The sequence below is a fragment of the Trachypithecus francoisi genome, unplaced genomic scaffold (assembly GCF_009764315.1).
Source record: "Trachypithecus francoisi isolate TF-2019V2 unplaced genomic scaffold, Tfra_2.0 Lachesis_group6, whole genome shotgun sequence".
NCBI lineage: Eukaryota > Metazoa > Chordata > Mammalia > Primates > Cercopithecidae > Trachypithecus > Trachypithecus francoisi.
Genome location: NW_022681471.1, coordinates 33,923,158 through 34,030,759, shown reverse-complemented (window position 1 = coordinate 34,030,759; position 107,602 = coordinate 33,923,158). Strand labels below are relative to the sequence as shown.

Genomic DNA, 107,602 nt, shown 5'->3' with positions numbered 1-107,602 from the left:
AGCCCTGGCTAATCTGGCACTTTGCTGCCTCTGGAGAACAGCTGCTATCCCTGTCCCACTCCACTCCAGTCACTCAGGCCTCCTTATTGTCCCTTGTACACGCCATGTCCACTTTGACCTCAGACCATTTGTACTTGCTCTTACCTCCATTTAGAATGCTCTTGCCCAAAATGATACCATACCTTTCTTCCTCATTTTAGGTCTCGACTCACATGTCGCCTCATCATAGAGGCCTTCCCTGAAAAAAAAATAACCACTCACCCCATTCTCAGGACCGCCCATCCACTTAACCTGCTTTATTTTTCTCCATACCAGTTCACACCCTCTGACATCCTAGTATTACATTTTCTGGATTATGGTCTGTTTCAAAACCCCCAACTAGAATGTATGCTCAATGAGGGCAGGACTTTCATCTTGTTCACTGCTGTATCTTCAGCTCCTAAAACAGTTTACAGCACATAGTAGATGCTCAATAAATATTTATTGAATGAATGGATAAATGAAAGGCACAACTAAGTGCAAGAAAAGTGGAGTCCAGAAAAGATGAAGGAACTGAAAACTAGAGGGATATGCAGGTGAACTGTGGTCTGGTGATTTGAGATTCAAACCCTGTGGCCAAGACTATTAGTTCTGCTCTCTCTTTCTATCTCTCTCTCTCTCTTTCTTTCTTAGACGGAGTCTCGCTCTGTCACCCAGGCTGGAGTACAGTGGTCCAATCTCAGCTCACTGCAAGCTCCGCCTCCCGGGTTGACGCCATTCTCCTGCCTCAGCCTCCCAAGTAGCTAAGACTACAGGCGTCTGCCACCACACCCAGATAATTCTGTATATTTTCAGTAGAGATGGGGTTTCACCATGTTAGCCAGGATGGTCTCGATCTCCTGACCTCGTGATCCGCCCGCCTCAGCCTCCCAAGGTGCTGGGATTACAGGCGTGAGCCACCACGCCTGGCCCCTTTCTTTCTTTCTTTCCTTCCTTCCTTCCTTCCTTCCTTCCTTCCTTCCTTCCTTCCCTCCTTCCTTCCTTCCTTCCTTCCTTCCATCCTTCTCTCCCTCTCTCTTTCTTTTTGAGACAGAGTCTCGCTCTGTCACCCAGTGGTGCAATCTCAGCTCACTGCAACCTCCACCTTCTGGGTTCAAGCGATTCTCCTGCCTCAGTCTCCCGAGTAGCTAAGATTGCAGGCATATGCCACCATGCCTGTCTCATTTTAGTATTTTTAGTAGAGACAGGGTTTTGCCATGTTGGCCAGGCTGGTCTCCAACTCCTGACCTCAGGTGATCTGCCTGACTTGTCCTCTCAAAGTGCTGGGATTACAGGTGTAAGCCACTGCACCCAGCCCAAGACTATTAGTTATTTTCTAACACCCATTCTCCTCCACGTCCACAGAAATAGAACTACTGATTTTTAACTGTATACATGGCTACCCAGAGTAATGACCACTGTGACTAACCTCTGACCAAGGGGATGTAAAAGCAAATTTCATGTGGAAGCTACTGGGAATCTCCCTTAAAAGATAGCTGCCATGTCCCTTTCTTCTTGACTCCTTAGTTTTTCCTGTTGGCTGGAATGTGAAAGTGAAGCCTAGAGCTGGAGGAGCCATCTTGGACCATGAGATGACCTGAGAAATAGAGATCATATAGAGTAGAACAACAAGATCAAAGGAGGCTGGAGTGCCTGAGAGCATTATGAGGACAAACAGTCCACACTGGCTTTGGACTGCCATTCTCTGGACTGCTCCATGAGAGATCAATTTTCCTCTTGTTCATGCCACTATTATTTTAGAGCTCTGTTTCTCTCAGCTGAACCTAGTACTAACCAATACGATGAATCTACAGAGAGAAAAGCCAAGGCCCTGGAACCAAGAACCCATAAAAAGCCTGGATCTTCAATTACCCTTTCCCTCAGTGAAATGGTGAATTAGAAAAAAATCATGTCAGACTTGGGGCAGAGGGGTGGCTCACATCTGTAATTCCAGCACTTTGGGAGGCCGAGGTGGGTGGATCACCTAAGATCAGGAGTTTGAGACTAGCCTGACCAATATGGTGAAACCCTGTCTCTACTAAAAATACAAAAAGTAGCCAGGCGTGGTGGCAGGTGCCTGTAATCCCAGCTACTTGGGAGGCCAAGGCAGGAGAATTGCTTGAACCCAGGAGGCGGAAGTTGCAGTGAGCCGAGATTGTGCCACTGCACTCCAGCCTGGGCAACAGAGCGAGACTCTGTTTCAAAAAAAAAAAGAAAGAAAAAAAATCATGTCCATTGGTTTCCTGCCTAGGCCTGAGTTCTGGGCAGAAAAATAGAGAATCCATAATCCCTAATGGAGAATATTTTTTTAAAAGCAGGATATAAAAAGCACCACCCAAAGAGGGAGAAGATAAATCTGAGTGTACTAAAATGAAAAATACACTTCTGAATGACAAAAGACACCATAAATGAAGTTACAGACAGTGCCACAGACTACATAAATAACAAGGGATTAGTGCAAGAAAACATAAAGAACCCTATAATTCAATAAGTTAAAAGACAGGCAATCTGGTTTAAAAAAAAAAAAAAAGAACTAATGGGGAAAGAACATAAACAGGAGTTTCGCAGAGGAGGAAACCTGAATGACCAACAACCAAATTAAAAGGTGCACAACCTCCATACTGAGTATGGAAATGTTAATTAAAATGATAACTTTGCCGTTATTGAGTCCCTACTATGCATCAGGCAACACTGTAAGTGCCGTACATATCAATTCACATCCATCAAATTGGCAAAACTGTTTTTTGTTTTCTTTTTTGCTTGTTCCTTCTCTTTTTGTTGTTGTTTTATCTCTCTTTCTTTCTTTCTTTCTTTCTTTCTTTCTTTCTTTCTTCTTTCTTTCTCTTTCTTTCCTTTTTCTTTCTTTCTTCTTTCTTTTTTTTTTGGCAAAACGTTTTAAAGCACAACAAATAATCAATTTTGTCAAGGCTGCGAAGCGATGGAAACTTCCAGGCACTGCTGGGGAGAGTACAACCAAATATAGGGCAATGTGGCAATATCTAGTGAAGCTGAAGATGCAACTCACTTTGTTTTTTTTTTTTTTTTCAGACGGAGTCTTGCTCTGTCGCCCAGGCTAGAGTGCAGTGACATGATCTCAGCTCACTGCAACCTCCGCCTCCTGGGTTCAAGAGGTTCTCCTGCCTCAGTCTCCCGAGTAGCTGCAACTGCAGATGTTTGCCACCACACCCAGCTAATTTTTGTATTTTTAGTAGAAACGGGGTTTCACTATGTTGGCCAGCCTGGGCAACTCACTTCTAGAAGGATACTTGGAGAAAGTTTTGCATATGTGCTCAAGAATATGCAGCCCTTGGCTGGGTACGGCGGCTCACACCTGTAATCCCTGTAATCCCAGCACTTTGGGAGGCCAAGGCAGGTGGATCACCTGAGCTCAGGAGTTCGATACCAGTCTCATCAACATGGTAAAAATCTCTCTACTAAAAATAAAAAAAATCAGCTGGGCGTGGTAGTGGGCACCAGCTACTCAGGAGGCTGAGGCAGGAGAATCACTTGAACCTGGGAGGCGGAGGTTGCAGTCAGCTGACTGCGCCATTACACTCCAGCCTGGGTGACAGAGTGAGACTCCATCTCAAAAAAAAAAAAAAAAAAAAAAAAAAATGCAGCCCTATTTGTAATAACAAAAAAAAAAAAAAAAAGGAAACAATATAAATGGCCACCACCAGAATGTATATAAGTCAACATACATACTCTGGATTATTCTACAAGGAAGATGAATGAACTAGAACTATGTATCAATATAGATGAGTGTCACAAACAAAATGCTGAAAGAAAAAGGCAAATTTGGAGATGATATGTACATATTACCATTGGTATATAATTTTAAAATATGTGTAACAATCCTGTATTCTTTATGGACACCCTCATTGTAGTAATAGTATAAAAATATTTGAGATAATGAATATCTAGGGAGATATGGGGTAGGACAGACTCTGGCAAGGGTGTCAACTCTATATTTTCATTCTTAAAAAGAAAGGAAACTCAGGGAAATATAGCATAGGGTTACAGTTTGATAAAGCTACAGTCGGGCACAGTGGGGCACCTGTAGTCCAAGCTACTGGGGAGGCTGAGGTGGGAAGATGGCTTGAGTCCAGGAGTTCAAGGCTCTGTAGTGAGCTATATTTCTTCCTGTGAATAGACACTGCACTGCAGCCTGGGCTACATAGCCAGACCTCGACTCTCAAAGGCAACAACAAGGTTAAAACTAAGTAGGGGGTATATCTGTGTTCATACGTTGGTCTCTACACATTTCTGTATACTTGAAATATTAACAATAAAAATATAAAAGAAGTAATCCAGTCATTTTGAAAAAAATAGAAAATAGCAAAGAACTACATAATCCCATCATCTAGAAATGTTAACATTTTGATCTAAAATGTGTCATTGATTTCTAGTACTTATTGAACCACTACATTGTGCCTAGTCAAGACACTGGACATTCAAGATACCCCAAGCCAGTAATACTATGCCATTTCTGGATGACACCTTGCCATAGGTACTGTTGAAATCTGTCAAAAAGGTCACAGCTCCGTAAAGAAGTATCTTTACAGTGTATGTTTCAGATTTTTCACTGAATTAATAGTCAATATTTGTCAAAGGGACCGCCCACTGTTTTCTGGAAATAACAATAACCAACACTTTTATTAAGTGTTTGGTATGTGCCAGGCCCTATTCTGAGAGCTTTACATGCATTAACACAGTTTGTTTTTCTTGTTTAGAGACAAGGTCTTGCTGTTGCCCAGGTTGGAGTGCAGTGATGCGATCATAGCTCACTGTAACCTCAAACTCCTGGGCTCAAGCGATCCTCCTGCTTCAGCCTCCCACTTGGGAGCTGGGACTATAGGCATGCACCACCAGGCTTGGCTAATTTTTTAACTTTTTTGCAGAGACGAGGTCTTGATACGTTGCCCAGGCTGGTCTTGAACTCCTGGACTCAAACTAATTCTCCCACTTTGGCCTCTCAAAGTGCTAGGATTATGTATTGACACATTTAATTCTCACAACTACCCTCTGAAGTAGGTGCCATTATTTTCATTATCATCCCCACTTTCAAAAGAAGGAAGCTAAGGCACAGAGAAGTAACTTGCAAAAGTCACATGGCTACTAAGGGGTTGGGGGGCAGGGGCGGCCAGGATTTCTACCAGGCAGTCTGGCTCCAAAGCTCTTGCTCTTAACTACTATGAAATCTTATTTTCAGAATCACTAATTTTACGGCAATAATACTTTTGGTTATTGTTGTGTGGCAAGTGGAATCATTAGCATGAGTTGAGATTTGAATTCCAATGTGGCATTGCCTAAATTTATCTCATTTCATGTAGTGTGTATGGCCTATCTCCTTAATCAGAGCGCAAGCTTCTAAAAGGCAGACAGGAGCTGGGCATGGTTGCTCATGTGTGTAATTCCAACACTTTGGGAGGCCAAGGTGGGTGGTCACCTGGGGTCAGGAGTTTGAGACCAGCCTGGCCAACATGGTGAAACTCCGTCTCTACCAAAAATACAAAAATTAGCCAGACATGGTGGCACATGCCTATAATCCCAGCTACTCAGGAGGCTGAGGCAGGAGAATCACTTGAAACTAAGAAGTGGAGGTTGCAGTGATCTGAGACTGCACCTCTGCACTCCAGCCTGAGTGACAGAGATTCCGTCTCTAAAATAAGGCCAGGCACGGGGGCTCACACCTGTAATCCCAGCACTTTGGGAGGCTGAGGCGGTTGGATCACGAGGTCAGGAGTTCAAGACCAGCCTGGCCAAGATGGTGAAACCCTGTCTCTACTAAAAGTAAAAATAAAAAGTAAAAAGCTGGGCATGGTGGTGGGCACCTGTAATCCCAGCTATTCAGAAGGCTGAGGCAGAGAAATACTTGAACCCAGGAGACGGAGGTTGCAGTAAGCCGAGATCGTGCCACCGCACTCCAGCCTGGGTGACAGAGCAAGACTCAGTCTCAAAAAATATAATAAAATAAAGGGCAGACACCATTTTTTTAAGACAATATCTTTTTGTAGGCCGGTATTTACCTTCAACAGTGTTATTTGCCTAGAGAAGGTTTTCAATAAATGCTTGTTAGCGGTGGAACGTATCCATACAGCTCGGCAGCAACCTCAATTCTTGCCTCCTCAGAAGAAAGAATTCGACTGATGGGCATAAGGCAGAAGGAGAGACTGAGGCAAGTTTTAGAGCAGGAGTGAAAGTTCATTAAAAAGCTTTACAGCAAGAATGAAAGGAAGGAAATATACTCAGAAGAGGGCCAAGCGGGCGACTTGAGAGACAAGTGCCCAGTTTGAGTTGACTTAGAGTTTTATAGGCTGGCATACTTCTAGGGTCTTGTGTTACCTCTCCTGACTCGCCCAACTCCTGAGACCTTATGGGGAAGTTACTGATCACCAGTTTCAGGTGTTTTCTATTAGGAGAAAAGAATTAGAGAGTTCTTTCCCTGGCACCGGCTGTGACCAAGTATTACTTTTTTTTTTTTTTTTTTTTGAGACAGAGTGTCCTTCTGTCTCCCAGGCTGGAGTGCAGTGGCGCAATCTCGACTCACTGCAACCTCCACCTCCTGGATTCAAGCTATTATCCTGCCTCAGCTTCCTGAATAGCTGGGATGATAGGTGTACACCACCACGCCTGGCTAATTTTTTTGTATTTTTAGTAGAGACAGGGTTTCACCATGTTGGCCAGGCTGGTCTCAAACTTCTGACCTCAAGTAATCCGTCCATCTTGGCCTCCCAAAGTGCTGGGATCACAGGTGTAAGCCACCATGGCTGGCCACAATTATTACTTTAGCAAGACAGTTAACCACTCACTGCCTGACCATCACGGGATGGTTGCCTGATACTGCTGGTGTGTGTGTTGGGGGAGCCCTCTCCTGCCCTGCTCATACCTGACTAGTTATCTACCGTAACATACTTACTGAACAATTGAAGAGAAACACAAGAAAGCCCACCTACCTTTCCACGCAGAGGCAAAAAGTTTAATTTCCTTGGTCAATCAAGAAAGATAGTCCCCAAGAGTTTTTTCTATTATTTCAGTTTTCATTAACTTTTTCGTTGAGATATAATTCAGTGATTTGAAATGAATTCACACTCTGGGAGGCCAAGGCAGGCGGATCACGAGGTCAGGAGATCAAGACCATCCTGGCTAACACAGTGAAACCCCGTCTCTACTAAAAAATATAAAAAATTAGCTGGGCGTAGTGGCGGGCGCCTGTAGTCCCAGCTACCTGGGAGGCGGAGGCAGGAGAATGGCGTGAACCGGGAGGCAGAGCTTGTAATGAGCTGAGATGGCACCACTGCACTCTAGCCTGGGTGACAGAGCGAGACTCCATCTCAAAAAAAAAAAAAAAAGTGAATTCAATGGCTTTTAGTATATTCATTGAGTTATAGAGCCATCACCACAATTCATTTTAGAACATTTCAATGAAATTTTTTTTTTTATTTAATTTATTTTTTATTATACTTTAAGTTCTAGGGTACATGTGCATGACGTTTATATCATGTATAACTCCCCAATGCAATCCCTCCCTCCTCCCCCCTCCCCATGATAGGCCCCAGTGTGTGATGTTCCCCTTCCCGAGTCCAAGTGATCTCATTGTTCAGTTCCCACCTATGAGTGAGAACATGCGGTGTTTGGTTTTCTCTTCTTGTGATAGTTTGCTAAGAATGATGGTTTCCAGCTGCATCCGTGTCCCTACAAAGGACGCAAACTCATCCTTTTTTATGGCTGCATAGTATTCCATGGTGTATATGTGCCACATTTTCTTAATCCAGTCTGTCACAGATGGACATTTGGGTTGATTCCAAGTCTTTGCTATTGTGAATAGTGCCGCAATAAACATACGTGTGCGTGTGTCTTTGTAGTAGAGTAATTTATAATCCTTTGGGTATATACCCAGTAGTGGGATGGCTGGGTCATATGGTACATCTAGTTCTAGATCCTTGAGGAATCGCCATACTGTTTTCCATAATGGTTGAACTAGTTTACAATCCCACCAACAGTGTAAAAGTGTTCCTATTTCTCCACATCCTCTCCAACACCTGTTGTTTCCTGACTTCTTAATGATTGCCATTCTAACTGGTGTGAGATGGTATCTCATTGTGGTTTTGATTTGCATTTCTCGAAATTTAAGACATTTTCATCAACCCCCCAAAAACACTTGTGCCCATTTGCTAATGTGCCCATTGGCAGTCACTCATCTTCCCTGACTGCCCCCCCCCCAGTCTTCCCGCCAGTCCCTGGCAACTATTAAATTACTTTCTGTCTCTATAGACTTGCCCCTTCTGAACATCTTATATAAATGAAATCACAATATATGGTCTTTTGTGACTGGCTTCTTTCACTTAGCATGATGTTTTCAGGGTGGTATATTCATACAATGAACTATTATCTGGCAAGAAAAAGGAACGCAGCCAATTTATAATGTATTGCAAGATTTCAGACATATTTATACATTTTATTTTGTACATTTTATTGTGGTAAAACACACATCACATAAAATTTACCATTTTAACAATTTTGAAGTGTACAATTCCATGATATTAAGTACATTCATATGTTCTGCAATCATCATCACCATCTGTCTCCAGCACTTTTTCATCATCCCAAATTGAAAACTCTGCATGTGGCTGAGTCCGGTGGCTCATGCCTCGCTAACCCCAGCACTTTTTGGGAGGCTGACGCAGGAGGATCACTTGAGCTCAGGAGTTTGAGACCGGCCTGGGCAACATGGTGAAACTCCGTCTCTACAAAAAATACAAAATTAGCCAGGTGTGGCAGCACCCATCTGTAGGAGAGTGAGGTGGGAGGATCTATTGAGCCCAGGAGGTCGAGGCTGTAGTGACCTACGGTTGTGCCACTGCACTCCAGCCTGGGCAACAGAGTGAGACGCTGTCTCCAAAAAAAGAAAAAGAAAACTCTGTATGCGTTAAAAAATAACTCCTCATTTCCCCTGTCCCAGCCCCTTGTAACCACTATTCTACTTTCTGTGTCTATGTCTCTGACTATTCTAGGTACCTTATTCAAGAGGAATAATGTGGTATTTGTCCTTTTGTGACTGGGTTATTTCACTTAGCATAATGTCTGCAAAGTTCACATTGTAGCATCTGTCAGAACTGCTCTCCTTAAGGCTGAATAATAATACTCCATTGTATGAGGATACCACATTTTGTTTATGCATTCATTCACTGATGGACATTTGGGTTGTTCTCATCGTGTGGCTGTGGTGAATAGTGCTGCTATGAACATGGGTGTACAAATATCTGTTCAAGTCCCGGCTTTCAATTCTTTTGGTTATATATTTAGAAATGTAGTCGTTGGATCATATGACAACTCTCTCTTATTTTTTGAGGAACCTCCATACTGTTATCCATAGTAGCTGCACCATTTTACATTCCATCAGCAGTGCACAAAGATTCTAATATTTCTATATCCTGAATGACTCTTGTTATCTTCTGTTTTTTGATAATAGCCAAACCAACCTAATGGTGTGATGTGGTATCTCACTGTGGTTTTGGTTTACATTTCCCTAATGATTATAGCTTTTTTTTGTCTGTTTTACTTTATTTTTAATAAATCATATTATCAGTTAAATACCTTGAGAGAATTCAAGAATTTATTTACGGCCAGGCGCAGTGGTTCACGGCTTTAATCCCAGCACTTTGGGAGGCTGAGGTGGGCGGATCACGAGGTCAGGAGAGCGAGACCATCCTGGCTAACACAGTGAAACCCCCTCTCTACTAAAAATACAAAAAATTAGCCGGGCATGGTGGCGGGCGCCTGTAGTCCCAGCTACTCAGGAGGCTGAGGCAGGAGAATGGCGTGAACCCGGAAGGCAGAGCTTGCAGTGAGCCGAGATCGCGCCACTGCACTCCAGCCTGGGCGACAGAGCGAGATGCCATCTCAAAAAATAAAATAAAATAAAATAAATTTAAAAAATGTGTTTACAAAATAATCCTTACGTGTCTAAAAATTGTTTAACTTAGTTTGTTTAAAGTCCAGTACATTTGCAAGTGAAGAAACTAATTGCTGCAATCATTTAAGCATTAACATGGCAGGCATTGTGCTGGACAGTTGTCACAGCTGAGGTTCCCCAGGAAGAAAACTCTGAGACAGGTGGTTAAGTAAGTAGTGCTCTGGGGATGAGTACCTGTGGGAGAGAGGGAAAGAAAGCAGGAATCAGGTCTTCCATAATTTTTGAAACTTTAAAGAGATCTCGAGATCAAAAATTTCAGAGCCACTGGTCTACAGCATACTAGGGGAGGTAAAACCCCCTCAGAGTCACTTCAAATCAAATATTTATCTGGCTACTGATAGTGGAAGACCCTCTCTCCTGTTCATCTCTCTCCCCCTCTCATTCCCTACTTTCTCTCTCTGTCTCTCTCATCTCCTTTCCTTTACCCACTCTTTCCTAAAACTCCACCTCCTCTATGTGTTTCACTCTGCATCCCTGTGTGTTGGTCTCCCGTGTATGTTCATTTCACCTTCTGCTCCTCAAATCTTTTCTGTGGATTGCAAGAAACCAAATTGCTCCTGTTTCTATGCTCACAGTATCACTGTCTTTGATAAAGATAGATACGATAGATTATATATACTTTGTTTTTAGAACTTCTGAATAATATAGAGGCATTTTGTTATTGTAGATGCTAGCAGTCAGAAATCTATTGCATTTCATCAGGAATATATTGCATTTCATCTACATTGTAAGTTGACATTGTAGTTTTGTAATAAAGAATTTCAAAAATTACCAACAGTGTGTATTTAAACTTTACTGTGAAGAATGATAGCATATGCTTAGTTGTTGTCATCAAAATATTGGATTCTCAAATTGTCGTGAGACTCGATTGAAATATGGAAGTTCGGCACCTCTGTTTATTTCAATCCAAGTGTGGAAACCACCAGAAAATAGAAAAGCACCCAAAACTCCACCAAGTGCCAATGTTCCTCCAGTGACACAATGAATCTTGAAAGTACGTCATGCTACAAAGGACATGAAAAAGCAAAATTTAAAGCAACTAGAGAAAGGAATCTCTACAGCAATCAAATACCAAATTAGAAGAAGGCTTTTTGTTGTTGTTGTTGTTTTGTTGTTTTGTTTGAAGAGTTTTTGCTTTTTTGGAAACAAAATGTTTTGCTTTCTCCATGCATCATGAAGGAAACAAAAACACAGCTTGTTAAATTTAGTTGCGGCTCTGTCACAACAATGATGACAAAATTTTCCTCTGACCACAATGTGTTTGAGTACAAATGGTTCCTCTTTCCAGGCTCTGGCCTGTGCATACACAAATTCCTAGTGAGGTGAGACCCACTCCCCTACAGTGGCACAGTGGAGTTCTTTCTTGAGAGTAGAGAGTGAGGATCTGGCTCTCCTTCATATGTGAAGGTGCTAAGGAATTCAACTGTATCCTAGTTGGTGAACGCTATGGCCTTTAAACTCATTCATAAAAACCAGTGATCCCAGCTGATCTAATTTCACCATGGCCAGCAGGAATGGCACCCAGCGTTGACTATGTGTACCTTTGTCAGCTTGTGGAGTGGGGATCAGTAGATGAGGCACTCCTCCCTGACCCTGTCCCTGCTGTGCCACCAAGCCCCTTTACATTGACTCTCTTCCCCAAAAGGGCTTCATCATTGCAGCTTGTGCATGTAGCTTACCTGGGGATGAAAGGGTAAGAGGAAACAGGAAATTGAGTGGCAATAAAGGAGAAATGAAAGAAAAAGGACTAAGAACAAATGGGACAATGTCAGCAGAAAGGAGAACAACAGAAGCGGAACCGCAAGAGACAAGGGAACTGTAAAGATGAAAGAGTACTAGAAATTCTAATAATAGTTCCCATTTATTAGTGATTACTATGTGCTAGGCACTGGCTAAACATTTTATGTCAATCTCTTCATCTCATTTAATCTTTACAATAAACCCTGTGGTAGGCACTATTATAGCATTATGCCTAGTTTACAAAAGATAAAACATGCTTTTGTTATGAAAACAGGCCAAAGAAACAAATGCCCACAACATTTAACAGAATTCTGGAAAGAAGAAGACAAAAAGAAACAGAAAAATGGGACAAATAGCACAGAATCAGATGGTAGATATAAGTATAAATATATTAGAAGTTTGGCTGGGCATGGTGGCTCACGCCTGAAATCCCAGCACTTTGGGAGACCAAGGTGGAAGGATCACTTGAGCTCAGGAGTTCAAGACCAGCCTGGGCCACATAGGGAGACCCCCATCTCTACCAAATTAAGAAAAAAGAAAGAAGTAAATCTAAGTGAACTAAAGTCTACAGTTAAAAGACAATAATTGCCTATTGTATAGAAAAAAACAAATTTGCACTTTATGCTGTTCCCAACATCAGACCTAAAACATAATTGCACTGAAAGGAAAATAAGGATGTAAGAAAATGTACCAGGTACATACTAACCAAAAGAAAGTTAATGAAGTTATAATAAATTAGTCAAAATACACTTTAAGACAAAGAATAGTACTTCATTGATGAAAGGTACTTCATAGTGATAAGTGGTTTGGTTCACGAGGAAACGATAACAATTCTAGATTTGCATATATTTGATGAAATAGCCTTGAAAAATATATATAAAGCAAAAATTAACAGAATTATAAGAAGAATTTGACAAATGCACCATCATAATATCATAGTGAGAACTGTAACACCCATCTCTCAGTAATTAGCAGGTCCAATGGAGCATAAAACCAGCAAGTATGTTGATTTGACCAACACAATCCACAAACTTGACTTAATGGAACGTATAGAACACTGGGCCCAGTAATCGGAGAATATGCATTTTCCTCAAACACTCATGGAACATTTGCAAAACCAAACTATATGTTGTGACATAAAGCAAACCTCATCACACTCGCAAAGACTGGTACCATCCTGGAAACTGGGAATGAGAAGAAGTTAAGGAGTGGTCCTTGCTTCTGTGGCTGAGAAGTAGCAAGGCTGGTGGTGCAGCATAGCACCAGGGATGCCAATGGGTCACACTGCAGTCAACTTGCTCTATGAATGAGGGTTGGAATATGCAGTCCAGGTCAACGACTATGGGAAAGATGGGTTTAGGCAGGGACTAAACTGGGGTGGGTTTTGCTGCTCCTCCAGAAGCCTGGTATTTTCCAATCCACAAATGAGGCCTCAATTCTGTGCTTGCATTTGCATCTGTCCAATGGCTAAATATGCAGAGTGACCTCTGGGGATGCAATTGGGATATGCAAATGAGAGCATAAATTTCTGGGGTGGAGTCACAGATATGCAAAGAGTCCTTCCTTGGAGAGGCTTTGTGGATTGGGGCAAGAGGGACTAGAGGCTTCTTTGTTTAAATGAAAATACTAATTACCCTACACTTTCAAAGCAAACAATGGAGACCTTTCAAGGCAAGAAGGTGCAGGTGACTAACACACAAATGGAGCATATGAATCAACTAACCTTCCTTCCTTCCCTCTTTCCTTCTTTTCTTTCTTTCTCTTTCTTTCTTTCTCTTTCTTTCTCTCTCTCTTTCTTTCTTTCTTTCTTTCTTTCTTTCTTTCTTTCTTTCTTTCTTTCTTTCTTTCTCTCTCTCTTTCTTTTTGCAAGTCTTACTCTGTCGCCCAGGTTGGAGTGTAGTGGCGTGATCTCGGCTCACTACAATCACCTCCTGGACTCAAGCCACTCTCCAGCCTCAGCCTCCAGAGTAGCTGGGACTACAGGCATGTCACAGTTCCTGGCTAATTTTTTTTTTTTTTTTTTTTTTTTGGTATTTTTTGTAGACATGGAGTCTGGCCATGTTGCCCAGGCTAGTCTGGAACTCCTGTGCTCAAGTGATCAGCTTGCTCAAGTGATCAGCTTGCCCCAGCCTCCCAAAGTGTGAACATTTAAACTGAGGAACCCGAAGGCCAAGGAGAGATCCTAATGCCAGGGAACCGAGTGGTGAAGCACTAACGGAGCTGGTAAAGGCTGGTAAAATGTGCAAGGATTGGACCTGTCCTGCCTGGACCAGAACAGGAGATAGGCCCTACATAGAGTTTTAGATCCAGGGCGGGGAAAGTACAGTGAAAAGGTTGTAGGGGATCCTGGCTGAGATGCCAGGGTACTGGTAGTGGCAGTGATGACAGCAACGCAGCCAGAAGCTAAAGGAGGGGCCCTTCCTCTTTCAGAGACTGAAGTGTTGGAAAACAGAGCAAGGCCAATTCCAGAGAGGAAGGGTTGGCAGCCTGGAGGAAGTGAGGCCAGGGAGCTTCTGAAAGAAATAATGAATGCTTTCAAGAGGAGCAAGAGAGGGTAGGGGCTCCAGGCCCCAGGAACATGCTCCTGTGTAGAGCAGCACCCCAAGTCGTTTTGCCCAGGGAAGAATCAGCCTCCTGGAATCTGGGCTCTGACTGAGGGAGCCAGTAGTTTGCCTGGAGGATGGCCCTGTCCGGGGCTGCCAACACCTCAAATAGTCTTTCCTGGGCCTTCTTAGCTCCAGACAAGAATTAATGAACTCTTTGTAATTCATCTTAGAAAGCTAAACACCACATATTGTATCAGCATCTTGTTTGTAAAAGTCTGCTGTGACTTCTTATTGCTTATGAGGTCAAGCCATAAACCGACTGCTCTCTCTCTCTCACTCTCTTTCCTCTTAACCTCCTTCTCTCATTCTGGTCATCCTTCAAGGTCTAGTTCAACTCCCACCTACTGTAAGAAACCTTCAAAAGCAATTTCAACCACACAGGCCTGTGTCACCTTTCTTTGAACCTGCACCACAGAAGAGCATTTGTACCATTTTTGTTTGTTTGCTTTTTGCATTTTCTCTAACTGCTCTCTATACCTTTCCACAACTTAGACCAGGAGTTTCCTAAGAGCAGGCCTTTGGCTTGTTGGTTGGTATTCTTCACAGTACCTAGAAAAATGTATAATTTATTTATTCAATTAAAATATATTTATTGAGCATGTATTATGTACCACATGTAGTTTTGAGTGCTGGGGATCCTGCTGGGAACCGATCAGAAAAAACTTCTTGTCCTGATGGAGCTTACATTCTAGTGTAGAGAGCAAATGACCCAGGAAGCGGGAGGAGAGAGAGGAAGTGGCCATGGGGCTTGCAGTTTTCAATGGGGTGGCCAGGACAGGCCTCAGTGAGAGATCTGACAGAAGCCAGGGAGCGAGGCATGAGGATATCTTGACAGGGAGAGAGCAAATAGCCAAAGAAAAAGTCAAGGCAAAGACCCTCGGACAGGAGTGCATTTAGCTTGTGTGAGGAACAGCCAGGTGGTCAGTGTTGCTGGAAGAGAGTAAGGGAGCCAAGGACAGCAGTAGGAGAGAAGGTTAGAGAGATAATGGGATCAGATAGGGTAGGGCCTTGGAAGCCATCTTGAGGACTTTAGCATAGGAGAGTTCTGGGTAAAGAGGGTGCCATGTTGAATTAAAGAGTTAATTTAATAACTGCTGTAGGCTGGGTGCAGTGGCTCACACCTATAATCCCAGCACTTTGGGAGGCCAAGGCAGGTGGATCACCTGAGGTCAGGAGTTCGAGACCAGCCTGACCAACATGGCAAATCCCCATCTCTACTAAAAATACAAAAATTAGCCAGGCATGGTGGCAGGCACCTGTAATCCCAGCCACTTGGGAGGCTGAGGCAGGAGAATCTCTTGAACCCAGGGAGGTGGAGGTTGCAGTGAGCTGAGATCGCACCACTGCAGTCCAGTGTGGGAAACAGAGCGAGACTTCGTCTCAAAACAACAACAGCAACAACAACAAAAACTGCGGTAAAGTTTGGAGGCCCAAAAGTCTATGGGTTTCAGGACACTGACCCAGTCACCCAGAAGCATGCCTACTCTCAGGCAAAACCCAAAGGGTCCTGTCAGTGGCCTCTTGTGCAAGCAACACTCCCTTGAGTGAACTCCACTAAAACTGTAGAAGAAAACCACTTGCTGAAGAGCAAGGACCTTTAATTGAATTAAACCCAAACACTGAGAACGAGTTATGAGTCACTAACCATGTTCCATTCATCTTTATATTCTCTGTGGTGCCGGAGGATGCCTTTCTCCAAGCTCCCCCAACTCGATCCACTCAGAATCTAAGTAAGAGTAGAGCTCTTGCTGTACACACATGGCTCCGAGACAAGGTCCCGGGGATTGTTCCTTTCAATCAGATTACCACCACTAAGCTCCTCCTAGGTAGAAACCCTGGAGTCACCCTGGACGGTCTGGCCTCCAGGAGCTTGAATCCAGTGGCAGAAATAGTCATGCACACAAACCTCTGTGTGATTTGATATGATAGAGGAAGGTGTCTGGTGCTATGAGCACATACACAGGAGGAAGCAAAGAATTTTGCATTTGGGAGTTAGAGAAGCCACTAAAAAATGTGACACTCGAGAAATGGAAAAGCATTTTAGATAGAGGGAACAGCAAGAGAAAAGGTATGTGGTGAGAAAATATCACAGGTGACAAACAAGAACCGGGCAAGTCATGAGGAAACGCTGACTAGGCCAGGGAGCAATAGGGAGCCCTAGGGCCTGTGCAGACAGGAAGTACATGCCCTGTTAACAAGGTGGCAGCCCATCTGACATCTGTTGACTGTTTCCACACTGAAACGGGTCCAACATTACCAGGACTTTTGATTTCTTAAGAGAAGCTGGAAATTTGGGGCCTTAGGCAAAATCTCCTGTATTTAAAAAAACTTTGGCATCTAGATTCCCATGAATTCCAACATGATATGGACCAAACACAATTGCTCACAAGGGAGATTCAGCCTGAAGGTGGCCAGTCAGCCGCCTGGGACCCGGAAGCCTGGCTGGAAGTGAAGCTGGGAAGAGTGTGGGGAATCTATCCTGAAGAGGCAAGCCTGCAGGCAGAGGAGCTGAGACTGCCTTTTGTGGCATTTGATGAAGGGAGGGGTGTCACTTAAGCTTAAGCTGAGGAGTGACATGGACAGATTTGCTCATTGGGAAGATCTGTCTTGTAAAGGGTAGATCCTCATGGCCAGTTTGAAGACTGTTGCTGAAATGGTGATAAAGGCCTGAAATAGAACCATAGAGGTGAAATTGGGTGGTGCGGGGAAGAGTAGATCTGAGATGTTTTACCATCTAATAAGTGACTGCAGGGCTAGACAGTGGATGGGGAACTGGGGGTACGAGATACAGGAAAGGGAGTTGTCAAGAGTAAGTACTTTTAGCGTTCATCTCTAATTTTGGCCAGGCATGGGGGACAGTGGGTGGGTGGGGACCAAATACAAAAGACAACAGAGTATTCTAGCTTAGGATCTCTCACCTTTGGCACTGTTGTCATCTTGAGTAGAATAAGGTTTTGTTTTGGGGGCGGTCCTGTGCATTGTATTAAGAGTAGCATCCTTCGCCCCTGCTCCAGTCTTGACAACCAAAAATATCTCTCCATAATGCCGAATGTCCCCTGGGATGTAAAATTGCCCTGGTTGGGAGCCACTGATCCAGAATCAGGAGGGAAATTTCCTCTTTTCAACTTCTCCTTTTCTTTGTTTCGCAGTGGTGTGAGATTTTGCTTAGAAGACCCTTTGTGAGACTTTTGTCTAAGGGACCAGCACTTTTAGCTAAGCCCTTGGAATATGCTGGTGTCTGTGTCCTTTTTGGACTCAGGAAGGTATCTCTAACTGGATGGAAGGACATCTGACTTTGGAAAGAGGGACATCATTCTTTCCTGCCAGACATTTTCTTCCATATGCCCTTTTTCAGCCTCCAGTTACAGAAAAGGACAAAGCCTTAGTGAGAAGGGCAAAGATCAGAACAGTTCAGTGGAGTGGCCTAGGTACACAGGGCAGCACAGAACTCCGGCCACCCCAGGCCAAAGTGAAAGAAAGGCCACTGGTAGTCTCACACCCACGTCATCAGGACTCTAAGGGTTAAACTTGATGTTGACTCATCATGATTTTGATTTACACAAAGCCAAACTGAAAGCTCCTTGTCTACTGCAGTTCCTGGAAAGCCTTCTATCTGTCTTCATTCTTCCTGCAGACCAGGGCAGTGGTCTGATTCAGTCCAAGACGCTCTTTGAATCACAGTACGTGGAGATTACAAATAAAAGTTTTATGTTGAAGAAACAGCATTCCTCTTTCCACACCCTTCCAAAAACTTGAAAAATCGTTGCACGATGTTTAGGGTTGGGAAGAAGGGAGCGTAACGATATAGTCTCAAGTCCAGCAGGCCAGAACTATCTTGGTGAAAGGAAATCAGGTCTCTCCCCTCTCCACATTGCCCTTTGTTTTTTTCCTCACAATGTTCAAATTCTCAGGGCTTTTCTGGAAGCTCGTGACAAGTTGCAATCCCTATTTTTCTAATCATTTGCTACCATTACTGTTTTATTAAGCGCTTGGTCAACCTATGCCAAGCAGTGCCCATGATGGGACTCAGCCAGTCCCCAGGGGCTCCTGTTCCAACTAAAGACTCCTTAAAAGGCAGATGACATAATCATTTTGGAAACGTTATTATAAACTTATCGTATAATGTTTATAGCAAATGTCGACAAGTGTATATGTTTGCGGTGGTGGGGGAGGAAAGGCCTTGGGTTACACAGTGGCTGACCTATTTGTGGGAGGGATTTAGAAATAATGACACTATCTCTCAGTTCTACAGGCCTTGATACTTTACAAACTGTTTTCATAAACATTATTTTGTTCAATAACATATGCAAGCCAGGATTTATTATTATTATTATTATTTTTTGAGAACGGGGTCTCACTGTTACAAACCTAGGCTGGTTTTGAACTCCTGGGCTCAGGTGATCCTTCTACCTCAGCCTCCACAGTAGCTCGGATTACAGGTGCATGCCACCATGCTTGGATTCTGGAATTTATTCTGAACCATTAGCCACAAGAATCAACATCCTGAGATTCAGCACAGGCAGGCCCTCCTCCTGGAAGCTTCCCTTGCTCCTTGCCTCCCAAAAGACACCCTTTTTGTATCCCACAATTCCTTGTTCTTTCCCTTATCACAGCCCCTCAAACTGACTGCAGCTTTCTGTTAGCAGAGCTTGCTTTTGATGAGTGTCTTCTACAGTTCCTGGAACGATTTCATAAATATTTATTGAATTTGAGGGCCTTTATTCCAAGAGTGGAACCTTTGTTTTGAATAGGTTAAACATCCCTGTGCCCTTTGGGTGGGATCCAGACTAGGTATATTATCAGCATTTTTATTGGTATACTTTTTGTAACTGTTTTCAGGTATATGCATTGGCTTAATTCAGCCAAAATACACCTCATTATAGTTCTCATCATCCATCTAGACATGACTCTTTTTTGGGAGAATGTGATAGAATAATGTCCCCCTCCCATGATTCCATATCCTGGATCCCCATCACCTGTGAATATGTTACCTTACATAGCAAAAATGACTTTTCAGTTATGAGTAAATCAAGGATTTTGAGATGGAGAGATTATGATGAATTATCTGGTATACCTAATCTAATCACAAGGGTCTTTATAAGGGAAAAGGGGAAGTAAGAGGGTCAGAGTCAGATACGACAAGGGAAGCAGAGGTCTGAGTGGTTCCACAACAAGCCAAGGAATGTGGGTAGCCTCTAGAAGCTGGAAAAGTCAAAGACACAGATTCTCCCCTAGAATCTCCCGAAGGAATACAGCTCTGCCCACACTTTGATTTCAGCTTAGTGTCACTTCTGACCTCCAGAATTGTAATAAAATAAAACTAAATTTGTGGTCATTTGTGACAGCAGCAGCAGGAAATTCCTAAGGACTCTTGTTTTCCTTCCTCCTAGCCTCACTGACCCTCATAGGCGCCCTAGTATCAATGTGTATTCTTCCGACTCACCTCCCATCCCCTTGAAAAATATGTAGAAAGCTGGTCGTGTGCTTTAAAAAACGCACGTATGGTACCCTCCCTCATGTTTGGAATGTTCCTTTTAAAATCAACAATATGTATTGCCAGCTTTCAAATATGTCCTTTGTCCTTTTCACAGAGCACAGTGTTGCCAGGGTCCCCAAGTCCACGCAGTGAAGTAGGGCTAGTATTACTAACCCTGGAGTCAGCGCTAGCAAACAAGGGCTCATAGGTCAAGGGCTAGAAGCCACGTTTCCACATTCCCAGGCCAAGGCTGTTTTCCGCAGATGACTCGGTCCTGGTGTCCGGCAGGGCACAGCCCCTAGCGCTTCCGAGGCCCCGCAAGTATGCAGGCAGCGGCGACGCCGGCTCCGCCGCGCGGAGGGAGGGGGCCCGGGTAGCGCCCGGACTGGGCGGCGACGTGGTGGAGGAAGTTTTGTTCGGTCAGAGACTGGACCAGGGAGCTGCGGGTGAGCCAGGTGTCGAGCCTTGGGAGCCCTAGGAGCCATAGGAGCTGCCAGAGCCGCCGGCGCACCGCCCCGCCTCATCCTGCTGCTCTCGCCAGCTCAGGTTACCTGAGGCCGGTGGGCGGGGCGGCCCTTCCCGTCTGCTCCGGCCCCCAGCCTCCAGGGCGGCGGAGCCGGGAAGAGGAAGAGGGAGCGAAGGAGGCGGGGACTGCCGAGGCTCCAGCCCGGCCGGGCTCCGAGGCGAGAGGCTGCATGGAGCGGCCGGCGCGGCTCTGCGGGCTGTGGGCACTGCTGCTCTGCGCCGGCGGCTGGGCCGGGGGCGCCGCGCCCACGGGTGAGTGCGACCCTCTGGACCCGAGGGGCGGCCGGAGGGATGAGGGCGGTGAGGGTCACGAATGAAAGGCCCGGAGGTCACCGCCGGGCGGAGGGCCGAAGCTGGGGTGGGTGCTGGGGGCTGCCCTCGCGAGGCCCGGTGCTTGGCGGTTGCGGCTTCCCGCGCGGGGTCTCTGGGGCCCGGTACTGGGGCCGGTTCGAGGTGCGACCTGGGAGCTGCGGGGTTTTCCCGAACTCCGGGTGCGGCGGAGGTGGCGGCAGCGAAGTAGGAGGACGGCGACTTGTCGTCGCACTTCGCTTGGGCCGTCGGGAAGAGCCAAGGAGGCTGGCGTCCAGGCTTGCAGGGGCGGGGGTCCTGAAACATGCCCGCGGGGTCAGAGGGCCGCGGGTCAGCGCCCGGAAAGTCGTCTGTGAGCCCCGGAGGAAATGAGCCAGAGCCGGCGGGGACCACGACCGAAGTCTAGGCGAGCTGAGAACGCGCTGGGGCTCTTTACCGGAGGCCGCGCCAGTCCTCACTGTCTAAGGGTGGCTCTTGCGGGTGGAAGTTGAAGGGAACCTCTAAACATCTCAGTCCTTGTTGAAAAAGGACGTGACGATCATGACCTCCTCTGGCGTGGAAGAAATCCTTTGGGAAACCCAGAACAGCATCCCGGCAGATGCTCCCCCCACCAGATGCTCCCCCTGCCCCACTCTCTTTAATAAACCTTATATTTTAGAGTAATTGTAGATTTATGGGAAAGTTGCAAAGATAGTTCAGAGAGTTCCTGTGTATCCCTCACCCTGTTTGGTAACTTCTAATCAACCTGACCGTTGTGAAAATTTGGGAGTTAATGACTGCGTTAGGAGCAGCTCCTGGAAGGAATGGCCTTCTATATGTTTCTGGTGACAGTGAAAGCCCCAAACTGTATAGGTTTTATTATCGCATTGACACAAACACCTACATATGCTTAGTGTGTTTTTACCAATGTGCTTTGAAATCCAACTTGAAATGTTGATTAGGAAACCTTGATGCCCTCTATGGATTCAGTCAATGAAATACATGCTGCCAGGCAGTGTTTTAGGGGCTGAGGATGCAGCAGTGAGCAAAACAGATCAGGTCCCTGCCCTCAGACATATCGGGGGGTGGGGGTAAATATGATATGTCGGAGGGTGCTAAGTAGAGAAAAACACAGCAGCTGGGAAGGGATTTGCCATTGTAAAAAGGGTGGATCGAGAAGAAAACGTGTTGCTGAAAGGTGGCATTTGAGTAGAGACCTGAGGGAGACTTGAAGCTTGTCAGTCAATAATTATTCAGGTGTCTGCCTTATTTAGTACTGAACCAGGCTCTCTAGGTTGACTTAGAACCTGAGAGTGTATAGCAAAATTCTTGCCCCAAAAGGGCCTCTAGTTCAGTTGGGGACACCTGATTTCCATAATCATACGGGGACATTGCAGTCCAGAGAAGGGAAGGGACTTGTCTAAAGTTACCCATCTCATTAGTCTCCTGATTTTCACAGTGCCACTCCAGCACTCTCCCTCCTGCAGACTCACTCCCACACGCACCTGAAACAACAGCTGGCCATCTAGACAATAGTGGCAACTCCCAACTTCATCAGTTTTGTCAATGGTTTGTCAACTTGCTTATTTAGAAAACAGAAACTTCTCTCCCTATTAAAAGTATTGATAGAACTGCATTGAGATATGGTGGGAAAAAATTAGATGTTTCCAGTGAGACTTGAGTTTTAGTGGTTCTGGGCTGATCATTTCCTCTCTGTTGTGCTGCAGTTAGTTTTCTCATCTGTGAAATGAGGAGGTTGAACTGCATAACTTCTAAGAGCTCCTCCAGCTCTAATCCTCAGAGTGTTTATAAAAGTGATTAGATTACTAGCTTAGTTTAACCTGTCCCACTCAATGGCCCACACTGTGGCATGTCTTAATTATAACTAGCATGTATATGGCATGTATGCCCAGCAGTTTTCTAACTGCTTTACTTGTATCATTTCATTTAATCTTTACCAATAATATAACCTGTAGGTGCTGTTATTAGTCCCATTTTGTACATGAAAAAGTCGAGGCACAGTGCGACCAAGACCCTTGCCCAGATTCGCATAGCTGGCAAAGTGGAAGAGCTAGGTTTCCAACCCTGGCAGCCTGATTCCAGAGGCCATGCCCTTAACCACTGTACTTAGTGCTTCTGCCCAGCAGAAAAGACACGAGTCTTTAGCTGAACACCTCCCAGGGTAGCAGGGCAGGACTGCTTGGGACCCACGAAAGTATGTGCAAGCCATTTGTTAAGAAGCTAATGATACTATGTTAGGCCAGGTGCAGTGGCTCATGCCTGTAATCCCAGCACTTTAGGGGACTGAGGTGGGTGGATTACTTGAGGCCAGGAGTTTGAGCATGGCCAACATGGCAAAACCCCGTCTCTACTAAAAATACAAAAATTAGCCGAGTGTGGGATTACATACCTGTAATCCCAGCTACTCAGGAGGCTGAAGCATGAGACTCATTTGATCCTGGGAGGCAGAGGTTGCAGTGAGCGAAGATCAGGCCACTGCCCTCCAGCCTGGGCGACAGAGCAAGACTGTCTCAAAACAAAAAAAGAAGCGAATGACACTACATTGGAGACTGGCTTTATAGTGGCTGGGCTGTGTGGTCCAAACAACTAGTACTATAGGCATTCAAAAGAGAAAAAGCTGAAGGTTGGTAGTTTTATGGAAGAGGTAAAACTTGAGCTAGATCTTCTGGATGAGTGGATGGAGAATTTATTCTGGGTCAGGGGAATAGCAGGAGCAGAGACCCAGAAATGAGGGTAAGAGTGCTCCTTTGTGGTCAGGAAGGAGCCTGGCTTGGCAGGAGAGTGCATTGGTAAAGTCAATCCAGGCAGAATAGCTTGATTTGCCCTTGAAAGCTCTGAGTCCGGAACAGCATGGGGAAAATAACACAGGAGGAGGAAGCAAGCAGGGAGACTTGACTGGGTAGGGGAGCCCCTGGAGTGTGAAGCTACACAGGAATCTATGGTTGCAGGTCTCCTCTAGAAAAATGTGCTGTGAACCCTTCCTGTCCAGGACCATGACTTACTGGTATCTTCCCACCTGGTGGGGCACAACAGAGCATATTTGCATGATTGGGGTAACTAAGAAAGATGTTGCAAGAAAAAAACGAACAGGAGTTGATGCCTGAGTGGATGTAAGGGAAGGAGATAGATGACTCATATATGACTCTTGTGATTTCCTTAACTTTTCCCAAAATGTGCATGCCTCTGCCAGCTGCTGTGATTGGACAGGTGAGAGCAAAAGCTATAAGCTAAGCAAAATGCCTTCTTATTAAACAGTAGATTGTATTAACTCTTAATTTAAATAGGATGTTGTGCTAGATGACTGTACAGACTTGGTATTTGAGGTTTAGATACAGACATACTTGGGTCCCTTCCTACTCCCTTTTCTGAAGTCAGTGGTGCAATCCCCAAGGAATCGTTGAAATTAGGTGCCTAAGGGAAGCTTATCAGGTAGAAGGGATACTTGTTCTGTCTCAAAGGCCAGGGACATATATCAATTCAACAGAAAACCAAAGCAACCCTGGCCAGGCGCAGTGGCTCACGCCTGTAATCCCAGCACTTTGGGAGGCCGAGGTGGGTGGATCACTTGAGGTCAGGAGTTCGAAACCAGCCTGGCCAACATGGCGAAACCCCATCTCTACTAAAAATACAAAAATTAGCCAGGCATGGTGGTGTGCACCTGTAATCTCAGCTACTCGGGAGGCTGAGGTGGGAGAATCGCTTGAACCCAGGAGGCAGAGTTTGCAGTGAGCTGAGATCACACCAGTACACTCCAGCCTGGGTGACAGAGCAAGACTCTGTCTCCAAAAAAAAAAAAAAAAAAGAAAAAAAAGAAAGCAACCCTTTAGAATTGTTTTGTCTTAAAGAAATAAAGCAGATAGCTAACACATAGCACTTACTGCCTGTGGGCACTGTTCTAAGCACATTGGTTGTATTAACTCATTTAATCCTCATAGTAACCCTTTGCAAGAGGTTACTATTATTATCCTCATATTAGAGATAAGAAAACTGAGAGGTTAAGTAATTTGCCTGCTGGCAAGTAGTAGAGGTGGAATATAAACTCAGGCAGTCAGGCTCCACAGTCTGTGCTCTTAAACACTACACTATGTTGAAGTATCCACGAAGAGCTGTTAGAGACCTTTACGAGTAGTATAATCATCACTTATTCATGTATATGTCTAGGCATGTTGTACACACACAGAGTTCACATGTATTTGTATATATTTAAACATTTGGAGATTATATTTAAAGTTTCAGTGCCTGTATTTTTTTCAATTTTTTGCTATAAATACACATAACATAAAATTTACCATCTTAACCATTTTTAAGTATACAGTTCAGTGTTACTAAATACATTCATAATGCTGTGCAACCATCACCACCATCCATCCCCATAACTCTTTTTATCTTGCAAAACTGAAACTCTGTACTCATTAAACAACAACTCCCCATTTTCCCCTGCGCCTAACCCCTGGCAACCACCATTCGACTTTCTGTCTCTATGATTTTGACTACTCTAAGTATCTTATATGAATGTATGATATACTTTTTGTCTTTTTTGTGACTGGCTTATTTCTGTTAGCATAATGCCCTCATGGTTCATGTTGTATCATATGTCAGAATTTTTCCTTTTTAAAAGCTGAGTAATACTCCATTGTATGTATATACCACATTTTGCTTATCCGTTTATCTGTCGATGGACACTTAGGTTGCTTCCATGTTTCAGCGATTTCACAATCTGTTATGAACTCAGGTGTAGAATATCTTTTGAGACCTTGTTTTCGCTTCTTTTGGGTATATACCAGACATGGAATTACTGTATCATATGGTAATTCTATCTTTAACTATTTTGAGGAACCACCATACTGTTGTCCATAGTGAAATTTTACATTTCCACCAACTATGCACTGGGGTTCGAATTTTTCCATATCCTTGCCAACATTTATTTTCTATTTTTTGATAGTAGCCATTCTAATGGGGGTGAGGTGAAATCTCATTGTGGTTTTGGTTTGCGTTTTCCTAAATATTAGTGATGATGAACACCTTCATGTGCTTATTGGCTATTTGCATATCTTTGTTGGTGAAAAATCTATTTAAGCCTTTGCCTATTTTTGAATTGAGTTTTTTTTATTGTTGAGGTTTAGGACTCCTCTGTATATTCTAGATATTAATTCCTTATTAGATATATGATTTTCACATATTTTTCCATTCTGTGAGTCATTTTTTTTCTGTGAATATTTTGATGCACACATTTAAATTTTTTCCATGAAATCCGATTCATCAATTTTTTATTTTGTTACCTACATTGTTGGTGTCATATCCAAGAAATTGTCACTGAATCCAATGGTGTGAAGCTTTTGTCTTATGTTTTCTTCTAAAAGTTTTATAGTTTTAGTCTTACAATTTAGGTCTCCGATGCATTTTGAGTTTATTTTTTTACTTGGTATTAAGTAAGGGTCCAATTTCATTCTTTTTCATACGGATATCCAGTTTTCCCAGCACCATTTGTTGAAAAGATTGTCCGCATTGAGTGGTCTTGGCACTCTTGTCAAAAATCATTTGACCATACATGTGATGGTTTATTTCTGGACTGTCTATTCTATTACATTGATCAGTATGTCTGTCTTTATGCCAGTACACACTATTTTGACTATTGTAGCTTTGTAGTACGTTCTGAAATCAGGAAGTCTAAGTCCTACAGCTTTGTTTTTCTGTTTCAAGACTGTTTGGCTATTCAGAGTTCCTTGAAGTTTCATAAGAATTTTAGGATGGATTTTTCTATTTCTGCAAAACTATGCCATTTAGATTTTGATATACATTGAATTGAATCCATATATCACTTTGGATAGTATTGACATCTTAACAATATTAAGTGTTCTAATAAATGAACATGGGATGTGTTTCCATATCATCTACAAACAGATAATTTTACACCTTCTTTTAACTGGATGTTTTTATCTCTTTTTCTTGCCTAATTGCTCTGGGTGGAATTTCAAGTACTGTGTTGAATAGGAGTGGTGAAAGTGGGCATCTTTGTTTCATTCCTGACCCTAAAGGAAAAGCTTTCAGTCTTTCACCATTAAGGGTGATGTTTGCTGTGGGTTTTTCATATATAACTTTTAAGTCAATTTCCTTATACTTCTAGTTTGTTGAGTGTTTTTATCATGAAAGGTAAATTTTGTCTAATGCTTTTTCTATATCAATTGAGAAGATCAGGTAGTTTTTTTTCCCCTTTATTCTGTTAATGTGGTATATTACATTGATCGAGTTTTGTATGTTAAAACATCTTTGTATTCCCGGAATAAATCCCACTTGGTCATAGTCTATAATCCTTTTGATATGCCCCTATATTCACTTTACTGCTATTTTGTTGAGAATTTGTACATCAGTGTTCATAAGGCATATAGGTCTATAGTTTTCTTTTCTTGTAGCATCTTTGTCTGGCTTTGGTATCAGGTAATGCTGGCCTCGTAGAATGAGTTAGGAAGTTTGAGAAGATTTGGTATTAGTTCTTTAGATGTTTGGTAGAATTTTATCTGTGAAGCCATCAGGTCTAGGGCTTTTCTTTGTTGGGAGATTTTTTATTACTGATTCAATCTCCTTACTACTTATAGGTCTATTGAGATTTCCTATTTCTTTGTGATTTAGTATTGGTGGTTTTGTCTTTCTGGAACTGTGTCTGTTTCATCTAGGCTGTACAATTTGTTAGTGTACCGTTGTTTATGGTACTCTCTTATAATCCTTTATATTTCTCTAGAGTCAATAGTAATGATTCTAGAGAAATATTCATTTTCATTTTTGGTTTTAGTAATTTCAGTCTTCTTTCTTATTAGTCCATTTAGCTAAAGGTTTGTCCATTTTGTTGATCTTTTCAAGAAACTTTTAGTTTCATTGATTTTCTCTATTTTCTATTCCCTTTTTCTTTTATCTCTGGTCTAATCTTCATTATTTCCTTCCTTATGATAGCTTAAGATTAGTTTGTTCTTTTTCTAGTTATGTAAGTGGTAAAGTTAAGGTTGCTGATTTGAGATCTTTCTTGTTTCTTAATATAAGTGTTTATAGCTATGAATTTTTCCAATAGTACTACTTTCACTCCATCACCTAAATTTTAGATGTTTATATTTACGCCTTTCATCAAATTTGGGAAGTTGTCATCCATTCTTCTTTCTTTCTTTTTCTTTTTCTTCTTTTTTTTTTTTAACTTTTGAGACAGAGTCTCACTCTGTCACCCCGGCTGGAGTGCAGTGGCGTGATCTCAGCTCACTGCAACCTCTGCCTCCCGGGTTCAAGCAATTCTCCTGCCTCAGCCACCCAAGTAGCTGGGATTACAGATGTGCACCACCACACTCAGCTAATTTTCGTATTCTTAGTAGAACTGGGGTATTGCCATGTAGGCTAGGCTGGTTTTGAACTCCTGGACCCAGGTGATCTGCCTGCCTTGGCCTCCCCAGGTGCTGGGATGAGCCACCACACCTGGCTCATTATTTTTTCAAGTATTCTTTCTTTCCTTTTCTCTTTCTTCTCCTGGAACCGCCATAATGCGTACACTGGTCTGCTGATAGTATACCACAGGTCTCTTAGCCTCTGTTCACTTTTCTTCAATCTTTTCTTCTTTCTGTTCCTCGGACTCAATAATTTTTATTGCCCTAATTTCAAGTTTATTGATTCTTTCTTCTGCCTGCTCAAACCTACCTTTGATTCTTTTTAGTGAATTTTCATTTCAGTTGTTGTGCTTTTCTGCTCCAGAGTTTCTTTTTGATCTCTTTTTAGGTTTTCTGTCTCTTTATTGGTATTTTCATTTTGCTTACATATCATTTTCTTGACTCTCTCCACATTTTCCTTTAGTTCTGTGAACATCTGAAGATATTTGTTTCAGAATCTTTCTTTAATGTATTTGCCATCAGGTCTTTTTCAGGGACAGGATTGGTGTTGTTTAACTTTTTTTCTTTGAATGGGCCATAGTTTCCTGGTTTGTTTGTTTGTGTGTTTGTTTTTTTGTCTGCCTTGTGATTTTTTGTTAAAAACTGGACATTTAAATCTGGTTTCTCTGGAAACCAGATTCCCCCCTCCTCCAGGATTTGCTGTTTTTTGTTATTGTTTTGTTTATTGTAGGCTGTGTGTTGAGCATCAACCTGAAGTGTAAACTTAGTCTTCTCAGGTTTTTTTCTGGGCTTTCCCTGAGCATGTGTGGTCACTTTCTATTTTTCTCTGTATATGTAGTTTTGTTTAATTTTGTTTTGTTTTGTTTTGTTTCTGAGACTTAGTCTCGCTCTGTTGCCCAGGCTAGAGTGCAGTGGTGTGATCACAGCTCACTGTAACCTCGAATCCCTGGGCTCAAGTGATCCTCCCACTTCAGTCTCCTGAGGAGCTGGAACTACAGATTCATGCCACCACACCTAGCTAATTTAAACAAACAAACAAAATTTGTTTTGGTAGAGATGGGATCTTGCAGTGTTGCCAGGGCTGGTCTTTGACTGCTGGCCTCAAGTAATCCTCCTGCCTTGGCCTACCAAAGTGCTGGGATTATAGGCGTGAGTCACCATGCCCAGCCTCTGTAGTTGTTTTAGAATTTCTAATCTTAATGCCTAGCTCCCAAAAGTGGAAAAGGAGAAAAATGAGGTGACAAGAGAAGAGCGCCATCTTTTACATCTTCTGGAAATCACTTTAGCTAGATAGGGAGGGCTTGCAGCAATGGGGATAGATGCAACCACAATGGCTGCCAGCCTCTTTGTCTGTACCTCTGTGATCAGAAGCAGCAATCAGTAATCAGAATACAAATCCCCGATATTTGGAGGACAGAGTACTTTTGCCCACATAGCCCACACGCTGTGGGCAGAGGGCTCCAGGAACATGTGCACAGCTGCCTGCCGTGGGGTTGGGGATGAAGGATGGGCAGCTACTACTGTGTAAAAGCTGGCATTGATTGAAATTTATTGCAATTTGTTGTTCAAGCCTTTCCTTGGAAATTGCAAGCCTTCGATGTAAGTGTTTCCTAATATAACTCTGCAGTCTTCCAAAATTGTTACATCAAACAGATTCTGCCACTACCATTGTTATCTAGGTGAGGAGATAGATGTCTGGTGCTTCCTACTCTTGCCATATTCCCAGAATCCATGTGTGTGTGTGTGTGTTTAAAATGTAGGAAGTAGAAAAATCAAAAGATATGGAGGGAACCAGAAGAGAAAAAGAAAAGGATAGCAGATAGCTCCAAGAAGCCCAAAATGCAAACTAGTTAGAAGATCTGACCAAAGGACACTTCAAAACAGATGGGAAAATATTAATCCCATTTAAAAGGTTGAATATAGGGCAGGCTATTGTTTTATTTCAAAACTGAGGTTAAAGTAGGTTTTAAAAGGTTTTAAATTACCTTGAAAATTGGAGTACAATTGAATGAACCACAAATAGGTATATTTTTATTATCAGGGCTTTAATATTTGTGTGGGAGTGGGAGGTAGGCGGGTAGGGAGAGCACTGGAAGTGCTAAACTAGGTATGTTGGTATGTTTCTGGGAACTGCAGAATAAGGCAGATAATCCTACAGTAAATAGTAGTCTCCAGTAGGAACAATGTTTTTATTAGAGGCTCTCTACCTGACAAATGATTTGTCTTAAAAAAATCATTGATATGGTGTTAGAAAGGCCAAAATGGAAAGTCATACATGCTTTTATCACTTAAAATCCTAACTATAGCTCTGTTGCCTGAGCCATTGGTGCTCCCTGGTACTAGCTCAGTTTTAATGCAGTACAATAGGAATTCTTTGCTTCCACAAGGCCTTGTCCTGCTGTGGGCTGCTCCTTCCACAGTTGGACCTTGGGAAAAGCTATTGATAGTAGAGTTAGAAGAGGGATGATTTTTTTTAATTTCAAATTTTATTATAGATTAAAGAGTACATGTGCAGATTTGCTACATGGGTAAATTGCATGATGCTGAGACTTGGGGTCCCAACTATGTGATCACCCGGCTGTAACCATAGTACCCAACAGGTGGTTCTTCGGCCCCCAAACCCACCTCCCTCCCTCCCCTGTCTAGTGATCCCCAGTGTCTGTTGTTTCCATCTTTATGATCATGTGTATTCAGTGTTTAACACCCACTTATAAGTGAGAACATGCGGTATTTGGTTTTCTATTCTTGCATTAAATCACTTAGGATAAAGGCCTCCAGCTCCACCCATGTTGCTGCAAAGGGCATGGTTTCATTCTTTTTGTGGCTGCATAGTATTCCATGGTGTATATGTGCCACATTATCTTTATCCAATCCACTGTTGGTGGGCACTTAGGTTAATTCCGTGTCCTTGCTTTTGTGAATAGTGCTGCAGTGAACATACAGGTGCATGTGTCTTTATGATAGAATGAGTTATTTTCCTTTGGGTATATATCAGCTAATGGAATTGTTGGGTTGAATGGTAGTTCTATTTTACGTCTTTTTTCTTTTTTTGAGACAGAGTCTTGCTCTGTTGCCCAGGCTGGCGTGCAGTGGTGCGATCTTGGCTCATTGCAACCTCCACCTCCTGGGTTCAAGTGATTCTTATGCCACAGTCTCCTGAGTTTCTGGTATTACAGGTGTACAGCACCATGCCTGGCTAATTTTTGTGTTTTTAGTAGAGATGGGGTTTTGTTACATTGTCCAGGCTGGTCCCGAGCTCATGATCTCAAGTGATCTGCCCGCCTCAGCCTCCCAAAGTGCTGGGATTATAGGCGTAAACCACCGTGCCCGGCCTATTTTAAGTTCTTTGAGAAATCTCTAAACTGCTTTCCACAGTGGTGGAACCTGTTTGCATTTCCACCAACAGGGTATAAGCATTACCTATTTTCCACAGCCTCGTCAACATCTGTTTTCTGACTTTTAAATAATCACCAGGGAATGAATGTTGAGGGTCAAGGGTCTTTGTAGACTGCTGACCAAGTCATTGCTATGAGAAAACTCAACTACAGAGTGCCTGTGAGTTTGATGTTTTGGGACAAGTGGAATTTTTTGCTCAGTTAGAGAGGAAGGTAACAGTATAAATATTGCTGATTATGTAACAGGCACAATGCACTCCAAAGTAATAGTGCGTAGAGTACAAGATTTAACTCTTATCATTTGGTAAATTACTATTACTATCATCCTTAAGTAATTAATAATGATTCCGTTCATCACTTTAGAAAATTTGGGGGAATTATTTTCAAATAACTTTAATAAACTTCTATGTTGAAATAATTTTTGGTTGACAGAAAAGTTGCAAAGGTAGGACAGAGGGTTCCTGCACACCCATCACCCAGTTTCTGGGGGATGATTTTGATAGTCTTGGTCTCAGGAGAAGTTCTCAGGAAAGTTTAAAATTATGTTTCACAGTTCCTCCTGTTTCTCTTCCCTCTTCAGATTAGTCAAAGCTCTAGCTCTAGCTGTTTAGTGTCAGACCTCAGGGGAACAAGGGCTGCTAAGTCTCTTTCTCAGTACTTCTTTGGAAAAAGCTATAAAAAAACAATTACCAGGTCATGTTAGCAAGCAGAATTAAAGATGAGCTTCTTAAACTTACTTATAGAACTGCTGAGATTTTGAACAATCTGGGTTTTTTTGTTGTTGTTGTCATTGTTTTTGAGACCCTGTCTTGCTCTGTCACCCAGGCTAGAGTGCAGTGGCATGATCTTGGCTCACTGCAGCCTCAAACTCCCGGGCTCAGGTCATTCTTTTGCTTCGGCCCCCCAGTACCTGGGACTATAGGCATGTACCAGCATGCTTGGCTAACTTTTGTAACTTTTTTGTATAGACGGGATTTTGCTATGTTGCCTGGGCTGGTCTCAGACTCCTGGGCTCAAGCCACTTGGTCTCCCAAAGTGCCAGGATTATAGGTGTGAGCCGCTGTGCCCAGCCTGAACAGTCTGTATTGAGTGAGGTGTGTATCCCAAGGTTAGGGAACCCCAAATTCCTGGAAGAGAACAACTTGGAAATATTAGTATTTAAGAATATCACTCTTTGCTATGAAAGTGGTTAAGAATGTGACCTTGGAGCCACACTTTTCAAGTGACAGTCCCAGCTCTGTCATTTACTGTAACCATGGTATATGGAACAAATAACTTCACGTGCCCGTTGCTTCAGTTGCCTCATCTTTAACATGAGGCCAGTAGGCCGGGCGCAGTGGCTCACACCTGTGATCCCAGCACTTTGGGAGGCCGAGGCGGGTGGATCACTTGAGCTCAGGAGTTCGAGACCAGCCTGGCCAGCATGGCGAAAACCCATCTCTACTAAAATTACAAAAATTAGCCAGGCGTGGTGGCGTGTGCCTGTAGTACCAGTAACAGGCTAGGTGAATCACTTCACCCCAGGAGGCAGAGGCTGCAGTGAGCTGAGATTGTGCCACTGCATTCCAGCCTGGGTTACAGAGTGAGATTCTATCTCAAACAACAACAACAACAACAAAAAACATGAGGCTAATACTAGTCCCTATCTCAAAGATTGTTATGAGGATTAAATGGATTAGTATGTGTAGAATATTTAGAATAGTCCCTGGCCCAGTATATGTTAGATATTGTTAACTCAGCTATTACTATCCTGCCCTCCAGGACTTGGGAGAATTAAGCAAATCATTAAAAATACTGTTGATAAATTCATTTTTTGTCCTTGATTTGAACAGAAACTCAACCACCTGTGACAAATTTGAGTGTCTCTGTTGAAAACCTCTGCACAGTAATATGGACATGGAATCCACCCGAGGGAGCCAGCCCAAATTGTAGTCTATGGTATTTTAGTCATTTTGGCGACAAACAAGATAAGGTAAGTTTTCTGCAACATGTTACATTGATGAGGTAAGGTGAACACTATGAATTGGAGCCAAGAATAAGCCAAATTCTAATCTTATATCAAAGTGGAAATTGTATTTTGGGGTGTGTTTAAATTTCAATTGGGGAAATTATAGAAGCAACCATTGACACAAGTGAACACTTAAAATATTTCCTAATTGTTTGACAATTAAATGCAATTGAGATTGCTCTGACAGGAAATATTAGATATCTTTTTCTCTAAGGTACTCAGTAAATAATTATGTTATTGTTAAAATTTGTTCCTGTGTTCCTGTCTGTAGCTGTATCGCCTTGTATCTATATAACACTTAATTTTTCAGGGAATTTTTACATTTACCATCTTGCTAATCACATGGACAAATAGATATACAAGCACTATGTGGCGTAAAAGTCAATGGCCATATGGAAAGTGAAAAAGTAAGGTGTCAGTGGCAGGTGTGTTTGAATAGAGGGTTCCATAATGCCTGAGGAAAAGGAGGAAGACTTTCAAGATTTCTAGTCAACTGATATAAGTGAATTTTTGTTAATAGGTTTGGATAATTTCAGGTTCTTTATGATAATCTTGTTCAACTTTTTTTTTTTTTTTTTTTAATGTTTTCATACCTTCTTTCAGTGTGTATGTGTTTGTTGCAGGGTGGCAACGGCGAGGGGGTTGGGTGTTTGGGGTTGAATTTGTCCAGGATTTTGAGTAGGCGGAATGAGAAGTTATTAGCAACAGTACTTTGCATTGGTGAATTGTAGAAGCACCAAGTTCAGGCAGCTTTGGTGGCAGGAAGAGTCAGGAGAACTAGCTTCTGGTTGGCACTGTCACTCTTAACTGACTCTATAGCCTGTGATAAATTGCTTAACCTCTCTGAGCCTTTGTTTCCTTATGTATAAAGTATGGCTTTACTCGCTTTCCTGGCTTGCTGGGACACAGAAAATAATGTATATAAAAGTTTAATAGTCAGGATGGAACATGCTCTTCCTCTGGAGGGAAATTTGCTATCTGCCTTCCTCTCCCTTGGCTTGCTGAGGTATTACTTATGGCTTAGGCGTTAATTGATAAAGAATTGAGGCTTGTCAGAAGTATTTGCATTTTAAAAGAGATCTTCTAAATGTGGAAGCCAATGATACTACCAGCAGTGAGACTGGAGTTCACCTTTACATACTGTTGGCTTCCTCTTGTTCCTCCTAAGGAAGGGCCTTAGGCATTTGGAGTCTTAGTGGTGATTTTTGATAATTGAGCCTTGAGAAATTCAGAGAGAGAGACCCTAAATGCCTCTGGATGTAAACCCTATAATCACCCAAGTGTCTAACTGAAACCCTGAGGAGAGGTTGCTTTTCAGGTCCCTTTTTCTTAAGTTGTCTAGGATCAATCAGGTGCCAGGCTGGTATTCTAGCCTAGAAATCGGGCTATTTCCTTAGTGTATGTACAGAAATTTAGAGTTAAATGTAATTTTAGGAGACAGTAGAATCAGATAGAATTGTGCTTGAAATTTTATCTCTTCCCCTTTCAAGCTGTTTGATTTTGGGCAAATCACTTAACCTCTCTGAGCTCCCATTTTCTTGTTTGTAAAATATGGGGTTGTTGGGGGCAGGGTGGGTAATAATAGTACCTACTGAATATGGATGGCATGTGCATTAAAGGAGATGAGGTTTGTAATGCACCTGATGCAGAGTTAGTGCTAGGTAATTGTTAGCTTTTATTATTGTTACTGTTGTTAGGTTGAGCCATGTGAAATTACCACTTTTATGGATCAAAATGGTTAAATGTTGTCAGTATTATTTGGTTCAGCCTAATATTATCATTTAATCTTGTTTCTTCCATTTTACCCCTGAAGAAACCAGATAGAGACCAGAAAGGGTGACCTCTGCCTAAGGCCAGCTCATTTATTTTAGCCATTTGACAGCATTGATGGCCATCAGTCCTACAGTTGTGATAAACACGGATTATTCCTTCCAATCAGTGATAGGAGATATCCTGTCTGGACCTTTTTCAAGTTTATCATCCTGAGGCTGAAAATGAATGGCAGAAGTAATTTTCCTCTCCTCTTTCTGTCCTTTGGATACAGCATTAGCATCATTGGGCCAAATTGAGGTATATTTATCCCTGAAGCATATTGAAGTGATGGCATTATGATAGTTCGTACATTAGGGGGCTTAGGAAAGTGTTCAAAGGTCCCAAGTTGCTAAATGAGATAAACTCTTGAGGTCATTTTCAATCTTAAGATTGGAGGCTCATCAAGTTGAGAGATAGGGATTTGCAGAGGATCTCTGAAAAAGAAAAGATAGTGTAAGTGGCTGCCCTCCACCATTTTTTAAGTAATGTCTAATAGTTCTTCAGCTGGCAAGTAGAAGGAGGATCTGGCATCAGATTTTAGATATCTTTCATCACCAAGAAATGGGCAAGTCCCATTAGGCAAATCAAAAGCCAGGCATCCAAATAGGAAGATGCTGAAGCTAATTCCCTTTCGTTTTGAGAAAGGAATTCTGGAGTTGAAAGAGGTGCAGTCCAGCCAAGTGAACATTGGTCTGGGGAGATCAGTTCAGGACTCTTGCCTTGGTTTTTGATAAATTTTAAAAGGGAGCCAGATTCCCTGCAGGGTGGAGCATAACGTCATACAGCAGCTACCAGTGGGAATGATTCACCAAAGCCAAAAGTCACGTGGGAGCCATCACACATACCTCATCAAGATTTGATGGAAGGGCTGAGCGTGGTAGCTCATGCCTGTAATCCCAGCACTTTGGGAGGCCGAGTTGGGCTGATCACCTGAGGTCAGGAGTTCAAGACCAGCCTGGCCAACATGGTGAAACTCCCTCTCTACTAAAAATACAAAAGTTAGCCGGGCGTGGTGGTGTGCACCTGTAATCCCAACTACTTGGGAGGCCGAGGCAGGAGAATCGCTTGAACCCAGGAGGCAGTGGTTACAGTGAGCCGAGATCATGCCACTGTACTCTAGCCTGGGCAACAGAGCAAGACTCTGTCTCAAAAAAAAAAAAAATCTAATGGAAGGAATTTAGGAATTTAGTTTCTTGTGTGATACAGAGAGGTATGCTTGACTTGGCAGTTGTTAATAATCTGGGTTCCTACTATATTAGTGCCAGTTTAATATTGTTTACCTTGAACTTTGAAAGAAAATAAAAAAAATTATTTGAAAATAATAATTCCCTCTACTGTCCCTTTTCTGTGTTATTATTCATATGCCTAAAGCATAAGGTTCAGATTTAGATACTAAGGCATTTTTAAATTTTTTATGTTATTTTATTTTGAAATGGAGTCTGCTCTGTTGCCCAGGCTGGAGTGTAGTGGTATGATCTCAGCTCACTGCAACCTGTCTCCTGAGTTCAAGCAATTCTTGTGCCTTAGCCTCCCAAATAGCTGGAACTACAGGTGCATGCCACCACGACCAGCTAATTTTTTTGTATTTTTAGTAGAGACAGGGTTTTGCCATGTTGGCCAGGCTGGTCTCAAACTCCTGACCTTAGGTGATCCTGACCTCAGGTGACATTGGCCCCCCAAAGTGCTGGGATTACAGGTGTGACCCACCACGCCTGGCCACTAAGGCATTTTTTAAATTAAAAATTCCGTTGTGATAATTTTTGTGTATGAAAACTCTGTAACCCTCTAACTGGAACAGTGTCCATTATAATATGAAAACTGGGATTATTTTCATGATGATTCTAATTTGACTATATTTGACTGTACAGTCTAATTGACCTTTGACTGTGCATTTTCCCCTGGTGTCTTCAAAGGGCAAATATAGCTTCCAAACAAGAATTGCCATGAATCCTTGGATAAAGATGGCTTTTTCAGAGATATATAGGACTTGTGCTTAGTAAAATTGTGAGGTCGGTAAAAATTTGTATTCGAAGCTTTCCTGCCACCATTACCATGATCCTGGAGGCAGGTCTTCAGCTTCACATACTCGGAAACCTCATTTCCTCAGCACACACGCATCTCTCAAGGGCTTATTTTTTACTTTGTTGTGAAAATGGTAATGATAATGGTGAAGCATTCTAGGAAGATTTCTGTTAGCGTAACTGGTGCATTTCATCCCTGTCAGCAGAGCCTATATAGGAGGCCAAATGTTAAGTAGGTTTCTTGGTGAGGAATCAGAAGTTAGTTGTAAAAATGTACTTGTCTAAGAATAGCTGAAGGCCCTACTGAGGGTAAACAGCTTTGCCAGTGGGACAGAAAAATTCAATGTCCACATTCCTGTATCACCCCCTTTTTCTTCCCTGTCAGGATTTTGCTCACAGACATTTCTTTTTCTGTTCTTCCAGGGCTGACCAACTCCCTTTTCAGAGTGCTGCCTTGACTGGACCTAAGAGCTATTCTTGTTCTATGAAGTGATTTTGTTTTTGTGTCCTTGCTATGATTTATTCATTGTTGACTTGCTAGTTACTTCTCAGAGGCCATCCATATGTCCTGGTTTTGGGGATATCTCACAGTTGCCCTCATGCTCAGCTGGTAGCAGGCATGTGACATGGCAGAATAGCTCCTCACGGTAGTAGATAGAACTAACTGTGGCAAATTTTCCCCTTCATGGCCATCAACATGTAGATGAAATAGTATCTCTGACTTGAGTCAGAAACTATTGCAAAACAGGAAACGCTCTCCTTGGAGCTCTGATTAAAAGCAGTTCCATTCTTAATTATTCCAACTCTGTCAATTTGGGAAATGTTTGTTTCCCAGACAGCCCATTAATCTCATTATTCTAAGTCATAGTAACCAGACTGGTGATTTATGTCTCTATGATGTCTATAAATTGGCTTCCTATGGTTCCACAAAGTGTATCTACTTTTCGGAATGAGAATGTTTATACTCAGCACATATAGCAGTGCTTGAAATTTATACATGTATATGAGGTAGTCAAAATAGTCAAACAGTAGACAAAGAGGTTTAATGAAAAGCCTCTCTTCAGCCCTCAGGTCCCCCTCCTTTACTTCCTTACCCAGAAGTAACCATGATTACTCGATTTTTATTTTTTGAAACAGGGTCTCGCTGCATTGTCCAGGCTAGAGTGCAATGCTGCAATCTTGGCTCACTGCAGCCTCCCCCTCCCAGGCTCAAGTGATCCTCCCACCTCAGCCCCATGAGTAACTGGAACTACAGGCATGAGCTACCATGCCTGGCCAATTTTTTTTTGTACAGATGGGGTTTTGCCATGTTGCCAAGGCTGGTCTCAAACTCCAGGGCTTAAGCGATCTGCCTGCCTAAGCCTCCCAAAGTACTGGGATTATAGGCATGAGCCACTGAGCCTGGCATGATTCCTGGATTCTTAAAGCATTCCTTTTTAACCTTAATTTTCATGGTACAGTGCATCTACTTCTAAGTGAATTTTGATAATCATACTGTGTTTCCTTTAGAATTGGCTTTAGAGAGTTGATATGTTAGCATTGTAGATTTATAGGTAAATTTCATGTTTATACCTTTAAAATGTGGGAAATTATTTTATCTACACCCGGGTTTCTCAGTGGTGACACTACTGACATTTGGTGAAGGTTTGTTGTAGGAGGAGGGGGGCTGTCGTGTGCATTGTAGGATGTTTAGCAGCATCCTTGACCTCTGCTTACTAGACGCTGGTAACCTCCCCCTCCCAAGTTAGGACAATAAAAAATGTTCAGTATTACCAAATGTCCCTGAGAGTGGCAGGGAGAACAAAATCACCCCCAATGGAGAATCACTGATCTATACCATTTGAGGACTTTTTTGATTAGAAAAACAGAAAACAAACAAACAAAAAACAACACATTTGGACATGTAATGTTTCATTATTTAAGTGTGTGTTTGCTGAAGCACTGCCTTTTACAATTTTCTAACCTTAGAAACTAGCTCCAGAAACTCGTCGTTCAAAAGAAGTGCCCCTGAATGAGAAGATTTGTCTGCAAGTGGGGTCCCAGTGTAGCACCAATGAAAGTGAGAAGCCTAGCATTTTGGTGGAAAAATGCATCTCGCCCCCTGAAGGTAACAACTGAAAGCACTATCTCTTGGTGTTTAGAGAATAAATCCGAATACTCCAATGCTTTTGTGCATTGTTCATTAATTCATTCAATTCTCAAACATTTTCTGAGTCTAATAAGTGCCAGGCATTATACTAGGTGCTAGCAGCTCAGTGAAAATACAAGTATGTCTCTGCCTTGAAGAAGCTTACAAACAACTTGAATAACAATGCCTAATATTTATATAAAATTTAATAATTTTAAAAATGATATACACATGCACGTGTGTGCGTGTGCACATGAGCGCGCGCGCACACACACACACACCTCCCTTAGATTGAGACTCACAAGCTTATCTTGGGAAGTGAGTGAGGCATGTATTATTACCCTGATCCATTTTATGAGGAAGAAAGGAATGGAGTGACTTGCTGTATGTCTTCACATTTCAGGCCCAGTGCTTTCAAAATGAAAAACAAAATACTGTCTTACCCATTATATGTGATAAGTAGTTTGATATGCAGGATATATTTGGGAAAAGGTGTTTAAAGAGAAAAATAGTATGCTGGCCTGGCTCCAATACAAGTCTAGACAAGATAATACAAGACAACCCTAGGAAAAGCTGTCAAGTAGTGAGGATGATCATTGTTCCCCAATCCCACCTCACCCAATGTCCTTCTGGCTCTTATGTTACATACAGGGAGTAGCATATACTGATTAAGAGCAGGGCTACCAGAAACCAACTGTCTAAGTCCTAGCTCTGCCAGCTATTAGCTGTGTAACCTTGAGTAAATTTCTTAGCCCCTCTGCACCTTAGTTTCCTCATCTGTAAACTGGGCATGATGATGGTATCTCTGGATGCAGTGGCTCACGCCTGTAATCCCAGCACTTTGGGAGGCCAGGGTAGGTGAATCACCTAAGATCGGGAGTTTGAGACCAGCCTGGTCAACATGGAGAAAAAAATAATAATTAGCCAAGTGTGGTGGCGCACACTTGTAGTCCCAGCTACTCAGGAGGCTGAGGCAGGAAAATTGCTTGAACCCGGGAAGTGGAGGTTGCAGTGAGCCAGGATCGCACGACTCCACTCCAGTCTGGGTGACAGAACAAGACTCTGTCTCAAAAATAATAATTATTATACTATACTATGACATAAAATGATTGATGATGGCTCAGTGTAGTACCCCTTCAAGGATCATGAGGGATAACAGATTTACATTTTAAACAGAAGTGTTTAATTTAAAGCCATTATACCTTAACTAAAATGGCTTTGTGAAGATAGAGATTTTAGGTCAGAAAGATATTAGGGCTCTTAAAGTAAGAGGCAACCACTAAGAGTTAAGTTAGGCTTACCTTTCCCCAGAATTGCTTTAGGAGGAATGTTTGTTTATTTATTTATTTAGAGACAGAGTCTCGTTCTGTCACCCAGGCTGGAGTGCAGTGGCAAGATCCCGGCTCACTGCAACCTCCACCGCCCTGGTTTAAGCAATTCTTGTGCCTCAGCCTCCTGAGTAGCAGGGACTACAGGTGTGTGCCACCACACCCAGCTATTTTTTGTATTTTTAGTAGAGACAGGGTTTCGCCAATTTGGCCAGGCTGTTGAACTCCTGACCTCAAATGATCCACCCTCGTTGGCCTTCCAAAATGCTGGGAATACAGGCGTGAGCAATCCTGCCGGGCTGAATGTTTATTAAAAAAAAAAAAAAAAAAAAAAAAGTCAGTATTGACCAAAAGACAGAAAGTTAAATTGTACCTCAATAATTTTTTTTAAGACAGATGTATATATAAGGGTTGTTTGTATATCCACATTCATTTAGGAATTGTGTAGATATTGTCTATGATTGAAATAGTTTTTGATCTTTTATCTCTCCCTCCAGTTATGGATATTAGTTAGGGTCCCTCAGGGATAGGGAAGATGTTTTCTTTGTATCAGGAGGTAAGAGAGAAGGTTGTGAACAAATTAGATTTGGGTTTCCTCCATCCTGGGTGACTTCTGGGTAAAATGGGGTGAGAGATGAAGAGTTTGCTTTCTGACAAAGCAGCATGAAGCACTCTCATCATCCCCCATGCTAAAGAGTGATTCACTACTTTGCATTACAAGGAAAGAAGGGTCTTAAACTCTTGGCCTGGATATTGTAGGTGATCCTGAGTCTGCTGTGACTGAGCTTCAATGCATTTGGCACAACCTGAGCTACATGAAGTGTTCTTGGCTCCCTGGAAGGAATACCAGTCCCGACACTAACTATACTCTCTACTATTGGTGAGTATGTGCAGTACAATTACTGGAAGACTGATTGTGTTGGGAGCCTTTGGATCCAACCTAGTTAAAAAAAAGAACAGTCTATTTTTTTCTGCAAACCCAACAAGATGGACAATTTGCTTCAAGGAAAAATGCATCTGCCTTTGGTGTCTACTTTTTAAATAAACTTTCTATTTTCAAGTATAGATCCTGTATATTACCAGAAAAAATATACAGAGAGATCCCATATACCCTTCACTGAGTTTCTCCCAGTGGTAACATCTTGTGTAACTATAGTACATTATCAAAACCGGAAAGTTGGCATTGGTACAATCCAAAAACCTCAATCCTATTTCAACAGTTTTGCATGCACTTGTGTGTGTGTATATGTATAGCTGTATGCAGTTTTATCACATGTGAAGATATACAATGGTTCCATCACCATGAGGAGTTGTCCTTTTATAGCCACACTCACCTCCATCTTTTTTTTTTTTTTTTTTTTAATTGAGACGGAGTCTCGCTCTGTCTCCCAGGCTGGAGTGCAGTGGTGCGATCTCAGCTCACTGCAAGCTCTGCCTCCCGGGTTCATGCCATTCTTCTGCCTCAGCCTCCCAAGTAGCTGGGACTACAAGCACCCGCCACCATGCCTGGCTAAATTTTTGTATTTTTAGTAGAGACAGGGTTTCACTGTGTTAGCCAGGATGGTCTTGATCTCTTGACCTTGTAATCCACCTGTCTCGGCCTCCCAAAGTGCTGGGATTACAGGAGTGAGCCACCGCGCCCAGCCTCACCTCCATCTTAAACCATCTCTCCTTGTACACCCCTCTCCCCCAGTCCTGTAACCTCTGGCAACCACTAATCTGTTCTCCATCTCTTTAATTTTATTATTTCAAGAATGTTACTGAATTGGAATCCTATAGTACATAACCACTTAAGACTGGTTGAAAAAAAAAAAAAAACAACTCAGCGTAATACCCTGGAGATCTGTACAAGTAGTTGTATCAAGAGACCACTCCTTTTTATAGCTCAGTAGTATTCCATGATATGGACGTACGAGTTTTTTAAACCATTCATTCATTAAAGGATATCTCAGTTGTTTCCAGTGTTTGCTATTATGAATAAAGCTACTGTAAATATTCACATACAGATTTTTATATGAACATAACTTTTCATTTCTCTGGAATAAATGCCCAAGAGTGCAATTGCTGGGTCATATAGTAATTGTGTATTTAGTTTTTTTTTTAAAATGCCAAACTATTTTCTAAAGAAGTTAGTTCACCTTACATTTCCACTAGCAATGTATGAGTTATTGATGTCTACTTTTAAAAAGGAAAGTGATATCATGTCTGGGGTCAACAAGTTGTTTGTTTGTTTGTTTATGTTTTTGAGATAGAGTCTTGCTCTGTCACCCAGGCTGGAGTGCAGTGGTGCAATCTCGGCTCACTACAACCTCTGCCTCCTGGGTTCAAGTGATTCTCCTGCCTCAGCCTCCCAAGCAGCTGAAATTACATGCATGTACCAGCATGCCTGGCTAATTTTTGTATTTTTAGTAGAAACAAGGTTTCAACATGTTGGCCAGGCTGGTCTCAGATCCCTGACCTCAAGTGATCTGCCCATTTCGGCCTCCCAAAGTGCTGGGATTACAGGTGTGAGCCACCACACCCAGCCTCAAAAAGTAGTTTAGCTTCCTGCAAAATAACTTTGATATTTTGATATTTGATACTTCAGTATTTGGTATTTGTGACTATATCTACTACAAAGTTTGTTAAATTTCTAAGTTAGTCTTCATCATTCCCTTTAGAGCCTAGAATTATTAGCAATAGAACAAGGAAGAAAGATCAGGTTAATCCAGTTTAATTCAGTAAACCTTTATTTTACTGAATAAAGCTTTTGTGGATAAACCACTGAATGCACAACAGAGACAAGAAACATATCTCTTCTCTCCTAAAGCTTAAACTATAGAGGAGAAGATAGTGCCTGATACAGTGACCTGCATTAAATTAAATAAGACAGTGTATGCTGAAGGCTGTTGCAGAGGGATAGATTCCTGTGGGAAGTTAGGTTGAAGCTTGGCTTGGTGGTCGAGGGGAGGTGGATGGGTGGATGGAGAGGGGACTGGGAGGCTTTGATGAAGGAGGCAGACTGCCCAGATGGGGAAGTTTCTCTGAGGCTGGCCTCTAAGGAAGAGCATTTTGAGAAATGGAGATATTTAATCATTGTGATATCAGGGTGGAGAAGGGGAGACCTAGCATAGGCAGTCTGCCTCCACATGGCCTTGTTCCCTGACTGTCATTTGTTAAGACTGCTTCTGAGAGAATGGAATGTGGAGGGCCATGTCCAAGACTTGTGAAGCTACTGGATAAACATGGCCTTTCATGCTAGAGTGTCTGCTTTGCCTGATGACATGATGGAAAGCATTTTTGGTACATTAAAACACTCATAGCTATACCATGGAATAGAATGCAAAACACACACACCACACACACACACACTCTCTCTCTCTCTCTCTCTCTTTTGGATGAAAACCTCCAAAGTTGCCCCAGGATTCACATCCGCACTCCTCCCTGGTGGAAGGATCCTCCTGGCAAAGTTGGGAAGTCCTGAAGGTGGAGCCAGAAGTTCTGTGTGGTTATATCTGAGGTCTGTTTCTTTTTTTCCCCCAATGTAAATCTCATTTGAGGTTTTGTAGTTTCACCTGCTCACTCTTGATACCTGTTGTTTCTCCTTTACTTAAAACCCTTCAGTGGCTCCCTGGTGGCTTTAGGTTAAAGTCCAACTCTCCAGCATGACAGACGAATCACTTTATGACCGACCTGGCCCCTGCCAGCCTCTCCAGACTCGGTTGCATCTGCCTCCACGCACCCCCGCCCCTCTTGCAGCCTACCGTTTACCCACAGCAAACTTCTTCAGTTCCTCAGACTGCTTTCTTCAAATACTCAAACAGAACACTAGATTTCAAACAGAATATTCAAACAGAATAGTGGAAACATTCTGCATCCTCTTGTAGCCTAGGCCTTTCCTTTTCACTTGGATGCTTCTTATTTGTCTTTATCCTTATTTCAGCCCAGACACCATTTCCTCTCCAGAAAGCCTTCCTTGACCTTTCAAGTCTAGACATGTGCCCCTTCCTCTTGTCCCACGGCACCTTGCAATTTCTTGTGTCATACTACCCAGCACATTGTGTTGTCATTTCCTGTTACTTGGTGGTAGCCTGCTACAGGCTTCAGTTTCTCTTGAGAGCAGGAGCTGTGTCTTGTTTCTCCTGGTGCCTGATATTTAGTAGGTATTCTATAAACAAGTTGTGAATGTTTGGTAGGATCCAAAGCTAGAGAAGATTGCAGTGATGACTTACGAGGTATAAGCGACTGAGGAGTATTATCGTTCATGAATAAAAAGAGGGAAGGATTGAGTAGATCCAGATCCCTAAAGAATTGCTAAGAAGGGGCCAAAAAACTAAGTCTTACTAAGAAGGAGTAGCCTGGCTATTGATGTTGCAGTGAAGTTTAGGGAGAGCTGTTACACAAGCTTTTAAGATGTTTTGTGAGTTGGTAGCATCCATGTGTTTATTATGCTATTAACCCCTCTTGTTTTCCCTGGAGTCATTATTGGTAAAGCCGCAGGGAAAACCTTTAAAGAATCTATGTCTATATAAGGGGCTGGAAAAGAAGGGAAGAAGTCTTAAAACTGTATCTCATTCCATGGCAGACAGGGTAGGAAATTATCCCAGCTATTAGAATCAGGGTGCCACTGGAGGCAGATGGTGGCCTAGTCCTTGGGGTTCTTCTAAGACAAAAATAGGGAAGTGCCTTGGGAATATAGTAGCGAAAACAGTCTCAATGCAAATTGTTAAAAGAATGTTTCCTCTGGTGAATGAATTACAAAAAAAACTGGACTGACCAATTTAAAAAGCATTCCTTTTCCTCTGGGCTGAAGCAGGCTGTCACCAAAGCTGAGAACAGATGGTACTTGGACTGGCTTTCAGCCCTCAGTTGATGTCTTTTTGCAGGGAACAATCTGTGTAGCCACTGGAGGTGGCTCAAGCCACAATCCCAAGATAGTGGTGGGTCACTAGCATCCAAGGGAGGCAGGTATCAAGGATCCTACTTTTTTTGGTGATAGGGTCTTGCTCTGTTGCCCAGGCTGAAGTACAGTTGGTGTGATCATTGCTCACTGCAGCTTCAACCTTCTAGGCCCAAGCCATTCCCCCATGTCAGCCTCCTGAGTAGCTGGGATCACAGGTGTATACCATCATACCCAGCTAATTTTTGTGTTTTTTGTAGAGATGGGGTTTTGCCATGTTGCCCAGATTGCTCTCAAACTCCTGGGCTCAAGCCTGCCTCGGCCTCCCAAAGTGCTGGGATTACAGGCATGAGCCACCGCACCTGGCCTACTTCTTGTCATACACAGTCCCAGAGCTGGTCATCAGCAGGGGCTCTTTCTGTAGTATAGTTCTATGCCATCCAGTATAGGAGCCACTGGCTACATGTGGCTAGTTACGTTTTAATTTAAATTAATTAAAATTGAATCAAATTAAAACTTCAGTTGCATAGTCTTGCCAGCCACTTTTCACAAGTGATGAGTGGCTCTTGTATTGGACAGCACAGATAGCAACCATTTCCATAATGCCAGAAAGTTCTGTTGGATGGTGCTGGTATAGGTTCTGAATCTTATCCCCTTACCACCTCACAGCTTATTCTTTCTGGAGCCACACTGCTTGGGTTGAAATCCTGGCTCTCTTCCTTACTTTAGTGTGATTTTGGGTAAGTCCCTTCTCTCTCAGCCTTAGTTTCATAATCTGGGAAATGGAGATAGTAATAATAGTGCCTGCTTCTTAAGGTTGTTGTGAGGGCCAGTGTTTAGAGCCATGACTAACTGCTAGCATATGTAAAGTAAACACTCAATCCATGATAGCTCTTATTACCATTGGCTGGGCGTGGTGGCTCACTCCTGTAATCCCAGCACTTTGGGAGGCCGAGGCGGGTAGATCACGAGTTCAGGAGATTGAGACCATCCTGGCTAACATGGTGAAACCCTGTCTCTACTAAAAATACAAAAAAGTTAGCGGAGTGTGTGGTGGTGGGCACCTGTAGTCCCAGCTACTTGGGAGGCTGAGGCAGGAGAATGGCGTGAACCTGGGAGGCGGAGCTTGCAGTGAGCCAAGATCACGCCACTGCACTCCAGCCTGGGTGACAGAGCAAGACTCCATCTCAAAAACAAAAAAACAGAAAAACTAATTATTATTGTTATTCATCTCCACTCCCTTGCAGATGCAGTCAGTACACAGTGCTGGCCTCTTCCCCTGTCTCACAGAATTGGTACCTAACCCATACTCCCTTCTTTCTTGCTCTCCTCTAGATAGATCCTTTCTAATCAAAACCACAAAAGAAAGGGAGTCAAGACACAGTGCTCATTAGCAAGCACCAGAAATGGTTGCTTATGCAGATACCAGTATAAATCACATCAAACAAACTGCCAGAGACTGTTTTCCCTAACCCCCAACCAGAAAATATAGAGTCTCTCTTTGTAGGTTTTTTTTTTTTTTTTGGAGACAGAGTCTCATTTTATCGCCCAGGCTGGAGTGCAGTGGCGCGATCTCGGCTCACTGCAGCCTCCGCCTCCCGAGTTCCAGTGATTCTCCTGAGTAGCTGGGATTACAGGCGCATGCCACCACACCTGGCTCATTTTTGTATTTTCATTAGAAACAGGGTTTTACCATGTTGGCCAGGCTGGTCTTGAACTCCTGACCTCAAGTGATCCACCCGCCTGGGCCTCCTAAAGTGCTGGGATTACAGGCGTGACCTGTGACGCCTGGCCTGGAGTCATTTTTTGAAATCAAAATAATTCATTGCAGCCCTAGGGCAATGATTTGTGTTCCTGCAGGGACATTTGGCATTGAACAGACCCTGGCCTGAAGAGCTGCAGACTAGTCATACCAATGAATTTTAGGGAATTTTTGTACCACATTAGTCATCTTCTGAGTTGGGAAAATAGTCTTTAATTTGTCAATTCCTTCTCATAGCTGCAGTGTGACTCTGCAGATGAATTCAGTATATAAATTTTAACAGGGATCACCTGCTGTTTTAGGTTAATGTTTCACAAGAATTCAAGAAATGTTATCTATTCAGAACCAGTATTTTCCCTTCTATAACTATTTCTAAATTACAACAAAATTGTTTTAAAATTTCATATCTGAGATCCATGAGCATATGCAGAATACTCAGGGTGCAGAAATGAAAAAGGGATCAAGAAGATTGTGCATTTGAGGAGTTCCTTTCATCATTAAAAAACAGTTTTACACATGGCTTTCTTTAGTTATGTAAGAAAAATGTCATTAAATTTCTTCAGTTTCTGTTTTTGGCCGTGGGCGGGAAACATTACAGGACTGTCTGATCCAAAAACTAGTCATGACAATAACTTCATTTTTACAACACTGTTTTCTTCATAAACCACAGGGGGCTGCAACTAGGGGAAAAGCTCATGTACTACCTTTTGAAGGAAAAAAGCATTTTCTATATTGAAACATTTCTTTGTGCAGCCTTTGAAGGAATAAATACATTAGCTCTGAGTTTTTTTTTTTTTTTTTTAAACTGACTTGCAGCAGAATCTCCTGGAGAACTGCTGTTCAAATACTGGTCCTAGGTCCTGGCAGAACCTTCTAAATCAGACTCTCGGGAGAGGGTTTGAGGAACCTGCATCTTAAAGTAGTACAGAGGATTCTGAGTAACAGGTTAGGGATTTGGGACTCTTTACTCTTAGTTCATTTTTCTTAAAATGGTCTTCCTTTTCTGCAAAACCTTTGTGCAACTCCCTTTGTGGCTGATGATGTAAGACTTGACCCTTGTCTTCTGCCAGTTACTACAAAACAGTTCTCTGATAGCCTAGATTAAAAAAAAAAAAAGTGTAATAAACACATTGTCTGCCTGCGCTGGGCTAGATGCTGATGATCTTTGGGGAAAGGTATGTGTAGAGGAGAAATGGTAAATAAAGTATCTACAATACTGCTTATGGAAGACAGTTAAAGCCACACAGTGGAGTGAGACACTCAGAAAGCGATTGTGTTTTAGAACATTGACCTGGCAGTGATTGGAGGGCACGAATAATGAAGGTCAGGGAGGTCAATCTGAAGAAGCAATGGAGCCTGTAGTCATTAGGGTGTGAATCTCAGGGTGTGGGCAATGGGAGTATCATAGAAGACGAGGATCCAGGAAGCTTTGCAAAGGAAGAAGAACAGAATTTGGTGATAGAATACAGGGAACAGAGGTGGGGGGAAAAGGTGATTTTAATTTAAATTATCTAATCTAGGAGCCCAAAGAAAATGAGCTCTGACTGATGGAAATGGGAAGGTTGGAAGAAAAACAGTTTGGTGGGGAAGAGGGTGCATGATGTGTTTTGGACGCTGGATTTGAGGCAACGGTAGAACACTCAAATGGAGCAGTTGGAAATCTGAGATTAGTTCTGAGGTGAGATGTAAGGATTAGGAATTCCCAGCATAGAACTGTAGTCGAGGGATAGGAGAGTGGTAAACTGGAGGTGAGTAAATGAGGGAGTCAGAAAGAGAAGAATGTGAGTAGTCCTCCTACTCCCTCTCTGCTGGAAGAGGGAGGAGGGAGGGGAACAAGCCAAGAAAAAAGGAAGGAGCAGGTCAGAGGGATCAGAGGAGGAATCATAGAATTCAGCAGATAGGCATTTTCAGGAAGCATGAAACTTTCTAATCCCAGCCTTAGAATGTCTTCTCTTATACAGAAGAAATAGGCCTCCTGTAGTCTCCATAGCTGCTGACAGTACCAGTGTTCATCAAAAAGGAACAATCTAGGCTGGGCGCAGGGGCTCACGCCTGTAATCCCAGCACTTTGGGAGGCCAAAGCAGGTGGATCACTTGAGGTCAGGAGTTCGAGACCAGCCTGGCCAACATGGTGAACCCCTGTCTCCACTAAAAATACAAAAATTAGCCGGATGTAGCAGTGCGTGCCTGTAATCCCAGCTACTCAGGAGGCCGAGGCGTGAGAATCACTGGAACTCGGGAGGCAGAGGCTGCAGTCAGCTGAGATTGTGCCACTGCACTCCAGCCTGGGCAGACAGAGTAAGACTCTGTCTCAATAAATAAATAAATAAATCAGAAAACAGTCTTTTCTTCCTAGCATATGAAATGGCTAACACGGTGAAACCCCGTCTCTACTAAAAAATGCAAAAAACTAGCCGGCGACGTGGCGGGTGCCTGTAGTCCAGCTACTCGGGAGGCTGAGGCAGGAGAATGGCCTAACCCGGGAGGCGGAGCTTGCAGTGAGCTGAGATCCGGCCACTGCACTCCAGCCTGGCGGCAGAGCGAGACTCCGTCTCAAAAAGAAAAAAAAAAAAAAAAAAAAAAAAAAAGAAATGAGTCACATTGTAAAATAGGGTTTTTTTTTTTTAAGTTATCTTGCCTATTGCAAATATTGCTTTTCATGGGCATCTTCAGTCATTAAAAAGAATTCTGCCTTTTTTTTTTTTTTTTTTTTTTGCGGAAGAGTCTCACTGTGTCACCCAGGCTGGAGTGCAGTGGTGCAATCTCAGTTCACTGCAACCTCTGCCTCCCAGGTTCAAGAGATTCTCCTTCCTTAGCTTCCTGAGTAGCTGGGATTACAGGCGCCTGCCACCACACCTGGCTAATTTTTGTATTTTGGTAGAGACAGGTTTCACCATGTTGTCAAGGCTGGTTTCCAACTCCTGACCTCAAGTGGTCCGCCTGCCTCGGCCTCCAAAAGTGCTAGGATTACAGGTGTGAGCTACCGCGCCCAGCCTGCTCTTATTTCTTGAATACTTTGTTGAATATAATGCAGAAGATTGTCTCATTTTTTCTTGTAGGCACAGAAGCCTGGAAAAAATTCGTCAATGTGAAGAGATCTATAAAGAAGGCCAGTACTTTGGTTGTTCCTTTGATCTGACCAAAGTGAAGGATTCCAGTTTTGAACAACACAGTGTCCAAATAATGGTCAAGGATTATGCAGGAAAAATTAAACCATCCTTCAATATAGTGCCTTTAACTTCCCGTGGTAAGTTTTAGAAGTCCTCTAAAACAGTATGGATAAAAAGTGTGTTATATCTTTTGCACAATCAATACAAATAATAAAAAATGATGATTTTGGATTTAAGATCTTCTGAAACAAGGGACTATATTGATGTCTAACTTCTTTGATAGATCCTTTTTAAAGAAGCAAACTTGGAAATTCTTTTTATTGAACACATGTGCCAGATATTTTATCCTTGTTTACTTATGAGTACACTGAGAGTTAGAACAGTTAGTTGTAGAATCAACATTGGAATTGTCTCAGTTCATTGTTTGGTATTTTCTGGTATTCTGTTATTTATAACAGAATACCAGAAACTGGGTAATTTATAAAAAAAAGGAATTTATTTCTTACAGTTCTGGAGACAGGGAAGTGGAAGGTCAAGGGGCCAAATCTGGTGAGTGTCTTCTTGTTTGTGGGGACTTTCTGCAAAGTCCCAAGGCTGCACAGGGCATCACATGGTGAGGGAGTTGAGCATGCTAGCTCAGGTCTCTCTTCCTCTTCATATGCATCCGCCAGTTCCACTCCCATGATAACCCATTATCCATTAATCAGTGAATAGATCAATCCATGAAGGCAGAACCCTCATGACCCAATTATCTCTTTTTTTTTTTTTTTTTTTTTTTTTTTCCTTTTTTTTTTTTTTTTTTATTATACTTTAAGTTCTAGGGTACATGTGCATGACGTTTATATCATGTATAACTCCCCCATGCAATCCCTCCCTCCTCCCCCCTCCCCATGATAGGCCCCAGTGTGTGATGTTCCCCTTCCCGAGTCCAAGTGATCTCATTGTTCAGTTCCCACCTATGAGTGAGAACATGCGGTGTTTGGTTTTCTCTTCTTGTGATAGTTTGCTAATTATCTCTTAAAGGCCCAACCTCTCCATACTGCCACACTGGGGATGAAGTTTCAACGTGAGTTTGGGAGAAGATAAACATTCAAATCATAGCAGGAACCCAGGCCGTCTGACTCTAAGATCTAGTCTCTTGATACTTAAAGAGGATAATGCTCATAATGATCATATATAGTTCCTGAATAATCTGTCTCTTAAAAAAGGCATAGACTGAAGGTAGTGTAATCGGGTGATATTCCAGATATTTAACATTCTGTATGGCATGGGAACTGATCAGTTAGAAAAACCAGTATAGCCATAACTGTGGGTGCCAGCTGCATGTCAGCCTGTTAGAAAGCACCCTCAACTTGAACACAAAATATCTGATTAGGTTCTAACTCCTCCACTTCGGGCAAGGCATATAAACCCCCTTCAAATATTTCCTTATCTGTGAAATGGAATATATCATCTCTCTCTATCTAAAAACATTGCCATAAGGTCCAAATGACATAAAGCATATTAACACTTTTTGTAATTACTAAAGCAAATTCCATAAGTGTAATGGGTTATTGTTGAAATATCCCAACTGGGAGCTCAGATTCTGGCTAAGATAGTCATAGAAGTGAATTCTAATAGGGTACCAAAGTCAGCTTACTTTGTAGGCCAAGAGAGTGAGGTTGGAGTATTTTGCCCAGTGGGGTAAGCTGAAGCAGAGCCCTTTTCTTTGTTTGGCAGATTATCTTAAATGACCTTTTAAGGCTTATTTTGCTGTTTTTCTCCCTGGATATTAATGGTGATATAAAGGAAGAAGGAAGATCCTTCTCAGATAGAAGATGATATCTTCAAGTTGTTTTCTGTTAATTACCCATTATCTTCTATTGCTTGGTCTTAAGTTTAGCTGACTCCTGAAAAAGTAAATTGACCAGGCTAATGCTTTTTAAAAATAAATTATTTTTTCTTTTTCTGAGACAGGGTCTCTGTTGCCCAGGCTGGAATGCAGTGGTGTGGTCACAGCTCACTGCAGCCTTGACCTCCCAGGCTCAAGCTATCCTATCCTCCCATCTCAGCCTCCCGAGTACCTGGGACCATAGGCGTGTGCCACCACGCCAGGCTAATTTTTGTATTTTTTGTAGAGACAGGGTTTTGCCATGTTTCCCAGGCTGGTCTCAATCTCCTGAGCTCAAGCGATCTACCCACCTTGGCCTCCCAAAGTATTTTATTCTTAATTGTGGTTATAAACACGCAGCATTAAAATTACCATCATAAACATTTTAAGTGTACAGTTCAGTAGTGTTAAGTATATTCACATTGTTGTGCAGCAGATCTTTAGAACTTGTTCATCTTGCAAAACCGAAAGTCTGTTCATTAAACATTAATTTCCCCTCCCCCCCCGCCCTTGGCAACCACCTTTCTACTTTCTGTTTCTATGAATTCGACTACTTAAGATATCATATAGTATTTGTCTTTTGTGACTGGCTTGTTTTACCTAGCATAATTTCCTTGAGGTGCATTTATGTTGCAGCGTGTGTCAGAGACTAAGCCAATGTTTTAATGGTGGTCTTTGATTGGCATTAATAAGTGACAACTAGAGAAGCCCCTTGTAGCTGGTGCCTTATTACTCATCAGGTGGAAGTACATCTGGATCCAAGCCCTTCTTTATTCTCTATGTTGCAGCTAGATGTCCTAATTATACCCTGGCCATTTTCTAACCAGATGCAGGTCAGAGTTCATATCATCTGCTAGATATCCCAAATATGTTCCTTAAATACATTTTACTAGGCAGTTTTAAATAAACTTCTTCCGTAATTGTGGCTAATCGGAAATTCTAAAACTATATATCTGATCATGAAAGGCCACTAATGCATTAGCTCTGTTTTGATTTAACTTTATGAACCCTACATATATATGCAGTTGTCTCTCAGTATTTGTGGGGGATTGCTTCCAGGAACTTCCAAGGTACCAAAATCCATGGATGCTCAAGTCCCTGATAAAAAGTAGCATAGTACTTGCATATAACCTATGCACATTTTATCATATACTTTAATCATCTCTACATTACTTATAATACCTAATACAATGTAAATGCTATGTAAATAGTTGTTATATTATCTAGGGAATAAATGAGAAGGAAAAAGTCTGTACATGTTCAGCACAGATGATATTTTAAAAAATATTTTCAGTTCATGGTTGGTTGAATTCATGAATGTGGAATCCATGGACTGTGTGTGTGTATAATCAAACTTTGGAAGTTTACTTGTGTTTTATTTTTGTTTTTCAGTGAAACCTGATCCTCCACATATTAAAAACCTCTCCTTCCACAATGGTGACCTACATGTACAATGGGAGAATCCACAGAATTTTATTAGCAGATGCTTATTTTATGAAGTAGAAGTCAATAACAGCCAAACCGAGACACATAATGTTTTCTCCGTAAGATTTTAAAATTACTGTTTTTATTGGCTATTTTTCTTTTACTTGAATTTCTTACATTGAAATATCAATGAAACATAGCTCTTACATTTGTCAACTTATGATGATGATGATGGTAATGAAACTTCTTGTCTAAAATAAGGCATGGTGGAAGATTTGAAGATTTATGGTATAATGGTATCAGCTGCAAGTTTCAAGCCATTTATTAATTCATCTGTAAGCCTCTCGAAAAGGCCTGTTAAACAGTAATTCATGTGCTCAACACGTTCTTATTAAATGTTTACCATATGCCAAGCACTCTTTTGTGTGCTGGGGTAAGGCAGTGAACATGACACCTGACAAGTTTTCTTTCTTCATGAATCCTACATAATAGAAAACGTATGTAAATAAGCAAGCTAATTTCAGAGCATGGTATTTTTATTTTCTGATGTAGTAGAGTGACTGGGAGAACCAGAGGGAATATTAGGTAGGGAAATCATCTGAGGTAATGACATTTGAGATGAGACCAGAATGATGAACAGACACTAGCCATGTGAAGATCTGGGTGTAGGGGGTCAGCAGATACAGACTCTGAGGCAAGAATGAGCTTAGCATGTGTGAGAGACCAGAAAGAAGGGTGGTGTGGTCAAAATGTAGCAGGAAGAGATGTCTAAGCAATAGGCAGACATCAGATCATGCGGACACTTTGGAGGCTCTGATAATACCATTCTGTTTTCTTGGAGTTTGTGGCGATTAAAGTAATCAGATTTGAATAGTCAATATTTGTTGGATTATGTGCCTGTATGCTATTCAAATCAAATGCAGAACATGCTAATTAGAGGTCCTGTAGGACACTGACCAGAATGTGCTATAATCTCAGGACATCAGTCCAGTTGTTCTGCTTTATGGTAAAGGTCACAAACTAGGGCCTCACACTTTTTTGTTTGGAACACAAAGTTGTGTTTTGTTTGTTTCTTTGTTTACTAGATTTGAATTTTTTTGCCCAGATTTTAAATCATAGTACCTTAAGAGTGTATGTCCATAAGATGGCGCCTTAGGACCATGAAGACTGCACCACTCACTTGTCTGCTACCTGCCTGGACCTTTGTGTGTTTGAGCTTTAGAGGTTAGAAGTGAAGTGTTTTATATTGGCTTTTAAAGGAGCCTAGCATCTCGCACGTGGGTAAATTCCTTGGTCCAGTTGTTTCAGCTTGTCATGGAACTTTCAAAATGCTTGCTAAAATAAGCCAGTGTTGATAGGCTGTAATTCCAACTCCAGAGGGAGTGACCAAGTCCACAGCAGAACAGAACAGCAAATGCTCTTCTGGGCATTTGCATTATGAATCCTTCTGCTGAAATATAATAATCATTATTAGTACCAGAAATTAAGTGCCCCAGGAAGTACAGCAAAGGGAAAAAACTAAGGGCTTCCATGTGGAAGGGGGTTGGTGCTTGAATTTACGACAAAAGGAGTTATCAGAAAACTGAAATACACTTGTTTACTCCAGTCTTTACTGTTCTCTCCTTTCTGAAATCCTGAGATGCATGTCTGAAATCCTGAGATAGTATTCATTTTGCCACTCAATTATTTTCTGCTGTTTAACCTATCACATGTATACATTTTCTCTCCACTGAAAATATAAACTACAGAAAACCAAGCGCCACATGTTATCACTTATAAATGGGAGCAGGACGATGAGAACACATGGACACATGGAGGGGAACAACACATACTGGGGTATGGCAGGGGGAGGGAGAGCATCAGGAAAAACAACTAATGGATACTGAGCTTAATACCTGGGTGATGGGTTGGCATCAGGAAAAACAACTAATGGATACTGGGCTTAATACCTGGGTGATGGGTTGATCTGTGCAGCAAATCACCATGGCACACGTTTACCTATGTCACAAACCTGCACTCCCTGCACATGTACCTCAGAATTTAAAAGTTGGTATTTTTTTTTAAAAAAAGAAAATATAGACTCCTGTAGGAAAGAGTCGAGTGCTGTCTACTTTGTGCTGTTCCTGCTACTAAATAGCAGCTAACGTGTATTAAGTGATCGCTATGTGCTAGGTATCTTAATAAGCACTATATCTGAATTGTTTCATTTAATCCTCACAATAATCCTAAGGATCTAGGTCCTGTTATTTTGCCTCCATTTTACAGATAAGAAAACTTAGTTACTCCTAAGGTCACATTTCTAGTAAGTGGTAGAATCAATATTTAACCAAAGTCGTAACTCTAAAACTTAGATTCTTAACCACTAGACACCACCTCAATACTTCCTCTTAACAGCAATAGCTATCATTCATTAAGTGTTTATGGCGTGCTACAAAGATGCTCTTCTATGTGCTTCTTCATACAGTAGCTCATAGCAACCCATGAAATAGAAACTATTTTAACCTATATTTTATTGAAAAACCAAGGCTCAGAGAGGTTAAGTAACTTGCTACAAGCCACACAGCTAATAATTCAGTAACACTTCAAAGTTTGGTTGGTCTCCCTGTATTTAACTTTGACCAAGAATACTTAGCATAACATCATGTGCATAATCGTCATTTAATATATTATTATTGAATTACTTTTTTTTTTTTTACAAACTTCTGAACTGAAGAGAACATATACACTATGGAAGTTATCTACCTATATCAGAACTATTTTCTATTTGGAATTAACTCTGTACACTTGAGTTTAATGTTCTCTCTCCTAGCAGATGTAGAATGTCATCAGTTTTTTGTGAGCTCACAGATTTTGAGCTCTGCTGCTTAGAATTTTTTTTTTCCTTTTGGAGGAATTATTTTGTCTGGTGTTACACTTAAGAGGGGGAAGTAAGTGGGAACATGAACTGGTACCATCACATGGGGGCTGTGGTTAGAGGTAGCTCATGACAGAATTATAAAGTAAGTAACAACTTGTCTCTGACCACCCCCCACCCCTCAACCTTCCCAGCAAACTATCTTCTTGGTGCCTTGACTTTCCTTCTCTTAGTGGTCTCTGAATAGCCAGTAAACTATGCAGGGGGATTTACATTTGAACAAGAGCCTAGAGACCTAAATCTATAGGTTGATTGGCCAAGTTTGCACTTTTTGTATATGGGAGATGGTCCAGGGGAGGAGGGACATCAATTTGCAACTTGATCCCTTAACTGGTAGTTGACGCTTGTGATTCCCCAACAGGTCTACTATTCTAAATGGCCAGTAATAGGGTATACTAGCCCCCTGAGTGGGTTTTTTTTTTCTTAACCCCTGTATGAAATATTGAAAGGATGTCCCTTCATCATTTGCTTGGCCTCTCAGCTCTTCACACATGCTGGTAGGAACTATTTAGTGAATGACATTGAATATCAAAAATAATAGCTGTGTGTTCTGGTCTTGGTTCCAAGTTTAAACATCTCTTTGATAGAAGTTGACTATTTAAGCAAACAGATTTTCATGTGTTTTTTACTCCATTTTGGAAATACTTGCATTTAAGGAAATTAGTATTCTCTTTACATTAGACAGCAAGTGACTTTTATTATGTGGAGGAGAGTTTTGCATTACACTTTCTTTTCTCCAACCCAGTCACGTTTTATATCTTATACTCTCAACAAGGGACACTGGTTTCTCGCTCCGTGTCTCTTTTTTAGAAGTTTTTATTGAGGTATAATATACAATCAAAATTATACAAATCATAACCTATAGCTCAATGATTTTTCACAAATGATTTTTCACCTATGTAACCAGCACCACAGAAGCCCCCTCATAATCCCCTTCAGTTGCTATCCTCCCGAAGAGCAGCTACTATCCTGGTTTCTAATCCCATAGGTTGATTTTGTTGCTACTTTAAAACTTTATATAAATGGAATTATAGAGAACATACTTTCTTTTCTTTTTTTTTTTTTCCGAGACAGCGTCTTGCTCTGTCACCCAGGCTGGAGTGCAGTGCAGTGGCACAATCTCAGCTCACTGCAACCTCTGCCTCCCGGGTTCAAGGATTCTTCTGTCTTAGTGTCCGGAGTAGCTGGGATTACAGGCATGCACCACCACGCCCGTTATTTTTTTTTTTTTTTTTTTTTTTGGTACAGATGGGGTTTCACCATGTTAGCCAGGCTCCTGGCTCTAGAACTCCTGGCCTCATGTGATCCACCCTCAGCCTCCCAAAGTGCTTGGATTACAGGCGTGAGCCACTGTGTCTGGCCCAGAATGTACTTTTTTGTGTTTGCCCTTTTTTTCACTCAACATTATGTTTATGAGATTCACCAGTGTTGTTTCTTATAGCTGTAGATGGTATGTTCTCATTACATTCATTCCACTGTGTGAATATACCATACTTTATCTATTATCCCATTGATGGACATTTGGATAGTTTCCAATTTGGTTTTATGAATGGAGTTTTATGAACATTCACATACTTGTCTCTTGGTACACATGTGCGTACATTTGTGTGGGGCATTTATATAGGCATACATGGGTCATAAGGTTACATATGATTATCTCTAACAGATAATAACAGTTTTCCTAGATGGTTGTGTCAGTTTACACTACTAAGCAGAAATTGTGAGTTCTAGATGCTTCATATCCTCTCACAACACTTGTTGTTGTCAGGTAAGTGTGTGTATTGTTATCTTGTGGATTTAATTTGCATTTTTCTCATGACCAGTGATGTTGAACACTTTTTCAGATGTTTATTCGCAACTTGCTTATCCTCTTGTAAAGTGCCTGTTCAAGTCTTTTGCCAGTTTTTTTTTTTTTAATTGGGTTTTCTGTCTTTGCCTTATTAGTTAATAGGGTAAGAAAAAATATATATGCAAGTCCTTTGTCAGAAATTGCAAATATGTTCTCACACTCTATGCATTGCCTGTTTATTTCCCTAATAAGGTGTCATTTGATCAACAAAAGTTTTTAATTTTAATATAGATGACTTTATTTAAAAATTCCCTTTATGGTTAATATGGGAGGTTTTTTTGGTTTTGTTTAAGAAATAGTTCCCTTCTTCAAGGTCATTAAGATATTCTATGTTTTCATCTAAAAGCTTGCTATAGTTATGTATTTATTAATTTATTTTATCTTACACATTTAAATCTGCAGTATATCAGAAACTGATTTTGTGAATAGTGCGAGGTAGGGGGTCAAGAATCTTTTTTTTTCCATATGCATATGTAGTTGACCCAGCACCATTTATTAAAGACCAACCTTTTTTCACTGTACTTGATCATCTTTTAATAGGATAAAAGGAAAGCTTGTTAGAAATGACTAAGTGATGGAAAATGGGTTTTTAAACATTTAGAACTCATTAGTTTGTTTATTTATTTTTATTTTCAAGGTCCAAGAGGCTAAATGTCAGAATCCAGAATTTGAGAGAAATGTGGAGGTCAGTAAATTCAACATTAGCTATTTGGGCTTAGACTTAGAGCAGTTGGGGGTGGAGCGTAGCATAAATCTGAGCTGCTTTGAGAAAAACAAATTACTTTGTTCCGTGAGTTATTGCCAATTTTTTTGAAGAGTCAAAAATAATTTGAATTGCAATCCAAGTCTTAATCATAGACAGAATTTGGCAGATAATTATATTATGATTCAATAACAGTGAAAAAGAATAAGCTGGTAATATTCCTTGTGTATTTTTATTTTATGCCTAAGAATACATCTTGTTTCATGGTCCCTGGTGTTCTTCCTGATACCTTGAACACAGTCAGAATAAGAGTCAAAACAAATAAGTTATGCTATGAGGATGACAAACTCTGGAGTAATTGGAGCCAAGAAATGAGTATAGGTAAGAGTACATATTTTTTATTAAAATGTAAAACATTGATGCATAAAAACTAAGCTGAAGCAGAAAATAGACCGGGGAAAGGGGCTGTCATGCTCTCTTAATGTCAGGAAAAGAGTACTTACAATTGAAATTTATTTTCTTTTTAATCACTTTCAAATCACCCAGGATTAATTTACGTATACAGTTTTTTAGAAAACCATGATCCAAATGATTTTGTGTTCTTCTCTATCTCATTTCCGTTTTTATTAACAAACTGAACAAAAATATAGAAAGCAGGCATAGGCTGCACACAGTGACTCACGCCTGTGATCCCAGCACTTTGAGAGGCTGAGGCGGGAGGATCACTTGAGCCCAGGAGTTGGAGACCAGCCTGAGCAACATGGTGAAACCCCGTCTCTACAAAATATACAAAAATTAACCGGATATGGTGGTGCACGCTTGTGGTCTTGGCTACCCAAGAGGCTGAGATGGGAAGATCTCTTGAGCCTGGGAGGAGGAGGTTGCAGTAAGCCTAGATTGTACCACTGCCCTCCAGCCTGGGTGACAGAGTAAGACCCTGTCTCAAGAAAAAAAAAAAAAAAGAAAAAAAAAGGCAGGCATAATCAAATCTACACATTGTACAGTACTAGAGACTGTCCTACAAGTGGTTGGCAGAAACAAGAGTGGAGCCATTTAATAGAGAGAAACCTGTATCTAAGTTTGAAAAAAAAAAAATCATTATTAATTGAAAGGCTGAGCAAGCTAGGCTCAAGTACGGGACTGGAAAGACCTGTGCTTTATGGATGTGTGTGTGGTGGGGTGGGATACAGGGCTTTATATGGCTGTAAGTGCAATGTGACTCAACATTGTAACCTTAAATGTGTCAAAAAGGCATATACAATCTTAGGAGTGATAAGTGGAGCACCCAGAAAGGAATGCTGCAGGTTGGGGTACAGAGCTAGGGCCACATCAGAATTGTGCAGTATTCCATTCCAAGGCAAACATTAAAGGAGTTGCCTTGGCAGACCAGAATCTATCTTTGAAAGGGTAATCAGGATGTTGAAGAATCTCAAAACTTGGCAAGGAACAACTGGTAAAGTAACTTTGAGGAGTCATGAGTGCTGATTTCTAATATTGGAGGTATTGTCAGGTACAAGAAGGAATAGGCTTTACTTTTTATGTCTCCAACGGGCAACACAGAACCAACTTAAGAACTTTTTAAACACTGTATATGAGTCAAACAGGTTGTTGAGGTAGCCCATTCCCTATTAATTGAGAAGCTCAACAAGTTATGTGCCAGGCATGGTTGTATTAGTTTATTTATTGCTGCATAACAAATTACTCCAAAGTTTAATGGCTTAAACCAACATACCTTTATCATCTCACAGTTTCGGTAAGTCAGGAGTCTAGCCACAGCTTAACTGGAGGTCTCATGAGGTTGTAGTCAGGCTGCAATGAGAACTGAAATCTGTCTGAAGGCTTGACTGGGGACAGAGAATCCATTTCCAAGTTCACTCATATAGTTGTTGGAAAGCCTCAGTACCTCACTGGTTGCTGGATGGAGGCTGTCACAAGTTGAATTGTATCTCCCAAAAAGATATATTCGTAGGTTTCAACCCCTGGTAAATGTGAATGTAACCTTATTTGGAAATAGGATTTTTGCAGATATAATCAAGTGAGGATGAGGTCATGCTGGATTAAAGTGGACCCTTCATCTAATGCCTAGTATACTTATAAAAAGAGCAGCCATACAGAGCACAGAGACACACAGACACACAGGGAAGAAAGCCATGTGAAGGTGGAGGCAGAGATTGCAGAGATGCAGCTGCAACCAAGGAACACCAAGGATTCCAGGAGCTACCAGAAGCTAGGAAGAGGCAAGGAGGGATTCTTCTCTAGAGCCCTCAGAGGGAGCATAGCCCTGCTGACACCTTCATTTTGGACTTCTGCCCTCCAAAACTGTGAGATACTACATTTCTGTTGTTTTAAGCCATTCAGTTTGTGGTAATTTGCTTCCCTTAGTTCCTTGCCACTTGGACCTCCCCATAGAGCTAATTCCTGACATGGAAACTGGCTTTCCCAAGTGAGTAATCCAGGCAAGAAACAGTGTGAGAGAACACCCAATATGGGAACCATGGTCTTTTATAATCTAACCTTAGAAATGACATCCCATTACTGCTACTGTTCCGTTTTTCTAGAAGTGAGTCAGTTAGTCTAGCCCACGCTCAAGGAGAGGGGATTACACCAGGGTATGAATATCAGGAGGCAGGAATCATGTGGAGAAATCTTAGTGACTACCTAAAACAATGGTGCCAGGCCTTGATGATGCTTTCTAGATGTTCATGACCTAGTGGAAAAAATGAATTTGTATGTAGACAAACGATATTCTATATGTTAGGTGTAGCAAAGCAGGCTTTGGAATTGCACAGTGTAACTGGAATTTGAGGCCTGATGCCATTATTTACTAAATCCTTCTGGATGACTTACTAAACCTCTCTGAGCTTTATCTTTCTCATCTGCTTAAATGAGAGATAATGCTATCATTATCGCATATATATGAGATAAGCATGCAAAACCATCCAGTATGGTATCAGACGTATGGTAGGTGCATATTTAAGAATAATAGTAGTTGTTGTTAGGATTATTTTAGGTATTTTGGTAGTGGTAAGTAACCAGTAAAATATGTAGTCACTGTTAATGAGATGACATATTTAATATAGCATCTTTGTTAATAGTGTTTAAAACTAGTTAAGATCTTCCGATTTACCTGAGCGGGCGGGGAAACCCGTCCCATGAGGATCCCCTGGGCTCGCCCAGTGCACAGGGGAGGCGTCCCGTGGCTGGGCCCCTCTCGGTCAGCCCATGTAGCCGCCATGACCTGGAGCACCACAGTCGGGGGCGCCCACCAGCTCAACACCACCACATTCACGCGGCAGCGCTTCCCAGCCTGGCAACCGCTGCTGTTGGCCAGCATTACGCTGCAGCTCTCCTACGTGGGCCTGGCCTTCTTCAGCCTGGACCTCTATTACTCCTCCAACAGCATCAAGGAGCTGGAGTACAACTACACTGGCAGCCCGGGCACCAGCAACTGCTCGGTGTGTGCTGCGGCTGGCCAGGGCTGCGCGCCATCGCCCACCTGCTCATGCGCCTGGTACTTCTCACTGCCTGAGCTCATCCAGGGCCCCGTGTACCCCTACTACGTGCTGACCAACTTCTACCAAAACAACCGGTAGTATGGAGTGTCCATGACAACGCGCAGCTGAGCAGGCCGCCCAGCACGCTGCACCACCCGGTCAATGAGTGCACCCACTGCGCCGCCTGCCCATTGCGCACCCTGCAGCATCATTACCAACAGCCTCTTCAACGACTCCTCCTCACTGTGACACCAGCGCCGGCTGGCGGGCCTTACGTGGAGGTGCCGCACTACTGCACTGCACCTGCATCGCCTGATAGACCAACAACTATCCCATCAAGTTTTGCAACCTGCCACTGGTCAACGGCAGCCTGGCACTGGCCTTGCATGGCACGGCACTCCCGCCCAGCTGGCACCGGCTGGTCTACGATGAGCTCAGCCCCATCCCCAACAACACCAGCTTCATCAACCAAGACTTCGTGGTGTGGATGCGCATGGCAGCGCTGCCCTCATTCCGCAAGCTGTATGCACACATCCGCCAGGGCAACTACTCAGCTGGGCTACTGCGGAGTGTCTACTGTGTCAGCATCACCTACAACTACCCGGTGCGTGCGTTTGGCGGCCACAAGCTCCGCATCTTCAACAGCATCTTGTGGATGGGTGGCAGGAACCCCTTCCTGGGCATCGCCTACCTGGTCATCAGCTCCTCTGCCTCCTCACCGGCTTTGTCATGCTGGTCATCTACATTTGCTACGAGGACCAACCAGAACGATGACGACAATGGGGAGGAGGGGTGATTCCAGCCTTCCAACGACCCTTCCTGCTTCTTGCCAAAACTGTTGCAAGCTTCTTTCAGCCTCCCCCCTTTGCCCCTCATCCTATTCCAACCTCTCCTCACTTTTCCTCCCTTTGTGAATGAGGGTGCCAGAGGAGGGAATTACCCGCTTACTCTTGGGGCTGCTAAACCTTGTTGCCTGGTGGCGGAGGGTTGACTGCAGAGTGAAACATCCTTGCAAAGTCTCCCCACCTCCTTCATGATACTGAGTTGCCATGTTAGGTTCTCCAAGTCTGAGAGTGGAAAGGATCCCTATAGAGACTCATTTTCAACCCCTACCAGAGGAAGAGATTGAGAGACCTAGCAACATGAAATAACTCAATCAAGATCAGGCAGCTGGCAAGTGGTTCCTGACGCTAAGGCTAGGGCTTTTGCCACTACAGTACAGTGGTTTTCTTTTCTTTGTGGGGAGCGTGGGTTGGGATGGAGAGAGACCTACAAATTATCTGCAGAGGCATGGAGGGGTGTGGGAGAACATATTTGTTAAATATGCGGATAGATGAGGAGGCACCAACCCGAGATTCTGACACAATAATGCTGGGGTGAGATGCTTGAAACTGTGTTTTAACAAACTCCTCTGGAGATTCTCATATTCTCTCAAATTTGAAAATCACTACCCTGAACCAGGTTGGGCCTGAAGCAGTCACCTGAGTCCAGTTTTTCAGATAGTAATTTGTTCCCAGGGACAGTGACACCATAATGTTACAGGTTTGGTCTGGCACTCTGCCTTAAATATAGTACGCTCTAATGACTTGTGGAATGAATTTTTAAAAAATCACTATCTCTGGGCTGGGTGCTGTGGCTCATGCCTGTAATCCCATCACTTTGGGAGGCTGAGGTGGGTGGATTACTTGAGGTCAGGAGTTCAAGACCACTCTGGCCAACATGGTGAAACCCTGTCTCTACTGAAATATAAAAATAAGCTGGGCATGGTGGCAGACGCCTCTAGTTCTAGCTCCCAGGAGGCTGAGGCAGGAGAATCGCTTGAACCTGGGAGGCGGAAGTTGCAGTGAGCCGAGATTGCGCCCCTGCATTCCAGCCTGGGAGACAGGGTGAGACTGACTCTGTCTCAAAAAAATTAAATTAAAAAAAATCACTATCTCTGGAAAACTAGTTGGTGTACAGATTTGTAGGACAGGGTTTGTGTTGATTTATTTGATATTTTAGTATAAAAGTGAACAGGCAAACTTTACCAATACTGTGTAGAAACTTGAAAATGAGAGGCCAGTTTGTACATTTCAGAGGGAATGCTTTAACTGTAGAATCAGATAGCTGGAAGGGATCTTTGAGGGAAAGTACTTTCCCTAGTCACATCTATGTCTCCTGGCTCAGTCTTCTTCGTCATTTAATTGTGTGTGTGGGTGTGTGCACGCGCGCATGTGCGCACTTACAAAGGGCTTCATTCATACCTTTTCTCTTGGATCTGGAAACAAAATTTTATGTTTTCCAATGAGATACATTTGTTTGTAGTAATCATATTTGAATCAATACTAAGGCATATATAGTTTTATATGTAAACTAGAATCTTAAAATTATTTGAATCTTTGAGATAATGTTAAAAGTCTTAGCTAAAATCATTCCATTGATTTTATCTATTGACTAATATCAATGTTTAAAGTTCTAAGAAGGAATATTTTTATTTAAAAAAATCTTTCATGGCAAAATAGCTTAAAAGAACTTTAAAAAAAACCCTTTGTGATACGTTACCAGTTTATTTGCTAAAAGCAGTTATTTGGTATTTGTCAGACAGAATTATTCAGTGCCTGCTGTCTATTATAACTATTTTCCAGTTACTACTAATTCGTTTATACTCCTTCCTTTAAAGCAGTGCAAGATCTTGAAGTTTTTTTTTAATCAGTTAAGAAATATCGAATTGTGTTGAATAGCTTACATAGTTTAGTCTGTTCTAGTTCTTTGAAAGTTACTGAACAATGGACAATGTGCATGTCACTGACATCTGTCTCAGATCTTCTGGGACAATCATGATTTAAGACATTCTATCCCATTATTACATATACCAAAAAAAAAACTTGGATAATTCCAATGTGTTGGCTTTCCAACTCCTGAACACTACACAATTTTATTATCAGTTTTTGAATAGTGATTTTAGGCTATGAAAACATTATTATATGTACATAGAGAAATTTTCATTTGTTATGAATGTTTGAGCTCACTAGCCCAGCCCTCCTCTATTTTGAATAAGAGAGTTTACTACATTTTTTTACTATGTAGTTGAAAACAACATGTATTTTGTCATTTTTAGAATGGTTAGTCTATTTCTATAAAATTTTAAATGAGGCTGGGCACAGTAGCTCATACCTGTAATCCCAGCACTTTGTGAGGCCGAGGCGGGCAGATCACTTGAGGTCAAGAGTTTGAGACCAGCCTGGCCAAAATAGGGAAACCCCGTCTCTACTAAAAATATAAAAATTAACTAGGTGTGGTGGTGTGCGCCTGTAGTCCCAGCTACTCGGGAGACTGAGGCAGGAGAATCGCTTGAACCGTGGAGGCAGAGGTTGCAGTGAGCTGAGATCGTGCTCTTGCACTCTAGCCTGGATGACAGAGTGAGAGACTCTGTCTCAAAAAAAAACAAAACAAACGAAAGTTTAAATGAGACTATCAATTTTAAGGGATTCTGATTCAGATTAAATTAATCAATATGGTTCCAGGCCCTAGTCTCTGAGTTTTTGAAAGAGAATAAAGCTTATATTTGTCTTTTTAAAAATACCCTGATTTCAGGTAATCTTCTAGGTATTTGTTCACCCAGGGAAGTTCAGGCACCAGAGGAGGACTTTTTTTTTTTTAAAAAAAACTATTAATTTAACAGAAGATAAGATAATTTAAGAGTTTGGGAAAATAGGTTGGGGGAGGGAGCAGAAATATTTGTGATCTTACTAGCTAATGGAATTGCTGCTTGATTTATTACTAAAAGGGTTTTATTTCTCAAGTCTTTCTTCTGTTTGCTTTTCATTCTTCAGGTAAGAAGCGCAATTCCACACTCTACATAATCATGTTACTCATTGTTCCAGTCATCGTCGCAGGTGCAATCATAGTACTTCTGCTTTACCTAAAAAGGTAAGGTAGCTGCCCAGGCAGGTTTTGCAGTTTCTGATAGCCTGTTTGCTATGGTTATTACTCTTAGTGCTTGTGTTTTATGTCTGCCCAGTGTATTAGAAGCATGTTGCCTGTAAGTGGCTTTTGGGAGCATGACGTGACAAGGAAGTATTACTGTGCCCACTTTCTTTTTTCTTTTCTTTTCTTTTCTCTTCTTTCTTTTCTTTCTTTCTTTCTTTTTTTTTTTTTTTCCCTGAGATGGAGTCTCTGTTGCCCAGGCTGGAGTGAAGTGCAGTGGTGTGTGATCTTGGCTCACTGCAGCCTCCACCTCCTGGGTTCAAGCATTTCTGCTGCCTCAGCCTCCCGAGTAGCTGGGATTAGAGGTGTCCACCATCATGCCCAGCTAATTTTTTGTGTTTTTAGTAGACAGGGTTTCACTATGTTGGCCAGACTGGTCTCAAATTTCTGACCTCAAGTGATCCACCCTCCTCAGCCTCCCAAAGTGCTGGTATTACAGGCATGAGCCGCTACACCTGGCCACTATGCCCACTTCCTAATGAAAAATGTGTTGGATTAGTTTTCCAGGGCTCCCTGCTCAAGCACGGCTCCCTTTGCATGTGTTTAGGATTGTTGAATAGGTCCTATGTTCACTTAATACTCTTTCAAATACCTAATCTCTCAAGTTAGTCAGTAGTTTTTGGAATGAAGTTTTAGAAATGGAGACCATTACTAATAAAATGACTGTCTAGTATTAATACAAAGCAGGCTACTACTTAATATTGTGGGAAAGAAAACTTTATCAAGTTGTCATGAATGTATGGTATCCATTCCTTGAGAATGTATTATTTTCTCTATCTCATTATAGGACTGTTATTTGCTCTTGCAGTAAATAACTAAGGTTGGAATAAGGTTATTAAGCTAGATCCAGAACCAATATTTTATCATTATTTCAACATTGATTCCATATATATATATATAATATATATAGAGAGAGAGAGAGAGAGAGAGAGAGAGAGAGAGAGAGAGAGAGAGAGAGAGAGAGCGCGCCTATTTGTGAACCAGGCAGTGTTCTAAGTGCTAAAGTTACAGCAGTAAACAGGACAAAGTCCCCATTTACATTCTAGAGGGAAAGATACACACACGCACATATACACAGACACACAAAATAAATAATAAATACTATGATTTCACAAAGAAGTATAATTGACAGTAGTGGGGTACGGCTAGGAGGTGCATTTTACGTAGGATGGCCAGAGGACTTCTCTCTGAGAAAGTGACATTTAAGGAGAGACTCCCAATAATATAAAGGAGTGAGTCATTCAGATATTCAAGGAAAGAGCACTCCAGGCCACGGGAACAGCAAATGCCAAGTCCCCAGGCTGAAATGCACTTGGTTTGCTTGGCTGGAGTGGAGAGTGCAAGGTAGAGAGTAGCAGCGAGTGAGGACAGAGGTTGGCCAACCAGATCACGCAGGCCATAGCAAGGAACTGGGATTTTATTCTAAGCATGATGAGGAGCACTGGAGAGTTTTGAGCAGAGTTGGCACATGATCTGAATTACTGTCATAAAGATCATTGTAGTTGCTGAGTGAAGAACTGACTTGGGCAAAAGTGGAGGCAGATGGAGTAGTTCGGAGGAATTGCAGTGTTTTGGCAGAAAGATGAGGATGACCTATACAAGGGGGTTAGCAATGGAGATAGCAAGAAGTGGTCAGAAATAGTATATATTTTGAGAGTAGAATTGATAAGACTTGCTGATAGCTGCCTGTCTGTGGAGGTATGAGGGTAATTGAGGATTCAGAGATACCTCTTAGATTTTTGGCTTGAGCAACTGAGTGAATGCTGGTGCCATTTACTGAGACAGAGAAGACTGTGAGGAAAGCTGGGTTTGAGGAAAGATAAGGACTTCAGTTTTGCACATGTTAAGTTTCAGATGCTTGTTAGATATCCAAATAAAGATGTTAAATAAGCGATTGTGTGCATGAATCTGGAGTGAAGGGAGGGGCCTGAGCTGGAAATCTAATTTTGGGAATCCTCGGCATGTGAATGGATTTAAGCCCAAAGACTGAAGGGAGTGCTCATAAAGTGAATGAAATAGCCAAGAAGACAAAAGACTGAATCCTGGGGGCACATCCATGGACACTTACTGGGAGATGGAGGCAAGCCCATTAAGGGCGCTATAAGATTGGAAAATGGAGAGAAGTCGGAAGAAAAAAGAAACAGGAATGTATCCTGTTCTCAGAAGATTATTTTTTTTTCAAAATTATATACAGCAAGTGCCCATCTGGTCTATAAAAGTAGAGCAGCATTATTATTTAGATGATAGGGTATAAGTAATTCACTTATTCTGATGGCCCCTGTGCTCCACCTATGGGCAAGAGTGGAACTTAATGACCTTAGAACATTGATTTTTGTGTACCCTATTTTAGAAATTTCTTCACAACTGCCTTGTCAATAAAGATGACTTGTGTACCATGTCTTTGGTCTATGCCTTCTTTTAATATGGTGGTATTTATGTGGGACACTCCTATGGACTGGAAGGTTTGAATCAAAATGTCTCTGTTTTCTTAAAGGCTCAAGATCATTATATTCCCTCCAATTCCTGATCCTGGCAAGATTTTTAAAGAAATGTTTGGAGACCAGAATGATGATACTCTGGTAAGAACATTTCATGGGGCTTAAAATCGTTTTTTTTTTTTTTTTCTTGGAAGCTATGGGATTTTTAAAAATATGGTAAAGTATCCATAACATAAATTTATTATTTTAAGCATTTTTAAGTATACAGGCTGGGTATGGCGGCTCACGCTGTAATCCCAACACTTTGGGAGGCTGAGGCAGGAGGATCACTTGAGCCCAGCAGTTTGAGACCAGCCTGGACAGCATGCCACTGCACCCAGCTAATTTCTATATTTTTTTGCAAGATCCCATTTCTACAAAATATATAAAAATTAGCGGGTGCAGCAGCATGCACCTGTAGTCCCAGCTACTTAGGAGATTGAGGTGGGAGGATCCCTTGAGTCCAGGAGTTCAAGGTTGCAGTGAGCCATGATCATGCCACTGCATCCCAGCCTGAGTGACAGAGCGAGAATCTCTTAAAAAAATAAAATAAATAAAAAATAAAAGAGTATACAGTTTAGTGTCATTAAATGCATTTATAAGTTGTGCAACCATCACCATTATCTCTTTCCAGAACTTTTTCGTCATCCCAAATAGAAACTGTGCCTGTTAAACAATAATTCCCCATCCCCTCATTCCTCCCACCCCTGGTAAGCCTCTATTCTACTTTTTGTCTCTATGAATTGAATATTCTGGGTACCTCCTATATGTGAAATCATACAATATTTGTCCTTTTGTGTCCGGCTTATTTCATTTACCATAATGTTTTTAAGGTTCATTCATGTTGTAGCATGTATCAGAATTTCATTTTGAAATTGGTTCTTCTAAAGTACATTTATTTTTAAAAACTTGAAGAAGAGCTGATTTAAAATATAGTATCTGAGGCCAAGCATACCAGTGAAGAAGTCTTCAGAATACTTTGCTCATCTTATATGACTGGACTCCATTCTCTCTCTGGTTAGGGGACATATTTTATCAAAACATGCAGGAGGGAAGGCCTCCTTTATAAAGCTAGCCTAATGAGCAGGCCTTCTGACTCTTGGATAATTTAAAAAAACTTGATGTGGGGATATATAAACATAGGGTAAGCAATTGAAATGCATTGTGTTCATGTTGTTTCTTGGAAAGGAGACAAGAGACATAGAAATGGAGCAGCCCTACCCCAACTGTTATAGTTGGTTTCCTGCAGACTCTCATGCTAGAATTTGTGGCTAGAAAACTTAAGACATTATGGGAACAAAAGGGTTTGAGGCTTCTGTGATAAATCCAACTAAAGTTAGATTTCAACTTTATCATCCACCCTACTGAAATACTAAAAACACTAGTGAAATAAATATTATTATCATTATGTGTATCTTAAAGGAATAATAACAAGCATAGGGCAGTTAATTTAGGGAAGTAGTACTGCATAGTAGATAATAGCTTGATTTCTGGAGTCAGATTGTCTGGATTCATATCCCTGCTGTGTCATTACCATCTTTTTGACCTTGGATAATTTTCTTAGCTTCTCTGTGACTCAATTTTTTCATTAGTAAAACGGAGGTAACAATAGCACCTGCCTCATAATGTTGTTATGTGGATTAAATTAATTTAATACCAACAGGTGATTAAATGGAAACTGCTTAGCCTACCTGGTACATTGTAAGTGCTTAATAAGTGTTAGTGATTAGTATTACTATTGATGATAATTTATTTTTATCTTTAATTCCCAAATAATTATTGTAATAATGGGTGATTCTCAATGGTAGTGATGATATTTGGTTAGGGAAGGAAGGCAGAGAGGCAGATATGCTATCAGAGGAGGATTCATTTGGATCACTTTTTCACCAGGTCATCTTCACAGGCAGTAGATAACTCTGCCAGACCCTGGAGTCAGGGCATGTAGATCCAGAAGTTAGGTACCTGATAAGGATATTGTATGCCGTATCTGGAGCGAGTATGATACCTATGGTTCTCCAACTTCAGTTGAGTCACAATCAACTGGAGTACTTATAAGAAATACAGATTTCTGCACCCTACTTCCAATCCCCTGACCTGACCTGATTTGGCAGGTCAGGGATGAGTTCTAGGACTCTGCATATTTAACAGAAGCCCACAGATGATCCATGTCCTGCTAAGAGAGTCTGTTGATCACACTTTGAAAATCACTGATAAAGATATTTACCCCTGTGTCTTACATCATTTCACCAGCTGTGATAGATGCTGGAGGTTGGGAATTGTACTCTAACAACTTTAACCAGCTATTGAAAGTCTGCTATGTGTCAGACTATGTATTAAGTGCTTTGCCTATATTACCTTATTGAATCTTCATAACCACCCTATGGAGAAGATGCTGTTGGTATTATTTTACAGATGAGGAAATGGAGCCCCAATGAGGTTAAACAATTTAGTTGCAGTCACACAGCCAGTTGGTGGTAAGGTAGAATTTGACCCAGGGCTGTCTTATGCTAGACTTCTCTTGGTCTTTCTACTAGGCTGCGTTGCCTCTTGTAAGATAGAATGCTTGTCCTGAAGAACCTCACCATCTTCTAAGACGTCTGTATGACAGAAGCAGAGGATTGGGATAGGGGATTTCTGAGAAAAAGATTTGGGGTTATATTATGAATAGCTTTAAATGGGAAGATATTGGCATGTCTTGTATATATTAATGGCACTTTTCATGCACTGCTGGTGGGCCTGTAAAATGAAGATATCCTTTCTGGAGGGCAAACTGGTAAAATGTAACAGGAATCTTTGAGCCTATGATTATACTGTTAGGAACCAATTTGAGGAAATAATCCAACAGTGGCACAAGAGTGGTCAATGCAGCATTTGCTTTTAACATGAAAAATTAGAAACCAGTGAAACATAACAATCGAGAATTAGTTTAAAAAAATTAAAATTAGGTTTTCAAAGCATTTAATGTTATAACAAAATACTCAAGATACAGGAGTAAGAAACAGACTATAAACATGTATATTACAATCATAATTTTTATTAAAAATGCTTTAATATATACATAGAATGAGGAGAAGGAAATGGGTCTGAATGAATGATCATTTCTAGGCAAAGGGACTGTGGGTAACTGATATTATTCTCTCTCTACCTTTCTAAAATTTCCGGATTGCCTATAGTGAGCATGTACTACTTTTATAATAAAAGAAACCAAAGAAACCCTGTACAAGTCATTAAGGGAAAAAGAAAATGTTGTAGTCATCCAGGTCCGAGAGATAATAGGAACTTGAACTTAGGTGGTAGCAGAGGAGATTGACGTAAGAGACATTATTAAAGGAAATCAACTCATTATGATTTGGTGAGTCTGTGTGGGTGATGAGAGGTAGGGAGAGTAAAAAATAATTTCAAGTTTTCAAGTCTGAGTAATAGAGTGGATGATGGTGACATTGACAGCAAAATCAGATCAATTATCTTTCTCAGAGATGGGAAAATTGCTTTTTTCAATTTGCTGTCTAGAGGATAATATGTTGTTTCTGTCCCGATGAGTCAGATAATTCTGTAATTTGGTGACGCAGGTATACTGACAATATGGGCCATTAAAAGCACAAGGTATTTTTGTTTTGTCCATTGCAGACCATTAAACAAAATCAGTTCTTTAAAACTAAAAGTATAATAAAAATTCCAGAGATGGGGAAAGGTAAGAGAACAAATTTTTATGTCTGCTTTTAACCAAATGGCATATGCTGCATATTCTTTTACTTCTAGCATCATTGAATTATTGAATGAACATAGCCCTAGAGGTCATCTAATGAGGTGGATGTTGACATGTTTAACTATTTCCCTTTAATTATAAATGTTCAAAACTCGAGATTCTCACTCATCTCCCGAGATGGGGACATTAGGAGCCACAGAGAAGTTTCTTAAGGACTGTCACTGTTTTAAGCCAATCTTGTATTGCTATAAAGACATACCTGAAACTGGGTAATTTATAAATGAAAGAGGTTTAATTAGCTCATGGTTCAAAGGAACTGTGGTGCCAGCATCTGCTTCTGGTGAGTACCTCAGAAGCTTACAGTCATGGTGGAAAGTGAAAGGGGAGCAGGCATCTCACGTGGTGAGAGTGGGAACAGGAGGGGATGGGAGGTGCCATACACTTTTAAACAAACAGCTCTCATGAGAACTCACTGCTGTGATGACAGCACTAAGCCATGAGGGATCCATCCCTATCACCCAAACACTTCCCACCAGGCCACACTTCCAACATTGGGGATTACAATTCAGTATGAAATTTGGCAGGGACATATATCCAAACTCTATCAGTCACATAGAGAGGCAACTGCAAAACCTGGACTAGAACCCATGTAGCCCAAAGTTACCAACTTCCAATCCAAATAAATAATCTTTGTTCTTTTTTAAACACTCTTTTCTTCCATACTGCACCATTAATAGTTGTTCTTATAGACCAACTTTTTAGTTATGGCCATAAATAAATTAAATCTTCAGTATAGTTTTCCTTAAAGTTACCCGTGTTTTGATGATGTTTTGTTCATTACTGTAGTAACATTTTGGCCAACAGCATTTCTTTCTGTTGCTTTGCTATTTGCCTTTTCCTTATGACTAATTGGGCTGTTGGCCATATTGAGGGGAGGTAAGGGGAGTTGCAGAGGGAATTGCTTCTCCTCTCTATCTGCATTTCTTTTATCCATTAAAAAAAAAAAAAACTATTCTCCCCCTGCTTCTTGGAAACCAATTCTTATTTTCAGCATTGTGCCATTTTTATATTCCTGATCAGAAAGGAGCTTTTTAAAACATGGGGATAACATCCAAATACTGCTGATTGTTATTTTTTTACTTTAGTGTGTATCTTCTTTTTTTCTTTTTGGAGATGGAGTCTCATTCTATCACCCAGGCTGGAGTGCAGTGGCAGGATCTCAGCTCACTGCAAACTTCGCCTCCCAGGTTCAAGTGATTCTCCTGCCTCAGCCTCCCGAGTAGCTGGGACTACAGGTGGTGCCACCATGCCTGGCTAATTTTTGTATTTTTAGTAGAAATGGGGTTTTGCCATGTTGGCCAGGCTGGTCTCAAACTCCTGACCTCAGGTAATCTGCCCGCCTTGGCCTCCCAAAGTGTTGGGATTACAGGCGTGAGCCACCATGCCCAGTCTCAGTGTTTATCTTTAAAAACTAAGAATGCTTTCCTACATAGTCAAAATAGCATTACTGTACTTTAAAAATTATTAATTCCTTAATTTCATCTAATACTCAGTCTGTATTCAAGTATTTCCAACTGCCCAAATTGTCAGGAGACAGATACTATCCAATCGTCTCACCACTGACCACTAACACAGTGTTTGAGATTGACCACTATATTTAAGGTGATAACAGCATGTCCCCTCCTGCCATCTGCACTTATTTCCCCTGTTGCTTCAACACAGATAATCTGTGTAGTGTTATGCTAGCACCTTGTCAAGTCTTCAGCTAATGCTTTTTACATCAGTTGATATCCTTGCTTGAATCAGTAATTTCCTTAGGGTTGGGTTGAATATTACAGTTTTTCTCTTTCTATCATTTCTACATTTACTTTTGTTTGTTTGTTTGTTTTGAGACAGGATCTTGCTCTGTCACTGAGGCTGGAGGGCAGTGATGCAACCTCTGCTCACTGTAGCCTCAACCTCCTGAGCTCAAGCACTTTTCCTGCCTCAGCCCCCTGAATAGCTGGGACTATAGTCACGTGCCACCACACTCAGCTAATTTTTAAATTTCTTTTGTAGAGACGAGGTCTCACTATGTTGCCCAAGCTGGTCTCGAATTTCTAGGCTCAAGCGATCCTCCTGCCTCAGCCTCCCAAAGTGCTGGGACTACAGGCATGAGTCACCATGCCTGGCCCATTTCTACACTAATTAGCTGGCACTTATCTATAAAGTGCTGCTTTCAGTCATCAACTGAGCTCTTTAGTTGTTCTGAAATTCAGTTCCTACTAAAAAGGCAAGATGCATATTTAATTATTTCCCTTTATTTATCAATTTTTAAGGTGAGGAGTTAGATTAATAGACACCTCAGATAGTACCAAGTTGTTCCTCTCCATACCACATTCAACTTGTTTTTTTGTTTTTTTTTTTGAAGACAGGACCTCACTGTGTTGCCCAGGCTGGAGTGCAGTGGTGCGATCATGGTTCACTGCAGTCTCACCTCCTGAGCTGAAGTGATCTTCCCACCTCAGCCTCCCAAGTAGCTGGGACTACAGGCGTGCAGACCATGGCCAGCTATTTTTTGTTTGTTTGTTTGTTTGTTTTTTGTAGAGATGGGGTTTTGCCATGTCTCCCAGGCTAGTCTGAAACTCCTGGGCTCAAATGATCTGCCTTCCTTGGCCTCCCAAAGTTCTGGGATTACAGGCATGAGCTACCATGCCGAGCCTCAACTTATTCAAGTTGCAATGATTTTAAGGTGTGGAGATCTACAATTCATTTTGTATAATTTTCTGTTTTGAATGTTAATCTAAAGAGGACTGGGGCATGAAATAGGTAGACGTGTATACCAAGGCCAGTGTTTTTGCATGGGGCTAAGGTACATGAAGCTGTCTTCACTTCTATAGACAATCCATTCTGGAAAATATCTTTTCCAAATCTTGAAAGTAATCTTAAATTGAGACTTGATGTTTCGTTGTACTACCAAATTTATGCCTTTAAAATGTAAAAGCCTATATAACATGCTATTTTTCTGGGCTCAGATAATTACCAACTAAAAACCAGTTGTGTAAGTCCCCTAATCACTGATTTTCTTCATCTATGATGTTTTTCATCTTTGGCCATTACTCTGTTGTTGATTACTTTGTTTTTAAAATTGGCAGTAAGGATTGAATTTTGGACTGGTAATTGTGTGGATTTATTTATTTTTTCCTACAAGTGGTTCAAGTGGTTTTAAAATTAGACAGGTGTATAATTCACATAATTGAATAACAGGAAAGAGCCATTGCATTTATTTATTTTACCTTACATGGACATATTTGTAGAAGCAGTACTCAGGAAAAGGCCACTGTGTTGATAAAGGGTGGAAATGAGAGTAATTCCAATTTTGGGGATGAAAAAAGGCAATCAGAAAGATTAGTGTATTCTGAAAAGCCCCTTCTGTTGTAGTGTTCACCTCGTTAAAACAAATTGCTTTTTTCTTGTTCAGCACAGCTACGTGTTGGGTCTAATATATATATATATACTTCACCACTATACTTTCATGCATTTTTTTAACTTTTTTTTTTTTTTTTCTGATCACTTGGGAGGCTGAGGCAAGCGAATCACCTGAGGTCAGGAGTTCGAGACCAACCTGGCCAACGTGGCGAAACCTCGTCTACTTAAAATACAAAATTAGCCGGGCATGGTGATGCATGCCTGTAGTCCCAGCTACTTGGGAGGCTGAGGCAGGAGAATCGCTTGAGCCCGGGAGCAGAGGTTGCAATGAGCCAAGATTGAGCCACTGCACTCCAGCCTGGGCAACAAGAATGAGACTCCATCTCAAAAAAAAAAAAATATATATATATATATAGAGAGAGAGAGAGAGAGAGAGCAATATACATTTAGTATAGACAAATTAGAACTAGAGATAATCAAGAGAGAAAAACAAAATCACTCTTAATCCTGTCACCCAGATAAAACTATCTTTAATGGTATGTGAACAACATAGGGAAACTGAAATATCTTTAGTAATAAATGGAGTAATAGCAACCACAATATAATAGGTCATACTTACGGAACCTTTACTATGTGTCTTAATAACACTGTCATCTTGAATTGTATTTGAATATAACAAATGAGAATTAAAAGAATTTCTGAACTTTTGATATATTATAAAATAATTTTAAATGATGATTGAAAAGCTATTTTTCATATGCTCTCCCCATTTGCTCTCCATTTTTGAAGTTGTTGAGCATCTCCATTGTGGGTGTCCTCATATGTCCCTCATTTAGTCTTACTTCAGTGTGTGGAGATACACTTGATGCTCACTGCCATTTTTTATGTCAACATTGCTCCAGTCATTTGGGTTGTTTGAAGCTCGAAAGTTTTCTCAAGAAGGATTCATGGGACTAGCATTTCCTGAATTATTTACCAATTGATGTAATTGGCAACATTTATCATTGAAAGTCATTTTGGCAAGATATAAAATCCATGGCTCATACGTCCTGCCTTGCGTATCTTAAATGTGTCATCCATTTTCTTCTGGCATAGTATGTTTTTGTCAGAGTCAGCAGGCAATATAATTTTCCTCCTGTATTAAAACACTTGGTCTTTTTGTCTGGTTGTCAAAGGATTTTTTTCTTCGAAGTCCAATAATTTTACCAGAATATGTGTTGGTGTTGTGATTTTCTGCGGTATATAGTGTGCTTTCTCAGTATGTAATTTTAGATCTGGTTTTTAAAATTTTAGTAAAAGTTTCTTCACTTATAGATTTTAGTTATTCTGTTCCCGTGTTTTCTTTGACCTTTCACATCTTCTTTTTGTTTTGGCACAGGGTGTTGCTCTGTTGCCTGGGCTGGAGTATGGTGGCACCATGATGGCTCATTGCAGTCTCCAACTTCTGGGCTCAAGTGATCCTCCCAACTCAGCCTCCTGAATAGCTGGGACAGGCGTGTGCCACCATGCCCGGCTAATTTTTAAATATTTTTTAGAGACACGATCTTGCTATATTGCCCAGTCTGGTCTTGAACTACTGGATTCAAGTTATTCCCCCACCTGGGCCTTCCAGAGTTGAGGGATTATAGGTGTGAGCCACTGCATCCAGCCCGTTCAGTCCTTTCACATCCTCTTGAATAATTTTCATCCACCTTCATTTCGTTTTTGTTAAAAAATCCTACTTTTTATCTGTTTCTTTAAGGTCTTATCTGATGATATGTTGTGTTTATTTGCCCTGTGTTTCTTCTAGCTTAGTCTTCAATTTTGAAATGATTATTTTCTTTTACTTTTATTTTATTTTTTGAGATGGAGTCTCACTCCATCGCCCAGGCTGGAGTGCAGTGGTGCGATCTTGACTCACTCCTAACTCCACCTCTCAGATTCAAGTGATTCTTCTGCCTCAGCCTCCCAAGTAGCTGGGATTACAGACACGTGCCACCACGCCTGGCTAATTTTGCATTTTTATTAGAGATGGGATTTCACTATGTTGGCCAGGCTGGTCTCGAACTCCTGACCTCAAGTGATCCACCTCGATCTCCCAAAGTGCTGGGATTACAAGCATGAGCCACTGCACCTGGCCTTCTTTTACTTTTAATTCTCCTGTGAGTTTTATCATCCCATTTCTGAGTTGTTTATATTGACTTTTAATATATTCTTCTACATTGTTTACTTTTTTTCATATCATGTAACTTTTTTAATATACCTCAGCTAGTTTTGAAATATTAGGTTATAGTTTTCATCTGTTTTGTGGATATACATTCTGTTATGTTTTAATTCTGTAAAAATATTATTCGGTGACTCATTTTTGTTTTATTCTTCAATTTTAAACATTTTTTATTTTTTAAAAAATTGTCACTTTGGGAGGCTGAGGCAGATGGATCACAAGGTCAGGAGTTCAAGACCAGCTTGGCCAACATAGCAAAATCCCATCTCTACTAAAAGTACAAAAAAATTAGCCAGGCTTAGTAGCAGACGCCTGTAATCCCAGCTACTTGGGAGGCTGAGGCAAGGAGAATCGCTTGAACCTGGAGTCAGAGGTTGCAGTGAGCCAAGATCATGCCACTGCACTCCAGCCCAAGCAACAGTGTGAGACTCTGTCTCAAAAAAAAAAAAAAAAAAAAATTGTATTTTTTTTGGTAGAGGTGGGGTTTCACATGTGTATTGCCCAGGCTGGTCTCAAACTCCTGGGCTCAAGCAGTCCTCCTGCCTTGGCCTCCCAAAGTGCTGGGATTATAGGCATGAACAACCACGCCTGGTTTCTGTTGTTCATTTTTGTGTGAAATCAGTTTCCTGAACTTTTAGAAGGAGGCTTGATTGAGACAAGTTGTTTTTTTTTTCCCCTAATTTTATGGCTATAGAGCTCCATCCTCTAGTGAATTACATTCTGAAATCTCCTGGCCCTTTCTGTCTACCTTTTCTGCTTTAATCTAGGCTTTCTTTTATGTCTCTCTTGTCCCTGTCCTGGCCAATTTGTAATCCAGTCTCACCAGTTTCTCCTCAGAGTGCAGCTTTGCCCTGGAAGGGATTAAGGATTAGTTTTGAGAGTTTCTGGAGGCCCAGGCTGCTTTCAGTCTAGACAATGAACTCCTTGCACTCAATCACTGTTTGAAAAGATGCAAACCCTTCCCTTTATTAGTTGCTCATAAATTTGCTTGCTGAAGTTTGAGTTGAGTTGTTTTACAGTTCTCATATCTATAGGATGCCATGTTGAGTCCGTTTATATACTCTTCCACAGCTGATACCATTTTGATCCTGTAGCTATCTCTGATTTATCCACGCTCACTCTTACTTTGAGGTTCATGGGGGAATCATTTTCATCTTGTTTTGTTGTAGATTTCATCTTATGTTGGTAGATTTTGGATTTACTTTCCTATTTATATTTCTCACTTGTGTTTTTTTATGGTGATATTTGGGAAGATTCAAAAACGATGCCGCTACCACCATCTTCTTTGCAGAATTTTTCTGCAAACTATAGACCAAGGGGCAAATCCTGCTTGCCACTTGTTTTTGTACAGTCTTTAACCTAAGAATGGTTTTTGTGCTATTAAATAGTTGGGAAAAAAATCTAAGATACTATTTCATTGCACATGAAATTAAGATTTCAATGTCATACAGTTTCGTTGGCCAGGCCCATTCATTTATATATTGTCTGTGGCTGCTTTCATGCTTCAACAGCAGAGTCGCGTTATAGGCACAGAGACTATATGGTCCCCGAAGCCGAAAATACTTCTTATCTAGCCATTTTCAGGAAACATTAGTCAACCCTGGTCCCCTATAATATAGTTTTTAGTGGCTAAATAATATTCCATTGTGTGCACATATTATAATGTACTTAAAAAAATTCCAATTGGCATTTGGATGAATCCTAAATTTCATTATATAGGCATCATTTCACAGCTAAGTATAACTATATGTATCAATATTTTATTACTGTCTTAGGATAAATTGTTACAAGCCAAATTGCGTGATCAAGGGAGAGGGCATATATATTTTAAACTCTTTGATACAGGCTGAGTATTCCTAATCTGAAAATCTAAAATCCAAAATGCTCCCAAATCTGAAACTTTCTAATGTGACATTTAAAGGAAATGTTCATTGCAACATTTTGAATTTCAGATTTTTGCATTAGTGATGCTCAGCCAGTAAGTATATAGTGCAAATATTCCAAAAGCTGAAACACTTCTGGTCCCAAGCATTTTGGATAAGGGATGCTCTACCTGTATTGACAAATTGTCATCCAGAAAGGTTGTACAGATTAAATTCCCATTAAGGAAACTGGCTAAATGAGTTACGGTGCATTCATGCAATGAAATATTACGTAGAGGTTAAAATGAGGTAGATAATTTTACTGATGAATAAAAATATATAACATACACTGTTAGGTGAAACACCCAGGTTACATATGGAGAGTATGATTCCTTTGTGTTAAGGAAACTGGGACATTAAAATGCACAAACTTGGCCGGGCACGGTGGCTCAAGCCTGTAATCCCAGCACTTTGGGAGGCCGAGATGGGCGGATCACGAGGTCAGGAGATCGAGACCATCCTGGCTAACACAGTGAAACCCCGTCTCTACTAAAAATACAAAAACTAGCCGGGCGAGGTGGCGGGCGCCTGTAGTCCCAGCTACTCGGGAGGCTGAGGCAGGAGAATGGCGTAAACCTGGGAGGCAGAGGTTGCAGTGAGCTGAGATCCGGCCACTGCACTCCAGTCCGGGCGACAGAGCGAGACTCCGCCTCAAAAAAAAAAAAAAAAAAAATGCACAAACTTAAATTTTTTCATAAGAAGCATAGATTACAACTAAGTTGTGCCAGTTCATGTACCTACCAGCAGTATGTTTGACTGGTTGTTGACCATACTTTTGCCAATATGATGTTGTCTAATTTTAAAATTCTTGCCAAGTTAATAAATGAGAAAAGAGCGTCTTAATTTTACAGTCAGGTTTTGTACTTTTTCCCAAGTTCATTGGCTTGAATTAATTCTTTTGTGAAATTCTTGTTCCATGTCCATTTTTCCTTGTTGTATTCATCTTTTGGTGGTTTGTAAAGTTCTTTACATATTAGATATTAACCCTTTGGCTTCTTATCCATGTTTTCCTTTGTATTGTATTTAGGGTAATTAATGATGTACAAAAGGGTTTTCCTTTTTTATGCAGTCAAATCTTCCTGTAGTTTTAGGTGTAAAGAGCCCTTTCCACCTTAGATTTATATAGTTGTTCCTCTACATATTTTTCTAGTACTTATTTGATTTTGTTTTTTTACATTGAGATCTTTAATCCATCAGGGATTTATTCATGTAGGCTATGAGGTACGGTTTAGCATTGTTTTCAAATGCTTATATTACCCAGTTGTCTTAGTGTCATTTATTAAATAAGCCATTTTTTCAAGGTTATATAATTTTTTTCAGATTGTTTTATTAGAAATCTGTACATTTCACATGTTTTAAAATCAAGTTTGACATGTAATTTACAGTAAAAGTTACTCTTTTTTGAGTGTTCAGTTAGAAGAATGTTAGCAAATATATGCAATTTTGTAATCACTGCTCCAATAAAAATATAGAATATTTCCATCGTCTCCTAAAAGTTCTCTTGTGGTCCTTTGCAGTCAACCCCCTCTGTTAATCGTAGACCCTTGCAAACACTGATCAGTTTTCTGTCCCTAAAGTCTTGCAAGATGTCCTATAAATGAAATCACACAGTACATAGCTTTTTGAGTTTGGCTTCTTTTACTCAGCATAATGCGTTTAAGAGACATCCACATTGTGGTGTGTGTCAGTAGTTCATTTCCTTTTATTGCTGAGCAGTATTCTATAATATGGTTGTAACATAGTTTAACCATTCACTTGTTCAAGGACATCAGAGTTGTATCTAGTTTTTATCTATTATTAGTGAAAATGCTATAAACATTCATGTAGAAGTCTTTGTGTGACATGCTTTCATTTCTCTTGGGTAAATACCTGGGAGTGGGATTTCTGGGTCATGCGGTAAGTGTATGTGTTATTTTATAACCAGTGTCGGACTGTTTTCCATAATGACTGCACTGTCTTATTTTCACCAACAATACATAGAGATCCAGTTTCTCTGCGTTCTTATGAGCACTTGGAATTGTCGGTATTTTTAATTTTAGCCATTTCAGTAGGTGTGTCAGGGTTATGTAATTTATTTAGAATAATTTGCATATTTTCAGCAGCGTTTCCCAACTTATCCCCTCATCTCTTAACTTGCACAGTCCATCTTCAATTGCACAACCTGAGGCAGCTGTTGTTTCTGTTTTTCTTCTTTCCATTTCTTTTCCTAAGAACATCTGTGCAGAAACGAGCTTAGACATAATCTAATGCAGGGTTTGGCAGACTTTTTTCTGTAAAGGGCCAGATAGTAAATGATTTTGTTTTTGCAGGCCATTCAGTCTGTGTCACAACTCTGCCATTATAACATGAATTCAAGCAAAGGCAATACAGAAACAAATACAAGCATTCAGCCACATTTGACCTGTGGACCATAGTTGGCTAACCCCTGGTTTAGTCTAACAACTTTATTTTACAGATGAGAGGACCGAGCTCATGTTTCACCCTTTCCTCTGATTTACAAGTAAAAGTAAAAAAAGGCAAGGACCAGGATATTGGCTTTTACCATAGAGACATGTTTGAATTGGGTTCAAGATAAGTGTGCTTTATGTGTAATTTCCTGTTCTAGCAAATGATGTTAGATGAAGCTCTTAATATAGGGTCTTTCAACAATTTCAGTTGCAGTAAGACTTTTGGAACATCTTATGTTTTGCCATTCATCTCAATGCTACTTGACTTTTTGAACCTATTATGTCTCTGGAGCAATGGCATTAAGAAAATAAAGGTAATAAAGGTCTCAGTGAAACAGTTGGAGTAAGAAGGGCATGACATCCTTTTATTCTTCTTAATGGATTTTATTTCCAATGTTGGAAATGTCCAAATTGTTTATTTCTGGAGATAGTCATTGTACATCATGTAACTATCCCATGATTCCCACCTCCATTTAATGTTAATTCCTGATTGTTGTTTCAGTAATCATCCAGATAGATAAAGATTCTTAGGTCAAAAAAGAAAAAAACAGGAAATCATACACTTACGGTTCCATGCACACAAACCTAAAAATAAGCATTGGCACTAAGTACTCAGGGAAAGAACACTGTTTAGAATGTCATTTTGTATGTGTTTTTTCCTCCCTTCTAGCACTGGAAGAAGTACGACATCTATGAGAAGCAAACCAAGGAGGAAACCGACTCTGTAGTGCTGATAGAAAACCTGAAGAAAGCCTCTCAGTGATGGAGATAATTTATTTTTACCTTCAATGTGACCTTGTGAAGATTATTCCCATTCTCCACTTGTTATCTGGGGACTTATTAAATGGAAACTGAAACTACTGCACCATTTAAAAACAGGCAGCTCATAAGAGCCACAGGTCTTTATGTTGAGTCGCGCACCGAAAAACTAAAAATAATGGGCGCTTTGGAGAAGAGTGCGGAGTCATTCTCATTGAATTATAAAAGTCAGCAGGCTTCAAACTAGGGGACAAAGCAAAAAGTGACAATAGCAGTAGAGTTAATCAAGAGTCGTGACAACTTCCTGAGGGATCTATACTTGCTTTGTGTTCTTTGTGTCAACATGAACAAATTTTATTTGTAGGGGAACTCATTTGGGGTGCAAATGCTAAAGTCAAACTTGAGTCACAAAGAACATGTAGCAAACAAAATTGATAAAATCTGATATCTATTATTTTGGATCCCATTGAACCATGTTTGTGGCTATTAAAACTCTTTTAACAGTCTGGGCTGGGTGCGGTGGCTCACGCCTGTGATCCCAGCACTTTGGGAGGCTGAGGCGAGTGGATCACTTGAGATCAGGAGTCCGAGACCAGTCTGACCAAAATGATGAAACCTCCTCTCTACTAAAAGTACAAATTTTAACCAGGTGGCATGCGCCTGTAATCCCAGCTACTCGGGAGGCTGAGGCAGGTGAACTGCTTGAACCTGGGAGGTGGAGGTTGCAGTGAGCGGAGATCACACCACTGCACTCCAGCCTGGGTAACAGAGCAAGACTCTGTCTCAAAAACAAACAAACAAAACCAAAAAACCCTCTTAATAGTCTGGAGTCATCATTCCCTTCGACAGCATTTTCCTCTGCTTTGAAAGCCCCAGAAATCAGTGTTGGCCATGATGATGACAACTACAGAAAAACCAGAGGCAGCTTCTTTGACAAGACCTTTCAAAGCCTTTCAAAGGCAGTGGAGGTAGAATGACTCCTTGGGTATTAGAGTTTCAACCATGAAGTCTCTAACAATGTATTTTCTTCACCTCTGCTACTCAAGTAGCATTTACTGTGTCTTTGGCTTGTGCTAGGCCCCCGGGTGTGAAGCACAGACCCCTTTCAGGAGTTTACAGTCTATTTGGGACTCCTCAGTTCTTGCCACTTTTTTTTTTAATCTCCACCAGTCATTTTTCAGACCTTTGAACTCCACAACTCCCACACTGATTCCCCTTTTGCATTCTCCCCTCTTCCCTTCCTTGAAGTCTTTTGATTTTCTTTGGAAATTAGGATGTAAATCTGCTCAGGAGACCCAGAGGAGCAGAGGATAATTAGCATCTCAGGTTAAGTATGAGTAGTCCGAGAAACAATGACTAATTCTTGCGTATTTTGTAACTTCCATGTGAGGGTTTTCAGCATTGATATTTGTGCATTTTCTAAACAGAGATGAGGTAGTATCTTCACTTAGAACATTGCTATTCGCTTGAGAAAAGAAGAATAGTTGAACCTATTTCTCTTTCTTTGCAAGATGGGTCCAGGATTCCTCTTTTCTCTGCCATAAATGATTAATTAAATAGCTTTTGTGTCTTACATTGGTAGCCAGCCAGCCAAGGCTCTGTTTATGCTTTTTGGGGCATATGTTGGGTTCCATTCTCACTTATTCCCACAACATACCCGTATATGTCCCCTCTACTCTTACTTCCCCCAAATTTAAAGAAGTATGGGAAATGAGAGGCATTTCCCCCACCCTATTTCTCTCCTCACACACAGACTTATATTACTGGTAGGAACTTGAGAACTTTATTTCACAAGTTGTTCAAACATTTACCAATCATATTAATACAATGATGCTACTTGGAATTCCTGCTTCTAGGGGAGGGGAGATAAGAAACCCTCACTCTACAGGTTTGGGTACAAGTGGCAACCTGCTTCCATGGCCATGGAGAAGCATGGTGCCCTGGCTTCTCTGAGGAAGCTGGGCTTCATGACAATGGCAGATGTAAAGTTGTTTCCTCCTTGTGCTTTTATTCTTGAAGTCAGATTGAGGCTGGGAGACAGCCATCGTAGATGCTCTACTTTGTTCTGCTGTTCTCTAGAAAGAATATTTGGTTTTCCTGTATAGGAATGAGATTAATTCCTTTCCAGGTATTTTGTAATTCTGGGAAACAAAACCCATGCCTCCCCTAGCCATTTTTACTGTTATCCTATTTAGATAAGAGGATGCTGTGAAATTCCCAACGAACATTGATGCTAACAGTCATGCAGTCTGGGGTGGGGAGGTGATCTTTTGTTCCCATCCTCCTCTTTTAGCAGTAAAATAGCTGAGGGAAAAGGAAGTTATGGGAATACTTGTGGTGGTTTTACAGTCACTAAAAAGTGATCCCTAGGCCTTGGGAGCTCTTGGAGGCCTCTGTATCAGTGGATTTCCCATCCCCTGTGGGAAACTAGTAGGCTCATTTACTATTTTAGATCTAACCTATGTGGATTTTTTCCTAACATACCTAAGCAAACCCACTGTCAGAATGGTAATTCTTATTCTTTCATTCAGTTAAGTTTTTTCCTTCATCTGGGCACTGAAGGGATATGTGAAACAATGTTAACATTTTTGGTAGTCTTCAACCAGGGATTGTTTCTGTTTAACTTCTATAGGAAAGCTTGAGTAAAATAAATAGTGTCTTTTTGTATGTCACCCAAATGTTTTCCTTTGGTCTTATTTTGGGGAAATGCTGAGAGGTAGAGAAAATGGGAGTTAAAAGAGGAAACATGAAAAAATTACAAGCCAACTACTTTATCTTATAATCATTCATCATGAGCTTCTTTAATGTTCTGGCTGTTCTGGTGTGCCTGTGTTTTCTGATAAGGCCATGAATACACTTAGTTTAATATTAATTTAGCCTTTGTAAGCAGCACCTAAAGGGACTTAGTATTCAATAAATTGTAGTTATGATAATTAATGGAAATGGAGGGTTGGTCCTTTCTAATATTAAGCTAAAGTGGAGTGCAATATGATTAATCATATACATGATGTGCGACCTCTAGTCACAAGGTAGATTAGCAGGTTAGATTAGAGACTAAGAAAACCAGTTTTCAGCCAGGCGCGGTAGCTCACACCTGTAATCCCAGCACTTTGGAAGGCTGAGGCGGTCTGATCATGAGGTCAGGAGATCCAGACCATCCTGGCTAACATGGTGAAACCCCATCTCTACTAAAAATACAAAAAAATTAGCTGGGTGTAGTGGTGGGTGACTGTAGTCCCAGCTACTCGGGAGGCTGAGGCAGGAGAATGGCGTGAACCCAGGAGGTGGAGCTTGCAGTGAGCCAGGATCATGCCACTGCACTCCAGCCTGGGCGACAGAGCGAGACTCCGTCTCAAAAAAAAAAAAAAAAGAAAATCAGTTTTCAATAGCTGTCCTTTTAAATGCTGGTGATACTGTTTTCATATTTTCTATAACTACTGCAAAGTGGTTTTAATGTCATGGAGGTTTTCTTCCCCTCATTTGTGTTAAGCTCAAGGAATGTGTCTTCAATCAGATCACATATGCTAATTACCCTGAATCTTTATAGAATCCAAACCCTAGGGTAAGAGTGAGGGTGCTGATCTTGGTCAAGTTATTTCTTTAACTATCTAGAATTATCCAGGAAGACTCTGAAAATCTGTTTCCAGGTAAGTATAGCTGTTTTGTTGTTGTTCTTGTTGTTTTAAAATAAGAAACCTCTTTTCTGATTTTTAACACATCAACACTGAGTGTTATAATGGAAAACATTTAAAATTGAGAACCCCCTTGAGGTCGTAAATTTGTATGAGATCTATGGAAAACAATTCCTGTAGCCACAAACATGATCACTTTGTCTCAGGGGTAGAGGAGCCAGAATGATCTAAGCACATTTGCTTTCCAGAGTGATTTATCATTTCCTTGTTTCCATGAACTTTTGCTCTTTTAAAGGTATAACTTAGGCCGGTGCGGTGGCTCACGCCTGTAATTCCAGCACTTTGGGAGGCCAAGGTGGGCGGATCACGAGGTCAGGAGATCAAGACCATCGTGACTAACACAGTGAAACCCCACCTGTACTAAAAGTACAAAAAATTAGCTGGGCGTGGTGGCAGGCGCCTGTAGTCCCAGCTACTGGGGAGGCTGAGGTAGGAGAATGGCGTGAAACCAGGAGGCGGAGCTTGCAGTGAGCCACTGCGCTCCAACCTGGGGGACAGGGCGAGACTCCATCTCAAAAAAAAAAAAAAAAAAAGGTGTAACTTATGCTCACATGAATAGCACATTATGCTACTAGCTTATTAGTAGTTTTAAAAGAAAGCCAGAGGATAAGAACATTTATTTCAGAGACTCTGTTTTAAACCCTAACGGTTGGGTCAAGCAAAGTTTTTTTTTGTAAATCCCATAGCTAAATCTTAGCATGCTTTTACTTTAAGCAGGGGAGGAGTTTTACTGACATTTGGATGTGCTAGATATTTTTGACATCAATCCCCAAGATGATTTCTTCCTGAAGGTTCTTTGGCTTTCACTATCTTTCCTAATGGTCACATTTTTAGTTTACCATTAGCAACAGGAAAATATTTAACTGCTGGTTTTCAGCATTTATTGGGTAGACCATTATACAAAAAGAGAAAATTAATAGTTTCTGAGCGGCTGCTATGCGCCAAGATACATGTGTGATTTCACATAATCTCTATGCTGGTCCCATGAGATAGGTTGTGTTGTTAACGTCATTTTACAGATGAAGAAACTTGAGACATAGAACAATTGAGCTGTGTATGCAAGATCACATATCTAGTAAGAGACTAAGACAAAATTGGGGAACAAGTCAGTCTGACTTTAAAGCCTGTATAATATAATAAGTGGTGTATTTACTTATTCCCAAAAGGCAGTTACCTAAAGAAAAAAATCTTATTTCACATTTTTGCCAAATTGCTTATCAACTGTAAGATTTCTGGTTTTAAATCATTAATTGCAAAGTGAGCATTTTATAGTATCTTTTTTTTTTTTTTTTTTGAGATGGAGTTTTGCTCTTGTTGCCTAGGCTGGAGTGCAGTGGCGTGATCTCGGCTCACCACAACCTCTGCCTCCTGGGTTCAAGCGATTCTCCTGCCTCAGCCTCCCAAGTAGCTGAGACTACAGGTGACCACCACCACGCCCGGCTAATGTTTGTATTTTTAGTAGAGATGGGGTTTCTCCATGTTGGTCAGGCTGGTCTCGAACTCCCAGCCTCAGGTGATCCGCCCACCTCGGCCTCCCAAAGTGCTGGGATTACAGGCGTGAGCCACTGTGCCTGGCCTATAGTGTCTTTTAAGAGATTCATTTGTGCATTCATTTATCTATGAGCTAGGCAATGTGCTATGTAATAGGAATTTAGAAGTGAATAAGATTTGGCTTAGTATCAGGTGGTTAGTTAAGGGAAGGCTACTTTGTATAGAGGAAAGAAACCTGGATTAGCATTTAGGAGTTCCAAATTAATGTGGGCAGATAACTTTCTCTGTCTGGGTCAGTTTCCCTATCTGTAAAATGAAGGTGTTAGACAGTGATGTATAATCCCATCCATGACTCCTAACGGTGACCATAGGTTGTGTAGTTCATTTGGAAGTGAGAATTTTTGCTATAAACACTAGCTCTGGGCATCTCTAGGCATCAGTGTTCTCATCTGTAAAATGAGGAGGTTGGACTAGATTAGCTCTATTAATTTTGACATCCAATAAGGCTAAGATGATTTTGTTTTACAAATCAAGAAAATGCCTCTTACTTTCACTACAGGATGTAGCAAAACTGCCAAAAATAACCAGAGGAGCAGGCCCTTTAATGCAGTGGGAAGAACAAAGGAATTAATACATTAGATGAAACCTGTGGTCTACCCAAATCAGGATTTTCACAAGGGCCCAGCCATGATTGTGTCTAACAAATATTTATTAATATGCATGTATGATACTTTAAAAGTCAAAGAGTATTATAGGGCTTATCACTTAAAAAAAGCAGTCTCCTGTCCCACTCCTCCTTACCCCTGATTCCTGCTCCTAGAAAAGATGTCAACACCCTAATTCTGGGACCTGTGACTATGTAACTTTATATGGAAAAAGGAACTTTGCAGATGTAATGTGGTTCAGGCCTTAAGATAGATTTTCCTGGATTATCTGGGTGAGCCCAATATCAAGCCCTTAAAAGCAGAGAAATTGGCTGCTTTGGCTGAAAGCAGAAGAGGGAGAATGAGTCAAAGCACAAAAAGGGCTCAAAGTGCTGTTGCTGGCTTGAAGATGTCAGGGGCCATGTAGGAAGTGTGAGAAGGAACTGGAGACTACCAGTAACTTGAATGGGCCTGGATGCAGATTTTCTCCCAGAGCCTCCATATAGGAGCACCAGCTGGCAGACACCATAATTTGGGCTTTGTGAGACCCCAGCAGAGAGAGCAGCCACACTGTGCTGGGCTGCTGACCTACAGAAGTGTGATATAATACGTTTGTGTTATTTTAAACTACATTTAACATGTTTTACCTGTTTCTTTTGGTATATAACCCTTTACTTTTCAATAATACCCTAATATTGCAATTTCTTATCTTTATTTAGGTTTAGAAATGATCTAACTTCCTTCTGTGGAAGATGAGGAATTAGCTTGCTCTTATGCCTCTCAACACACATGTGCACACATACTCACACTTGTCTTCCAAAAATATAAATATTTTGGTTAAAATAGTCAATATTTGCATTATATTTATGTAAATATTGCTTGTGGTTGACTTTTGCACTGTACCATTAATTATATTTGCTTTGTTTTTTTTCCATATTGTTTCCCTTTCTTTGATTTGTTTTTTTATGTACCTGTCATGAGTTCAATCCCAAACTTTTCTGAAGAACCATAACACTTCACTCAATATGATCAAACATATTAGGTAATCCATGAGTTTCATGTATTTTGGGGGGGAGACAGCCCTCTTTAGAGTTTGCTGCCCTCCTGATCCATCCTGAAATGGTTGTTCTCTAGGCCAAGCACCCAGCTGCCATCCTGGGAATTCCCTCTGCTTCCAGCTTCTGTTTCCTGCATTCCCAGTTGTCCCCCTTCTTGGATTATGCCCTGGTTTTGCTGGACCACACCGTTTACTAAACTCCTTAGAAAGGCTGCATGGGAGGTGATTTTATTTTATTTTTTTCAGACAGGGTCTCATTCTGTTGCCCAGGCTAGAGTGCAGTGGCATGATCATGGCTCACTGCAGCCTCGACTTTCCGGGCTCAAGTGATCCTCTCACCTCAGCCTCCCAATTAGCTCAGACTCTGGGCACATACCACCATGCCCGGCTAAGTTTTATTCATTTTATTTTATTATTTTTTTGAGATAGGGTCTCACTTTATCGCGCAGGCTGGAGTGCAGTAGTGTGATCTCGGCTCACTGCAACCTCTGCCTCCCAGGTTCAAGCGATTCTCCTACCTCAGCCTTCCGAGTAGCTGGGACTACAGGCACTTGCCACCATGCCCAGCTGTAATTTTTATTTTTTTGTAGAGATGGGGATCTCCCTATGTTGCCCAAGCTGATCTTGAACTCCTGGGCTCAAATGATCCTCCCACTATGGCTTCCCGAAGTGCTGGGATTACAGGCATGAGCCACTGCTCCCAGTCAAGGTGATTTTAGTAAAATCATTTTTTGTCTAGATATAATCTTCATATATGATTAAAATTTTTACTAGGTGAAGAATTACTAATTGGAAACAATTTCCTCTGAGAATGTTGGAAGCATTATTCCAATGTGTTCTTGCTTCTAGTGTTGCTTTAGAAATGTCTGATTGATTTCTAATTTTCTACATGTAACTTTTATCTGCAAGGTTTTCTCTTGGCCTCGTTCTCTTGGTGTTATAAATTTAATGATATGCCTTACTGTGGATCTTCTTCCATTTACTGGGCTGGACTTTGTGAGCCCTTTCAATATAAAAATTTCATGCTTCATTTTGAGACATTGCTTTCTATTATTTCTCACATAATAGCTTCCCTTCTATTTTCTTTATCTCTGGGATTCCTATTAGTTGTATATTGGACATCCTGGACTGATTCTGTAATTTTCATATGTTTTTTCTCCCATATTCCCTTTATTTGTCTTTTGGTTCTGCTTTTTGGGAGATTTTCTTAACTTAATCTACCTGAGGCTCAGTCCTCATCTGTAAAATGTTGATAAAAGGACCTACCACATAGCATTGTTGTGAGGTGTGCAATGAAATAAAACGTAAAATGCTTAGCACAATGAACTTTAATAATGGTAGTTGTGATTGTACATACCTTTTTTTATAGTATAAAGAATATAGTATATGTTAAAATATACTATATTTTATAGTATATAATATAGTATATAAATAAAGAATATAGTATAAAAAATAACATACTGTTATTACTGTACATACATATTCTTTAAGTATGTATTCTTAAATACATACTGTTATTTTTTTCCCTTCTCACATGAAAATGACATCCTTGTTTACAATATGATATTATACTATAATATTTGCCTTCATTGTAGTGAATTTGTAATGGCGTGGCATTTTCCAATTACACTGTTTTTAGAAGAAATTATATGGTTAAATCCAGTTAGCAACATTAACTCTTATTTATGCTTCTACAAATACTTAAAAGTATTTTTTTTCTTTTTTATTTTCTTCCTTTCCACTCTCCCCTCATCCCTGGGGTAGATGAGAACTGGAAAAATAATGCTGGATATCCACTCCTTGACAGTAAAATAGGTAGTTTGGAGCCCAAATTACTTTCTCAGGATGAGAGTGCAGATCAAACCTTTAACATGTGAGGGTTGCCATACACTCTGCCTGCCATGCGGTCCCAAATAAGGCTGTCCAGTATCTGGGGGCACTGAGGAGGCTAATGGATAATTAACAAACATCAAGTCCAGAGGAGGCCTGGATTCGCTGTAAGCTTCACAGCCAAAGGTGGCCCTCAGGCCTGCCCACTTAGGGCCCCAAGAAGACTAGAACTAGAATTACAGAAAAAGAATGTCTGCAAGTCAAGAACAATGTGACTTTACTACTTTATTTTTGTTCATTCAGCTGTATAATTGGGGGCGATATTAAAGCTATGTGACATGGGCACCAACCAATCAGGTCAGATGCTGGCTATAATTACTTGGTAGGTATGTATCAACCCTGGATTCAACAGATATTTATTGAGTGTCTACCATGTGCCAGCACTGTGCTACCTACATACTGTATGATGCAGGACGAGTTTCTTTCTCTGAGCTTCAGTTTGCTCACCTGTGGGAAAAAAGAGTAAGGGATCTACAGGGGCTCCTTTAGGTCTAATATTCACAATCAATAAAATGGTAACTTTTGATTGTTTTGGGAAAATAATGGAAACAGGTATAGAAAAGCAGCTGACCTAAGACTTGCAGATTTGAAAATGGGGGAAAAAACAGAAAATTATTCTGAGTTATTGTTTGACTTGAGAATTGGATTAAGAATCAGTTCTACCTGTCTTATTTTCATGATGTCTCCAAAGGGAGGCAAAGATAGCTCTAATCAAGGGGTGAGTTTGTTTTACAGCCTTGAACATTCAAGCTCCACCCTACTATCCCCCACCAACATGCATATACAAGACACCTTCCCCCTAAGAAATCTACTACTTTCTTTTAGCATCCTCTCTCCACTGCTACACTTCCAAACCCTTTCGTTCAGTGGTTGGCAACAGCTTGTCCACTCTGGCAAGAGTCCATGTTCCAAGCTTTTCTTAACTCTTTTCAGACTTGTCCTGCCTCATTTCCTGTTCCTTGTGGCCTCTACCTCCTCATAAGATGTTGGATGAATTCATCTTTGCTAATATAGCCAAGGAGGGCTAAGAAGTTTGTGGGTTCCCGTTTCTGGGTAAAATTAATGTTACAAGGGGATATTACAATATCCCCAAACCATGCCACCACTTTTATGGTGGATTTAAAAAAATATTTTGTTATGGGAAAGTTCAACATATGTAGAAGTAAGAATCTGTTACAGTGAATGATCATATACCCATCAACTAGCTTCGATAATTATCAAAATGGTCAATCTTATTTCATCTATACCGCCACCCATTCCCTACTTCCTACACAATGAATTATTTTTAAGCAAGTCCCAGACATCATATCATTTGATCCATAAATACTTTAGTATATATCTCTACAAACTAAGGACCCTCTTTATTTTAAAAAACTGCAATACCATTATCACACTTTAAAAATAAATGATAATTGCTTAATATTCTCAATTATCTAGTCAGTGTTTACATTTCCCCAATTGTCTCATAAGTCTTTTTTTTTTTTTTTTCCTACAATTTGCTTGAATCAGGATCCATTAAGGCTCGTGGTGGTTTTTAAATAATGATGCTTTGTGATATACAGGGTGAGAATTTGGGAACAAATAATTGTTTGGCCTTTAAAATCATACTACATTGGCATTTAGGAATGAATACAGCCCTGCTGCCACAAAGTAGCTCTTTTTCCCTTCCAGATTGCTTTGACTAAAAATTTGTTTAGCATCCCATTGGATTCTGGAAATTCTTCTTGTTTTCTCTTTTCCTTCCTTCCTTCCTTCCTTCCTTCCTTCCTTCCTTCCTTCCTTCCTTCCTTCCTCTTTCTCTTTTTTTTCTTTTTTCTTTCTTTCGTTTTTTTTTTTTTTTTTGGACAGTTTTGCTTTTGTTGCCCAGGCTGGAGTGCATAGTGCGATCTCAGCTCACTGCAACCTCTGCCTCCTGGGTTCAAGCATTCTCCTGCCTCAGCCTCTCAAGTAGCTGGGATTACAGGTGCCCACCACCACGCCCGGCTAATTTTTGTATTTTTAGTAGAGATGGGGTTTCACCACGTTAGCCAGGCTGGTCTCGAACTCCTGACCTCAAGTGATCCACATCAGCCTCCCAAAATGCTGGGATTACAGGCGTCAACCACGGTGCCCAATGAATTCTGGAAATTCTTTATAAGCGTAGTCAGACATCTGTGAAAGAAGTGAAAACTCAAGTTTGGCCTTGAAGCTTAGAAATTCTCACACAACCAAGACATGGTCTTCCTTAAAATAGAATTAAAAAAAAAAAAAAGCCATGCACACACACACACACACACACACACACACACACACACACACAAATGCCAACTTCTAATATGTCTATGGAATGTTTTTGCAATGGTAGTACAGAGCGTATCTGTGTTGTATAATTTTTTCCCACATGATAAGGACCAATATAAACAAATTGGAAATGTGATACTAAAAGAGATTACTTCAGCATGGATTAATTAAGGCCAATATGGGGCAATCCTTTTTTGATATTTTAAAATGCACTGAAAATTTTAAAGCAGGGTAGAAAAATAGGCTTATGGGTCTGAATGTTAGGTTGAGAAAAATTAGCTGTGGTCAAGTGTGTGCTTTATAAATCTGCTGAGTTTACACTTGATCATGCAGTTTTCCATAAGTTGCTGCCTTGAATACCACTGGGAAATATACAAACCATGTGACTATGAAACCAACCCAATTGTCCCACAGAGCTGATGTTTCTGATCTCTTTGAATAAACATAGAAATTGATCCTTCCAGTCTTAAAACTTGAGAATGTTACATTTGTCTTATCTGAGTTCCTTTCTCAGGAAATACACCATCAGCCTCCCAGATAGTATCAAGGATCTGAAAATCCCCAAATCGCCACATCTGGACAGTGAGAAGCCAGATCCCTCACCCATCTTGATTGGCTGACGAACCAACTGCTTCCTGTTGACCACTCCTCTTCCTTATCCCTCCCTAATTCCTGTTTTCCCACACATGGTTTCACATCTTCCCTGCTATACAAACACCTAATTTTAGTTGGTCGGGGAGATGGATTTGAGACTGATCTCTCCTCTCCTTGGCTGCTGCACCTGATTAAAGCCTTCTTCCTTGGCAATACTCATTGTCTCAGTGTTTGCTTTTCTGCACAGTGAGAAACAGGACCTAGATGGAACGCCTGATGTTTTGGTAACATTACTACAGACTTCTCAGAATGGCTAAAATAAAAATAATGATGACACCTCAATAATAGTAAGGATGCAAAGAAATTGTATCACTCATATATTTCTTATGGGTACATAAAATGGTACAGCTACTCTGAGAAAGAGTGGCAGTTTGTTTAAAAACAAAACATGCAACTATCACATGGCCCAGCAATTGTACTTTTGGGCATCTATCCCAGAAAAATAAAAACGTATGTTCACACAACAACCTTTACAGAAATGTTTATAATGGTTTTATTCATAATTTACAAAAACTAGAAAAACTCAGATATCCATCAATGGGCAGGTGAATGATTGAACAATTTTTGGTACAGTCACATCATGGAATACTACTTAGCAACTAAAAGTGAATGAACATCACCTCACACTCATTAGGATGGCCGCTATAAAAAAAAACCCATAAAATAAAAAGTGTTGGTGGGGATATGGGGAAATGAGAATCCTTGTGTGCTATTTGTGGGATTGTGAAATGGTGCAACAGCCATGGAAAACAGAATGGTAGTTCTTTAAAAAGTTAGATCTACCTGGGCTATGTGCGGTGGCTCATGCCTGTAGTGCCAGCACTTTGGGAGGCCGAGGTGGGCGGATCAACTGAGGTCAGGAGTTCCAGACCAGCCTGACCAACATGGAGAAACCCTGTCTCTACTAAAAATACAAAAATTAGCCAGGCATGGTGGCGGGTGCCTGTAATCCCAGCTACTCGGGAGGCTGAGGCAGGAGAATCGCTTGAACCCGGGAAGTGAAGGTTGCGGTGAGCTGAGATCGCGCCATTGCACTCCAGCCTGGGCAACAAGAATGAAACTCCGTCTCAAAAGAAAAGAAAAGAAAAAGAAATAGATCTACCATATGACTCAGCAATCCCACTTCTGGGTATTTATGCAAAAGCATTAAAAGCAGGGTCTTGGGATATTTACACACCCATATTCATAGCAGCAGTATTGAAATATGGAGTCTGGGAGCAGCATTCCTATTATCAATGTCTACTCTATTCCACTTTGTGCTTTTATTCATTCATTCAAGAAGGCTTTTGATTAGTGTAGATCGTATACGAGATGCTGTAGTAGATTCAAAGAAGAATAGGGCATGCTTTCTTTTCTTTTTTAAAAAATTGAGATAGTGTCTCACTATTTTGCCCAGGCTAGTCTCAAACTCCTGGGCTCAAGTGATCCTCTTGCCTGCCAAGTAGCTGGGACTACAAGTGCAGTGCATACTTTCTGTCCTATTATTGCTGATAGTCCAGCGCAGGAATGGCAAATTTGTTTCATTTTGTGGATCAGTTCTTCTGGAATACTGTTTCCAGAAGGATTTTGAGATTGGGTTTGGGCTCAGTGGGAAGATGGCTAAGATCTATTAGTGATGTCTCTTGTTGGGTACTCGTTGCGGGGTGGGGGGGGGGAGGGTGTTGATGTACTTGTGCCACATGGTTGCCACCTTGGCTAAGGGCTAGAGTGATATATTCATGTATATAATAATGGATTATCAACAAGGCAGAATATTAGCAATTAGAGTTATGAAAGGAGGTCCAAGTAAAGTGCTGTATACAGGCAGTGGAAAAAATGATGGGGGTGTCAGGGCTGGGAGGATACCCAGAAAGTTTTTTGAGGGCAGTGCTAGTTGGTCTGCACATTAAAGCAAGAGTAGGATCTGAAGAGATTAACAAAACGGGGCATCCCTGTCCTCAGAAGGACTTTGAGTAGAGCAGAAGGATGGATTGTGAGAGAAAGATGACAGGGATAAGCAGATGACCTAGGATTAGGCAAGAGGTGGAGAGAATCTGCTCCATGCCTGGCAAACAGGAGAGGAGGGCACAGGTTTGAAGTAGTTTTGAGGTGGACTCACCAGGACTCCATGAAAGGGAGGGAGATGCTCAAAATGTTATAGAGAAGCACAGGTTTGGGTGGGGAATGGGGAGTAGATGAGAAATATGAATTTCATTTTGGACATGTTCACTGTAGTATGCTAGAAGGAACCATTAGGTTATGATTTCCTACAGGGTTGAGGACACTCATGGATGGCAATGAGAGGAGCGCAGCTTCAAGAGTCAGGGTTATGGGAGCCAGCTGCCAGGGAAAGACCAGTGAGGTCATTCCCAAAGTAAGACACATTGCAAGCCCTCTCAGCACAGTGTGAGGACAACCCAAATCTAAGCTAGCTCTGGGGGCAGTCATGGGATGGTGGGTTAGATGTCAAAGCGGAGCCTTCATCAGGAACTTGGCAGCCCAAGAGTAACACACTGCTGCCATCTGGGGGCTGCATGTAGAAATTGTAATGGCAGCTTTGTGAAAGCCACTTAGTGAGACAGGACATTATTTTGGAACCACCAGACCCTTTCTCTCAAAAGCCTTTTATAGTTCTTCCTTAAATTCTTTTCAGCCTAGTTCTACTTCTCTGTCCCCAGTGAAGGAAACCATGGGTGCACATATTCTGTAGCATATTTCCAGAAGGGCTGAACCCCTGAAAGCAGACTACTTTCAGTCAGCTACAGCATCCTAGCACTGAATTGAGATCCTCCATGCTGCTGCTGCTACTGTACTCTAGCAACTGACCAAGTTCTTGCCTGAACCACCCTCTGCCAGATCTCCCAAATCCCCTCATTTTGACTTCGTCACTGCCTGGTTCTGATCTTTGATACTAGAATACTGCATTTTTGCCTCCAGGGGCACAATTTACTCTTCTATGTTTTCTTTTGCTAACATCTTTTTCCTAAGTGGAACTGGATCTTCATTTACTCATTTTTCATTCAGCAGACATTTATTGAGTGGCCATGGTGTGTCAGGTACTAGGATACATTAAGGAGTAAAAATAGATGGGGCCCCTCAGAAACCTGTATTACAGTCTGACTGTAAAGACAGGAAACAATCATTTTAAATGTGATAATTGCTATGAAGGAAAGGTCAATGATGCAGTGAGATGTAGTGAGGTGAGATGAAGAAAAGGTTGATGAGGCTGTGAGAACAGGTAACAGGGGATTCTGACCTAGTCTTGCAGGGTAGCAAAAACTTTTCTGAGGATGTGACATTTAAGCTGAAATTTTAAGGATTGGTAGGAATTAGCCAGAAATTAACTGTTCTGAAAACTATGAAACCCATAAGGCTGGGAAAGAAGGGGCCATTCTCCTTGTTCCTCTGTCTTCTACAATGACAATGCAGTAGGGAGATTCGATTGCTTTACATAGGACAGTCTCTGGGAAAATCTTTCATTCTGAGTTAGCATGTCAACTACAGTGAAAACATGTCTAAAAATATCAATTACAACAACAACTAGAAAATCAGGAAATGTAGAAATAAAGAAACCCCCCTAAAACTCCTCCAAATTAGACTGCCCTAATGAAAATAGGAATAGGTATAAACAGACAAAGAAATACTAATGTTCTTGAAGTCTTGAAATACTATCATTTGTTTATTTCTTTCATTTTTATTTTTCATTTAAATAATTGAACTGATTTTTTATTTTTTGAGACAGGATATTGCTCTGCTGCTCAGGTTGGGGTGCAGTGACACGATCACAGCTCACTGCAACCTTCAATTCCTGGGCTGAAGCAATCCTCACACCTCAACCTCCTGAGGAGCTGGGACTACAGGTGTTCACCACCACACCCACTACATTTTTTTGTGTGTATTTTTAGTAGATACAGGATTTCGATGTGTTGTCCAGAATGGTCTTGAACTCCTGGGGTCAAGTGATCTGCCTGCCTCAGCCTCCCAAATTGCTAGGATTACAGGTGTGAGCTGCTGTGCCCAGCCTAACTGCTTTGTAAAAATCTCCATATACACTTATTTGAACAACTTGATCATAATTTCTTAAATCTTTTAACACATCGGACCTGAACCAAATCAAGATACCAAAAACCCACCTGAGCTTCAGACGCCTCATCGGTAAAATAGGGATTGTAGTATAATAATAACTATATCTTACGGCTTTTGGAGACTTAATGAGTTGACACTTACAAAGCACTTGCACCATTGCCCAGCCCATTGTAAGTGCATAATACATGTTAATATTATTATTCCAGGGCTGACCTATTTGTGGAAGATGTCAGGGGAAAATATTTCCAGGCTGATGGAACGTTGAGGTTGCTTCAACCCCATGCCATGGTTGGTTACTTCAGCTACCCAAGGACCAGCCCTGACATGAGCAATGATAAGTGAAAAAAAGAGAATCAAGCCCAGTACATAGCATATAACTCACCTGGCTTGCAGAAGTACACACAAAAGCTTATTCTGTAGTTCATATTCAGAAGAGATCTCCCCTCCCTCATTCCTAACAGGTAATCATCTAGTCTCTGCCTAAATCCTTGCAGCAACAGGGAGTGCCCTATTTTTGGAGAAAGGCCATTTTATTTATTGATAGTTCTAATTTTCTGGATCGATCTTCAACTTCCAGAGTAAAAAATCATTTTCGTCATGTATCTTCCCATTAATCTTCCTTCTGCCCTGGAGAACCAAACAGAACAATAACAACAAAAAATCCTCACTAAAAATTAGCAAAATTGAGTAAGGACATAGATTGCAATATTGCATCACTATTAAGTGTCCTAATTTTGGTAATGGTCTTCTTATAAGAATGTCCGTGTCCCTGGGAAATATGCATTGAAGCATTAGGGAGTAAAGTGGCATGATGCTTGTGACCTGCCTGCAAATAGTTCTGAAAAAAAAGAATATTAATATGTAAGTAATGAGAGAGACTAATAAAAACAAATGCCAAAATATTTAAAATTGGTGGGATCTGCATAGATGGTATATGGGAATTATTTGTTCTGCTTTTATAACTCTTCTGTAATTTTTAAATTATTTCTAAATAAAAAGTTAATAGGGCCGGGCGCGGTGGCTCAAGCCTGTAATCCCAGCACTTTGGGAGGCCGAGACGGGCGGATCACGAGTCAGGAGATCGAGACCATCTTGGCTAACACAGTGAAACCCCGTCTCTACTAAAAAAATACAAAAAACTAGCCGGGCGAGGTGGCAGGCGCCTGTAGTCCCAGCTATTCGGGAGGCTGAGGCAGGAGAATGGCGTGAACCCGGAAGGCGGAGCTTGCAGTGAGCTGAGATCCGGCCACTGCACTCCAGCCTGGGCGACAGAGCCAGACTCTGTCTCAAAAAAAAAAAAAATAAATAAATAAAAAAAAATAAAAAATAAATAAAAAAAAAGTTAATAAATGTCTTGGGCTGGGCTTGGTGCTCATGCCTGTAATCCCAGTACTTTGGGAGGCTGGGGCGGGTGGATCACTTGAGGCCAGGAGTTTGAGACCAGCCTGGCCAAAATAGCTAAACCCCATCTCTACTAAAAATACAAAAATTAGCCAGGTGTGGTGGTGCACACCTGTAGTCCCAGCTACTCGGGAGGCTGAGGCAGGAGAATTGCTTGAACCCTGGAGGCAGAGGTTGCAGTGAGCCAAGATGGTGCCACTGCACTCCAGCCTGAGCGGCAGAGTGAGACTCTTTCTCAAAAAAAAAAAAAATAATAATAATAATAATAAAAATCCTCTCTCTTTCATAGAACAACTCTTCAAAGGTTTGAGAGCAATTACCACATTTATTCTATTCTACTTTTCTATCTCACTCATTTGCTCTTCACTCATTCATTTATACTTTGATAAATATTGATTGAGCACTTGCTTTGTACTATGCCCAGAGCTGGGCACTATGGAAGTGGTGGAGAAGAAAGTCAATTCTACCTGGCTCTCATGGAATTCAGGGGCACTTGGTGGAGTCCAAAGGTAATCAAATTATTCTACAAGTAATTGTATTATTTCTAACTCTGATAGGGCTATGAAGTAAGAATCAGGGAGGGTGGGGTGGTATAGAGAGCCTGCCACAATGTTCTGAACCTGCTAAGTGGCCCCAGCATTTAAGGTTGTAGGGGTGCAAAGGGCAGTGTGCCAAAGAGATTAGCATTCCTTTATGAAAAATCTCTTGGCTGAGGGGAAGGATTTGTGAGCCCAGGTGAGCAGCTTTGGACAAGCTGTTCCATTTGTCAAGTTGTTCCATCTGCTTCCTTAAATGTCACAAAGTATTGAAGAGAGATTGCCTGGCTTGAATGACAGCTGCTGTTTCCTAGCCATGTAGTTGTGAAAGAGGATAGCAGAGCCTTGGTGCCTTCATGCAGATTGAGACCCTTGTCCCCCATCAATCACAGCTATGCCTGATGGCATGGCTATGGCAGTTGGGTCCCTTGCCACACAATTTCAAGCCTGGGCCTCAGTGGAGCCCAGATGAGTCCTGGGAACAGAAACTCCAACAGGAATCATGCCAGTTTCTATAACAGGATTTGCCTTGCAACCTAGATGAGAAAACTGATTCTTTAGAGTCATCAGCATGTATTTTTTTCCCAAGAAAAATAGCCATTAAATGTGGGGGTGGATTTGAAGATCAAGCTGAGAATTTGCGTGTGAAGCCTGACACTTAGAACATAATATGCCTCCAACAAATGGCAGCTATCATTCTTTTCATCACTGATACCAAGGTGGGCTGGGTGAATAAGAATGAGGTGGCTGAGGATGCTGGATATTTAATATCTCCAGGGCACTGTCAAGGGACAGGGGACAGGGCTCCAAATGGAAGAATGCAAGAACTTGCTTTTTTTTCTTTTTTTTGAGATGGGATCTTGCTCTGTTGTCCAGGCTGGAGTGCAGTGATATGATCTCGGCTCACTGCAGTCTCCACTTCCTGGGCTCAAATGATCCTCCCACCTCAGCCTCTCAAGTAGCTGGGACCACAGGTCCACGTCACCATGCCTGGCTAATTTTTTATTATTTGTAGAAATTGGATCTCCCTATGTTTCTCAGGCTGGCCTTGATCTCCCAGACTCAAATAACCCTGGCACCTTGGCCTCCCAAAGTGTTGGGATTACAGGCATGAGCCACTGCACCCGGCCAAGAACTCACTTTCGCCCATCTCATAGTTTTGCTTGTCATGATCATCTAGTATGCTAAACAGTCAGTACTCGAACTCTAGTGCAATATTATTCATTCAATGAATGTTTATTGAGTGCTTACTATATGACAGACACTGTCCCAGGTGCTGGGACTACACAAGTAAACAAAACAAGTAAACACTTAGCTTCATATTTCTATATACCATGAGAGTTTTCACAGTGCTTTCGTGTCCATGATTTCATCTCTTCCTCACAACAATCCAATGAGGTAGGTACTATTATTATTTCCATTTTATGGGTGGGGGAACGGATATATCCAGAGTTAATTAATTAGCTCAAGAGTGATAGAGCCCAGGCCCCCAGGCTGTAGTTTAGTGCTCCCTTCACCACACACACATTCAGAATGGCCACCATCCTGATCTACTTCTTGCCAGTCTCCCTCTTGCCAATGGGCCCCCAGGGCTTTCCAGCCTGACTTCTGCCTCTGGACCCCACCCTCCTCCCCCACTTTCTCTAGATCTTGTCTCTGCCACAGCAGTCCAGTTGATCAGTCACCAAGGATTTCTGAAACATCCAGGACCATGATTTTACCATGATTTCCCAAAGGGCTACTTGGGTCTCAGTCATCTCAGTCAATCCAGACCAGCAGGCTGGACTACATTTTCTGAGGTGTTGCAGCTATGCAGAATTGGTTGGACTGTTTGCTGGGCCCCTCTATGGTGGTGCTCTGGGAGGACGCTCTCCTGTGTTCAGATACCTGGTGCAGAATTAGAGGAACTGACAAAATAACAGTTTTGGATGCCAGGTTCCCCATTAGGAGTTTGACTCTGCACTCCCTCAGATTGGTGGCATGTGCTCTCCTGTTGGTAATACACTTCCTGTGACCTGGAAATCCTACCGCTATATTCCTTAGGTTTGGCCAGACTTTAAAACCTGCCAGATCATTGCAACTTAAGCAACTTCTAGGAACGTCTCTTTACCAGGTGTTATTTAAGGAACGCGAGAGATTTAGGTCTGCTCTGAAATGGTACACTGGCACTATATAAACTTTCCCAGTACACAAAGCACTCAGGCTTTTGGACATGTTTTCTCCTACTAAGTCATATAAATAGCTTAATAAAACAGTGTTTGGTTAAAACCTCTTTGAATTCCCCACTTAACAATGGTTATATTCAACTTCAAGAAAACGTGGAAAGTGCAAAGGCTTTGGAATTAGATGGATCTGTTTTCGAAACATTATTCCACCTCTTAAAGCTGTGTGACTCTAGGCTTCTTACTTAACCTCTCCGAGTGTGTTTCTATTACACATACCATGCCTGTAATCCCAGCACTTTGGGAGGCCAAGGGGGATGGATCATTTGAGGTCAGGAGTTTAAGACCAGCCTGGCCAACATGGTGAAACCCCATCTCTACTAAAAATACAAAAATTAGCCAGGTGATAGTGGTGCACACCTGTAATCCCAGCTAGTCGGGATACTGAGGCAGGAGAATTGCTTGAGCCTGGGAGACGGAGGTTGCAGTGAGCTATCACGCCACTGCACTCCAGTCTGGGCAACAGAGTGAGACCCTGTCTCAAAAAGAAAAATGCAATTGTAATATTTTCATGTACTATATCTACAATAAATTGAAAATAGGACAATAACAGACATACAACAGGGACTCAGAATTAATGCATCTCATAACGCGCTTTAGGAAGAAATAATAACAGATGCCAGTTATAGAGCACTTACATGTGAAAAAACATACTCAGCTGGGTGTGGTGGTAGGCACCTCTAGTCCCAGCTACTCGGGAAGCTAAGGTGAGAGGATCACTTGAGGCCAGGAGTTGGAGGCCACAGTGCGCTATGATGAGTACAGTGAATGGCCACTACACTTCAGCCTGGGCAACAGTGAGGTCCCTTATCTAAAAAAAAAAAATTCACAAGGTATTACAAGGATAATCTTCTTTAATATGCACAGTAACATATTAGCTAGATGCTATTATAATCTCCACTTACAGATATGGAAACTGAGGCCCAGAAGGATTATGAAACTAAAAATTAAGTGGTAGACGCAGAACCTATTTGGTTTGGCTGTAGAGCTTGCATGCTTTACCACTAATTCCCTATCTTTAGTGCTTTGCACAGGAACCAAAGAAGTACATCTTTTAGGAAAGTCAAATCTTCCTTCTCCTCTACCCAACACTCTCTCCACTCCTATTCCCTCTTTTAATCTTAGGGGCACTTAATTTAGGAACCCTTTTCTTGAAATATCTGGAATCGATAGCCTGGCTCAGTCCAATATTTTAACAATTCAGTGTAGTCCACATACACTCAGGTGATGAGTTTAATTTAAACAGTTTATTGAAAATAGAACAGATATACAGAAATGTGCATAAAACATGTATGTAGATTTTAACAAATCGTTAGAAAAGAAATACCCATGTAACCACCAAGAACAATCAGAAATAAAACACTAGGATGCCACAGAAGCCCTCTGTGGTTCTCTTTTTAATCAAAGCTCTTCTCTCATCCCCAGGTGGAACCACTAGCCTGACTTTTATAGGAATAGTACTATACTTTCTTTTAGTTTTTGATAATCTCTGTATGCATGTTTAAGCAATATAGTTTAGTCTCACCTTTGTTTGAACTTATATAAATGGATCCACACCGTAAATATTTTTTAAAAAAAATCTTATTGTGATATAGTGCACATCTTTGAAATTCATCCTTTGAAAGTGTACAATTCAATGGTTTTTAAATATATTCAGTTATATGACCATCATCACAATCAATTTTAGAACATTATCATCACCACCTGTACCTATTAGCAAAGAAACCCTGTACCTATTAGCAGTCACTCCCTTTTCCTTCCTCCCCCCAACCCTTGGCAACCTCTAATCTACTTTCATATCTGTGGATTTGTCTCTTCTGAACATTTCATATAAATAGAATCATACAATACGTGGCCTTTTGTGTGAGCATCTTTCATTTAGCATAGTGTTTCCAAGATTCACCCATGTTGTAGCATGTAACAGCACTTCTTTCCTTTTATCCATTCATTAATTGATGGACATTTGAGTGGCTTCCCCTTTTTGGTTATTAATAATGACACTATGCATATTACTATACCAGTTTTTTGTATGGATATAGGTTTTTGATTTCTTTTGGGTATTCACCTGGGAATAGAATTGCTGGGTCATATGGTAATTCTATATTTAACCTTTTGAGGAAATTTCCAAACTATTTTCCAAAGTGACTGCACCATTTCACATTCCTGTGAGCAATATTCAGGATTCCAATTTCTCCATATCTTTGAACACCTATTATTATCTGTCTTTTTCATTATAGTCATCCTAGTAAGTATAAAATGGTATCCATTGTGGTTTCCATTTGCATTTCCCTGATGACCAAATAATGTTGAGCATCTTTTCATTGGCCGTTTGTGTATCATACGTATTCTCTGGAGAAATGTTTACTCAGATGCTTTGTCCATTTTAAAATTGTCTTTTTATTGTTGAGTTATAAAACTACTTTATATATTCTAGATAAAGATCCTTCATCAGATATATAATTTCCATATGTTTTCTTTCATTCTGTGGATTGTCTTTTCCCCTTCCTGACAGTGTCTTTTTTTTTTTTTTTTTTGAAACAAGGTCTGGCTTTGTCACCCAAGCTGGAGTGCAGTGACGTGATCTCGGCTCACTGCAACCTCTGCCTCTCAGGCTCAAGCCATCCTCCCACCTCAGCCTCCTGAGTAGCTGGGATTACAAGCACATGCCACCATGCTGGCTAATTTTTGTATTTTTTGTAGAGACAGCTTTCACCATGTTGGCCAGGCTGGTCTTGAACTCGTGAGCTCAAGCAATCCCCAGCCTTGGCCTCGCAAATTGCTGGGATTACAAGTGTGAGCCACCATGCCCAGCCCTGACAGTGTCTTTTGATGCACAAAAATTTAAATTTTGTGAGCTGAGATCGTGCCACTGCACTCCAGCCTGGGTGACAGAGCGAGATTCCATCTCAAAAAAAAAAAAAAAAAAAATTTAAATTTTGATGAAGTCTAGTTTATCTGTTTTTGTTGTTGTTGTTGTTGTTGTTGCTTATGCTTTGGTGTCATATCTAAGAATGCTTTGCCTAACTCAAAGACACAAAGATTTACTTCTATGACTTCTAAGAATTTTATAATTTTAACTTTTATACTTAGGTCTATGATTCATTTTGAGTTAATTTTTGTACATGGTGTGAGGTGGTAATCCAATTCATTCTTCCATGTGATATCCATTTGTCCCTGCACCATTGTTGAACGGACTTTTGTTTCCCCATTGAGTGGTCTTGTCATCCTTGTCAAAAATTAGCTGACCATAAATGTATGAGTTTATTTCTGGACTCTCAATTCTATTCCACTGATCTACATATCTATCCTTATTCCAGGACAACACAATTTTGATTGCTGCAGCTTTGTAGTAGATTTTGAAATTGGAAGTGTCAGTTCTCCAACTCTGTTCTTCTTTTTCAAGATTGTTTTGACTATTTTGGGTCTCCTGCATTTTTTTTCTTTCTTCCTTTCTGTTCTTTCTCTTTCTTTCTTCCTTTCTTCCTTTCCCTTCCTCCCTCCCTCCCTCTTCTCCCTCCCTCTCTCTCTCTCTCTCTCTTTCTTTCTTTCTTCTTTCTTTCTTTCTTTCTTTCTTTCTTTCTTTCTTTCTTTCTTTCTTTCTTTCTTTCTTTCTTTCTTTCTTTCTTTCTTTTTGAGACAAGGTCTCACTCTGTCACCCAGTGGTGTGATCTTTGCTCACTACAACCTCCACCTCTCGGGTTCAAGCCACCCTCCCATCTCAGCCTCCTGTGTAGCTGGGACTACAGGCTCAGGCTTGCACCATCATGCCTGGCTAGTTTTTGTATTTTTACTGGAGACAGGGTTTCACCATGTTACCCAGGCTGGTCTCAAACTCCTGGGCTCAAGTGATTCGCCCACTTTGGCCTCCCAAAGTGCTGGGATTAGAGGTGTGAATCACCACACCCGGCTCCCTGCATTTCTGTATGAATTTAGGATCAGCTTCTCAGTTCTACAAAGAAGCCAGCTGAAATTATGCTAGGTGCAACATTGAATCTACAGATCAATCTGTAGATTGCCATTTTATAAATATTGGCCCTCCAAACCAGGATAATCAAATGTCTTTCATTTATTTA

General features: G+C 41.1%; 1 protein-coding gene and 1 pseudogene across 2 annotated transcripts; both read left to right on the top strand.

Moving 5' to 3' along the window:
• The first annotated feature begins 20,143 nt into the window (after nt 1-20,143).
• IL13RA1 (interleukin 13 receptor subunit alpha 1) lies at nt 20,144-86,275 on the top strand. Of its 2 annotated transcripts, XM_033201970.1 has the most exons (12): nt 20,144-20,593; nt 33,239-33,378; nt 39,216-39,354; nt 41,463-41,583; nt 50,404-50,591; nt 53,717-53,868; nt 59,150-59,197; nt 59,464-59,596; nt 66,522-66,618; nt 69,170-69,254; nt 73,163-73,198; nt 83,509-86,275. In XM_033201970.1, exons 1-12 carry the CDS (start codon nt 20,512-20,514, stop codon nt 83,599-83,601), a joined length of 1,314 nt encoding a protein of 437 aa, XP_033057861.1. In that variant the 5' UTR covers nt 20,144-20,511; the 3' UTR covers nt 83,602-86,275. The 2 variants fall into 2 exon arrangements, with proteins under 2 accessions (XP_033057861.1, XP_033057862.1); XM_033201971.1 differs by lacking the exon at nt 73,163-73,198 and having other exon boundaries at nt 20,154-20,593.
• Nucleotides 60,085-64,389, top strand: LOC117078388 (annotated as a pseudogene).
• Nucleotides 86,276-107,602: the final 21,327 nt, after the last annotated feature.

Excerpts from the sequence above, each read along its gene's own strand:
- IL13RA1 (XM_033201970.1), top strand. The coding sequence starts at position 20,512 with ATGGAGCGGCCGGCGCGGCTCTGCGGGCTGTGGGCACTGCTGCTCTGC. Across the intron at positions 39,355-41,462 it reads ATGCATCTCGCCCCCTGAAG|GTGATCCTGAGTCTGCTGTG; the intron begins GTAACAACTGAA and ends TGGATATTGTAG. Across the intron at positions 69,255-73,162 it reads ACCAGAATGATGATACTCTG|GGTTCAAAGGAACTGTGGTG; the intron begins GTAAGAACATTT and ends TAATTAGCTCAT.